We start from the raw sequence: 144,179 nt of genomic DNA, 5'->3' as shown, positions 1-144,179 counted from the left end.
TGTGTGGACAGTGCCTTGTCAAGAAGCATTTGAAAAAGTGAAAATAATGATATCTCAACAACCTGTGCTTCAGGCACCTAACTTTGAAAAATCTTTTTCATTGGCTGTAGATGCTAGTAATGAGGCTGCAGGAGCAGTATTAATGAAAAGGAATGAGGATGATGAAGTTGATCATCCAGTAGCTTACTTTTCTAAGAAATTTATTAAGCATCAAAGAAACTATTCGACAATAGAGAAAGAATTGTTATCTCTTGTTTTAGCTTTGGAATATTTTGAGGTATATGTTGGTACAACTCAAAAACCACTTATTGTTTACACTGATCATAATCCGTTAGTTTTTCTGAGTAAGATGAAAAACAAAAGCAGAAGATTATTAAATTGGAGTTTGTTATTACAAGAGTACAATATTGTGATAACTGATATTAAAAGTAAAGATAATGTGGTTGCTGATTGTCTATCTCGTTGTTGAATGTACAAAGCAATTTTTTATAGAGTGTTTTTTTTTCAATTGTAACACTCCTACTGTATTGTGACTTATAAGCTGTTATATTATGGTATTTTTATTATGTATGTTATAAAATCTCTACATTAGTTTTTTTTGTAAGTAATTTAAAAATTTTTGTTCTTGTCAGACCAAAAATGTTTTTTTGAAGGGAGGTGTTACATACTCGTGACACATGACAGTGGCACCTTTGTCACGTGACTGGGGTTGAAGCTATACTGGACGAGGTAATGGTCTTGTGATGGTGGAGTGACGTCATTTTCCCGCCAGTAGTGCTCATGTGACATTGTGTTTTTTTTTACAGGCTATCAAAGGAAGAACCCACCCTGTGAGGAGGGCAGTTCGTGGCTGGATTTGCCAAGTTGACTTCATGCCACTGCGTGATTTAATGTGATGACGCAGGTTAGTTGAAAGATGAAGTTTTTTTCTAATGCCTGAAGTTTAAAAGGTCATTGCCAGAAGGTTCTTTACAATACTGCTAGTTTGAGAATGAGTGGAGAGTGAAGATCGGAGTTCGGGAGTTAAAGATCGAGGAGAATCGATTTACGACGGGGAAACTGTTTCGAACTTATTTAATCCTTATTCGAAACGTTGACTATTCGTTGACTATTCTCGTGTTAATCTCTGCGGGATAGCAGAAGATTGAGGACAGTGTGCTAAAGGAAAGGTCAGTACCTTTAAGCCGTTTCGTTTCGTAAATTATTCGTGGGAAAAGTTCGACGCCGGGGATCGAAACAAAACGACGTTAAAGAGTATTTAAATCGTCTTATTAAGTCTCTCCTTTTAACTGGACTGTGAGCATTTTTGAACTTTTGGCAATACTACTTAAGAGAATTGTTTTTGCAACATCGCTTTAAGAACTGTTTAAGCTGCCTCACAGCAGCTGATTTCCGGTTACGTTAGTGTTTGTTTACTTTTGGGGGTTTGTTTTCAGTGTTTAATAAACGTGTTATTTGTTATATAAACCCTTGACGAACTCATATATTTATTGTTGCCCGAATACGTACCAGTGGAACCTAACATTTAAAATCCTCCTGGTGTGAAAATGATCCTTTCTCCATAACTCCTGCCTTTCTGTTTTTAACCTAATTCTGCACACATTCGCTCCCCATACCCTGAATCCCTACCTCCTGTAATTTGAATATTAACCTCTTCTGGGATACGTGCACAAAATCTTCTGAAGCCCATGTAAATGACATCACCTCTTTATTGTTATCATAAATTTTAGTCCACACTCATAGACCTGCAACATATCAGTAATACATGATTTATCCTTTCTGAACCCATGCTGCCTTTCTGCTAACAGAAAACGATAAAAATATAAGACAAAGGAGCAAAACTAGGCTATTTGGCCCATCGAGTCGGCGTCAACATTCAATTATGGCTGATCCTTTCTTTCTCCTGCTCAAACCCATTTCCAGGTCTTTTTCCCCATTTGCTTTGATGCCATTTCCAAACAGAAACCTACCTGGCCTCCACTTATGTACGTGGCAAAAAAATCGACAGATTCACCATCCTCTGGTTAAGGAAATTTCTCCTCTTCACTGTTTTGCATTGGCACCCCTCTCTTCTGAATCTGTGCCCTCTTGTCCTGGACTGTCCCACCATTGGAAACATCCTTTCCATATCTACTCTGTCTATGAGAACGTCCCACGTTTTTCTAAATTCCAGTGAGTACAGACCCAGAGTCATGAAATGTTCTTCGTATGATAAGCTTTTCATTCCTGGAATCATCCTTGTTAACCTCGTCTGGACTCCCTCCGATGCCAGCATATTGCTTCTGAGATGAGGAGCAAATGGTACACAATACACAAGGTGAGACCACAGCATCATATTCAGTATTCTCGACCTCTGAAATGATTGCTCACATTGAATTTGCCTTGCTCACCACCATCTCAACCTCCAAGTTAACCTTTAGTGTGTTGCGCACAATGACTCTGAAGTTCCTTTGGCCCTGAGGTTTTTTTGGATATTCTCTCCTTTTTGAAAATAGTCGGCACATTTATCACCACTAACAAGATGCATGGCAATGCATTTTCCAATATTTTATTTCACTTGTCACTTGCTTGCTCTTTCTAAGTGCTTCTGAAGCTACCTTTTTCCTCAACACTACATGCCCCTCAAACAATGTTCATATCATCTGCAAACTTGACAACAAATCATACTATTTCATCATCTAAATAATTTATATACAGCAAAATGTAGTGGTCCTAACACCAATCCCTGCGGAACTCCACTACTCACTGGAAGTCATCCAAACAAGGATACTTTTATTCCCACTTGCTGCAACTCATTTCTTATCAGATGTTTTTCCAACTCGGTGTATATTAATGTTTCACTTACTTTATCCACGGTACACGTTAAACTTACTGGTAAGATTAATGGCAAACTTACAGGTAAGTAATTAAATGGGTCAGTATTGTCACCCCTTTTATAAAAGTTTAGCCCATTGCATGTCCTTAAAGACTTCATCAATCTTCACAGAGTTTTGAAAAATTCTTATTATGTATTTGTATTTTTAATCATAGACTTCCTTAAGTACCCTTCGATATATGTTGCCCGACAATGAGATTTATTAACTTAAAAAACTTTTCATCCGAAGCAGGACTTACTTACCAAGAACTCTGAATCAGTTTCAGCAAATTTATTTTTAACAACTTTGCAGGTGAACACTTTAGCAAAATAAGAATTAAGAGTATCTGCTATGTCCTCCTCTGCATAATTTAACGCACCATTGTTATTCGTAATGCCCTTAAATTTCTATTTAAGTTTTTTTTTCACTTCTAAAGTATTGGCAAAATCTTTTCGGGTCAATCTTAATATTATCAGCAATATCCTTCTAAACCTACCTTTGGCTATTTGAATTTTCCACTTGATTATAACTCTTATATGATCATGTGCCCATGTTTAAAATATATTACTATTTTTATCTGTTTTCTTACTTAGCTGTCAATTCTTCAATATTTGGTATATAATTTTGTTCATCCACGTAGTTGATCTGCTGCTGTTTTGCATTTCCTGACCTTCGGTGTGAACATTTCCTGCATTAGATGTATTACATGATTAAATAGTTGCAACTGTCTGTCAACTTACAGAATGACAAGCAGTTTCTTCCAGTTTGCCATTTGCGGCGTTTGCCACAAACTATAATCTTTGTGAAATTCAATCTAAGGGCTTTCATTTTTCTGATATACTTCCCCAAAGTACTTCGAGACCAATAAGGTTCTGATCCCTTGTTCCTGAAGTGTCAACGGCTTCCGACCTCAAAATTGTGCCTTTAATGTTACAGAATATCGGATCTAGACAGGCCTCCAGTTTTGTTGGTATACTAGCATTCTGGGTTAAAGATAATGCAGTGTATTGAAGTAGCACACGTTGAAACATTAACAAAATGCAGAAGCAAGTATAACAGCTGCAGAGAAATGTAAATCATAAGGCGCAAGCTCATTATGTGGCAGTTTATGAATACGATCAATGTTGTCAATAAGACCCATGGTACGTGTTTTGAGTGTGATTTCTAAATGTTCCTGTGTCTCTGCAATCTAATTCAGAACATGGCCATGAACTCGGGCTTTCTCTCGGAAGGACAGAATTGTCATACACATAACCCAGACCCTGACCATGGTAACTCCCCTGTCTCACATCTTTTCTCCGGTTACTCGTGTGCACAAATGACTGTATGTTACAGCCAGCGAACGCACCAGCCAGCTCGCCTTTGGTCTTCCAAACGGGGAGCAAAATTCATAAATCAGTAAGCAAATGGACTCGGGAATTCTAATGCAGGGCTCTATCAATGTTAAGTTGCAGATTGAGTCGATGAGTAAAGAAGGAAAATGAAGTTTTAGCCTTCATTCCGCCAGAACTAGCATCTAAAAGCACAGATATAATGATGGTGTATCGTAAAACATTGATCAGATTCATTTGAAGGATTGTTGACAAGTTTGGGCCCAATTTCTAATAAAGGGTGCGCTGGCATTGTGTGGGCACATTGAGGTTTCATTCGAGTGATCCCGCAATGAAATGGCTTAACTAAAAGAAGTGTTTGGAGACTCTGAGCCTACACTCGTAAGAATTTAGAACAATGAGGGAGGATCTCATTGAAACCCATCGAATAAGTAAAGATCAGGTGGATGTGGAGAGGATGTCTGTCCGGTTTCTGTGACACCGACGCTGATGTCCAGCTCAATTGACCCGGGACACAGTGATGCGAACCCGTGAAAAACGTCCTTCTGCCTCCCTAGCTGAGTGGTCGCATTTGCAATGGCGACAGATTAGAAAGGTAGAGCAGAAGTTTATAGAGGTTTCACTAATCATGTCCCACTGCGGTTTAAGCGGATCCATTCAGAGTCACTTGTGTCCACGTAATTACAAAAATTCCTTTATTCCTTCTACCAAACTGTTAATGGTGTCGCCGTCTCCTGATAAAGCTATGGAATAAAGACAAGAAAACGGTTTATTTTATTGTGCTTCAAATCTCCTGTTGTGAACTCAGGCTGTTCATTGGAAATTCTGTCGGTTGAGTGACTCTCATCATTCTTGACATTCGACTGATCAGCTGCCGCCAACACGGACTGAACTGCTTTCCTATTGAGCCGTACATCTTCAGAATTGCCTCCTAATCTTGGGACTCCGTGAATGTGTGAAGAAATTAGATTTTTCCGGAGAGTATCGGCTTTCAATGCTTAAGGTCTCTTCAGCGGACAAAACTAAAGAACCTTTACCGCGCCCCCTCCGACTCTAACGGTATCCTTCTTTAGGCAGGGGCCCCTACCTGCAGGCAGGAGAACGGGGTTGCTTGGATCTCCTTTTCTCAGAGGGCAACTGAGGCGAAATCGATTAACGAAAGAGGATTCAACGAATTAAAGCACATTTATCATCAAATAAGGTATAAATTATACACCTTGAGATATTCATGCATACAGGCAGCCGCAAGGCAAGAAACTCGAATAAACCGATTTTCAAAAGACCAGAAGCCAATGCGCACAGAAAGAGAGAGAAAGAAACAAACATCGAGAAAACAAGAGAAGCAAGCTCACAGCATCCCGAATCAGACTGGATAACAGATCCGCTCCCGGAGCATCCGGAGTAGGCCAAAAGACTCGATCCCCGGTCTTTGCATCAACGAGACAGAAAAACTTCGTTGTTCAACCCATTGATGTTTTTCCCGAAGAACAGCCCAGAGACAGAGAGAGAAAATACGGAAGGGACACGGTGGAAATTAAACAGAATGTGTGACAGCAGGGCTACTGAAACCGTGTTGATTAGGTAATGCATAATACGTCCATTGCTGACATGTCGGGAGCGAGGTCTCCAAATGAGTGGAAGCACAGACATCAGAGAGATTATAACAGAGGGCAGGGGTGAGGAAACACGGAAAAGAATACAGAGAGGCGCGATAAACATCAACAAAGGGCAGTTATTAAGGGAAAACATGTGATGTCAGCAAAGAAAGGATAAATAAAAATGAAAGTAAAGAATGGGAAGCGTGCACAACGAAGCAGCGCAACACCACATTCAGCCAATAGCAGAGTGGCACAGCGCGAGCGTCTTGGGTCGAAAGGCCTGTTTCAAGGTGGCGCGATTCTGTGTTTGTATCTTAGATTTGTCCATCACAATAAAGGGTTTAATTGAATCGTGTAATGGACAGAGGGTGTGGATGGGGATCCCAAAGGGTATAAATAGACAGAGGGATTGGTGACTGGACCGACACACTCAGTGTGAACACATCATCCGACATGTTTTGATGTGTTCTAGTTTGTTGCGGGAGTCTGGGTTAGAATGAGAGCAGGAAGCTGCACTGGTCGGTTCATCGAGAAAATGTGAAAGTTATGAAATCCATCCTTGATTGACTGGCCAGCCAAGGATGAATAATAATTTTGCACTCAATCATGTATTTAAAAAATTCTGGACTTCGTACACGGGTTCACAGGGTTAGACCACTCGGCCGATAGAAGTCTGCACAGATCGAGTTCTATGAATTGTTTACTTCTGATATTTTCGATGATAGATGAAAATTCTGCTAACTGCGATCGTCGGATATCACACCCGCGTCAATTGTCTGGAAAACAGCTCTGTTCACCATTATATCACCACTGTTCCATCATTCTGCAGGAGGTTTGGTTCCTGAACCATCTTCAGTGGTGCATGACTGTAGCTCGACCTGCTGTCTGAATCCGGTTTATCACTCTGATTCCCTGCCCTGGTGTAATTCCTGTAATGCTTAGTTAAGTTCTCCATCTTCCAACAGATTGGTTGTCCAAAAGTACCAGTAATTCGCTCGGAATCGGACTGAAGTGAGAATGATCCCTTCAAATTTCGAAGAGTTCCACATCGCCTCTTGCCTGTCGCATTATAAAACCAAAATATATAAATGATCTGTTGAACAACACGGCGTTAGGTTCGAATGAAAGTTCCTTTCGTTAAACCCTGAAAACAATCGGTGACTGCAAAGCTGGAGGAAACTGAGACACTTCTGTGTGAAGGACACGAAGAAACTGACTGCAGTATTGCAGTGAACAAACATCAAGGTAATTCTGTTCACACTCTTGTGCTCTTTCATGTTTTTCTCATGATAAACCAACAGCAGTTCCTCGTTAGTATAGTGGTTAGTATCCCCGCCTGTCACGCGGGAGACCGGGGTTCAATTCCCCGACGGGGAGACGCTGATTTTACAGCTCTTCTTCAAGAAGAATATTGTCTAAATAAACAAATAAAACTGAACAATTATTTAACATTGAAGTGATCAGTCCATGGACAATGGGAAGGTGGACTACCTCTTGTTACTCTGAGTGCAGAATGGTAGAGTCTTCCAAGAAGAAAGAAACGTTGCGTTGAAACTGTTTCTTCAAATCTCCCTGGGAGTGTCTGTATCCCGCACCATTCGTTGTTACACTCAACGACTGAGTCCATCACCCCGACCACAGTAAACCGTGGCTTCAATTGTCAGCTATCAACGTTCTCATGGCCCCACCACTTTAGCAAAACAACTGCCCATCATAACTCTTCATTTGCATCCTCATCTTGTTTTGGTACTCATAGTGATTCCAGGGCCCTGCTGTGCAAAGGAAAATTAGACTTTACAAAGAACTTTCTTGCCGAGGTTGACTACACACTGTCTGTGAACATTCTTCACTTGCTGTAGCTCTTCCCACTTCCCTTCCGTTCTGTAAAGGACAACATGGATTGTGGGTGCAGTTGAATTGCCCAGAGAATTCAGGTCTCTTCACTGATCCTGTCATCGTCTATCCTGAACAGGAGGGTTGTAGATCAATAATGTAGACAGCCGTCCTTTGGGTCATCACTCCGCAGAGTGCTGTCAGGCAAGAAATTAAAACAATGTTCAATATCAGCAACTGGAGTTGAACAAACTTCCTAGCAGGGATTCTAACATAATTTGCATGGCTACTGTTGACGATGTTCTCAGATATATCAAAGATGTTTGTGGGTCATACCAGGTCAGTGATGGCACAATTACCTCCGCTCTCCGCTGTTCAGTTTTGAGAGGCGATTTTGCAGCGTGCTGGCGTTTTGTTAGAAAATCAAGCGCTGTGTTGTTATCCAGCTACTGCAACACTAGGGCCATACTGATGCTCTCACGAGCCCGTCTGGTATGTCTCCAGAACAGGAACACTACAATCCAGTAACATTGCTCAGTCTCATTCATCCTTCAACGCTGGCAGATGGTATGCATTTATTACTACATACGCCAAATTGTAATAAACCCTTGACAGCGTTTGGTCAGACTGGAGACACCATTTATATGGAAAGGAGATACCCTGGGACAATCAATACAGTAGGCCTATCAGCAGACTCCGTACGTGCCATCAACAGAAGTTGTGATATCACTAATGACTCATACGTACTGTTACCTACATCTGATCCCCTTACCCCGTAGTTGCAATAACAGATTTCACCCTCATCCTCACGAAGCAGCTTCAAAGATAAGGATTCATGCAGTCCATCACAAGAAATTTAATGCCATCGTTCAAAAGAGTTCCATTGGGAAGTGTAATTTTCTGGGCAGTTGAGTGCATTGCTCCCGTCACAGCTCTGACATTGTTACCAAAGTAAACAACAAACTTAATCTTGCCCGAACCTCGTCACCCCCATTTGGCATCCAGTAGATTTTTCTGGGTTCTGGTGAGGTCATAGCTGGACGAATCTGCCTTGATAACTTATCTGACGTCAGCTCTGAACAACCTATGTGCTCACTATCATCGGCGCACTAACTCGAGTCCTCGGTTTTTTTTGTTATTTGTATTTGCAGACATTGTCAGCCATCCAATTTGCTGTAGGTCCGATTTCAGCCAGTCATCCAATTCGCTGCAGGTCGCCTGAATGAATGTCGTGTCCCTTAAAGAGCTGTCAAAAACTTTACCAGAGCTCTTGACTGTTTTTTTCTGTGATAGCTGGGATGGCTGTGCCTGCGATGCTGAACCAGAACTTATTCTCCACACCTCTGCACCATAGATCTGGATTAGGTTGTTTTGAAACGCATCCGGGCCCACTCCACCAGCTTTTCGAGCACCTGCGGAATCTACCGGCATCCCGTGACTAATTCTGTGGTGATTTTGAGGTCATCCATGAATGCCCTGATTGGTGGATTCCGTTGAGTGGAATTCATTCTGTGCCCTTGGCACTCTGGTTCAGCAGACTTAGTAAGTATGCTCATGGCTAGGGAGAACTGTGTCACTGAGATGGTACATCCTGCAATGATACCGATCTCCACTTTGTGACAGTTTGATGTAAATGCTTCTGCAGAGACCCTCACCAGGAAGTCGCTGTAATAATCAGCGATAAGGTCTCTGATGCTGCTAAGGACGTTATTGGTCAGTGTGAGCTGCACCAGCTTGTGCGAATGGAACCATGTGCATTTGAGAGGTCGAGCCACAACACTGGCAGGTTGCCCTTGTTCTCATTGGCCTCCATGTTGAACTGTTTCACCACACCAACATGTTCCAGACAAACCGGCATCCCTGAACTGCAGCTTTCTGGACTGAGGTATCAATATATGTGTTCTTTGCTAGGTAGGTGCACAGCCAATTGGAAACGGCACTGAAGACGATCTTCGCCTCGACACACAGCAGGGAAATGCAGCGGAACTTGCATATCTAGGTGGCGTTTTCCTCCTTCGGGATCCACACCGCTTCCGCCGCCCTCCACCGTTCTGTGATCTTCCCCCTTCTCCAGAAGACTCGCAGCATATTCCACAGACGCAACAGGAGTTCGTGCAATTCTTGAACACTGTACGAGGTGCTGCTTGGTCCTGGAGCCGAGCTTGCCCTTGCTTTGCGGATGACCTCTCTGACTTCCTTTAGCTGCAGCTCTGACATGTCGAACTGCACATCCCGTTCAGGGGATCTATTAGGATGTTGCCCTCTCCCACCTCCTGCTCTCTTTCAGGATCACTGTAAATCTTCTTCAAATGTTGATCTATGTTTTCCTACGAACAGGCCAGTTTCCCACTGCGCCTCTGCCCCAGCAACTCCTTGGCGAATCTGAAGGGGTTGGTTTTAAAGACAGAACGTTTTCAGGCCCTTTCAGAACGCCAACGTCAATGCCACTCCGCCCGGGGGAGGGCCTTGATCTTTTTTCGTAGTATGCACTTCAGGTGGGTCAGGTTGATGAGCTCCTCCTCTCCTACGTCACCGTAAGACTGGGCTGCTCGTCCTCCCTCCCTCTCGCGCACCTCTGAGTGTATTTTTCCTTTAGATTCATCGTAACTTTTGTGGCGGTCCTCCTCTCAGAGGACACAGATTATGTTGCAAGTCCGTTCTGCCCCGGTCGCTGTCTCTTCGGGCTGTGACTGACTCTCCAGTCGTCAACACTCTTCTCGTGGTTGTCACGCAGTCTTTGCTGGCTGTCTCTCATGAACTCAGGGTCTAAGATGATGCCTCTGGACACAGCTTCAGTGATGTCCCTGAAATCATCAGTTGTTTCGGGCATACGATTCATAAATAAAGATACTGAATTAAATTGATCAATATCCACAGTTTTTATGAGAATCCATAATACTCATTTACGTGAACGAAGGATTATGGACTAAATACTTTATCGAGGTACAGTACCATAGCTTCTGTCTATCCATACTTCCCAGATCCTTTCTATGATAATGAAATCAATGACATGGCCTTTATTTCCAGACTAAACATATCCCAACTCGGAACAAATTTGAAACATCCCGTGTTCTCTGCTGACGAATTCCAAAGTGCTCGTCCACATCCACTTTACTCCACCTTCTGTCCAACATCCAGGGAGACAATTTATGTACTGTCACAGTACGCTCTGCTGGACGCATTCAATCATTCCCATCTCTAATCATTATACACAAAGGCAATCCGTTTATAATCTTTCAAAATTTAAAAATTTAAAACTTCTCAGCTCTGTTGTCAAACCAATGCCCTCTTGTTTTGAAACACCCCCTTCCTGGGGAAACAACTAAGCCTCACATTATCCATGCCACTTATGTTCAAATATATATATGTATATATAGATATATGTCTCAAATCATTCCTTGATCTACATTGCAGGGCATATGCAACTTTATTATTATAAAGGCCCTCAATTCCAGCAGCGACCTGCTGAATCTGTTCTGCATTATTTTTATAATTTAATACCAAAATTTCTATAGAATGAAATGTATACAGAATATTCTCAGAAACACCTCAGCCACGTGTTACATAAATGTAACAGAATTTCTTATTCGTTTATTCACTCAGTGCCCTGACTGATGAAGGCGTTTGTCTGATCCTGATGATCTTCATCACGCTATCTACCTGTAACATGCGTTCATTGAACTCTGCACTTGCACTCCTCGGACCCTCTGTACCATAACTCTCCCCGGGGCTCCAGCCTACACTGTTTAAATCCTGCACTGGTTTCATTTCCCACAATGCTGTGCTTCACATGTATCTGGATTGAAGACCGTTGGCGATTCCTCATCACACACTGCTAGATCACCCCCTTGCACTTTTATATCGCTACCTACACGATCTACACTGCTGCTTATTTTAATATCATTTGCAAACTAATACGCCTTCTACTTTCACACCCAAATCATTCATAAAGAGCGTAAACAACACACTGAATTGAATTTAATTGAGTTGAATTGAATTGGATTTAATTTAGTTTAATTGACTTTATTTCTTGTATCCTTCACATTAGCAGTACGAACCTTTACGCTACGTCTTCGTCTAAATGTGCAATGTGTAATTTATAGTAATTTGTAATTACAAGAAGGATACTTATGTGAGAATGCTGTCTTGGACTCTACAGTTCAGCATTTAACACCATAGTTCCATCTAGTCTGCACAAGAAGCCCTAAGACCTCGGCCCTAACCCGGCCCTGTGCAGCTGTATCCTGGATTTCCTGTCATATCATCAGCAGTTTGTAAGAGAGTGCTCCCTAATCTCAAACCCTCTGACTGCCAATACAGGAGCCCCTCAGGGCTGCTTAATGAGTCCCCTCCTTTACTCCCTGTACACCAATGTCAGCATCGCCACACACAGCTCCAATATATTAATTAATTTCGCCGACGACACTACATTGATTGACCTAATTTCAAACAGTAACAAAGTGGCCTACAGTGAAAAAGTAATTTCTCTGACACAGTGGTGTCAAGAGAACTATCTCTCCCTCAATGTCGGAAAAACAAAGGAGCTGCTTGCGGATTACAGGAGGAATGGAGACGGGCTACACCTTGTTGACATCAGTGGATCTGTGGTTGAGATGTTAAAACAACTTCCAATTCCTCGGCATCCACATCACTGAGGAGCTCACATGGTTGTGAACACCAGCTGTGAGGTGAAAAAGGTACAATAGCACCACTTTCAACTCAGACGGTTGAGGACGTTTGGTATGGCCCCCCAAATCCTTAGAACTTGTTTACAGTGGCTCAATTGGAAGCACCCTGACTGGCTGCATCACTGCCTGGTATGGGAACTCTACCTCCCTTAATCGCAGGAGTCTGCAGAGAGTGGTGCAGACAGCCCAGCGCATCTGTATATCCATATAATCATATAACAATTACAGCACGGAAACACGCCATCTCCGCCCTTCTGGTCCGTACCTAGCGCTTACTCTTACCTACTCACACTGAACCGAACTCAGCCCATAACCTTCCTTTCCTTTCCTGTCTAGATACCTATCCAATTTTGCAAAATGACAAAACCGAACCTACCTCTACCACTTCTACTGGAAGCTCGTTACACAAAGTTCCACTCTCTGAGTAAAGAAATTCCCCCTCATGTTACCCTTAAACTTTTACCCCCTAAGTCTCAACTCATCTCCACTTGTTTGAATCTCCTCTGCTCTCAAAGGAAAAAAAAACCTATTCACGTCAACTCTATCTATCCCTCTCATAATTTTAAACACCTCTGACATGTCCCCCCTCAACATTCTACGCTCCAAAGAATAAATACCTAACTTGTTCAATATTTCCCTGTAACGTAGGTGCGGAAACCCAGGTAACGTTCTAGTAAATCTTCTCTGTACTCTGTCTATTTTGTTGACATCGTTCCTATAATTCAGTGATCAGCACTGTACACAATACTCCAAATTCGGCCTTACAAATGCCTTGTACAATTTTAACATTACATCCTAACTCCTATACTCAATGCTATGATTTATAAAGGCCAACATACCAAAAGCTTTCTTCACCACCTTATCCACATGAGATTCCACCTTCAGGGAACTATGCAACATTTTTCGTAGATCACTCTGTTCTACTGCTTACTTCAATGCCCTACCATTTACCATGTATGTCCTATTTGGATTATTCCTAACAAAATTTAGCACCTCACACTTATCAGCATTAAAATCCATCTGCCATCGCTGAGCCCACTCTTCTAACTGGTCTAAATCTCCTTGCAAACTTTGAACTCCGCCCCCCATGATTCAGGACGTTTACGAGGACAGGTGTGTATAAAGGGCCCGAAGGATCATTGGGGATCCAGGCCTTTCCGACCACAATTTATTCCAGTGACTAACATCCGGGAAGCGATACCACAGCATAATAGCTACGTTCAAAAGGTTCCAGGGCAGCTTCTTCACCAGGGCATTAGACGAATGAACTCACGCTAATTTAGTGCACACTATAATACATTGCCTGTTCTATTTATTGTAAATTATTATAAATTACAATGATTGCTCATTACACATTTGTACGGAGACGTAACGTAAAGATTGTTACTCCTCATGTATGTGAAGGATGCAAAAAATAAAGACAATACAATTCAGTTCAGTTCCATTCAAATTCAGTTCCCAGCACCGATCCTCCTGGAACGCCTCTGTCCACAGATCTCCAGTTGGAGTAACACCCTTCTACCATTGCTTTCTGTTTGCATTCTCCACCGAGCCTAAATGCTCTGCCATGAAAGGCCTTGTTGAAAGCTTTTCAAGTTCTATTGATGCAATATCCACAGTACGGCCTTCATCACTCAACCATTTTACATGAAGCATGAGATCATCTTCGTAAACTATAATCTCACGCACACAAAGGCATGTTGGCTACCCTGAAAAAAAAATGCCTTTACCGATGTCAGTAGATTGTATGAGTAAGAATTAATGTGAAGATTAATGCACGAGTCAACCATTTCCTGAATTGTCTCTATTGCCTTGTTAACCAGGGAAACCCAATGATCTTGAAGTAAAGGAACCATTAGGAAGTATTGATCATAACATGATAAGTATTTATCTACAATTTGAGAGGGATAAGTGCAGATCAGAGGTGTCAGTGTTGCAATTAAATAAAGGAGACTACGGAGCCATGAGGGAAGAGCTGGCCAAAGTGAAATCGGCGGATGCCCTGGCAGGAAAGACAGTGGATCAGCAGTGGCAGATATTCTTGGGGATAATACAAAAGATGCAAAAGCAGTTCATTCCAATGAGAAGGAAGGATTCAAAGAGGGGGAAGGGGCCACAGTGGTTGACAAAGGAAGTCAGAGATTGTATAGCATTAAAGAAAAAGAAGTATGACAGGGCTAAGATGAGTTGGAATACAGATGATTGGGAAAGTTTTAAGGAACAGCAGATCTTAACTAAAAAATCAATACGAGAGAAAAAAAATCAGGTATGAGCTCAGTCAAGCCAGGAATATAAAAGGGGATAGCAAAAGCTTTTATAGCTATGTGAAGAGAAAGAAGATAGTTCAGAACAATGTTGGCCCCTTGAAGAATGAATTGGGAGAAATTGTTATGGGAAACAGGGAAATGGCAACAGAATTTACTGCGTACTTTAGATCGGTCTTCACCAGGGAGGACACAAGCAATCTCCCAGATGTATGGATGGGCCAGGGTCATAAAATATCAGAGGAATTGAGATAGATTGACATTAGGAATGAAACTGTGATGAGTAGATTGATAGGACTGAAGGCTAATAAATCCCCGGGTCCAGATGGTCTGCATCCGAGGGTTCTAAAAGAATTGGTTCAGGAAATTGCGGATGCATTGGTAATCATGTTCCAATGTTCCTTTGATTCAGGATCAGTTCCTGAAGATTGGAGAGTGGCTAATGTTATCCCTCTTTTCAAGAAGGGAGGGAAGGAGAAAACGGAGAACTATCGCCCTGTTAGCCTAACGTCAGTCGTGGGGAAGATGCTTGATTCCATTGTTAAGGACAAAATAATGGCACATCCTGATGGCAGTAATAGGATTAGGCCGAGCCAGCATGGATTTACCAAGGGCAAATCATGCTTCACTAATCTGTTGGAGTTTTTTGAGGGTGAAACAGGGATGTTAGACGAGGGTAAGCCAGTGGATGTTGTGTACCTAGATTTTCAGAAGGCTTTCGATAAGGTACCACATAGGAGATTGGTGAGTAAAATCAGAGCTCATGGCATTGGGGGCAGGGTTGCAACATGGATAGAAAACTGGTTGGCAGATAGAAAGCAAAGGGTAGCAGTGAATAGGTATTTCTCGGACTGGCTGGAGGTGACTAGTCGGGTACCACAGGGCTCTGTATTGGGACCACAGCTGTTTACGATTCATGTCAACGATTTAGATGAGGGCATTGAAAACTATATCAGCAAGTTCGCTGACGATAGTAAACTGGGTGGCAGTGTGACATGCGAAGAGGACGTTAGGAGAATACAGGGAGACTTGGATTGGCTGGGAGAGTGGGCAGATACTTGGCAGATGTCAATCAATGTGAATAAATGAGAAGTTATCTACTTTGGAAGCAGGAACAAGAGGGCAGAGTATTGTCTGAACGGTGTAGAGTTGGGTAAGGGAGAAATGCAAAGAGACCTAGGAGTCCTAGTTCATCAATCAATGAAGGTGAATGAGCAAGTGCAACAGGCAGTGAAGAGGGCAAATGGAATGTTGGCCTTTATTACAAGGGGATTTGAGAACAAGAGCAAGGATGTCCTTTTGCATTTGTACAGGGCCCTGGTGAGACCACACCTGGAATATTGTGTACAGTTTTGGTCTCCAGGTTTGAGGAAGGACATTCTGGCAATTGAGGAAGTGCAGCGTAGATTCACTAGGTTGATTCCTGGGATGGCAGTGCTGACTTACGCAGAGACTGGAGAGATTGGGCTTCTACACACTGGAATTGAGGAGATTGAGAGGGGATCTGATTGAAACGTTTAAGATAATTAAAGGATTTGATAGGATTGAAGAAGGAAATATGTTCCAGATGTTGGGAGAGTCCAGTACCAGAGGGCATGGATTGAGAATAAGAGGTCAGTTATTTAAAACAGAGTTGAGGAAGAACTTCTTCTCCCAGAGAGTGGTGGAGGTGTGGAATGCACTGCCTCGGAAGATGGTGGAGGCCAATTCTCTGGATGCTTTCAAGAAGGAGCTAGATAGATATCTAATGGATAGGGGAATCAAGGGATATGGGAACAAGGCAGGGACTGGGCATTGATAGTGAATGATCAGCCATGATCTCAGAATGGCGGTGCAGGCTCGCGGGGCCGAATGGTCTACTTCTGCAGCTATTGTCTTGTCTATTGGCTCATCAACAGTCCACTGTAAAATCAAGTGTATAACAAGCTGTAGGGTTTTACTGATAATGTAATGGTTTCTCTGTTGCTGCAACGTTTGGGTTATGACTCGAGATAATGAGGTTAGAAATGTTGTTGTTTCTTGTGAGCTGCAAGAGAGACTTTCGCTGTCTTTTGGCCGGGGAGAGATGAGGAGTCAAGACACGATTGGAGAGATTTGGTAGACCACCGGACGAGTTGGACTTGGAGCGAGCGCCCGAAGGGCAGCGACGATCGGAGGAGGTTGATGTTGGACAATCAGCTTATCGGTGATCTCCAACTTTGTGCAGCAGACTGTTTCATAACATTAGGCCCTTTTCTTTTTTTCGTTTTTTTTTACTAACCATATACTCAAAGTAAGAACCATAAAGCCTAATCGTTTAATCGCATATTGTGTATTGTTTGTTATTTCCGTACTGAATTGTAACAGGGGACACATCGCGCAGCATCCACCCAAACGAGATTTCAGTTTGGCCGGGCCGGGGAGATCACCCCCTATATTAAGCTGCTGTCTAAATAGAGAGTCATCTGTGCAATTAAAAAGAATCTACAAAGATCTCCATGAAGGCCGCTGAAATCTGCTATCCTGCCTCATTCACTCAGTAATCTCTGATGTATTCCATCCAGTCTGGTGAGAGTCCCAACGCTCCCAGCAGCTTGCTATAAACATGCCGCGGAATATCCGCGAATCATCCTGAACTTTCTTTACTGCGTCACGTTCAGTTTGAGGAATATTGACATGAACTAATCATCTCGTGCTTTGCCCAGAACCTCTGTCACCAGGCATACGTTCTGTTCTTTGCCCCTGAGATGTTCCACGTTCCTACCTTCCCTGCGATGTCCTTCTTGTTTTTTAATGCATGTGCAAAGTGCCTTGCTATTCTCCCCAGTCTTGCTCTGCTAAATCATTCCCCCTCCCCAGCATCATTCCGTACTACTGATTCTCTGAAGAATTTGCATATTGCTGAAAATTTATCAAAATGGCCTTGTCTAAATTCCACTTACTGAATATTCCTTGTGGTTCCTTTTCCTTTTTGACTGAATTTGCAACATTCCTGAACAGCACGACTGTAAATAAGTCCCAGAGGTTAGATGTCACTTTACTCAATAACAACAGCTCCCAGTGTCTACTCTCCCCCGTTCCTGCCAAACACAGTTCCCATTAGCTTGCCCTCAGATTAGTAAATTCCACCAAGACTGTGTGCTTATTTGGCGATGACTGTTTTCAAAATAGTCACTCACAGAAATTCCTCAGCGGCATGACTCATGCCCCAATGTAAGGTCACTTAAATGTCTCTAATGTATCTGCTTCTAACACTACCCCTGGCTGCGAATTCCATTCATTTTCTGAGAGTGAAAAGAGAACCTATGGCATCCCCCACTGCTATGCATTCCTCCAATCACCTGAACATTACACCTCCCTCCCATCTTTCCCGCCACTTCCACCCGGAGAAAAATGTTCGGACTGTCTAATCGATACATGCCTTCTATCATCAAGTCAAGTTAAGTCGCTTTTTATTGTCATTTCGACCATAAACTGCCGGCGCAGAACATAGTAAAAAACAAACAACGTTCCTCCAGGACCATGGTGCTTCATGAAACAGGACAAAAAATACACTAGACTATGTAAGACAACACAAGATCTACACTAAACTACAGACCTGCATAGGACTACATAAAGGGCACTAAACAGTGCAGGGTAGTATAATTAATAAATAAGACAGTAGTCACAATAGAGGACAAATTTCAATATAATAATAAATGATGCAGATGTCAGTCTAGACGCAGAGTATTAAAGATTCTGATGGCTTGGTGCAAGTAACTGTTGCACAGTCTGGTTGTGAGTGCCCGAATGCTTTGGTATTTTTTTTTCCAGATGTCAGTAGGGAGAATATTTTGTATGAGGGGTGCGTGGGGTCATTCACAGTGTCATTGGATTGATGGGTGCAGCGTGTAGTGTAAATGTCTGTAATAGCGGGAAGAGTGACCCTGATGATCTTCTCAGCTGACTTTACTATCCGCTGCAGTTTTCCAACCAGGCAGTGATACAGCTGCTCAGGATGCTCTCGGTACATCTTCTGTAAAATGTGGTGATGAAGGGGTTGGGAAATTGACTTTTCTCAGCTATGGCAGAAAGTAGAGACACTGATGTGCTTTCTTGGCTATGGAGCTGAGAGACCAGGTGAGATTCTCCGTAAGATGAACACTGTGTTGCTTTTAACTATCTCTACCGAGGAGCTGTCGATGTTCAGCGGAGGGTGGTCGTTCCGTGCCCTCCAGTAGTCAAGAACCATCTCTTCTGTTTTGTTCACATTCAGAGACAGGTTGTTGGCTCCGCACCATTCCGTTAGCCGCTGCACGTCCTCTCTGTGTGCTGACTCGTCGTTCTTGCTGATGAGTCCCACCACGGTCGTCTTATCGGCGAACCTGATGATATGGTTCGAGCTGTGTATTGTTGCACAGTCGTGGGTCAGCAGAGTGAAAAGCAGTGGACTGAGCAGACAGCCCTGGGGAACCTCCGTGCTCAGTGTGATGGTGTTGGAGATGCTGCTCCCGTCTGAACTGACTGAGCTCTCCCAGTCAGTCCGAATTTTGAATACCTCTTTCAAGTCACGTCTTATCCTGCTCCCTCCAAAGAGAAAACTGCTCCCTTCCTCAACATGTCCTCACAAGACATGCTCTATGAAGTATAAAGTTCAATGTAAATATACTGTCAAAGTTTACACGTGTCACCACATACTACCCTAAGATTCATCTTCTTTTTTGTTCGCATAAGCACATCTGGTTCCATGATGTAATGGTGAGCACTCTGGACTCTGAATCCAGCGATCCGAGTTCGAGTCTCGGTGGAACCTGTTTCTTGAATAATTGTGTACAGATTATCTATGACAATTTTATTGAGGGCCTCATCGGTCGTGAGACCAGGCCTTTGCGCCTGAAGTACGGAGTACGAGCTCCGTGATGCTGAACGAGGACACAGTATTTTCGAAATTCGAAGACATTAATGATGACTGCAGTTTATATTATTATCCTTCAGTTTTTTTTAAGCAAGTGTTTTCTTGCTTGTTAGCGTCATGTTATTTTTTATTGGGGGGAGGGGGCTGGTTGGGATTTGAAGTCTAATATTCCTGTTGGCGTTTTCAGGTGTGAATGAATGTGTGGATGCGGAGCTGGTGCAGGGGCAGGGTTTCAAGGTTCTGGATCATAGATTCATGGAGTCATAGAAAAGTACAGCACAGAAACAGGCCCTTTGTTACATTTGATCCGTGCTACATCATTTAAGGGGCCTAATCCCATCGACCTTCACTGGAGCCATATCGCTCCATACCCCTGCATGCACGCACCTATCCAAACTTCTCTTAAATATTGAAATCAAATTTGCATGCACCATTCATCCTGGCAGCTCGTTCCAACACTCTCACAACCATCTGAGTGAAGAATTTTCCTTTCCTGTTCTCCTTAAACTTTCACCTTTCACCCTTAACTCATGCCCTCTGGTTGTAGTACCTCCCATCCCCCGTGGAAAAAGCCCGCTTGTATTTACCCAATCACTGGGACTTCATCTGTGCAGGGGTGATCGATACCAAAGGGATGGTTTGCATCTTCACTGGAAGGGGCTGGTGGTCAGTATCCTGAGGTTCATTGCTGTTTTTTTCACCACACGTTTTCTGGCAAACGATCATCGCAATCCGCAAACAAGTGAAAATCCACAGATGCTGGAAATTCGAGCAACAAACACAAAATGCTGGAGGAGCTTCACAGGCCTGGCAGCATCTATGGAAACAAGTACTTCTTCCGTAAATGCTGCCTGGACTGCTGCTCTCCACCTGCATTTTGTGTGTGTTGCCAGTGTAAACTGTGTCCGCCACACTTTTCTCTGGGATGCTACAACAGCCGCTCTTTGTAAACCTGTCCGGCTCAGTGTCCTGCAAAAACAAACACGAGGAGACTGGGACTAAACATGGATATACCACCCGGTATGGCGAGAAGAGGCAGACATGCAGCTCACCGACAGCTCCTTCCCACCCCGCCTTCACCGCCCTACCTACCCCAGCCCGGGAATAGCTCTCTCTGCCCACTCACTCTGCATTCCGAGTTCAGTCGCTGTTACACACCGCCTCTTTCTCGCAACCGCCGTCTCCGGAGTCAGTGCCGATCACCGAGCCTATCGGTAAAGCTGCTCTCGGGGCGATGTGCTGCTGGTGGAAGGAGGACGCCGGTAGCGCTCTACTCCCGTGCCCAGGAGTACTCTATTCCCGGCTGCTGTCTAACCGCTCCCAGGCATGGATTCTGCTGTCCTGTCAATCAGGTCAAGGGGCGGAACGACGCTGCGCATGCTCTCATGTTTGAAAGACGTCACAGAGCGAAACATCGCCGTTCCTTCCCTCAGTTCACTTTCTGAGCGTCTGTTCGGAGGGTCCGAGGCTGCGGGAGGGTCAGGGTGCATTTAAACCGGGTATTAAACATATTGCCCACTTGGCATAGTTTTTTCCAAAGTGTTTCAGCTGTTCTCTTGCATTCTACAGTCACTGGGACACACTGAGGGAATCGGCATGTGTGCTGGGAAGTGTGTGAATTTATATCTCACAGCAAAAGACCCTATTTAATGATCCGAAGTGACGGAATCGGTCACCGAGTGTAACGCCGAATGGCTCTCGATTATAGACCCGTTCATGGATTACTAGAGAAGGGGTGCTGAACACAAAATTCTCGATGAACCCTCCCATCCCGAGCTATCTGCCGTCTGGAGATGCTGGAAAAATCTGTACATGCTGGAAATCAAAGTAATGCACACAAAATGCTGGAGGAACTCAGCAGTCCAGGCAGCATCAATGGAATTTAGTAAACAGTCGACGTTTCTGTCTGAGACCCTTCATCAGGGCGATCATACGGATGTCAGGGTATAAGAGCGCTCACAGAGTCACTTTGATGTCTGTTTGTTAAGTGTCGAGCAAGCGCCTTTCACACATCCCCTTTCACTGTGTGACTGGAGGGGTCTTAGGATTTTTTAGCGATTCAGTCAGTTAATGAGTTCAAAGACTGGCCAAAGAAAGGGCTCCCATTAACGTCCAACTGCGTGTTCTTTCAATTGTTTGAAACCTTTCTAATCAGGATTTGTTTTCCAATTCGCTGATGCCTGAAGAAGGGAACCATTTCTAGCGCCGATTCTGTCAAGAGGCGATTTGCTGCCCAAATTCCATCACTATGTGGACTTTGCAAGTGGGGGGGGGGGGATAACGCGTTGGACCTAGTTTATACAAATATCTCCCACTCGTACCGGGCGGAGCCCCGCCCACACCTCGGTTACTCATACCACATCTCTGTTATGCTAAACCCAGCATACAGACCGCTCGTCAGGCGCTCCAGACCAGCTCAGAAGCAGGTGAAAACCTGGCCAGCAGGAGCTGTCTCTGCTCTTCAAGACTCTTTTGAGCAAACTGACTTGCACATGTACAGGGAGGCTGCAACTGATGGCGACTCTACCAACTTAGAAGAGTACACGGCACCAGTGACTAGCTACTTCAGCAAGTGCATTGATGATGTTACTCTGTCCAAGACCATCACTATACGCGCTAACCAGAAGGCATGGATGACCGTGGAGGTGAGTGCGCTGCTGAGGAACCGTGATCCGCTTTCAGAGCAGGCGACAAGGCAGCCATAAGAATAGCAAGGGCCAAATATTCCCGGGCCATCAGAGGGGCAAAGCGTGCACACGCCCAGCGAATTCACAGCCACTTCCAGGACAGCAGCGATACGCGGCGCATGTGGAAGAGCATGCAGGATATCACCAATTACAGGACATCACCTGACTGTATAGGTGATGCCTCCCTCTGAGTTGCGATGAATAAATTCTACGCCCCCCAACAAATGACCAAGTGCTGTGTCTCACCGTGGCCGATGTGAGAAGAACCCTGAGCAGGGTCAACATTGGACCAGACAACATTCCCGGTAGAGTGCTCAGTGGATGTGTACACCAGCTAACAGATGTTCTCACTGGCATCTTCAACATCTCCATGAGCAGCGCCACCGGTCCAACGTGCTTCAAGCCCGCCACCATCGTTCCCGTGCCGAATTCTTCAGTGTCCTGCCTAAATGTCTGCCGTCCCGTTGCACTCACATCCATCATCATGACCTGTTTCGAGAGGATCGTCATGAGGCATATCAGGAGCCAGCTGCCCCCCTCACTGGACCCCCTGCAGTTTGCGTACCGTCCCAACCGCTCAGCAGACGATGACATTGCCATCACCCTCCACCTGGCACTAACCAACATGGAGAATAAAGACGCATACGTTTAGATGCTGTTCATAGACTTCAGTTCCACATTCAACACAATCAACCCTCAGAAACTGATTGGATAGCTGAGCCTATTGGGCCTGCACACCTCCCTCTGCAACTGGATATCAGACTTCCTGACTGGGAGACGTCAGTCAGTCGGGATCAGGTGCAACATCATGTGAACAAAACAAAATAAATGGTTGTTGACTTCAGGACGGCATGGAGCGACCACTGCCCGCTGAAGATCGACGCCTCCTTGGTAGAGATCGTTAAGAGCTGCAAAGTTCTTGGTGTTCACCTGGCGGAGAATCTCACACGGTCCCCCAACACCAGCTCCATAGCAAAGAAAGTCCAGCAGCATCTCTACTTTCCGCAAAGGCTGAGTAAAATCCAACTCCCACCCACCCCGCCCCCCAACTTCATTACATTGTACAGGGGCTGTATTGAGAGCATCCTGAGCAGCTACGTCACTGCCTGGTTGGGAAATTGCACCATCTCGGATCGCAAGAATCTGCAGTGGATAGAGAGGTCAGCTGAGAAGATCATCGGGCTCTTTATTCCCGCCATCACGGACATTTACACCACACGCTGCATCCGGAAAGCAAACATGATTATGAAGGACTGCACAAAGCCCTCATACAAACTCTTCTCCCTCCTGCCGTTTGGGAAAAGGCACCGAAGTATTCAGACTTTCACGACCAGACTATGTAACAGTTTCATCCCCCAAGCAATCAGACTGCTCAATACCCAGAGCCTGGACTGACACCTTACTGCCCTATTGCCCTATATATTATTTATTTTAATGCCTGCACTGTTTTGTGCACTTTATGCAGTCCTGGGTATGTCTGTAGTCTAGTGTAGCTGTTGTTTTTTTTTCTGTCTGTGCTGTATTTTCGTAGTTCAGTCTAGTTTTTGTACTGAGTCCTGAAAAACACTATGGTCCTGAAAAACGTTGACTTATTATTTACTATGTTCTGTAACAGCAGTTATGGTCGGAATGACAACAAAAGTGACTTGACTTGTCTTGATTTTCCCTGCAGTCCGAACACAGAGTGTTGTGTTTCTCCGGTCTGTGGGAATGACGCGACATCCACTGGTCGGAATAGGAACAACAACGGGGTAAGGAATGATCCTTCAGAATGCAGCGCGGAAACTGATAATCGAGTTACAGAACTGAATCTTGTAGCAAAGGAGACGGTCACTACCTGAATCTCCACTCGATCATGAGGCTATTGCGGTATAGTGGTGAGCATAGCTGCTTTCGAACCAGTAGACCTGAGTTCGATTCTCGGCCATTTAAAAATCTACAATTTCAGGCTATAAAAATAACCTCTTTCAGAGCACTATGTACATGGAACTCCCGGGACCAAGTCGACCACACACACTAATTCATGGGCGATTATCTGTGAGACTAAGCGTTTTATAAATTATCATTCAGTATAGCAAATCAGAGATTGAATACATATCCTTCTTCTGTGATGAAACCAACTGAACTCCGACTGAACGATCGAGGACCCAAAATTAAATAAAAAAACACAACACTAGTTCAGGCAAGTCCGTGAATTCCAAGGATTCCGCTCGAGGAAACACAGACTTTCCAGTCAAATCGAACAGACAGTTGTCTGACCAAAGACACCCGCATCTCGGATATTCTCTCCTTTCCCCTCTTCCATCGGGCGGAAAGCACAAACGCCTGAAAGAACGTATCACAGTCTCATGGTTAGTTTCAGTCCCGCTGTTTTGTCTACTGAATCGTTTCTCAGTACGATGAGGTGTACGTTTGACCTCACAATCCACCTCGGTGTGATGCTATAGCTTATTATTTACCTGTACAGTTCTTTCCCTGTCACTGTTGCACTTTATTCAGCATTCTGTCATTGCTTTGCCTTGTGCGATCTCAATGCACTGTGTAATGATTTCATCCCTATGAGCAGTATGAACGGAGAAGGTTTTTACTGTATCTCGGCACGCGTCTGAAATACAACAGTTCGAATTCCCAACGCGGCAGCAGAAGGGAACCCCGGCCTCCGTTCAGCGCAGCGTTTCCCAGCTGGCAATGAAACACAACAGAGAAGAAACATCTTCCGGGTCATTGGCCGCCAACTTTTCCGGTAACAGCCGAACGCGCACACCGATGCGACGCAGAGGCAGGTTTACTGGAAAGTATGAATAGATGGTTCAATTCTGTGTTGCAGAACGTGACCAACAATCGCTGCTGGGCTAGACCCGGTTTGCACAGTCCACATGACCGGTTAGCATCAGAGAGGCACGGACAATATGAAACAGAAAATGTTGGAAATACATAGATATCAGGACTCGAAGCTGCACGAGGAAATATTAATGGATCCCGAGCGCATCGCCAAATAATTCAGACACGACTACACACTCCCTTCTGAGTTCCCTTCCGGTGTTTATCCAAACGGAAGAAGTGCTGCGCCTGTCCATTCACCTCCTCCCTCACAACATTCAAGGTCCCAAACAGTCCTTCCAGGTGAGAAAATACTTCAGCTGTGTGTTTGCCTGGCCATCTAGTGTATCGGGTGTTCCCTATACGACCTCATCTCCATACGCGAGTTGGATTGGGGAACCATTTAGTCGAGCAAATTTGCTCCGTCCGCAACGAGGAGGATTTCCCAGTGGTCAACCATTTTAACTCCACGGCCCATTCCAATTCTGCCATGATGGTCCATGGATTCCTCTACTGTCACGATGAAGCCAATCTCGGGATGGAGAAGCGGCACTTCATATTTCGTTTGGTAGCCCTCAGACTGGTAGGATGAACATCGATTTCCTTAACCCGGTAATTTCTCCATTCTCCTCTCTTTGTTTTAGTTTTCCATTCGGGATTCCCTCTGGCGTCTTCAGTTTTCCTCGCACGTCTACAGCCTCCTTCTAGTCATCCAATTTAATTTCTGCTTTTCAACCATTTTTGTCTTTTCCACCAGTCACCACCGAGCCTCTCATTTATTTCCCTTTCCCCAACATATCTACCTTCCGTCCTCACATATCACCTTGTAGGTTGAACTTCTCTTTCCCCGCGTTGTTATTCTGGTTTCTTCCCACTTCCTTTCAAGTACTGATGAAGGAACACGGCCTGACCTTCCGATTTATTATTCATCTCCATAGATGTTGACTGACCTGCTGAGGTCCTCCAATGTTTTGTGTGCGAAACATTAAATTTGTTTCCCTTTATACAAATGTCACCGGCGTGCGTGAACTTTGCAGTGGAGCAGCAAGTCGTCGCTTTATTTAACTTACACGTTGATGTGAGCAAGAAGTGAAACATCCCGGCTACTGGGTTCACAAAACGACCCGGAGAGTCGCAGTGAGATCCGTGAGGCAGCCACCGTCCACTAGAGGGCACCTAGGGTCGGGGTCCTGTGTAGCAGCGCACAACACTTCCAAATTCAAAGGACATTCATTGCGAAAGCACAAATATGCTACCATTGGATGCGTTTCCTTGCGGGGATTTACAGTAAATGCAAAGAAACAGAATATAATCAGTGAAGGAGTGCACACAAGACAGACAAACAATGTAGAAAACATAACAGACTGTGAAAATACAAAACGTAAAATACAGATAAAAATAATATAAAGTTAATCTATGGGGGACCATCCCTCCATGGAAAACATCCCCATGACCTAAGCAGACAAGATGTGAAGAAGGAAGTGTGGAACGCTTGGCTCAGAGTTGGAGATCTTTTCCCAGAATCAGAGGGGTTCCTTGTGGCAATACAGGGCCGGGGGCTAACCGAAAAATATTAGAAAAACATAATAAACGTCATACAAATTAATGACGATAAATGCAGAAAATGACAAGAACCACCAGGAACAATCCAACACATTACAGGATTGAGCAGCAGTTTAACTCAATCTGATTATTTACATGGGACAATCAATTGACAAACAACAGTCACCAAAATATTGATTTAAAATACAAACTCATAAAAGACAGAACACCTTATGATAAATACAAACCTGTTCTAGATTATGGTCAGAGTCCTACACATTAATTTTTGTCTGATCCATTATTACAGATAGGACAATCCATAATAACCGTCTGAATATATAATATTACCGGATGAAAAAGCAGTAACAACGTACATAATCGATATAGCCATTGCAAACACACATAACATACTACAACTAATAAGTGAAAAACACCAGAAATATGCTGAATTAAATGAAGAAATTTAAAGACAATTGAGAATGAACAGGGTGTAGAATGTCCTAATGTATTATCAACAACAACTATCATCTCATAGTCACTACACAATAGTATTAAACGGTAAGGAGAGCAAACCAATATTTCCGGAAATCTCCTGAAATCCACTATACTATACACCACTAGGATGGTCGGCAGTCCGTAGCTATTGAGGAAAGAGTGTGCGTCAGTGCGCCCGGACTTCAGGTTTTACCAGCTTGAGCTGAGAAAGTCATAATAATAATAACAAAGCAAGAAAGTCGACAGCATGAAATGTCGAGTTTGAAAGTGAGTTGTGGAAACAGTCAATGTTGGTGTGAGTTAAGTTGAGTGAATTTATCCCTCTGGTTCAAGTGGCGATAACATAAATTTAAATATGAAATGCATTGGTGCCCTGTACGAGTTTCTGCTGGTTTTATCGTCCATGTACAACATATTCAGTTTATAGCAATATGAATGCAAGCAAGACAGGTCGTGGTAGTGTTCTGTTTTCCGTACGTGGATATATGTCTTTTTAAATGAATGTTTTAGGGACAGCACGGAGCGCACAAAACGGACAGCAAAGGCCACTGGATCAACAGCGCCCCTGGATAGGCTTGAACCACCAACATTTCGGATAACAGCCGAACAGCGGCTGACAGATTGCATAGTAGAAGCCACCAGAATAAATGTGGAAAACAGGGGATCTTGCTGGTTTTGCAGGCAGCGAACAGTGATCGGAGCTTCTTTTTACAATCTGTATCCGTGGGAGGGATCAGGGAATCAAAACCGATATAAACACGTAGTCGGAAGGATTCGAACCTGCGCGGGGAAACCCCAATGGATTTCTAGTCCATCGCCTTAACCACTCGGCCACGACTACAAGTGCTCTAGTGAGCTTCCACCTATAATTTATATTACAGTAGAGTCAGATAGAGTTATTTACCAAAGTAAATAGTGGGATGTGTCATCAAAGACACATTTAGTCAGTGATGTTTTGTAGAATCCATCGTTTTTGGAATAGAGCTTGGAACTGGGGTTTAAATGTTAATTTACATCCTTTGATGTGTATTACTTCACATGTTGTCATTGCTTTGCTCTTTGTTCTAGTGGTTACCCATGGTATTTTCCCCAGCCTGTGTTTTAGGGCAACTTTAAAAACTTCAGTGTTTGCGAGCACATTTATTTTTGCTGATTTTGTTTGATTTCATACAGTTATATTGCGTTTCAATATAGAAACATAGAAAACCTACAGCACAATGAAGTTCCTTCGGCCCGCATGTTGTGCTGAACATGGACTTACTTTAGAAGTTACCTTGGATTACGCAGAGGCCTCTATTTTTCTAAGATCCATGTACCATTTTTCCTAATCTCCATATACCAGTAATACTAATTCCCGTTAAATAACCGATGTACAGTATGGTATGAAATAGGGTACACTTATTGTGTTTCTTCATATTTGTATTCGGATAATATTTTTATATCCTTAACTGTATTTTTGATTAGTCATAAATGCTGCTGTTCCTTCTGGGCCATATTCACTGATACATATTAACAGTAATATTATCCCCAGGATTTTCCGTGGACAGAAAAAGAGGAGATGTTGGCTACGGAGGATTTAAAATATGTAAGATAACATCGAACTCGAATGGCTCAAAGACAGTGGAAGCAGACAGATCAAGTGTCTTTGCACCAGCCATGTGCCTGGAAATGAAGATGTCATTTTGTGGAACCGCTTTACATCTTCCATTTTGTGAGAAATAAATTTCTGTGTTTTAAAGCAAACACAAAGTTGTTTCAGGTGATTTGCGGGTTAAGAGATATTTTCCAAATTCGACGTTATTTGTGAGGTGTTTTTGTTATAATATAACAGGCAAATGTGTGAATGTTGGGGTTAATGCCTGTCTGGAGTTATTTAAACTGCTTTCTAAACGGAACAAAGAGCCATAAATTACCAATTGACGCTTAATGGGAAGAGGGAAATAAATGGATGCCGGCCTGGAGCAGAGCTAACAAAAAGGAGAATTCAAGCCAATCAGATGTCCTAATGCCAATGACGCTGGAATGGGACAATTGCATTGGAAAATATGAATATAGAAGTGGAAACTTCGAGTGTGCTAGCAGTGATAACTCTTGCCTGAAACCCACCATCACAAGGAAGATCCCCCAAATCAGTGACTGGGAGAAGGAAGGATCGATCACGTGGCCAACTGAGCTGCCTTAATATGGTGATATAGTTGGGGAAAGTAGTCTGAGTGAGTATTGGTGCAGAGTGAACAGCAGAATTCTTGTTCTAAGTTATTGGACCGGTGTTGACATATTTGCGTTGCCATTTATGCAGAGACAGAGAAGTGCGAGTTTTGATTATTTACAAGTTGCAGAGTAAATTTCTAACCTAGTTCCATTGCCAACACTAGTAGGACTATCCATGGCCTGGAACAAAAATACTCTCCCGGATGCATTTCAGATATTCCATTTCTTATCCTGCACAAAAAAAATGATCTGGTTAATTTTGCAGAAGTTGAAATGTCTGATTGTTGTAACCCTCTTCACCTGACATTTCCATGTTATTTGCCAGCAGATCTGCTACTCAATCTTCTACCAACTATGGAGAGAATCGCAGTATAATCCCAGCAAAGTGGTTGTTCGTTATTATTTTATTTATTCCTAAACTGAACTCACACCTACGAGGAGTGACTGATAGGTTCGTGCCCTATTGTAGAAGGAGTCAGTTTTAGAAAATTTAACTCAATTATGTTTCAACATAGTCCCCTCCTACATTTACACAATTAGTCCAGAGTCGTGGAACATACGGATCTTGGACCACAAGAAAGTGTCGAAAGCAGGGGTGATTGATAGGTTCGTGGCCTGAGGTAGATGGAGAGGGGATATAAATCTCTCGTTGCATGCACACGCTGTTCAGCTCTCTGAGTGATTGTGTAGAAAGTTTGAAGATAATTGCTCACGAGGGTGATTGATACATTCGTGGCCTACGGCGGAAGGAGATGAGTTACTAACTTCAAACATTCTGCATTATCTCTCAAAGTGTTGGCCCGCTGGTGCATGTAACGTGAATTAAAACGTCTTTTCCTTCTACCTTAAGCAACTAACTTATCAATCACACCAGGCGAATTATTAAGTTCAAACTTTCTGAATAATCAGTCAAAGAATTGACGTGCTTGTGCATGTAACGAAAGCTCTATAACTCATCTCCTTCTGCTGTAGGCCACGAACTTATCAATCACCCCCGTACGGATACATCGGCTTTTCTAAAGAACATGCACGATCAGGATTTGTTTTCTCATGTGCTGATGTGAGACAGGCACCATTTGCAGCCCTTCCGACTCTCTGAGAGTTCGACCCTCACTCAGTCCGATCGGTGATGAATGATCATTGGCTGTTGTATAACTCACTCTGTTTGAGAATGGCGATGTCAACTGGCCGCAATAAAACCTGCTGCAGAGTGAGGATTGATTCGACAGAGAGCAGCTCGGGGTCTGTGGAATCACATGGAGCATGGGAGACGTTTCGTTACTCGAAACTCCTGCAACATGGAGCGATAGTGGTATAGGGATGAGAATAGCTGCCTTTCAAGCAGCTCACCCGGGTTCGGTTCCCGGCGATCGCCGTGTGTTGTACCTGTTTTTCAGCACCTGTCTCACAAACATCTCTGCCTGGAATCACTCAGCCACGTTACTTCTTTCTCTGTGAAATTAACATTTCTGTCCGTCGTTCGTCTGCCATTTTAGCCCAGTGTTTCTCTTTCCGAATGTCTTACCGCCATCGTGTATTGGTGTCGCCCCATCACAGATGTCCCCCTTTTCACTTCCCACCCAACTTCTCACCTTCTTTGACACTGAAAGATATCTTCTTCTCTCAGCATTTCTAACCGAGTGTCACGATCAGAAAGGTTAATCCCGTTTCATGACTCACAAATGTTTCTTGAGATAATGAGTGTTTCCAGTAGTGTCTGTTCAATCAGTTCAATACCAGACACAGCTTCATGCAGCGGAGAACAAGCTGTGCTGGACAATCGCTGAGCACGACAGGAATTGTCTTTTTACCCGCGAAATTCTCAACAAATCTCAGAAAGTGATGGAGTGTGTGGACGGAAACTTAAATTGGAAGCACAAGTTTTTTATTTTTTAGTGAAATGTGTGTTGTGTACACAGGTGACCTGACGGGGATTTGCGGTAAAATATTCTGCTGAAGAATAGCAGATGATGGTTTGGATCTGCCGGCCTCTGGATAACGGGCCCAGTACATTACCGCCGCGCCATTCTGCTGATAGGTAAATAGCTCTGTTCTTCTCCTGTCTTTTTATTTGTTAATTTTGCCGCTTTCCCCCGATTATCTATTGTTTTCTTTGTTAGAATATATTGCCTGTCTAATTTCCCTCGTGTCTCTCTTACGCGTTTACCTTCCTCCCCGTCCTCCTCTCCCAGTTCATATCTTCCTACCCCATCCGGTTATTATCCGGTGTCTGTGCTCCGACCCAGCAGGATATCTGGCTCCCGACATTTCAGCAACGGATGTGATTTTCATTATCATTCTGACTATATTCCTACGGCCCTGCAGACAGGCACACTGGTTATCTCCCTCTGTGTCTCCTTGCCTTCCTTCTCTTTGTCTGCGGCTGTTATTTAGATTATAAACACAAGGGATTCTGCAGATGCTGCAATTCCAGAACACAGAATGCCGGAGCAAATCACCAGGTCAGACAGCATCTATGGGGAGGAGTAAACAGTCGATGTTTCGGGCGGGGATGCCCCCTGGCCCGCTGAAATTCTCCTCCACTTTGTGTCTGTTACTTTAGTCAGACGTTGATGTAACGAGCAGCGACGGCAGTCTGAGGTGCAGGGGAGAATAAACCCACCCTCCGGGATTTATTTTACCAATCCCGAGTCTCGTTCACCTGCCAATCCGTCCATCTGATCGAATGCAGGTCAGAATTCCGACAGTTCTGAATGGACCGCAAATCTCTATGTCTCAATGTTCGAATCTCTGTATGGTCTTGCCGTCGGATGCCTTGCCATTCTCGCACCAGACGGTTTAGAAAGTGGTTAAGAGACCTAAAATAAGAGTGTTTAGTGCTAATGTAAAATAAAAGCTATAGTAGAATAATGGTAGGGAAAGTCTCACTGGCTTCAATCTCCTCAGGAGGTGCTTTCTTGGTGATCTCTGTGGCTTTGGTGGTCCACTCTCTCGAGGAGTAATTTTTTTTGCGGTAATGAGCGGTTAGCCTCCACCTTCCTGATTTAGTCGTGTCCACGTTGAGACTCACGTTGAGTTGGAGCTTCAAAATTCAATGCTCACTAGCGTGGAGATGCCGGGGATTGAACCCGGGACCTCATACATGCAAAGCATGCGCTCTTCCACTGAGCTACATCCCCACTTTAAATGCAGAACTGTTCAGATCCAAATCCTTCTGCATATCACAATTCAGATACAGTGTAATCATTGATAACACAGATAATAACGAACATTTCTTCCTCTGCGACTGGAGAGGACTCGGGAATACTTTCCGATTCAGCTATTTCTTTGTCGAGCACTGGCCAGTGGACGCGCTTCCATATGTGCCTGATTGTGCAATGGGATGAAGAGCATTCTCCATTAGGATTTATTGTCTGAGAAATCGATACAGCGGACGATTTGGAACTTCGAGACAGAGAGAAGGAGAGAGAGACACTCCTGTGCAAGGTCTTCTCTTCTTTTTCTCCAGTCCTGATGAAAGATCTCGGCCGGAAAGGCGGAGTGCGCTCTTTTCCTGGCCTGCAGAGAATAGATGATATTAAGATACATTGCCATTGTCTTGTCAATTCTCCTAACCTGTCAAAGTACTTCTACAACCTACCTGTTTCCTGAAAAGTACCTGCCTTCTTGTCATCTGCAAACTTGCAACAAAGCCATCTATTCTATCATTTAAATCATTGATATACAGCAGAAAAAGAAATGGTCCCAACACCAACCCCTGCGGAACATCACTACTCACTGGCAGACAACCAGAGAGGACCCTTTTATTCCCTCTTTCTGCCTTCTACCAATCAGCCAATGCTGGAACCACGCCAGTAACTTTCCTGTCATACCATGGGCTATTAACTTTGTAAGCAGCCTCATGTGTGGCACCTTGTTAAAGGCCTTTTGAAAGTTCAAATATATGACAGAAGCTGCATTCCCTTTATCTACACTGCGTGCAATCTCAAAGAATTCCAACAGATTCATCAGTCAAGCTTTCCCCTTAAGGAAACCATGCTGATTTTGTCTTTTCTTGTCCAATACTCTATAACCTCATCCTTAACAATTAACTGCCAACATCTTGCCAACCACGGAGGTCAGGCTAACTTGTCTATAATTTCCTTTCTGCCGCCTTCCTCCTTTCTTAAAGAGTGGAGTGACATTTGCAATTTTCCAGTCCCCTAGCACCATGCCAGAGTCCAATACGTTTAGAAAGATCATTACTAATGGCACCATAATCTCTACCACTAACTCTGCAAGAACCCTAGGGTGCAGTTCGTCTGGTCCGGGTGACTTGTATACTTGTATACCCTCAGTTCTTCCAGCTTTTTGAGCACCTTTCCCCTACAATAATAATAACTGCAGTCCCTTCTGTCCAGGCACACCCTACAACATCTGGCACACGGCTTGTTTCTTCCACTGATGGAAAATACTCATTTAGTTCATCTACCATGTCCTTTCCCAACCACCCCATCTGAATTCCCACTCATCTTAGCCCTGTCATACTTATTTTTCTTTAATGCTATACAATCTCTGACTTCCTCTGTCAACCACTGTGGCCCCTTCCCCCTCTTTGAATCCTTCCTTCTCACTGGAATGAACTGCATTTGCATCTTTTGTATTATGCCCAAGAATATCTGCCACTGCTGATCCACTGTCTTTCCTGCCAGGGCATCCGCCCATTTAACTTTGGCCAGCTCTTCCCTCGTGGCTCCGTGGTCTCCTTTATTTAATTGCAACACTGACACCTCTGATCTGCACTTGTCCCTCTCAAATTGTAGATAAATATTTATCATGTTATGATCACTACTTTCTAATGGCTCCTTTACTTCAAGATCATTGGGTTTCCCTGGTTAACAAGGCAATAGAGACAATTCAGGAAATGGTTGACTCGTGCATTAATCTTCACATTAATTCTTACTCATAGAATCTACTGACATCGGTAAAGGCATTTTTTTCAGGGTAGCCAACATGCCTTTGTGCGGGTGAGATTATAGTTTACAAACATGATCTCATGTTTCATGTAAAATGGTTGAGTGATGAAGGCCGTACTGTGGATATTGCATTAATCGAACTTGAAAAGCTTTCAACAAGGCCTTTCATGGCAGAGCATTTAGGCTCGGTGGAGAATGCAAACAGAAAGCAATGGTAGAAGGGTGTTACTCCAACTGGAGATCTGTGGATAGAGGCGTTCCAGGAGGATCGGTGCTGGGAACTGAATTTGAATTGAACTGAACTGAATTGTATTGCCTTTATTTTTTGCATCCTTCACATACATGAGGAGTAACAATCTTCACGTTACGTCTCCGTACAAATGTGTAATGAGCAATCATTGTAATTTATAATAATTTACAATAAATAGAACAGGCAGTGTATTATAGTGTGCACTAAATTAGCGTGAGTTCATTCGTCTAATGCCCTGGTGAAGAAGCTGCCCTGGAACCTTTTGAACGTAGCTATTATGCTGTGGTATCGCTTCCCGGATGTTAGCCACTGGAATAAATTGTGGTCGGAAAGGCCTGGATCCCCAATGATCCTTCGGGCACTTTATACACACCTGTCCTCGTAAACGTTCTGAATCATGGGGGGGGAGTTCAAAGTTTGCAAGGAGATGTAGACCAGTTAGAAGAGTGGGCTCAGCGATGGCAGATGGAGTTTAATGCTGATAAGGGTGAGGTGCTAAATTTTGTTAGGAATAATCCAAATAGGACATACATGGTAAATGGTAGGGCATTGAAGAATGCAGTAGAACAGAGTGATCTGCGAAAAATGTTGCATAGTTCCCTGAAGGTGGAATCTCATGTGGATAAGGTGGTGAAGAAAGCTTTTGGTATGTTGGCCTTTATAAATCATAGCATTGAGTATAGGAGTTAGGATGTAATGTTAAAATTGTACAAGGCATTTGTAAGGCCGAATTTGGAGTATTGTGTACAGTGCTGATCACTGAATTATAGGAACGATGTCAACAAAATAGACAGAGTACAGAGAAGATTTACTAGAACGTTACCTGGGTTTCCGCACCTACGTTACAGGGAAAGATTGCACAAGTTAGGTATTTATTCTTTGGAGCGTAGAATGTTGAGGGGGGACATGTCAGAGGTGTTTAAAATTATGAGAGGGATAGATAGAGTTGACGTGAATAGTTTTTTTTTCCTTTGAGAGTAGGGGAGATTCAAACAAGTGGAGATGAGTTGAGACGTAGGGGGTAAAAGTTTAAGGGTAACACGAGGGGGAATTTCTTTACTCAGAGAGTGGAACTTTGTGTAACGAGCTTCCAGTAGAAGTGGTAGAGGTAGGTTCGGTTTTGTCATTTTGCAAAATTGGATAGGTATATAGACAGGAAAGGAAAGGAAGGTTATGGGCTGCGTTCGGTTCAGTGTGAGTAGGTAAGCGCTAGGTACGGACCAGAAGGGCGGAGATGGCCTGTTTCTGTGCTGTAATTGTTATATGATTATATGGATATACAGATGCGCTGGGCTGTCTGCACCACTCTCTGCAGACTCCTGCGATTAAGGGAGGTAGAGTTCCCATACTAGGCAGTGATGCAGCCAGTCAGGGTGCTTCCAATTGAGCCACTGTAAACAAGTTCTAAGGATTTGGGGGCCCATACCAAACGTCCTCAACCGTCTGAGTTGAAAGTGGTGCTATTGTACCTTTTTCACCTCACAGCTGGTGTTCACAACCATGTGAGGTCCTCAGTGATGTGGATGCCGAGGAATTGGAAGTTGTTTAACCTCCCAACCACAGATCCATTGATGTCAACAAGGTGTAGCCCGTCTCCGTTCCTCCTGTAATCCGCAAGCAGCTCCTTTGTTTTTCCGACATTGAGGGAGAGGTTGTTTTCTTGACACCACTGTGTCAGAGAAATTACTTTTTCACTGTAGGCCACTTTGTTATTGTTTGAAATTAGGCCACTCAATGTAGTGTCGTCGGCGATATGAATTAATATATAGGAGCTGTGTGTGGCGATGCTGACATTGGTGTACAGCGAGTAAAGGACTCAGTAAGCAGCCCTGAGGGGCTCCTGTATTGACAGTCAGAGGGTTTGAGATTAGGGAGCACTCTCTTACAAACTGCTGATGATCTGACAGGACATCCCGGATGCAGCTGCACAAGGCACGGTCAGGGCCGAGGTCTAAGGGCTTCTTGTGCAGACTAGATGGAACTATGGTGTTAAATGCTGACCTGTAGAGTCCAAGACAGCATTTTCACATAAGTATCCTTCTTGTAATTACAAATTACTATAAATTACACATTGCACATTTAGACGAAGACGTAGCGTAAAGGTTCGTTCTCCTAATGTGAAGGATACAAGAAATAAAGTCAATTAAATTAAATTCAATTCAATTCAATTCAACTCAATTAAATTCAATTCAGTGTGTTGTTTACGCTCTTTATGAATGATTTGGGTGCGAAAGTAGAAGGCGTATTTAGTTTGCAAATGATTTTAAAATAAGCAGCAGTGTAGATCGTGTCGGTAGCGATATAAAAGTGCATGGGGGTGATCTAGCAGTGTGTGCTGAGGAATCGCCAACGGTCTTCAATCCAGATACATGTGAAGCACAGCATTGTGGGAAATGAAACCAGTGCAGGCTTTATACAGTGTAGGCTGGAGCCCCGGGGAGAGTTATGGTACAGAGGGTCCGAGGAGTGCAAGTGCAGAGTTCAATGAACGCATGTTACAGGTAGATAGCGTGATGAAGATCATCAGGATCAGACAAACGCCTTCATCAGTCAGGGCACTGAGTGAATAACCGAATAAGAAACGCTGTTACAGTTATGTAACACGTGGCTGAGGTGTTTCTGAGAATATTCTGTATAGATTTCATTCTATAGAAATTTTGGTATTAAATTATAAAAATAATGCAGAACAGATTCAGCAGGTCGCTGCTGGAATTGAGGGCCTTTATTATAGTAAAGTTGCATATGCCCTGCAATGTAGATCAAGGAATGATTTGATACATATATCTATATATATATATATATATATATATATATATATATATATATATATATATATTTGAACATAAGTGGCATGGATAATGTGAGGCTTAGTTGTTTCCCCAGGAAGGGGGTGTTTCAAAACAAGAGGGCATTGGTTTGACAACAGAGCTGAGCAGTTTTAAAGTTTTAAATTTTGAAAGATTATAAACGGATTGCCTTTGTGTATAATGATTAGAGATGGAATTTTTGAATGCGTCCAGCAGAGCGTACTGTGACAGTACCTAAATTGTCTCCCTGGATGTTGGACAGAAGGTGGAGTAATGTGGAAGTGGACGAGCACTTTGGAACTTGTCAGCAGAGAACACGGGATGTTTCAAATTTGTTCCGAGTAGGGATATGTTTAGTCTGGAAATAAAGGCCATGTCATTGATTTCATTATCATAGACAGGATCTGGGAAGTATGGATAGACAGTAGCTATAGTACTGTACCTCGATAAAGTATTTAGCCCATAATCCTTCGTTCTCGTAAATGAGTATTATGGATACTCATAAAAACTGTGGATTTTGTTCAATTTAATTCAGTATCTTTATTTATGAATCGTATGCCCGAAACACCTGATGATTTCAGGGACATCACTGAAGCTGTGTCCAGAGGCATCATCTTAGACCCTGAGTTCATCAGAGACAGCCAGCAAAGACTGCGTGACAACCACGAGAAGAGTGTTGACGACTGGAGAGTCAGTCACAGCCCGAAGAGACAGCGACCAGGGCAGAACAGACTTGCAACATAATCTGTGTCCTCTGAGAGGAGGACCGCCACAAAAGCTACGATGAATCTAAAGGAAAAATACACTCAGAGGTGCGCGAGAGGGAGGGAGGACGAGCAGCCCAGTCTTACGGTGACGTAGGAGAGCCTGACCCACCTGAAGTGCATACTTCGAAAAAAGATCAAGGCCCTCCCCCGGGCAGAGTGGCATCGGAGGTGGCGTTGTGAAAGGGCCTGAAAACGTTCTGTCTTTAAAGCCAACCCCTTCAGATTCGCCAAGGACTTGCTGGGGCAGAGGCGCAGAGGGAAACTGGCCTGTTCGTAGGAAAACGTAGATCAACATTTGAAGAAGATTTACAGTGATCCTGAAAGAGAGCAGGAGGTGGGAGAGGGCAACATCCTAATAGATCCCCTGAATGGGATGTGCAGTTCGACATGTCAGAGCTGCAGCTAAAGGAAGTCAGAGAGGTCATCCGCAAAGCAAGGGCATGCTCGGCTCCAGGACCAAGCAGCACCTCGTACAAAGTGTTCAAAAATTGCACGAACTCCTGTTGCGTCTGTGGAATATGCTGCGAGTCTTCTGGAGAAGGGGGAAGATCCCAGAACGGTGGAGGATGGCGGAAGCGGTGTGGATCCCGAAGGAGGAAAACGCCACCTAGATATGCAAGTTCCGCAGCATTTCCCTGCTGTGTGTCGAGGCGAAGATCGTCTTCAGTGCCGTTTCCAATTGGCTGTGCACCTACCTAGCAAAGAACACATATATTGATACCTCAGTCCAGAAAGCTGCAGTTCAGGGATGCCGGTTTGTCTGGAACATGTTGGTGTGGTGAAACAGTTCAACATGGAGGCCAATGAGAACAAGGGCAACCTGCCAGTGTTGTGGCTCGACCTCTCAAATGCACATGGTTCCATTCGCACAAGCTGGTGCAGCTCACACTGACCAATCACGTCCCTAGCAGCATTAGAGACCCTATCGCTGATTATTACAGCGACTTCCTGGTGAGGGTCTCTACAGGAGCAAGTACATCAAACTGTCACAAAGTGGAGATCGGTATCATTGCAGGATGTACCATCTCAGTGACACAGTTCTCCCTAGCCATGAGCATACTTACTAAGTCTGCTGAACCAGAGTGCAAAGGGCACAGAATGAATTCCACTCAACGGAATCCACCAATCAGGGCATTCATGGATGACCTCACAATCACCACAGAATTAGTCACGGGATGCCGGTAGATTCCGCAGGGGCTCGAAAAGCTGGTGGAGTGGGCCCGGATGCATTTCGAAACAACCTAATCCAGATCTATGGTGCAGAGGAAAGGGAAAGTGGAGAATAAGTTCTGGTTCAGCATCGCAGGCACAGCCATCCCAGCTATCACAGAAAAAACCAGTCAAGAGCTTTGGTAAAGTTTTTGACAGCTCTTTAAGGGACACGACATTCATTCAGGCGACCTGCAGCGAATTGGATGACTGGCTGAAATCGGACCTACGGCGAATTGGATGGCTGACAATCTCTGCAAATAAAAAAATAAACAAAAAAAAAAACACAGAGGACACGAGTTAGTGCGCCGATGATAGTGAGCACATAGGTTGTTCAGAGCTGACGTCAGAGAAGTTATCAAGGCAGATTTGTCCAGATATGACCTCACCAGAACCCAGAATAACCTACTGGAGGCCAAATGGGGGTGACGAGGTTCGGGCAAGATTGAGTCTGTTGTTTACTTTGGAAACAATGTCAGAGTTGTGAAGGGAGCACTGCACTCAACTGCCCAGAAAATTACACTTCCCAATGGAACTCTTTTGAATGATGGCATTAAATTTCTTGTGATGGACTGCATGAATCCTCATCTTTGAAGCTGCATCAGGAGGATGAGGGTGAAGTCTGTTATTGCTTCTACGGGGTAACGGGATCAGATGTAGGTAAATGCACGTATCAGTCGTCAGTGTTATCACAACTTCTGTTGATGGCACTGACAGAGTCGGCTGATAGGCCTACTGTATTGATTGTCCCAGGATATCCTGTTTCCATTATAGATGGTGTCTCCAGTCTGAACAAACGCAGTCAAGGGTTTATTACAATTTGGCAAATGCAGTACCAAATAGATACCATCTTCCAGCGTTGAAGGATGAAGGAGACTGAGCAACGTTACTGGATTGTAGTGTTCCTGTTCTGGAGACATACCAGACGGGCTCGTGAGAGCATCAGTATGCCCCTAATGTTGCAGTAATTGGATAACAGCGCTTGATTTTCTAACAAAACGCCAGCAAGCTGAAAAATCGCCTCTCAAAACTGAACAGCATTAAACGTTCTGTTGGCTGAGAGCGGAGGTAATTGTGCCATCACTAACCTGGAATGACCCACAAACATCTTTGATATATCTGAGAACATCTTCAACTGTAGTCATGCAAATTCTGTTAGAATCCCTGCTGGGAACTTTGTTCAACTCCAGTTGCTGATATTGAACATTGTTTTAATGTCTTGCCTGACAGCACTCTATGGAGTGATGACCCAAAGCACGGCTGCCTACATTTTTGATCAACAACCCTCCTGTTCAGGATAGACGATGACAGGATCAGTGAAGAAACCTGAATTCTCTGGGCAATTCAACTGCACCCACAATCCATGTTGTCCTTTACAGAACGGAAGGGAAGTGGGAGGAGCTACAGCAAATCAAGTTAACCCAGCGCCTTGGGAAGGAATGTTCACAGACAGTGTGTAGTCAACCTCGGCAAGAAAGTTCTTTGTAAAGTCTAATTTTTCTTTGCACAGCAGGGCCCTGGAATCACTATGAGTACCGAAACAAGATGAGGATGCAAATGAAGAGTTATGATAGGCAGTTGTTTTGCTAAAGTGGTGGGGCCATGAGAACGTTGATAGCTGACAATTGAAGCCACGGTTTACTGTGGTCGGGGTGATGGACTCAGTCGTTGAGTGTAACAACGAATGGTGTGGGATACAGACTCTCCCAGGGAGATTTGAAGAAACAGTTTCAACGCAACGTTTGTTTCTTCTTGGAAGACTCTACCATTCTGCACTCAGAGTAACAAGAGGTAGTCCACCTTCCCATTGTCCATGGACTGATCACTTCAATGTTAATTAATTGTTCAATTTTATTTGTTTATTTAGACAATATTCTTGTTGAAGAGGAGCTGTAAAATCAGCGTCTCCCAGTCGGGGAATTGAACCTCGGTCTCCCGCGTGACAGGCGGGGTTACTAACCACTGTATTAACGAGGAACTGCTGTTGGTTTATCATGACAAAAACATGAAAGAGCACAAGAGTGTGAACAGAATTACCGTGATGTTTGTTCACTGCAATACTGCAGTCAGTTTCTTCGTGTCCTTCACACAGAAGTGTCTCAGTTTCCTCCAGCTTTACAGTCACCGATTGTTTTCAGGGTTTAACGAAAGGAACACTCATTCGAACCTAACGCCGTGTTGTTCAACAGATCATTTATATATTTTGGTTTTATAATGCGACAGGCAAGAGGCGATGTGGAACTCTTCGAAATTTGAAGGGATCATTCTCACTTCAGTCCGATTCCGAGCGAATTACTGTTAGTTTTGGATAACCAATCTGTTGGAAGATGGAGAGCTTAACTAAGCATAACAGGAATTACACCAGGGCAGGGAATCAGAGTGATAAACCGGATTCAGACAGCAGGTCGAGCTACAGTCATGCACCACTGGAGATGGTTCAGGAACCAAACCTCCTGCAGAATGATGGAACAATGGTGATATAATGGTGAACAGAGCTGTCCTCCAGACAATTGACGCGGGTGTGATATCCGACGATCGCAGTTAGCAGAGTTTTCATCTATCATCGAAAATATCAGAAGTAAACAATTCATAGAACCCGATCTGTGCAGACTTCTATCGGCCGAGTGGTCTAACCCTGTGAACCCGTGTACAAAGTCCAGAATTTTTTTAAATACATGATTGAGTGCAAAATTATTATTCATCCTGGGCTGGCCGGTCGATCAAGGATGGATTTCATAACTTTCACATTTTCTCGATGAACCGACCAGTGCAGCTTCCTGCTCTCATTCTAACCCAGACTCCCGCAACAAACTAGAACACATCAAATCATGTCGGATGATGTGTTCACCCTGAGTGTGTCGGTCCAGTCACCAATCCCTCTGTCTATTTATACCCTGTGGAATCACTATCCTCACCCTCTGTCCATTACACGATTAAATTAAACCCTTTATTGTGATGGACAAATCTAAGATAGAAACACAGAATCGCGCCACCCTGAAACAGGCCTTTCGACCCATCGCGTCCATGCTGACATTCAGGAATCAATCTCACCAGAGAAAAAAAAACAGTTCACTTTTGAGCAACTGCCTTCAATGCCTTGATTGTCGAGGTGCTTGCCCAGACAATTCTCTCATGTTGTGAGTGTACCTGCCTCCACCAGCCACTCAGGCATGGGTTCCAGTTTCCAAACGCCATCTTCATGAATTTCCTCATCTGATGCTGTCTAGGCTTACACACTTCAGGACAGTTTACTAGTATTCTGATAAGGCCCCGTTAATTTGAAATGACCTTCATAGATCCCTGTCACCTCCAGCACTCCATGGATACAAACACACTCTATCCATTCTCGGTTTATACCGGAACTCACCATCTCAGGCAAAATCTTTATGAATATCCCCTGCATTCAAGACTCTAATTCGTTTACAGATTGCGCAGATGTTTCGATTCGCGAAACCGCAGTAAATTGGACAAGTCATACCGAAATGATACCTTTGACCCAAGACGTTCGCGCTGTGCCACTCTGCTATTGGCTGAATGTGGTGTTGCGCTGCTCCGTTGTGCACGCTTCCCATTCTTTACTTTCATTTTTATTTATCCTTTCTTTGCTGACATCACATGTTTTCCCTTAATAACTGCCCTTTGTTGATGTTTATCGCGCCTCTCTGCCCGTGTCTCTCTGTATTCTTTTCCGTGTTTCCTCACCCCTGCCCTCTGTTATAATCTCTCTGATGTCTGTGCTTCCACTCATTTGGAAACCTCGTTCCCAACATGTCAGCAATGAACGTATTATGCATTACTTAATCAACACGGTTTCAGTAGCCCTGCTGTCACACATTCTGTTTAATTTCCACCGTGTCCCTTCCGTATTTTCTCTCTCTGTCTCTGGGCTGTTCTTCGGGAAAAACATCAATGGGTTGAACAACGAAGTTTTTCTGTCTCGTTGATGCAAAGACCGGGGATCGAGTCTTTTGGCCTACTCCGGATGCTCCGGGAGCGGATCTGTTATCTAGTCTGATTCGGGATGCTGTGAGCTTGCTTCTCTTGTTTGCTCGATGTGTGTTTCTTTCTCTCTCTTCCTCTGCGCATTGGCTTCTGGTCTTTTGAAAATCGGTTTATTCGAGTTTCTTGCCTTGCGGCTGCCTATATGCATAAATATTTCAAGGTGTTTAATTTATACCTTATTTGATGATAAATGTGCTTTAATTCGTTGAATCCTCTTTCGTTAATCGATTTCGCCTCAGTTGCCCTCTGAGAAAAGGAGATCCAAGCAACCCCGTTCTCCTGCCTGCAGGTAGGGGCCCCTGCCTAAAGAAGGATACCGTTAGAGTCGGAGGGGGCGCGGCAAAGGGTCTTTAGTTTTGTCCGCTGAGGAGACCTTAAGCATTGAAAGCCGATACTCTCCGGAAAAATCTAATTTCTTCACACATTCACGGAGTCCCAAGATTAGGAGGCAATTCTGAAGATGTACGGCTCAATAGGAAAGCAGTTCAGTCCGTGTTGGCGGCAGCTGATCAGTCGAATGTCAAGAATGATGAGAGTCACTCAACCGACAGAATTTCCAATGAACAGCCTGAGTTCACAACAGGAGATTTGCAGCACAATAAAATAAACCGTTTTCTTGTCTTTATTCCATAGCTTTATCAGGAGACGGCGACACCATTAACAGTTTGGTAGAAGGAATAAAGGAATTTTTGTAATTACGTGGACACAAGTGACTCTGAGTGGATCCGCTTAAACCGCGGTGGGACATGATTAGTGAAACCTCTATAAACTTCTGCTCTACCTTTCTAATCTGTCGCCATTGCAAATGCGACCACTCAGCCAGGGAGGCAGAAGGACGTTTTTCACGGGTTCGCATCACTGTGTCCCGGGTCAATTGAGCTGGACATCAGCGTCGGTGTCAGATAAACCGCACATCCACCTCCACATCCACCTGATCTTTACTTATTCCATGGTTTCAATGAGATCCTCCCTCATTGTTCTAAATTCACACGAGTGTCGGCTCAGAGTCTCCAAACACTTCTTTTAGTTAAGCCATTTCATTGCGGGATCACTCTAATTAAAGCTCAATGTGCCCACACAATGCCAGCGCACCCTTTATTAGAAATTAGGCCCAAACTTGTCTACAATCCTTCAAATGAATCTGATCAATGCTTTACGATACACCATCATTATATCAGTGTTTTTAGATGCTAGTCCTGGCGGAATGAAGGCTAAAACTTCATTTGCCTTCTTTACTCATCGACTCAATCTGCAACTTAACATTGATAGAGCCCTGCATTAGAATTCCCGAGTCCATTTGCTTACTGATTTAAGAATTTGCTTCCCGTTTGGAAGATAGTCTACAGCTTTGTTTCTTCTACCAAAGTGTATAACTCTGCACTACCGTACTTCGTATTCCATCTGCAATGTAGCTGTCTATTTTTCAAATCTGTCCAAGTATTTCCACGAACTTCCTGCTTTACCAAGCCTTCCATTTCATTTTCTATCACATGCAAAACCATCAATTTCGTCATCCAGAACATTGATGTATAACGTACAAGACAAAGCGTTCTCCAAAACACAGTTATCGGCAAGCGACTGAAAACGCCATAATTACTCCCAGCCTTTCCCTCCCAGCTAGCCACCAATATATTCTGGATGCTCGTATCTTTCCTGTTATACCCTGAGCTCTAATTTTGTTTAGCAGCCTTATCAGTGGAACTTGAATAATTTCTTCTGAAAATCCAAGTATACAACATCCCGTGGCTCTCCTTTCTTTATTATGCCTCAAATAATTCCTACAGATATGTCAGGAAAGATTTCCCATCATGAAAACCAATTTTGTTCTTCATATTTTAACAGCTGCCCCAAAGCACCCAGAAACCTCAACCTTAATATTTGACTCCAGCATCTTCCCAAACACAACAGCCATGCTAATCTGTCTGTAACATCCTGTCTTTTGTTTCCCTGCCGTCTAGAAAAATGTCATGACGTTTACAATTTTCTATTCCTCTGAACCATTCCAGAAAGCAGTGATTCTTGAAAGATCATTTCTAACGCCCCATAATCTCATCTGCTGCCTCTTTCACAATCCGGCGGTGTAGTCCTATCTGCTCCAGGTGACATCTCCTTTCTGGTCTTCCAGTTTCCCAATCAACTTCTCCTTAGAAATGGCAACTACACGCCCTTTCGTCTCTGAACCTCTCGGATTTCTGGAATGTTGTTGGTACCCTCAATATAAAAGACAAGTACTTATTAAACTTCTCAGCTATTTCTTTTTACCCTGTTGCTATCTCTTATTTCCAAAGTCGAAAGTCCACTCATGCTTTTGTTTTTAAATTTCTGTATATGTGGAAAAATACTGTTTACATCCTCTGTTATACTAGTACCCAATGACCTTTCACCGTGAAGTCCGGTCTGTCAGTTGTACTGACGGACTCACCGAACTATTGTTCTACTTACTCCCATCGGTCCGCATCTGGACCATAGCCCTCCATACTCCCACCATTCATGTACTTATCTACACCCGAGGTCACATTGGATCAGGTTTCTGAAGGTTTCTATTTGTAGAGGCTTCGGAGGCTTCGGCGATTAGGGGCTGAGGACGAGATTGCTTCCAGTGAGGTAAGGCAGGGTAAGTTTCTTTAAGATTATTTCGGTCAGTTGGAGGCGCAGTGAGATCAGCGCCGGGCTCAGAACGGAGGATCCCGAGTTCATCCAGTGACAGTTCGCTCCCGAGAGCGCTCTCCATTCCTGCCGGGTTGATATCGAGCTCGCAAGTCGACCTCGTAAAAAGAAATATAAACACTGCCACCTCCAGTTTAAATTCCCAATCGGAATATTGTGGAGGATCAAATTCCCAAAACGAATTACCTTAACTAACTTAAGAGTTGGTAATGGAGGCAGTAGATAGGGCAGTCTCGCGCTCCGATTGTAAGATGTGTGAGGGACAGCACAATTGCCTCTGGCGACTACACCAGCAAGAGGTGCATGCAGCTGCAGCTCCTGTTAAACCGAGTTAGGGAACTGGAGCTGGAGCTGTATCAACTTCGGATCATTCGGGAGGCATGGCAGTAACAGATCGGAGTTTCAGGGAGACAATCACCCCTAAAAGTCAGGAGATTGGTGACTGTCAGGAGAGGGAAGTGGAATAGGCAGAAAGAGCAGTGCACCCCTGTGACGTTCCCATCAACAACAAGTATACCCTTTTGGATACTGTCGGTGGGGACGACCTACCAGGGACAAGTTGTAGTGGTCGCATCTCTGGCACCGAAACTGGACCCTCAGATCAGAAAGGAAGCAGGGAAAAGAGGAGTGCAGTAGTGAAAGGGGATTCGATAATTAGGGGGACAGATAGCAGGTTCTGTGTGAGAGATCGAGAATCCTGGATGATCTGTTGTTTCCCTTGTGCTAGGCTGTGATATTTCGGATCGAATTCTCTTAATTCTCAGGAGAGCGGGTGAGCAGCCAGATGTCGTGGCCCACGAGGGAACCAATGACATAGACAGAAGTGAGGATTATCCAAGGTCCTGAAGACGGAATATAGAGTGTTAGGAAAGAAGTTAAAAAACAGGACCTCGAGAGTGGTAATGTCGGGATTGCTTTCTGTGCCAGGACTCGGAGAGGGTAGGAACAGGAAGTTGTGGCAGAGGAGTTGGCTGAGGAGTTGGTGCAGAGGGCAGGGGATTCAGATTTCTAGATCTTTGGCATCTGTTCTGGGGTAGGCCTGACCTGTACAAAAAGGCCGGGCTGCACCTGAACTGGAAAGGGTCCAATTTCCTGGCAGGTAGGCTTAATAGAACTGTTGGGGAGAGCTCAAACTAGTTTGGCAGAGTGTGGGAATCAGAACGTGAGTGCAGATATTAGGGTGGAAGGACAATTGCATGATGCTATAAGTTCGGAGTTAGTGAGGAAGGATAGGCAGGGGATAAAACATAAATGTACCCAGTTAGAGGGGTTGAAATGTGTCTATTTCAACGCTAGGACTGTTAGAAATAAAGGGGATGAACTTAGAGCATTGATCAGTACGTGGAACGAAGATGTTGTGCCATTACTGAAACTTGCCTGGAGGAAGGGCAGGATTGGTTCCTACACTTCGCACTGCTCGGCTTTACCTACTCCCCAAGATTCATCAACCTGACTGTCCTGGTAGGCCCGTAGTTTCGGCCAGCTCCTGACACACCGAACTTGTATCTGCCTACCTGGACTCCATTTTGTCACCCATAGGTCAGTTGCTCCCTACCAACGTCAGGGAGACATCCCATGCCCCCCACCTCTTCAATAACTGCCAGTTTCCCGGTCCCAACCGTTACATTATCAGCACGGATGTCCAATCCTTATACTCTTCAATTCCCCATCAAGAAGGCCTCATAGCTCTTCGCTACATTCTTGAAAATAGAACTCATCAGTTCCCCAACACCAGTACACTCTGCCGGTTGCTGGAACTGGTACTCACACTTAATAAATTCTCTTTTGGCTCTTCCCACTTTCTTCAGACTAAGGGTGTAGCTATCGGCACTCGCATCGGCCCCAGCCATGCCTGCCTCTTCGTGGGTTACGTGGACCAGTCTATGCTCCAAATCTATATCGGTACTGCTCTCCAACTTTTCCTTCGCTACATTGACGACTACATTGGTGCTGCTTCCGGCACCCATTCTGAGCTCGTCAAGTTCATCGACTTTGTATCTAACTTTCACCCAGCCCTCAAATTCACCGGTCCTTCTCGGACACTTCTCTCCCCTTTTTGAATCTCTCGGTCTCCATCTCTGGAGATAGACATTTCCGATATCTTCTATAAAGCCCCCGACTCCCATAACTACCTTGATTATACCACTTCACACTGCCAAATGCAAAAAAGTGCTGTTCCCTATTCCCAGTTCCTCCGTCTCCGCCCCATCTGTTCCCAGGATGAGGCTTGTCGTTCCAGGACATCCCAAGTGTCCTCCTTCTTTAAGAACCGTGTTTCCCTTCTACCGTCGTCAACAAGTCATTATCTGGGAAACTACTCCGAAACATTCGGGCTCTCACGACCAGTCTATGTAGCAGTTTCTTCCCCCAAGCTATTAGACTCCTCAATACCCAGAGCCTTTACTGACACCTTGCCTTATTGTCCTGTTTATTATTTGTTGTAATACCTGCACTGCTTTTCTGCATTTTATGCATTCCTGTGTAGGTTTGTAGTCCAGTGTAGCTTTCTCTGTGTTGTTACTTTTACATAGTTCAGTCTAGTTTTTGTACTGTGCAATGTAACACCATGGTCCTGAAAAACGTTGTCTCGTTTTTACTAAGTATTGTACCAGCAGTTATGGTCGAAATGACAATAAAAGTGACTTGACTTGACTTGACCTGATATTTAATCTTTATCCTCTTTAGGTTGCTCTCTGTAAGGAGTTAGAAGCTTCCCAATCCTCTGCACTCTGACTTTATTATTTGTTGTATGCCCTCCATTTTGGTTTTACATTAGCTTTGACCTCCTTGTCAGCCAAGTTGTACTATTTCGCCATTTGAGTATTTATTTTTTTCTGACATACACAGTATCCTGTACCTCCCTCATTTTTCTCAGAAACACTCACCATTGCTGCTCTGCTGCCATCTCTGCCAACATCTTCTTCCAATTTACTTTAGCCAACTCCTCTCTCATACCACTGTTACTACCTTTACTCCACTGAAGCACTGCTATGCCAGACTGTCCTCTCTCCCTGCCCAATTTCAATTCAATGATACTGATCACTGTCTCCTAAGGGTTCTTCTACCTTAAGTTCCCTAATTGCCTCCTGTTCTTAAATAACACACAATCCAGTATAGCTGATACCCTGGAAGGCTCAACGACAAACTGCTCCAAAAAGCCTTCCCTTCGGCAGTCAAAGCGCTCTCTCTCTTGAGATCTATTTCCAACCTGATTTTCCATGAAATGTTGAAATGTTCCATGAAATCTCCAATAACATTGCCCGTTTGACATGCATTTTCTATTTCCTGTTGTAATCTGTGGTCCACATCCAAACAACTGTTGACGGCCTGTTTATAACTGCATCAACGTCCTTTTACACTTGCAGTTATTTTTTAACTCTACTCACAATGATTCAACATCTTCCGACCCTGTGGCTCATCTTTCTACGGATTTGATAACATTCTTTACGAGCAGAGCCATGCCATCCCCATTGCCTACATTCCTGTCCCTCAGATTTGTCTAACTTGGGCATTTAGCTCCCAACTATAAATATTTTTCAGCCGTGATTCCGTGATGATCACATTATACATGACAGTCCGTAACAGGGCAATAAGATTATCCACCTTATTTCTTACACTCTGTGCATTGATACATAACACTTCAAGTATTGGATTTGCTACCCTTATTGATTCTGCATCACTCTGCTGACTGCAGTTATGTCCTGTCATCTGCTCACTCTTCCTGACAGCGTGACTGCATGCTATCTTTTCTTTCTTTACCATCTGTCCTATCCTGAGTCCTTTCAGGCCAGTTCTCATGCCCCTGCCAAATTAGTTTATACCCTCCCCAACAGCTCTAACAAACCAGCAGTATGCCCACAAGAAAATAAACCCCAGGGTTGCGTATGATCTCAGAAATGTATTTTGATAATACATTTACTTTCAGCTTTGAACTTTGTAGTAGAGAGCCGGGTGTTGTACAGGTCTGTGTCCTCACTGGCCGGTGCTGTGCTCTGGCAGCTCAGTGTGCTTGGAATATGGTGTCAGTGTTTTTACAGAAGTGTGTCCTTATTACACAAATGATTTTGTCCAACCAGGAGCTTAGAAGATTCACTGGAGACTAGAATAATTTTTTCAGACCATTACTGGTCACAGGATCATTCTGGGATGATCTAGTCTATTTGACCCATTAAGTTTATACCAGCTCCTTCTACATTTCCACAGTCCCATTCGCATCTCTGTCCCCACAGCGCTGCAGGTTATTTCCCCTGAAGGTCCTGACTAATTCCTCTTTGAACACTGGTTGTTCCTGCCACATACTGTTTCAGGAAACCTTGCTGAAAACACTTAACAAATAATGTCCCAACCAAGTCTCAGGTGGGAAGGGAGACCCAGTCAGTTTCCGGAGATTATTCACTACAGGTACTCTGTTGTTTTTACATCAGTCCATTACCTGCTGACATATCTATTCCTCTCTCTCTTACTGGTTATCGGGAGCCCTACAGTTTCATCCCATCACAGTGATTGCACCTTTCTCATTCCTGAGTTCCAGCCACATGGTCTCACTGGATGAGCCTCTGGGATGACCTTGAATTTGTGACATTCTGTCTGATCAGCAGTACAGCTCCCCAAACCTCATTCACCTCCCTCTGGACTGTCTGAATCTGAATCCTGGAATGTTTAGCTACCAGTCCTGCCCTTCTCTGTAATGGCTGAATCACTGTGCCATGTACTAATCCAGGCTCTAAGTACGTCTGCATTAACTGTTCCACACCCGGCACTGATACAAACACACTTCAGGCCCTCAATGCCACTGTGTTCATTAACTTGCCCTAACTATGCAGTGGTGTACTGGGCCATTGGCAGCAACATGTGTGATGTCATCTGAGAATAAATTGATTAGAAAGGCTGACGCTGTTATTGGAGTCAAACTGGACACACTGGAGCCCGTGGTGGAACAAAGGACCAGACGGACAATTCTGGACAATGTTTCTCACCCTCTGCATGCCTCCTTGGCTGAACAGAGGAACAACTTCAGTAGCAGACTAACACCACTGTGCTGCTCCAAGGAGCGCTGTATGAAGTCATTCTGACCCTCGGCTCTGTAATGAGTCAACCTATAGCCAGGGAAGTGATGACGCCCCTCATGTTAGACAGTTTGTGGTAACTTTTTATACTTTCTCTTTCTTCTAATATTTGTTTATCTGTGCACTTGTGGTGCTACTGAGACTCTGTAATTTGTCTATTTGGACTTACTTACTTTCTGTGTTAATCCACACTCCTCAGGACCCTGCCATTCACTGACCTGCTTTCACTTCCCAAAATCCATCATTGTTTGTTTGTTTGACACTAACAACACTTTTCTTTTTCTCTGCATTCATGCCCCAGCAATACATGTCCATGAGCCATTCACCTCTGAAACTTAGTCATATGTGGTATTCTGAACCCCTCTCTGCACCCATCTCTATTTTGTTGTGCAGGCAACATCTCAACCCCTCTCTATTTCTCTCATTTACAATTTATCTCCACATAAATAGTAGTGAATTTTGATTCCTACTACCACATGCCATCACACTTAACACATTAAACTCCATTTACCATGTCTTCTAATCACCAGCTTCCACATATCCTGTTGGAGAGAGAAAATTTCCAATCAGAAAGGTTTTGAAGGATATGGTTCAAATACAGGGAAATGGGACAAGGAGGAGGATAACCTTGTTCATAATGTGGTGGCGAGGGGGTTACTGACCTCAAGCTCAGATGGGAACTTTGGTCAGTGTGGACCATTTGAGCTGAAGTGCTGGTTTCTGTGCTGTTGTTTATCTGACTGCAAACACACTTGGCTTAGTTCAAAGACATTAAACTTTTCTAAATGACTTGTTATTTCTTCACAGATTATCGACTCCAATAGCTGAAGTGAAGTTAACTGGACTACAGTCACCGTTCTTCCACCCTTCTTCAACAATGGTTTTCAACTCCATTGCGACCTTTCCGTAACACAGTGAGTTTTGACAGGCTTCAATGTCTCTACTTTCTCTCCAGACTTCCTGTGAAACCCTCCAGTGCAGGTTGTTGTGACCTGGTAATGTTTGCTTTTATTCCCATTCGTTCCTCCCTCCTGATGGTGATTGTTACACATTATTGCGCAATGTTGAAATGTCACCGTTAGATATCCATGGGATGTTTGCTGTGTCCCCATTGTGAACACTAATGCAAATTATTGAGTTAACTTATCTGCTTTTTCCTTATTAGTTTTAGCTTTTGTCTCATCACTGGTTCCTGGAAAAATCCTGATCCTCTTTTCTACCGCCAACCCTTGCCTCTTTATGTGCTCTTTCATTTAATCTTTCCCTTGACCTCCATTGTCCACAGAAGGTACTTTGCTGTCTCTTTTCTAATTGGTATCAATGTCTGCTGAGTGTTATGAACAGTCTCCTTAAACATATCCACTGCTCATCACTGACCTGTCCCTGCACCTATTTACCCTATCTGCCCCAGACAACTCCACTTTCACATCACTGTAATTGCCTTTATTTAGGTTGAGGACATTGGTTCTGGACCCTGGTGTTCACCCGCAGTCTGGCTCTGGAGTTCTCCCACAGTATGATCACTTCATCACAGATCCTTCACCACAAGATCTCTCTGTATTCCCACCTCATTACATAAATCACATCTGAAATGTCCTGTTCCTGGGAAAGATCCTGCTGTAAGAAACTACCTCTCCACTCCACAAATTCCTCTTCCAATGTCCCAGTTTGATTAGTTTAATCAATACACAGACTGAAGCAAACTGACAACAAAATGCTGGAGGAACTCAGCGAACGTTTGGCATTTCAGGCTGAGAACCTTCACTGGGATTAGAAAGAAAGGGACAAAAGTCAGAATAAGGTGGTGGGGGGAGGGGGAGGAGGGCATGTGAGAGTGGGTGTGTGGTTTGTGGAGGGATAATGATGTGAGGAGCTGGGTAACAGTTAGACAAGAAAAAGAGAGGAAGAGAAAGTAATCCATTAGGACAGAACGTTAGACGATGGGATGACACAAAGGAGGTGGAGAACCAAAGAGAGTTGATGGGCAGGTCATGAGGATGTGTGAGGAGAAGTCAAGGAGTTAAATGGCAGCATAATGGGGAAAAGTCAGAAAAAAAGGAGCAGTTTGGAAATGGGGGGGGGGGATTAGAGGGAATTTCTAGAATTTGGTGAAATCAATGTTCATGCTGTCGAGATTGGAGGATACACAGTCAGAATATGAGATGTTGCTCAGCTAACCTGTATTTAGCCTCATCGTAGTAGTAGTGGAGGCCATGGACAGGCTTGTTTGCGATGGCCCTCTGCTGGGTCAGGGTCGACCATGAATATTGTACCCTCGCTGTGAAACTCAATTTGCAAGCCAGGGTAGTACGATATGTAAAGCAAGCTGTTGTCCATGAAGGGGCTCCTGCTCTCAACACATCTGATGAATCCAGAGCAACGGCAGAGACCAATGGGGTCAGGCACCAATGGTATCACAGGATTGCCAGTCTGCATTGAACATCGTACCGACAGGGAATCCAGCTCTGGATTGTTCCTTGGGGTTTACTCACAAAGCCTTCCCCATGAATGGGTCTAGGCACAAGCCAGTAGAGGTTTCAGATCAGAATTTTTCTTCCACTAGATGAGCTGCCAACCGTGGGTGAAAGCCCCATCTGCCCATAGCAGTTAGTTATATGATGCCAGTAAACCTATTTAGACCCTCCCCGTCACTAGAAAGAGTTTGTCAGGCTTCGTAGCTAAGCCATATGTAAAAGCCAGGAGCTGGACTTGGTTGGCAGAGGCAATGTGGAGCAGCAATTAATAGGAAGTGACAGCTTGTACTCATTACTACCCCACCATTGGTTAAGACATCTGTAAGGCACCGATATGTCAGTCTGTGAATGGGAAATGGAACTAGAATGGCTTGCCACTGGTAGATTGTGGTTGTTGCAGCTCACAGAGCAAAGGTACTCAATGTAGTGATACCCCAATCTGCTTCTGATTAAATCTCTCATGACAATCACATTTCCATTCTCATCTCTCTTTGATATTTCCCCTTTTGTGCTTTATCCCATCGGGAGGAACACCTGAGGATCTTGAGACCACTCCTAACAGATCTCCATAAAGTGTTTTAAATTAATTACAGATATAAAACACAAAATAATTGACTGTATAAATATTCACCCCCAAATCATCACTGGTACAGTCAAGTAGATTTAGGAATTACTTTATCAGTTAAGTGCAGGTCACTGTGTGAGTCAAGGTGTTTCAATGGATTGTAGTAAAAATACATGACTGTTGGCAGTCAGTATCCTGGGAGAAACTACACCATAAAAACAAATTAACACACTGAGCAGCTCTGTAAAAAGGTAATTGAAAATCACAATTCAGGAGATGGATACAAGAAAATTTTCAAGTCACTGAATATCCCTTGGAGTACAGTTAAGTCACTCATCCTGAAATGGAAAGAATATGGCAGAGCTGTAAATCTGCCAGGACTAGGCCATCCTCAAAAACTGAGTGACTATACAAGAAGGGGACGCGTGAGGGAGGCCACCAAGAGACCAATGATAACTATCGAGAAATCACAATCTTCAGTGGCTGAGATGGGAGTGACTGTGTATACAACAACTGTTGCCCAGATGCATCACCTGTCAGAGCTTTTTGGGAGAGTGGCAAAGAGAAAGCCATTGTTGAAAAAAGCTCTCATGAAATCTCACCTGGAGTTTGCCAGAAGACTCTGAAGTCAACTGGAAGAAGTTTCTATAGTCTGATGAAACAAAATTTGGTCATCAGATTAAACACTAAGCTTGGCGCAAGAAAAACACCGCACAGCTTCAAAAAACACACTATCCCAGCCTGGTGGAGGCTGCATCATGCTGTGGGGCGGTTTCACTGCAGCAGGCCCTGAAAGGCTCATAAAAGTAGAGGTTAAATTAATGCAGCCAAATACAGTGAAATCTTGGAGGAAAACCTAATTCAGCCTGCAAGTGAACTGTGACTTAGGAGAAGATACATTTTCTAGCAGGAGAACAACTGCAAGTATAAAACCAAAACTACAGAGGAATGACTTAAAACCAAAGTTAATGTCCTGGAGTGGCCAAGTCAGAGTCCAGACCTCAATCCAATTGAGAATTTGTGGCTGGACTTGGAAGATCTGGTCACTCGTGAACCGCATGCAATCTGACAGAGCTTTAGCAGTTTTGTTAAAAAGAATGGGGAAAATTTTCAGTGTCCAGATATGCAAAGCGGATAGAGACCTATCCACACAGAGCCAATGGTAATTACTGACAAAGGTGCATCAACTAATTACTGACTTGAAGGAGGTGAATACCAATGCAATTGAATTATTTTGTGTTTTATATTTACAATTAATTAGATCACTTTGTAAAGATCTGTTTTTCACTTTGACACCAGAGAGTCCATTCTGCTGATCAGTGTGGGAAAATAAAGCCAAATTAAATTCACTGTGAATCGAAGTTGCAAAACAATAAACATGAAAACCTCCAAAGGAGACTGAATACTTTTGATGGCACTGTATCCACCTCTTCACCAGCACTTTATGAACAAATCCACCCTGCTCCTTTCCATTTTGCTGATTCCATGTGGAACATTAAACATGTAGGAATGTCAGATTCCCAGTCCAAGTCTCTGTAACCATGTCCCTGCAATAGCTGGTAGATCAAACATACTCGTCAGTACACAATATGGAACAGATGTCAACCTGCCTTCAGTCCACAATATCTGCACCAATAATAACAGTGTTGAGACTTTATTATGTACTGGTGAGGTCTCACTGGAGTATTGTGAGCATTTGTGGGCCATTTATCTTAGGAAAGATGAGCTGAAACTGGATGTGTTTCAAAGGAGATTCTCAAAATTGACTCCAGGATGAAACAGCTTGGCATATGAAGAGCGTTTGATTGCTCTGGGCCTGTACTCACTGGAATTTAGGTCAATGAGGGCTGACCTAATTAAAACCTATCGAATGGTGAAAGGCCTTGATAAAGTGGATGTGCAGACGATGGGAGTGTCGAAGAACAGAGGACACAGCCTCAGAATGGAGCATCACCCTTGTAGAATGTAGAGCTGAGGAATTTCTTTAGCCAGAGAGTAGTGAATCTGTGGAATTTGTTACCTCGGACAGCTGTGGAGCCAAGACTTTATGAATATTTAAGGCAGAGGTTGGTAGATTCTTGATTGGTCAGATCATGAAAGGTTACAGGGAGAAGGCAGGAGATTGGGGCTTTGAGTGAAAATGGATTAGCCATGATGAAATGACAGAGCAGATTTGATGGGCCTAATTCTGATCCTATTCCTTAGAGTCTATATCACCACCTCTGAAACCACGATCAATTTTGTCAAGTGTGATCTGCCCACACAAAACCATGCTGATTGGACATGCCTTTCCAAATGTGCATAAATCCTGTACCTCAATATCCACCCCAGTAGGTTCTCTGCCACTGAAATGAAGCTGCCTTGCCGATAGATTCCTGGATTCCTGTTATTTCCCTTCTTGAACAAAGCTGCAACATGTGTGATGCTCAAGTCCTGTAGGACCTCGCATGTCGTGATCGAAGACATACTGGTCCTTGTCAAATCGGCAGCAATCTGCTCATTTGCTTCTTTCCCTATTGCAGGATAAATGCCTTTAGGTCCTGGCATCTTATCCATTTTATTGCTTTTCAGACGTCCCAGCCCAACCTCCTCCTTAATCTCAACACGTCTCTGCACATTAGCACGCTCCACTCTGTTTTCATTCACATTCAGTTCTTTCCCCTCAGTAAATATTGACACAACATACTCATTTAGAACCTCAGCCTCTTGGTCTGACTTCAACCACATCATTCCTCCTTTAATCTTGAGTTGACTTTTCCATTCTCTGGTTAGCCTTGTTTAATTAACAGAAATCGAAAGGCCTTAGGATCATCTTTGGTCCTACATTACAAGGACAGTTTGTGGCTCCATTTGGCCTCTCCTATCACCTGCTTTAGCATTCCTCCGCTGTCTTTATATTTCAACGACACCCAGTCTGATTTTAGTTTCATAAACCTTCCATATCCTTCTGACTAAATTTAGGATCTCTCCATTCATCCAAACTTCCCTTGCCTTACCATCCTTGTCCTTACTCCTTACAGGAACATGCTGATCCTGAACTCTGAGCTGCTGGTCTTTAAACAACTCCCGCACGTCAGATGTGGACTTGTCTGACAGTGGCTGCTCCCAATCAATTCCCCGTGGTTTCTGTCTTACTCCGTACTAACCTGCCCTCCTGTAATTCAGTACCTTCATACAAGAACTGATTTTATTCTTCCCCATCACTAAGAAAAAAAATACAATCCCAGAATATTCACTGACTCTTACTGTCAGCTGGCCTGGCTCATTTCCCAAAACTAATACCTCCTGTCTGTTCTCTCCTCTGGTTGGGCTGTGTACATAATGTTTCAAACACTTAAGATTCGCTGAAGAATTCTTGTGCATCTAAGTGTTAAGCAAGTTCCAATTAATTCTAGGGAAGATAAAGTCCCTGCACTGGTCATTGGGGGCCAGTATGATAATCCTATCAGTGTAACTGCAGATTGCCTCTGTAAATGAGCCTTCCAGTTTGTTGTGACATTCCCAGTGGGGTAACCTCTGCTCCTTTTAAACCCGACTTACATGTAAAACAATGAAAAGCAGGAGCGTTGAGCTGGCAGCCCTGTCTGTTCGACAACGTAATACTCCTAATGTTGAAATAAACTCCTTTCAGCCCATCAGTCCCAGAATGTTTATTAGCCTGACATTGGCTCTTGTTCTTTTCAGACTGTCTTGTCATATATACATTCCCCCACTTGCTATTCCAGTTCAAACTCTGCCAAGTGACACCATCAAACCTCCTGGTGAGGATGCTGGTTCTCCTCCGGTTCACATGGAAATGGTCTTGTTTGTCCCGGTCTCCCACCTGCCTGGAAGGGAGCCCATTGCTCCATGAATCTGAAGACCTCCCTCCTATATCAGTTCCTCAGCAACAATTTTAAACTGCACTGCATATCATTTTCTCACCACACCAGCACAAGGTTTGACCCACAATTCTGTAATTACAATGCTGGAAGTCCTGCTTTTTAACCTAGTTCCTGAAAATCACTTTGTAGGACCTCATACCTGCTCATTTAAACCCTTTGGTGTAGCACGAAAAACATCACCGTAAAACATATTGGCTCCCCTTCTCCTTGGACCTGTCTCACCTTTCCCTCGGGACCCCAATGATCCTTGTAAGTGAAGCCCCCACCCATCTCGCACCAGCTCCACAGCCACCACTTTATCTGGGCTTTAGAAGACACCAGAAGCGCGGTATATATATATATCCTTGTGTCTGCCTATGTATCCTGTTCCTTTGTGTGACCGGACTTTCATTTCCCTCGCGACCCAGAGGAATAGTCGTTCTAATGAATTAACCCTCTCATCACTGGAAGTGATTGCACCCTCGCCCACCAACTGCCGTGTGTGAGGGCGCTCGCCCTGGTCAAGGGGCCGGCGAGGGACAGACCAAGGTTATTGGGTATTAGCGAAATGGAAAAGCACTTCCTATAATTTAAAGCAGGCGAATCAGCAAATTTCCAGAATTTGTACAGAATCTGTACGTGGTGTGTGAGGGAGTTTTTTTTTCCCACTGAAGCGCTTTGTGTCGGATAATGGCGGGCGTAATAAAGTGAAGGCGGAGCTGGACGATGAGAGGCCGCTATCGGCTCTGTCCGTCACTCTGACTCTGTCTCCTCCCCTCCCCGCCTCTATCTCTCTGCGTGTTTCTTGGGCAGGTCGGGGCGCTGTGTATAAAAGGAGACATCAGCAGTCAGTTTGTCACTGAGCAGCGACCTGAGTGAAGCAGCATCATGTCTGGCAGAGGGAAAGGAGGCAAAGGACTGGGCAAAGGCGGAGCCAAGCGGCACCGTAAAGTGCTCCGTGATAACATCCAGGGCATCACCAAACCGGCCATCCGCCGTCTGGCTCGCCGTGGCGGCGTCAAGCGGATCTCGGGTCTGATCTACGAGGAGACCCGCGGGGTGCTGAAGGTTTTCCGGGAGAATGTGATCCGGGATGCGGTCACCTACACTGAACACGCCAAGCGCAAGACGGTCACTGCCATGGATGTGGTGTACGCTCTGAAACGCCAGGGCCGCACTCTCTATGGCTTCGGCGGCTGAAAAACTCCCACTTCCTCCCAAGAACAAAACAAAGGCTCTACTAAGAGCCACCCACCGCCTCACAGACGGAGCCGTGTCCACAACCTTTTAATTTTTTTTTTTATCGATCCTACTGTATTTATCTGGTGAAATTTGAAATCCATTAATCTGTTCCGCTTGAAATTTAGCGGCGATTATGCCTTTGCAGACAGTGATTACCGTAAATGCTGAATGCATTTATAATGATCTTAATCTTCCCGTCTGTCTGGGTCAGAAATAAGTTCACTTTTTTAGAGGAACAATTCCGTAATTATGCATTCAGATCTTAACTGATTTAGATATTAAATGAAACTGAAAATGTATGATCCGTGATAGAATTAATTGTAAATAATAAAAAAAAAAGCACCATTGTTGGGTGTGCTGAAATTGGCGGGCGATTTGAAATTTATCGGGCGTCAATTACAGTGCATTCTGATTGGATGAAATTCGACCGCCAGTTAACAGTTTCCCATTTTGTCCTAGATTGTTATTCTCCGCCAGCCTGCTTGAAATTAATAAACCTTTAATAGATCCTTTAATAGACAGCTGGTGTTCAGCTGATCATAAGCGGTATACAAGACTGTGCTGGAGCCCGTTTCGTCTGTCTTGTTCCTGTATTTCAGACTGTGTTCTCACTCCCGAAGCAGAATGGCCTGTACCAAGCCGACAGCGCGCAAATCGACTGGCGGAAGAGCGCTCCTGCCACCGGCGGAAGGAACAAGCCTCATCGCTACCGGCCCGGCACCGTGGCTCTGAGGGAGATCCGGCGCTACCAGAAATCCACCGAGCTGCTCATCCGCAAACTTCCCTTCCAGCGCCTGTTCCGGGAGATTGCTCAGGACTTCAAAACCGATCTGCGTTTCCAGAGCTCGGCCGTCATGTCCCTGCAGGAGGCAAGTGAGGCTTACCTGGTCGGGCTCTTTGAGGACACTAACCTGTGCGCCATCCACGCCAAGCGAGTCACCATTATGCCCAAGGAAATCCAGTTGGCCCGCCGCATACGCGGGGAGCGCGCCTAAGCCCAGCCTGCACACCAAACACCAGAAAAGGCTCTTTTAAGAGCCACTACCACGGCAAAGGAAAGGGCTGCCAAATATTGTACATGTTTGGTGTTGTTATTTTGTGTAAATAAACAGTAGTTTTGTAGCTGGGACCTGAATGAAGGTCAGTCCACAATGCTACCGGGTATATATATATCCTCATATATATCCTCCCGCTGCAGTCCGTCCCCAGAGACGGATCCCTCTCTCAACACGCCCCCTCCCCTCTCGCGTAGGTTTCAGCAGTTCCCAATCAACTCAGCTGAATCTCCGCTGGTGTCAATGTCTCAGTCACTCTCTCCCGGCATCGGAGAAGGAATTTGGCCTGAAACTGCCCACATGCCATATCTCTCAATCTCAACTCGGGCATCCGTGTCTTATTTCAGACACAGAGACGGAACGGCCGCACCATATGTCAGGTACCGTCAATCTCCGGTTCTATGTGAGAAGTTCCCGCGGAAAGCTCAGTCAGACCCGGGACGGGAATCACAACACTTTGAATCAGCTCTTTTCTGAGATGTGGGTGGCTCTGAGAAGAGTCGTTGGGTTCAGATAGTTACAAATGGTGTATTCTCAATTCACTTTTTGACTGCTGTCTTCTTGGGTTTCGCGGATTTCGACTTCGGCTTCTTGGCCGCCTTCGTCTTCGGGGCTGCGGCTTTCTTGGGGCTCTTGGGCTTCGGCGCCGCTTTCTTAGCCGCGGGTTTATTTGCTGCCACTTTCTTAGCCGCTGGTTTCTTAGCTCCCACTTTTTTAGCCGCTGGTTTCTTGGCGCCAAGCTTCTTGCTGGGAGATTTCTTGTTTGCAGATTTCTTTGCCGATGGCTTCTTCGCTTTCTTCACCACCTTCACGGCACTTTTCCCTTTACCGGATTTAAAGGATCCCGAAATACCCGAGCCCTTGGCCTGAACCAAGGAGCCGCTTTCCAGTTTCCTCTTGATGCTCATCTTGATCTGGTGGCGACGTTTCACCACATCGACACCGCTGTCAACCAGAGTCTTAATGATGGCAGCGTAGGACATACCCTTCCTATCGCGACAACCCGCCACGATCTTATCGATCTGTTCGCTCAGCGTGGGACCGGTTGGTTGCTCCGGGCAGCCGCCTTCTTCTTGGGAGTCTTCTTTGCGGCGGCGGGTGCGGCTGGAGGAGCCGTTTCGGCGGGTGCTGTCTCAGTCATGTCGGCGACTCTGGTAAATCCTTCTCACAATCAGAACTGAATGAGAAATGAAGCGAAAGGTGGCGGCACAGAGCAATTTAAAGACAGCGAGCGGACGGGGCGGAGACATCCTGCTGGCAGCTCCCGGCAGCTTCATTTTTCTGTGTTTCTCTCTCCTCAAAAACTCGCCGATTCCAGTTCAAATCGGACGCGGCGGAAACTCGGACTAGTCCCTGTCTGTCACTGAGGCCAAAATGTTCGCTGGAAAGAAAGTTTAATCGTGATTAAAGGCAGCGCTTTCTATTTTAACCCGTTTCGTTACTGCATTGCCCGCGTACTTTCTCCCGATCGGTGACCTGTTCTCTGCTTTGCGGCTGAATTATTTAAACTAATTAAAACTTTGCGGTTAATTCCCTCTTCGGGACTGAGCCGGGGAGTGGGCCGCTTCCATAACAAAAAAATCTTTTCATTTTCTACAGGAGGCGCTGAGAAATTCTACGATGTGTTCGGACCCACAAACACAGTGACACTGGTTTAAGCCGCCGCTCATTTAACTCACACTCTCTGACACAATACACACTCAATGCTGGCGGAAATCATCAAGTCAGGCAGCATCAATGGTGGGAATAAGCAGCCGACATTTCGGGCTGAGACCCTTCCTCAGGACTCTGGTGGGAGATGCTGCCTGACTTGTTGGGTTTCTCCAGCATTTTGTCCGCGTTGTTCGCGATTCCCAGAATCTCTTCACGTTATGCTGATACTGTTACGTATCCCGTAACTGGATAACTTACCAGCAAAGATAGAGAGGTCCGTTGAAGTCTGATGTCACTATTTTCAAACGTTTTTATTTATAAATGGGCAAAAAAGTAAGGTTAATACAAACATTCAGATAATGCACGTCGTCAATACTCAATGTAATGCACGGGTATAGTAATAATCATCATTAAGAAGTAATCTCGACTGTTGTCTAGGGGATAATATATTGTCCGTTGGAAATATAAAAGTCACTCAGAAGTCTGCCTTTCGGGGAATCGTTGGGTTTCAGGTGTTTTAGAGGGATCGGTGAAAAACGAAAAAAAAACTTGCCCGGGACTTTATAAAGCCCCTCCGTAAAATCAGGGGAACGTTGTTTCCCCGTTGTTACTTCGAAGTCCTTCTCGGTATTATCAGCCACCCGCTCCACAGGCAAAGGAGTTAGGAGCGCAAGTGGCGTTGAGTGGCTTCCAGCTATTACGGGAGCACTGAGCGAGGGTGTCCTTCTGGTGCGTCGCTGGGGTACTCCCTCCTGCAGTCCCCTTTTATCTTGACTTGCAGAGTTGTAGATGTCCATCAAAGTAGGGTGATGCAATCCCCAGCCCCACATTGCCCGAGGGTATCCATATCCATGGTAGCTGTCACGTAGCAGGGACATGCACGTCACGCAGGTGCCTCTAAGAACAATGGCCAAAACCGTTGGATTGTCTCTCACTTCCTGGGTCCGAGTCCCGAATTAATAGCGATCTTGCGATTCTCCGGAAGGAGGAGGCTGCTCCCGCTCCTTCGGCCCCTCAGAGCTGTGGTACATTCATAACAATACACTGTTCACATCTGCACCTTCATCGCATTGTACTGCAGTCAAAATAAAATGACAGATTCATTGTCATATAACACGTTGATAAAAGATTCTGATTCCAAAGAATAAAGGACAACGGACATTGTCTGACCAACCTGTCTGTATAACTGAGAACCTCCTTGGAAATCTTTTCTATACTCTCCAAAATTTAACCCAGTTTCCTAAAACGGTGACAAGAGCTGTACACAAAACGATAAGTGTGGCCTCCAGTCACTTACACAACTGTAACATAATGTCCCAACTGATATACTCAGTCCCCTGGCTAATGAAGACCAGCATGTTAAACCCCGTTCTTCACCACCCTGTCTACCAGTGACACCGCTTTCAATGAACTGTGTGTGAGAGATTTAACCCTAAATCTCTCAGGTCCATTACACTCCCTAATGACCGATCATTCATACTGTAAGTTCTACACTGGTTTGACATTGCAAGGTGCAGTGCCTCATATTTATCTGTATTTAAGTGCATTTGCCACGCTGTGGTCCTCTTCACTAAATGATCAAGATTGACGGGTTAAGTAAGACATACAGAATAAACTAAACAGTGTAAAAGAGGATCAGGGAGTGATGTGATTCTGAAGGTGAGAATGGGAAACCTGAATCTTGATCCAGTCTTGCCTCTCTTTTACTCTTTAAATGTCTGAAAAAAATCTTGTATCTTCCTTTATACTATTGGCCAGTTACTATAATAATTCATCTGTACTCTCCATATTACTATTTTAGTTACCTTCTGTTCTTTTTAAGTTCCCTAATCATTTAGCTTCCCACTAACTTTTGTGATATTCTTTGCTCTCTCATGTTATTTTATGCTGCCTTTGTCTTCCGTTGTTGGTGATGGTTGCCTCATTTTCCCTTTCAAACATTTTTTTCTGCTGAGGGATGAACTGATCCTGCATCAGCCAAATTACTCCTGGAAACTGAAGCTTTTCATACAAAGGTAATCTGCTTAATGCTGGGGATGTCAAAATGCCCGTCTGATGTAAGCATGTTCCCATTGCACCTCTGTGTGATTTACCAACATGTCTGCTCCACAATATCTCAGCCTATCGGGAGGCGAGCAGTGTAATCCCATCCTAGGTCTCTTTGCATTTCTCCCTTACGTAACTCGACACCGTTCAGACAATACTCTGCCCTCATGTTCCAGCTTCCAAAGTGGATAACTTCACATTTATTCACATTGAATGGCATCTGTCAAGTATCTGCCCACTCACTCAGCCTATCCAAGTCTCCCTGTATTCTCCTAACGTCCTCTTTGCATGTCACACTGCCACCCAGTTTAGTATCGTCAACAAACTTGCTGATATAGATTTCAATGCCCTCATCTAAATCATTGACATAAATCGTAAAGAGCTGTGGTCCCAATACAGAGCCCTGTGGTACCCCACTAGTCACCTCCAGCCAGTCAGAGAAACACCCATTCACTGCTACCCTTTGCTTTTTATCTGCCAACCAGTTTTCTATCCATGTTGAAACCCTGCCCTCAATGCCATGAGCTCTGATTTTCCTCACCAATCCCCTATGTGGCACCTTATCGAATGCCTTCTGAAAATCTAGGTACACAACATCCACTGGCTTACCCTCGTCTAACATCCTTGTTACACCCTCAAAAAACTCCAACAGATTAGTCAAGCATGATTTGCCCTTGGTAAATCCATGCTGGCTCGGCCTAATCCTATTTCTGCCATCTAGATGTGCCACTATTTCGTCCTTAATAATGGACTCAAGCATCTTCCCCACGACTGACGTTAGGCTAACAGGGCGATAGTTCTCCGTTTTCCCCTTCCCTCCCTTCTTGAAAAGTGGGACAACATTAGCCACTCTCCAATCTTCAGGAACTGATCCTGAATCTAAGGAACATTGGAAAATGATTACCAATGCATCCGCAATTTCCTGAGCCACCTCTTTTAGAACCCTCGGATGAAGACCATCCGGACCCGGGGAATTATTAGCCTTCAGTCCTACCAGTCTACTCATCACAGTTTCTTTCCTAATGTCAATCTGTCTCAATTCCTCTGATATCTTATGACCCTGGCCCATCCATACATCTGGGAGATTGCTTGTGTCCTCCCTGGTGAAGACAGATCTAAAGTATGCATTAAATTCTGTTGCCATTTCCCTGTTTCCCATAACAATTTCTCCCAATTCATTCTTCAAGGGGCCAACATTGTTCTTAACTTTCTTCTTTCTCTTCACATAGCTAAAAAAGCTTTTGCTATCCCCTTTTATATTCCTGGCTAGACTGAGCTCATACCTGATTTTTTTCTCTCCGTATTGCTTTTTTAGTTAAGATCTTGCTGTTCCTTAAAACTTTCCCAATCATCTGTATTCCCACTCATCTTAGCCCTGTCATACTTCTTTTTCTTTAATGCTATACAATCTCTGACTTCCTTTGTCAACCACTGTGGCCCGTTCCCCCTCTTTGAATCCTTCCTTCTCATTGGAATGAACTGCATTTGCATCTTTTGTATTAAGCCCAAGAATATCTGCCACTGCTGATCCACTGTCTTTCCTGCCAGGCCATCCGCCCATTTAACTTTGGCCAGCTCTTCCCTCATGGCTCCGTAGTCTCCTTTATTTAATTGCAACACTGACACCTCTGATCTGTCCCTATCCCTCTCAAATTGTAGATAAAAACTTATCATGTTATGATCACTACTTCCTAATGGCTCCTTTACTTCAAGATCACTTATCAATTCCTGTTCATTACACATCACCAAGTACAAAATAGCCTCGTTCCTGGTTGTCTCAAGCACAAGCTGTTCCAAAAATACATCCCTTATACACTCCACAAACTCCCTATCCTGGGGTCCAGCACCTACCTGATTCTCCCAGTCCACCTGCATGTTTATGGGGAAAAGGCCAGAGAATGGTGTTGGGATGGATAATAAATCAGGCATGATGGAATAATGGAACAGACTGGATGAGCCAAAAGACCCAATCCTGCTCCAATAACTTAAGGTCTTTTGTTTTAATGCAGTGCCAGGAAACTAGTCAGGAAACTACTGGCCCAACAGTCTGATATCAGTGTTGGGTAATTTGTTGGAGGAGGTTTTGAGAAACAGGATCTACCAACATTTGGTCTGATTCAAGACAGACAGCACAGTTTTGTGCAAGGGAAATCATATCTGACAATTATCTTGCCCAAGGGCGTAGATGAGGTTAGTTGTGGATGTTGCCTCAGTGGACAGTAGACAGGCCTTTGACTCTGGTCTGGGAGGTTAAATCTGAGAGATGGAATCCAGGGGAGATGGTTGATTGGTTTCATAATTGCCTCAGTGACAGGAAGCAGAGGCTGACGGTTGAGGGCTGTGCCTCAAACTAGAGGTCTCTGTCTAGTTGTGTGCCACTAGGTGCTGGGACCTTTTTGTTAGTAATTTATAGAAACAATGTCCAAGTGAATGCACAGTTCACTGAAAGCGATATTTCAGCGAGATATGGTCTTTGACCTGCTGGCCTTCTTCAGTCATTGCAGAGTATAAGAGTTGAGAAGATTTTTTTTTGGTTTGAGATGATATGTTGTAAATATAAAAGTCTTTGGTGAGGACTGACGGGGGATATTGTGTATAGTGTTGATGGGAAACTGTTCTTAAACTAGAGAGAGTGCAGAGAGAAAAAAATAGCAGATGTTTGCTTCGTCCTGGCGAGTCTGAGTTACAAGGACAGGTTGTATAGACTAGCATTTATTCCCTGGAGCAGAGCAGATTCAGAAATGATCCTGGTAGAGGTATGTAGATCATGAGGAGCATAGACAAGGTAAAAGCACGTAGTCTTTTTCACAGGAAATGGCTGATAAAAACAAGGCAGCTATTTCAGATCAGGCATAATGGGCAGATGGTGCTGTGTATTTTGAATAAACTACCAGTGATTGTGGCGGACACATCAGAAACATTTTAAAATCTTGCGATCAGAGCCGGTTGCCACATCACAGGAAGGACAGTTTCAGTTATGAGGCGAAGTTGAACAAGCACAGACCCCCGGGCCCAAGGCGCTCCCCCTCCCCCCTCCGCGGGGCCTTGCCACATTCCCGCGCCCGCTGCTGAGGAAACAGGTGCGTCAATGTGACATCACATGCAACGAGACGGGAGGCTGCGGGCCGAAGTGGGGGGGTGCGTGCTGTCAATCAGAGTAGCCGCCGGTCACCCGCAAATATTGCAAATAAATCACTGAGCCCTTCATGAAAAAGGCCCGTCCGGGTGAAAGCCTTTTCTCCACTTCCAACCCAGGATCCTTCTACGTGGAGACTTGGGCCTGTTTCTAAGGCAACGACGTTCCGAAGGCCCTCTGACTCTGTGACATCAGGGCAGCGAAAGGGATGCTCATCACATGATATCGTGGCCGCAGCCCGGGAGGAGGAGCAATGTACTTGTCAATCACAGGAGCAACGGCGGACAGTGACTGCACGGCGAGACATTTCAGTGTTAAATCTATAACTGGGAAAGGGAAAAAGAACTTACTGTACAGGAAAACAATAAAGATGTACGAAAAAAGAAAGAGAGCGAGATATAATGCTACAAACAAGAGAGAGTCTGCAGATGCTGGAAATCCAAACTACACACAGAAAATGCTGGAGGAACTCAGCAGGCCAGACAGACAGGCATACTTTATTGATCCAGAGGGAAATTGGGTTTACTTACAGTCGCACCAACGAAGAATAGTGTAGAAATATAGCAATATAAAACCATAAATAATTAAATAATAAGTAAATTATTCCAAGTGGAAATAAGTCCAGGACCAGCCAATTGGCTCAGGGCGTCTGACACTCCGAGGGAAGAGTTGGAAAGTTTGATGGGCACAGGCAGGAATCACTTCCTATGACGCTCAATGTTGCATCTTGGTGGAATGAATCTCTGGCTGAACGTACTCCTGTGACTAACCAGTACATTATGAAGTGGATGGGAGACTTTGTTCAAGATGGCATGAAACTTGGACAGCATCCTCTTTGCAGACACCTCCGTCAGAAAATCCAGTTGCACCCCCACAACATCACTGGCCATACGAATGAGTTTGTTGTTTCTGTTGTTGTCTGCTACCCTCAGCCTGCTGCCCCAGCACACAACAGCAAACATGATAGCACTGGCCACCACAGACTCGTAGAACATCCTCAGCATCATCTGGCAGATGTTAAAGGACCTCGGTCTCCTCAGGAAGTAGAGACAGCTCTGACCCATCTTGTAGACAACATCAGTGTTCTTTGGCCAGTCCAGTTTATTGTCAATTCATATCCCCAAGTATTTGTAATCCTCCACCCTGTCCACACTGACCCCTTGGATGGAAACAGGGGTCACGATGTATGGGTCAGCATGTATGGGAAAGAAATGCAGGACTGCTGAAGGGTCTCGGCTCGAAACGTCGACTGTACTCTTTTTCCCCATAGATGCTACCTGACCTGCTGATTCCTCCAGCAATTTGTGAAATAAAAAGCTAGAGAGATTTCTAAAAATCCAATTGCATAACACACACCCATCCATTGATTCTCTTTGTCTATCCTGCTTATTTTTTCAAGGAATTTCAACACACTCAAGAAGCAGGATATCCCCTAAAGGAAACCATGCTGACTTTGTCCTATTTTATCATGTGTTGCCAAGTAGCCCGAAAATACATCCTTAACAATCGAGTCCATCATCTTCTCAACCACTGAAGTCACACTAACTGGCCTCCTTTCTTCTGCCCTCCTCCCTTCTTCAAGAGTGGAATGATGTTAGCAATATTCCTGTTCTCCGAAACCACGCCAGAATCCAGGGATTATGGAAAGATTATTACTAATCTCTTCAGTCACCTCTTTCATAGCACTGGTGTAGAAAATCTGTTCCAGCTGATTTATCTACCTTCATATCTTCCAGTAAAGGCTAATTCACTCATTTCTGCCCCCTGATTCTCCTGAATTTCCAGCAGACTGCCAGTGTCTTCTCCAGTGAAGATTGAAGCACAATACTTATTCAGCTTCTCTGCCACTTCCCTGTACCCCATTACTACCTCTTCAGCATCATCTTCCAAAGAACTAATATTGACTTTTGCCTCTCATTTACACTTTGTATATCTGAAGTAACTTTTTGTATCCTCTTTAATATTAATGGCTAGCTTACCTTCTTATTTGATCTTTTTCCTCTCCTAAACACTTTTATAGATGGTTTCAAAAAGTTTTGTAAATTGTATAACTGAGTGTCAGGGACGTCTCAGAGCAGCTGCTGAACAATGGCTCATGTCGGCTCCAGTGGAAAGGTAGAAAACGGATGAGAGAATACGCGCACAACGCTGGAATAACTCAGCAGGTCAGGCAGCATCTGTGAGAAAATAGCCAACGTTTCGGGCCGTGATCCTTCATCAGGAATGGGGGGAAGAGAGGGCCGAAGCCGAGTAATAGAGATAGAGGTGGGGGTAGGGCCTAGAGGCACCAGGTGGAAAACCTTATCTCCTCTGAGATAAGGGGGGAGGGGATAAGCAGAAAGGAAAATAGAAAGCAGAAAGTGGAAAGGGGAAAGGGGAGAGAGGCAGGGAGCGACCTGGGATAGGGGAAGGGGGAGGGAATTACCGGAAATTGGAGAATTCAATGTTCATATCACCAGGCTGGAGGCTACCCTGATGGTGGATGAGGTGTTGGTCCTCCAACCTGAGTTTGGCCTCATCATGATAGTAACGGAGGCCATGTATGGACATATCTTGAGGGGAATGAGAGGCAGAGTTGAAGTGGGTGGCAACCGGGAGGTCCTGTCTATTCTGGCTGACGGAACGGAGCTGCTCGACGAAGCAGTCCCCCAATCTGCATTGGGTCTTGCTGATGTAGACGAGGCCGCACTGGGAGCGCCGAATGCAATAGACAACTCCAGCAGACACACAGGTGAAGTGTTGCCTCTGCTGAAAGGACCGTCTGGGGCACTGAAAGGGGATGAGGTCCCAGAGTGAATATAGAGAGTCAGGGAACAATTTGATGGGCAGGATCTGAAAGGTTGTAATCACCCGCTTACTGCCCATGCTGTGTGGTAGTGGTGTTAGGGACAGAAAGTTAGAGCAGATGAATGTGTGGCTGAGGTGCTGGTCCAGGGACAGGATTTCAGGATTCCAGAACATTGGAACCTCTTCTAGTCCAGAGGTGACATTTACAAGAGGGATGGTTTGCACCTTCACTGGAGGGGGGTCTGTATCATGAGGTTTATTGCTGCTCCCTGAGAGGGTTGAAATTAGATTGACGGGGATGTAAACCAGAACACCAATCACTGAATGGAGAGATTGAAGCTAAGTTTGATGCTTAACACTGTAAGGATTGATTTTGAGACAAATACACATCTGACATGAGTTTGTTTAAAGATCAGCTGCACAGTGTTTCAGGGCCAGTTTGTTCCAGTAAGAGGGAGGGTCCAGGATGGCAAGGTTCAGGAACCTTGGATGATGAGAGAGGAAGCACATTTTGTCAGTGAAGAGTGAGAAACGTATGTAAGGCTTAGGAAGTGGAATCAACCAGGGTGTTTGAGGACTATATTTAGAAAACAGGAGGGAACTCAAGAACATTTAGAGAGCTAGAAACAGGGATGAAAAATCTCTGGCGAGTAGGATTATAGATAATCCCATTGCATTCTGTACATTCATTGTGGTGAAAAAGGATACCCGGGGTGCACTTTGGGAGATCCAACATTAAGGGTGGGTACACAGTTAATGGTAGGAACATGAATAGTATTGGCAAAGAGAAGGATGTTGAGATTGACTGTGAGCACAGGTTGACAAGGAGGAAATGTCGGTGTATGGCATGTTTGCCTTCATCAGACAAGGCATTGAGTTCAAACACCAGGATATAATGTTACAGGTTTACAAAATGCTGGCTAGGCCACAGTGAGAGTACAGTGTTCAGTTCTGGTCTCCTCATTATGGGAAGCATGTGGAGGTGCAGGAGCAGGGGCAGAGGGGGTTTACCAGGATGTCTGGAGGAGGTGTGTGGTGAGGAGAGGGTGGACATGCTGGAACCTTCTCATCTGATGGCATTGGCTCAGGAGAAATTTTATAGAAGATTATAAAAGCCTGCTTGTCATAGTTAGTGTAGACAGCCAGTAATATTTTTTACAGGAGTGAAATGTCTTCTACTAGAAGGCATGTGTTTAAGATCGGAGGAAGAAAGTGAAGGAAAGAGAGTAATGGGGACTTGGAATGCACTGTCAGGGGTGGTGGCAGAGGCAGAGAGCACAGGGGTATTTAGGGAAGTAGTAGACAGACAGGAATTTGTAGAGAAGTGACTGGTACTACGGTGCTGAAGAACTCGATCCACCCACCCTGCACAAACCAAAGTCTGATCTCAGACGACCCACGGCCTCACAGAGGGAGCCTCTCGGGAGATCTGACCAAACTGACCGTTGCTTTCGCAAACTGTTCATTTATATTCAGAGGCCGTGGTGGACGATTTTTTTTTTCAATTGATACCGTCAGTTTCACAGGGTAAATGTACCTTTGTAGACTCTATAGCCGTACCGCGGAGAGCATTCTGACAGGCTGCATCTCTGTCTGGTATGGAGGGGCTACTGCACAGGACCGAAATAAGCTGCTGTTAGTACTCAGGACATCTGTAGGGAGTGGAGTCACATCAACGCAGCGTTCATTAATTTGTAGTATTTCTGTGTTTGCACATTTAAAAAAATCTATTCAATATACATGTGTATTTATGTTTTATTTACTATTATTTTTCTCTCTCTACTAGATTATGTATTGCATTGAACTGCTGCTGATAAGTTAACAAATTTCGCGTCACATGCCGGTGATAATAAACCTGATTTTGAAATGAAAGTCGCAAATATTGTTCTGTGAGGCGATGGGAATCGCTCATGAAGCAACGAACAGGTGATGTTCCTGCCGGCTGCAAATCGGCCGACCGGGAACTGCAGTCCAGCCCGAGACGAGCGAGATTTGGCCTTGGACCGAGCTTTGCCAGCGCTGCCTTTACCACGTCCAGACATTTCCACAGTCACAGCAACTGCTAACTTCAAAAGAGAATAAAGGAATGCTCACCCCGCTCCAACTCGCCCTTTTAATACCTTCTTTGAGAATAGAAACTGATGTTGGTGATTGGTGTGCTCCTGCTTATTCTCATTGGTGAAGAGAAACGTCCCAATCGAAGAACTGCCAATCGAAGAAACGTCCGAATCGAAGAACCACCAATCAGCAGCCCTTAAAAGCAGAAGCACGGATAGTAACCGTCTCCTCCCCAAAGTGCACTGAAATTTGGAAAAAGCCCGCCAAGAATCAACCTATTATTAAAATATAATTTGAAATTAAATAATTCCAGACCTGTTTTAAGATTAGGTCTTCGCATTTCCCTCTGTTACTGAAACAGGGCCCATTTAACACAAGTGTAGTTGATATTGGAGTGTCTGGGAACTCAATTCTCTAATTCCTTTCAACCCTTTCAAAACTGTGCGCAGTTCTGGCCCCCTAATCTGAGGGGGGGGGGGCATTCTTGCCATAGAGGGAGTACAAAGAAGGTTCACCAGATTGATTCCTGAGATGGCAGGACTTTCATTTGAAGAAAGACTGGATCGACGGGCCTTATACTCGCTGGAATTTAGAAGATTGAGGGGGGATCTTATTGAAACGTATAAAATTCTAAAGGGAATGGGCAGGAAGATGGTTCCCGATGTTGGGGAAGTACAGAACAAGGGGTCAGAGTTTAAGGATAAAGGGGAAGCCTTTTAGACCGAGATGAGGAGAAACTTCTTCAAACAGAGAATGGTGAATCTCTGGATTTCTCTGCCACAGGAAACAGTTGAGGCCGGTTCATTGGCTATCTTTCAGAGGGAGTTAGATATGGCCCTTATGGCTAAAAGGATCAGGAGATATGGAGAGAAAGCAGGTACGGGGTTCTGAGTTGGATGATCAGCTATGATCATACTGAATGGCAGTGCAGGCTCGAAGGGCCGAAGGGCCTACTCCTGCACCTATTTTCTAAGTTTCCACGAACCGAAAAAAACTGACCCTCAGCTTCTGCCCGCGGTCGGTCACTGTGTGAACGTTATCAGGTTATGGACAAACGGCTCTTCCCAAACTGTAAACGGCGTCTAGTCTGCAATTTTAAAAAGTTGTTCTATGAAAGAGTCATGAGGTCTTCCAGGCTTGTGTTAAAATGAGATTCAGGTGTTAGCCAACTGCAACCAATAAACTCCTGAAGCCAGAAATAAAACAACAACGGCAGCAATCCTCCGCTTGGCGTGGATACCGAGTGGGACGGACTGATGTGGAGGGGAGGTAACGATTCCTTTTCACTGCAGTGGGAGTTTATGCCAACCGTGACTTAGCTCTTGTAAAAGTCACCGGACATAAAATATGTATAATTTATTACCTAAATGGTAGTACAACTCTCTCATTGAAATTGTGAGTGGCTCTTAAAAGAGCTGTTGTGTTTTTGATCAGCTCACTGGGGAGCTTTACTTGGAGCTGGTGTACTTGGTCACCGCCTTTGTCCCTTCGGACACGGCATGTTTGGCCAGTTCCCCGGGCAGCAGCAGGTGCACGGCGGTCTGGATCTCCCGGGAAGTGATGGACAACCGCTTGTTGAAGTGGGCCAAACGGGAAGCCTCACCCTCGTTACACTCAAAGATATCGTTCACAAGCGAGTTCATGATGCCCATGGCCTTGGAGGAGATGCCAGTATCCGGGTGAACCTGCTTTGTCTCTCTCCACTGCCCATTGTCGCTTTGGGTAACACCGTGGAATGGGAACTGGCGCTGATCGCTGGGAGTTGCCGCTGTTGGTAAATTCGGCAGGAAGGAAATCGAAAATACAAAATGGACCATAAAGTACAGGTGCAGTATTCGGCCATTCAACCTATCGTATCTGGTAGAGAAGCAGATGAAATGAGAAAAACACACTCTTGATAATATGAAACATTTATATAAAGAAACATGGCAGAAGGAGATCGAAAGTCCATTTGTCATCATGAGATACCCATTTCTGAGTGAGGATGAAAGTCGTTTATTGCTATATACAACTGGCTTACAGCAGATTCAGAGACACACAGTATCGGAGACACAACATTCACAGAATTAAAATAAACTCTACAGAATTATAAAGAGGTAACAGAATTTCAAGAAGAGCCCATTGCAGTGTAAAGTGGTGCTACTGAGGTGGTGATGAGGGTTGTCCATGTTTGTTAAACAACAGAATGTCTGTACCCATCTGTCTCTGGTAGAGTGTGAAAGTGTGGGTTCATTCTGTATCTGTCAGTCTCCGGTACAGTGTGAGAGTGTGGGGTTCATTTGGTACCTGTCAGTCTCTGGTACAGTGTGAGTGTGTGGGGTTCATTCTGTACCTGTCAGTCTCTGGTACAGTGTGAGAGAGTGTGGAGTTCATGCTGTACCTGTCAGTCTCTGGTACAGTGTGAGTGTGTGGGGTTCATTCTGTATCTATCAGTCTCTGGTACATTGTGAGAGTGCGGGATCCATTCTGTACCCATCACTATCTGGTACAGCGTGGCAGTTGGACTTCACACTGTATCTTCTAATTTCTCATGCAGTGTAATTCTTTCAGATTCATGCTTACTATTGAACTCTGATGAAATCAAGTTTGCTTCTTAAATAAAATCATACAATGCGATGAGGACACACTTAGCTTGGAAGAACAACATTTTCTATCTGGGTAGCTTCCAAACTGATATCATGAACATCAAATTCTTGAATGTCTGGTGATGCCCCCCCTCACCAATTTCCCTCCCCTTTTTCGTCTCTGACCTTGCCCACCCATCACCTCCCCCGTGTGCTCTTCCCCTCTTTTCTTTCTTCCATGGCCTCCTCTCTCTTTCACCAATCTTCCCAACTCTTTATTTCATTCCTCCCTTTCAGGATTCACCCATCACCTTGATTTCTCTCTCCCTTATCCCGACCTTTTTAATCTAATCCTCGTCTTTTTGTCTCCAGTCTTGCCGAATATTTTTGGACCAAAACATTGGCTGTATTTTTTTGTCCTACAGATGCTGCCTAGCCTGCTGAGTTCCTTCAGCATTTTATGTGTGTTGCTTGGATTTCCAGCATCTACAGATTTTCTCTTGTTTGTGACACAATGTTGTATATTGGTATCTCGGGGATGATGTATCTGGTTACATTGAACTGCTCTGAATGGACTTTGCAGCAGAGCATCCAGAGCAACAAGACCAGACCATTGAATCCAACTGTGGGCTTGTGATAAATATGTAACTTCCCTCGAGTCTCTGTGTGGGAGGGTTTGAATGGGGTGTATTGTGTAGCAACATTCGAGCTGATGGAATTGAGAATGATTTTGACTCTGGATGTGTAACCAGTGTGTCCACAGTGATCAGTGATGGGGCCTCTGTCTGATCAGATTAAAATACACACGGGCTGATCAGATCATTGATGACATGAATGTTGGTGCAGTTGTGGGTGGTGAGGAAGGTAGTCAAACGGACAGAACTGATATTGAAAGGAAATAAACTGCTATAAGAATCACAGGGGGGAGCAGTGAGAGGACTGGGGGGAAGGGGTGTCTGTGTAGATTAATGTAATGGGTGGAAACATGCAGAATTAACAACCACCAACATTGAGTTCTGTTTCTCTTTAAAAGGCTGGACAGATGTTATGATGTAATTACGTCTTTTTTTTAAACCATGCTTTCCTTCTGTGTTTGGAGGATAATAAATGAGTTGTTACATTTGTCCCGAAACATAAAATGCCTCATGCCATTTTATTTGTAAAAACCCACAATAACATACTTGGGTACCAGTAGCATTCACACCACAAGAATACCGCAGTGTCAGTCTGCAACGAGGAAGCCCGATCACATTCTCTTCAGGTTCAATGGCATTGCTGACTCTGAGTTTACCACTGCCAAATGCCAACAAATGTGTGATACACAGGATGTGAAGCTGTACTAATGGAGAGAGACAAACTGAGCCACGTCACAGCTTGATGAAGGGCAGAGAGGAATACAGAGAATCTGATGTCGTGTCCTTATGCCTGAACTATTCCCAGTTAGAAGTGTTGATCCACCAAATTGTGTTCAGCCTCACTGTAACAGTGTGACATCAGACATCAACGAAAAAACTAAATAATCTCAGCTGAAATGTTGTCTTTCACCTATTGGTCTTCTTTGCAAACATTTTACAGGGCAGAAAAGGCAAAGAATTTGTGTCTGAGAATCTCAAACACAACAGTGTGTCTGTAATCATGTGTTTGCCAGTTCCCCAACATTTGAATACTACTAATCATTGAATGTGAAGGAGGAGATGGTTGAGAAGACTGCCCACCAGTCTGAGCAAGGAGAACCCCAATACGTGGACATGTCCCTGATCTGGCCTGATAAATAGCCACAGAGTTGATACCACTGAGCTGACATTCGCTGCCTCTCATTTTGCAAGGGATTCGCCAGGCCACTGAACCTGCAGATACACCAGCCAGTTCACATGGGGAGAGGGCATTCACCTGCTCCGTCTGTAGGATGGGATTCATTCAGTCACATGAGCTCTTACATCATCAGCCGGGTCACACCAGTGAGCAGCTAGACTTGGCTCAGTTGTCTCTGTCTCTCAGTATAGCTTCACACCTGTTCCAAGCATGGGAAGAGATTCATTCAGTTCACCCATTTTGTGAGGCTCCAGTGAGTTTATAATACATAGAGGACACACTTCGGTCTTGTGTCAGCAAAGAAATTTACTCAGTCATCCCACCTGCTGAAACACTGGCAACTTCACATCAGGGAGGAAGTTTAATAAAGACCTAGGTGAACATTTTAACCATCATGATGACTGAATCTAGTTGGAAGTTCATGTGAGATTGTCAATATCAGATTCTGCAGATATTGTGACTGAACCCTGGAGGGTTCGTTCTGCTGATGTTAGTCTGAAAATACCCTGGCATTAATATTGTGGATCTGTGACAAGTTAATCAGCTCAATTTTAAATCTTGTGTCGCAGGTGCCTCCTACGTGTCACACAGCTAATGTACAGTAGAGAGACCACTCAGTCCATCTGGTACCGGCTTTTGTTCCTTTTCTACACCAGAGCTTTCAAATCCATCACTGCTGTTCACCTGTCATTCACCCTATAATATACAGGTTGCAACTGCTCAGCCTGTGACTGTAGAGGTTTACTTTGAATTAAATCCATAACTTTCTGGAAACTGCAGAAGATGAATCCACTAGGGTTTTGTCCCAAATAGTCTTCATTCCTCACAGCTCTGGACCAAGGATGACGTCTTGTGTGGTTAAAATCTTCGTGTTCTGCTCTATTCATTGTTTTGGGTCATTTTTACTGATTTTGAAGAGCTGTGCCTCACACAGCCGGGCTGTTGCAATACAATGCTGTCCTCTGAAATATGAGCAGAATGGTGGTTAAATATTCGATGAAGCAGAAACAAGAGGGCTCTACACTTATGAGGGCTTTGGGACTCCAGACGTGATGGAGCCTCAAGTTTACAGGGTGTAGAAGGAAGGATTCAGACCAGGAGGATGAGGCTGCAAATGACAGTTCAGAAACATCTGGGAACTGATTGACTGAAAAAGGAGGTTTATGTTTGCAAAATGCTGGGGGGACTCAGTGGCCCAGGCAGCATCTATGGAGAGGAAGAAATAGTGAATATTATGGGCCAAGACACTTCATCCTTCCTAGACTGTTTATTCCTCTGCTTAGATGCTGCCTGACCTGCTGAGTTCCTGTGTGTGGTACTTTGCAGTTTATTCTCAGCATCTGCTGAACCTCGGGTTTCGTATCTACATTTCTAAGTGAGTGGGACTTTGACAGTTGTCATACAAAATGCCCGTTGTCATTGAGTAACAGGAGAAAATCTGCAGATGCTCGAAATCCAAGGAACACACACAAAATGCTGAAAAAACAATGAGGAGTAAATTTTAAAGATGGGGAGGGGAGCGAGAAACACAAAGTGATAGGTGGAACTGGGAGGGGGGGGGGACAGATGAAGTAAAGAGCTGGGAAGTTGAGTGGTGAAAGAGATACAGGGCTGGAGAAGGTGGAGTCTGATAAGAGAACAGAAGGCCATGGAAGAAAGAAGATTTGGGAGGTACACACAAGGGAGGTGATGGACAGGTAACAAAAGTGAAAAGGGGATGGGGAATGACGATGGAGGGGAGGCATGACCAGAAGATGAAGAAATCAATGTTCATTCAATCAGATTGGAGGCTACCCAGGCGGAATACAAGGTGTTGTTCCTCTTACCCGAGTGTCGCCTCATTGGGATTGTATAGGAGCTCATGGATTGACAGTTCCATTGATTATATTGTTTGTGGAAGCTTGCTGTGTTGAAGTAGATACTGAGTTTTCTGCATAAAAACATTGACTGCTTTTGGGGCATGTGGCATTGATCCAGCACTTGCCCCCTCAATTTAATCCAGTATATTAACAACAGCACGTCACCTCCCTTTTCCAAAATATAATTCAACCATTCTATTACCATCAATTCCATAACTTTACACAAATGGGACATCAGTGATATTGGTCCATAACTGGAAGTATCCAACGGGGGTTTCCCAGGTTTTAGAATAGACACTGCAATTGCCATTTTCCATGAGGAGGGAAGATGGCCTGGAAGTCCAAGTATGATTCAAGAAGTGTAATATTATCTCAAAAGAGTTGTTGGCCATATGTTTAAACATGCAATAACATGTATTATCCTTTCCTGGAGCCATCTGAAATGGACTATTAATAGCTTTTTTAAATTCACACAAAGGAAACTCTACATCACTATCATTTCTACAGCTGGTTTCCAATACATTAAGGTATTCTCTTAAAAGCTTATCCCTACGTTGTTTAGTCTTTTAACCAATTTTGATTATGAATTGCAGCAAATGACCGAGCCAATACTCAACCTTCTCTCTTTCAGGAACAAATGTATTAACTTTTTCAATCAATACTGGGAACACTGTGAATCCCACACTCCCATTTTCTTAATCATTCCCCAAACATCTCCAAGTTTAATAGTCCATCCAATACTATCACAATATGACCTCCATTAAATCTTATTCACAACCTTTGTTACTTTCCTCACCACGGCCTGTCACCTGTTAACCTTAATATGATCACTTGGAGAGTGATACAGTACTTCTTAACTTCCTCTCAATAATTGTCTCTGCACACTCCTACATCCACCATGGCACAGCCTTTCTCCTATTAATGCACGTGTTAATATGAATCTCTTCCACCCCAGTTTGATGAATAACATAACGTTTCTTTGTAGAAATCCACATCATTCAGCTGATACAGATGCTCACCACATAAATCATTAAAACTTCTCCCAATTTCCTTTACTAAAGTTCCACCTCCTAAAAGTGGCCTCCTGTCCATGATATAAATCCAACCCCAACCTTACAAATATAGGGGAATTGGCACTTCCCAATGCTTCATCACCCATGACATCTCACGACTGACTCCAATGTTCAAAACTAAAGTTACATTTACAATAGTTTCAGAACTATTGTGCACATTAAATCTTGTTCCTCTCCCACCATTAAGACACACAAGATGTGGAATATCTAAAACTCCTCTACAATCAAACCATCCATCATGCTGAGAACAAACCCACAGTTTTCTAACTATGTGTTAAAATCCCCACACCATACGACCCTTAGTGAGCTAAGGGACTCCAACTTATACTCTCCAACAAATCAATCAAAAACCTTCCACAATGGTTATAATAATATACCACTTTAAAGCCCCTACCTGTGGAAGAACATATGTCTTCAAATGCCTCATACATTTCATTTATATCCAAAACTTTAAGCCCTCTCGTTATGAAACTTGCAACACAACGCCCAATTACAATATAATCTCGGAAAGAAGAACTTAAATGTGGTAGTGTGGCGACCCATTTCCTGGCACATCCGAACCAACTCACAATTAGATAGCCTACGGGGGTTTGCGAGCACAGGGCTTTGGAGCCGCTGCGCCATGGGGGGCAGGTTGAGGGCGGCTTAAAAGTGAAGCTGAAGATTTCGAATAAAGTTTTTTTTTCCTTCGACTGCAGTTACTGACTCCGTGTCATAATTTTAGCGCTGCGTGTAGCACACCGCTACAGTAGCGACCAGGTTCCCTGAATACATACAACATCAGATAGATTTTTTTTCAGAAATTAACTTGAGGTCTTGACCATGCGAAATCAGGCTTCCGGAAAGCGCCATTCTTATGGAGTCTGGGGGAATGTACGGGGATGTTAATGATTGGTGAATCTCTGTCTGATCTGATTGGAAAGAGCAAATATTCCAATCAGGGAGCTGCTTTATTCACCAATCAAGAGACAGTTTTTTTTTCCTTTGACTGCAGTTACCGACTCCGTGTCGTAATTTTAGCGCTGCGTGTAGCACACTGCTACAATTGGTGACCCAGACAGTCCAAACGATTTTTGGACCAGAAATGACCGACGCCGCTTCTGTTCATGCGGTTTCGTTGAAACTGCCGGGTTTCTGGACACAGCGCCCGAACCTATGGTTCCAGCAAGCCGACGCCCAATTCCACGTTCGCCAGATCACCTCAGAAGACACCCGCTACTACTACGTGGTGAGCTCCCTCGACCAGGACACAGCGGCCCAGGTCGCGGAGTTCGCACAGTCGCCCCCGGCAGACGGCAAGTACACGGAATTCAAAGCCCTGCTCCTCAGGACTTTCGGACTCTCACGGCGCGAGCGGGCTGCCCGTTTACTGCACCTGGATGGCTTGGGCGACAGACCTCCATCGGCTTTAATGAATGAGATGTTGTCTCTCGCCGACGGACACAAGCCCTCCCTCATGTTTGAGCAGGCATTCCTGGAGCAGCTGCCCGAGGACATACGCCTGCTGCTGTCCGACGCGGATTTCGGTGACCCCCGGAAGGTGGCAGCCCGGGCGGACTTGCTGTGGAACGCCAAAAAGGTGAGCGGGGCGTCCATCGCACAGATCTCCCAGCCACGCTCCCGGCAGCAAACCAGTCCAGGCCCGGCCGCAGAGCCCGCCAACCCCCGGCCCAATGAACACTGGTGCTTCTACCACCAGCGGTGGGGCGCAGAAGCCCGCCGTTGTCGCCCGCCCTGCAAGTTCCCGGGAAACGCCGGGGCCAGCCGCCGCTGATGGCTACGGCGGCTGGCCATCGGGATAGCCTCCTGTATGTGTGGGATAGAAGGTCGGGACGCCGGTTTTTGGTCGATACTGGGGCTGAGATCAGCGTTTTACCTCCGACGAGTTACGACACCCGCAGCAGGACACCGGGTCCCCCCCTGAGGGCCGTGAATGGCAGCACAGTAAGGACCTATGGCACCCGTCAGGTGCAGCTACAGTTCGGCTCCAGCCAGTTCACGTGGGACTTCACACTGGCCGCCGAAGCCCAACCGCTTCTGGGTGCGGATTTTTTGCGGGCTCACAGCCTACTGGTCGACCTGCCCAGGAAGAGACTGGTCCACGCCGAGACCTTTCAGACGTTCTCCCTGGGTGCAGCCCAGTTGCCAGCCCCTCACCTCGGCTCCATCACGCTGTCCGACAACGACTTCACCAGGGTCCTGGCGGATTTCCCATCGGTTGTGGCACCGCAGTTCAGAGCGGCCATGTCCAGGCACGGCGTACAGCACCACATCCCGACCCAGGGACCACCCCTCCACGCCCGCGATCGGCGGCTTCCCCCGGACAAGCTCCGACTGGCGAAGGAGGAGTTCCAGAGGATGGAGGAATTGGGGATCATCCGGCGGTCCGACAGCCCATGGGCCTCCCCCCTGCACATGGTGCCCAAAGCGACGGGGGGCTGGAGACCGTGCGGCGACTACCGCAGGCTGAACGAAGCTACCACACCGGACCGATACCCTGTGCCGCACATTCAGGACTTTGCATCAAACTTGCACGGCGCTCGGATCTTCTCCAAGGTAGACCTCGTCCGGGGAAACCATCAAATCCCGATGCATCCTGACGACTTCCCCAAAACTGCTCTCATCACCCCGTTTGACCTTTTCGAGTTCCTCCGCATGCCGTTCGGCCTGAAGCATGCCGCACAGACGTTCCAGCGGTTAATGGACGCGGTGGGACGGGACCTGGACTTCGCGTTCATCTATTTGGATGACATCCTCGTAGCCAGCAGCAGTCATCAGGAGCATCTGTCCCACCTCCGTCAACTCTGCGCCCGACTGAGTGAGTACGGTCTTACAATCAACCCCGCCAAATGCCAGTTCGGACTCGATACCATTGACTTCCTGGGCCACAGGATTACTAAAGACGGGGCAACCCCTCTGCCCGCTAAGGTAGATGCGGTCCGCCTCTTTCCCCGACCCACCACGATCAAAGGCCTTCAGGAATTCGTAGGTATGGTCAATTTCTACCGCCGCTTCCTCCCTTCAGCTGCCCGGTTCATGCGCCCCCTTTTCGCCCTGATGTCGGTTCCGAGCAAGGACATTACCTGGGACGAGGAGTCCGCCGCCGCTTTCGTTCAAACGAAGGAAGCTTTGGCGGACGCCGCAATGCTAGTACATCCCAGAATGGACGCCCCTACCGCCCTCACAGTGGACGCATCAAACACGGCAGTCGGTGGGGTGCTGGAGCAACTCATCGCAGGTCGCTGGCAACCCCTGGCGTTTTTCAGCAAACACCTGCGACCACCCGAGCTTAAGTACAGTGCTTTCAACCGGGAACTGTTGGCGCTGTACCTGGCAATCCGGCATTTCAGGTACTTCCTAGAAGGTCGGCCCTTCACCGCGTTCACGGACCACAAACCGCTTACCTTTGCGTTTACGAAAGTGTCCGATCCCTGGTCGTCCCGCCAGCAACGCCACCTGTCCTACATCTCTGAATACACGACGGATGTCCAGCACGTCTCGGGTAAGGACAATGTCGTGGCGGATGCGCTCTCTCGCCCTACCGTTCATGCCCTTTCCCAAGGGGTAGACTTTGAGGCACTGGCAGAGGCGCAGCAGGCAGATGAGGAGATTCCGAGTTACAGAACCGCAGTCTCCGGTTTGCAGCTCCAGGACATCCCCGTGGGCCCGGGTGAGAGGACCCTACTCTGTGACGTCGCCACCGGCCAGCCCCGTCCCGTCGTCCCGACAGCCTGGCGGCGCCGCGTTTTCGACTCTATTCATAACTTGGCGCATCCCTCCATCCGGACAACTTTCCGGATGGTTTCCAGCAGGTTTGTTTGGCACGGACTCCGCAAACAGGTCAGTGAATGGGCCAGACGGCCAAGGTGCAGCGGCACACCAAAGCCCCACCGCAGCAGTTCCATCCCGCCCACCGGCGTTTCGACCACATTCATGTGGATGTTGTGGGCTCCCTGCCAGTGTCGCGCGGAGCGCGGCACCTCCTGACTATTGTGGACCGGTTCACAAGATGGCCAGAGGCGGTCCCGCTCACCGACACCACCTCCGAATCTTGCGCCCGAGCCCTGATCGCCACCTGGATATCTCGCTTTGGTGTACCAGCCCACATTACCTACGACAGAGGCGCTCAGTTCACCTCCAGCCTGTGGTCAGCTATGGCCAGCCTTTTGGGTACTCAGCTGCACCACACCACTGCCTACCACCCACAGTCGAACGGGCTAGTGGAGCGTTTCCACCGTCACCTGAAGTCGGCCCTCATGGCCCGCCTGCGAGGAGCCAACTGGGCGGACGAGCTTCCCTGGGTCCTACTCGGCATCCGCACAGCGCCCAAGGACGACCTGCACGCCGCGTCGGCCGAGTTGGTATACGGCGCGCCCCTGGTCGTCCCCGGGGAGTTCCTACCAGCCCCAAGGGGGCAAGAGGAAGATCCCGCAGCAGTCCTGGGCAGACTACGCGAGAAGCTCGGTAACCTGGCCCCCATACCCACTTCACAGCACGGGCGGCACCCGACCTGCGTACCCAAAGACCTACAGGTCTGTAAGTTTGTGTTTGTACGAAGGGGCGGGCATCGGCCACCGCTGCAGCGGCCATACGAGGGGCCGTTTATAGTGCTCCGGAACAACGGGTCCACGTTCGTGCTGGACGTTGGGGGGAAAGAGGAGGTTTTCACGGTGGACCGCCTCAAACCGGCCCATGTGGACCTGGCGCAACAGGCCGAGTTTCCGGCACCTCGGCGCAGAGGCCGACCTCCCAAGCAGTTTCTGGCCCAGACTGTGGACATTGGGGGGTGTATCGCCGGTTCTGGGGGGGTGGGGTTATGTGGCGACCCATTTCCTGGCACATCCGAACCGACTCACAATTAGATAGCCTACGGGGGTTTGCGAGCACAGGGCTTTGGAGCCTCTGCGCCATGGGGGGCAGGTTGAGGGAGGCTTAAAAGTGAGGCTGAAGATTTCGAATAAAGTTTTTTTCCTTCGACTGCAGTTACCGACTCCGTGTCATAATTTTAGCGCTGCGTGTAGCACACCGCTACAGTAGCGACCAGGTTCCCTGAATACATACAACATCAGATAGATTTTTTTTCAGAAATTAACTTGAGGTCTTGACCATGCGAAATCCGACTTCCGGAAAGCGCCATTCTTATGGAGTCTGGGGGAATGTACGGGGATGTTAATGATTGGTGAATCTCTGTCTGATCTGATTGGAAAGAGCAAATATTCCAATCAGGGAGCTGCTTTATTCACCAATCAAGAGACAGCAACGACAGAAGCGCGAAAAATAACCGTCTAACCGCCGAAATAAACTCAAAATTGCAAAACACCAAAAACGCCTTTGTTGCTAAAATTGAACCACAACAGGTTTGTTTGTACCCACGTTACTGAAGTCCAAAATATTTAAACCAAGTATAGTTAATATTGCGATGGTGTCTTGTAATTTAGTTCACCGACTTCCATCAATTGATAAATGATTAGAATAAAACCAATTGTCAGCGTCTGTTCGCGGTCGGTCATTGTGTAGACTCAAGTCAGTTTACCATCGGGTCGCCCTCCAGAAAGTGGGCTTCAGAAATACTCTGAACGAACCGTGACAGCGTTCGGCACTCGCGTTGGAATGTAGTTAAGAGAAGTAACCAAAATGGGACAAAACTTAATGAACCGCATTCCCCGCGGAAACTAAACCAGGAACAATTAGTGTCACGTTAGGGAAATTTGATGACCTAGAAGTAACAACGGGGAAGGGGTGCGCAACGATTCCGTGTCTGTGCAGAGGGCAGGAATTAACAGGGAAATCGGGATTACACTGAAGATTGGACAGCAAGTTCTGAGTAACGGAAATAAGATTCTGATTGAGCGCATCAAAAAGAAATTTACAAATTTACCTCAAATCCATGTCTCAACATTGAATAACTCTTTTCATGAAACCGTGAGTGGCTCTTAAAAGAGCCTTTGATTTTCGGGTCTTTACTTGGAGCTGGTGTACTTGGTCACCGCCTTTGTCCCTTCGGACACGGCGTGCTTGGCCAGCTCCCCGGGCAGCAGCAGGCGCACGGCAGTCTGGAACTCCCGGGAGCTGATGGTAGACCGCTTGTTGTAATGGGCCAGGCGGGAAGCCTCACCCGCGATGCGCTCGAAAATATCGTTCACGAATGAATTCATGACGGTCATGGCCTTGAAGGAGATGCCGGTATCGGGGTGAACCTGCTTCATCACTTTGTAGATGTAAATGGCGTAACTCTCCTTCCTCGACCTCTTGCGCTGCTTGCCAGACTTGCTCGCCGGTTTGGACAGAGCTTTCTTGGCGCCCTTCTTGGGAGCGGGTTTCGGTGGATCAGGCATTTCCTCGTCGGTTTCAAACACAATAATAAGCAGAAAATGTCCGGAGCGCGGATTAAATAGGCAGCGCCCAAAGTGGTATGTTAATGAGGATGGGAATGCTGAGCATTCCCATTGGCTGGTTGGAGAAATGAATCACCAATCGGAACGCTGGGGGATGGGAAGCGGCGCCAATGTGTGGCGGTTACCGCTGTCGTTTAATGCGGGAGGAAGTACAGAAGGGCAGAGACAGGCGGGGGTGCGGGCTAAAATTTAAAAGGGAAACGCAAACTTCAAAAGTAGAATGAAAATAAAATCAGATGAAATATAGTAAAATTAAAGACTAAAACGTTTAGTTCATGACACAGGGCAGCAGGAGAGCGAAGGAGAGATTTGGACATTTCAATGTAAAGTTCAAATCGAGTTTATTTATGCCCAGGCGAAAGGAACAACGTATTTGTAGCAGCATCACAGACACATTGCTTCAGACACAACATTGACAAGAAACACTGGAATTAAATATGAATTATACCAAAATATTCAAATAGAGGACTATCAGAACAAAATTAAAATAACAAAGAGACTGAGCGGGCAGTGGGAGAATCTTGTGCTTCTTTATCTCGTCACTCTCGATTCAGTGTCACGCAACGCTGCCACTTTAATCCGGCCCATACCTTCACTAACCAGGTCCAACTCTTGCCTTTATTGGATTTCCCTTCTCCATATATGAGTCATTGGGTTTGTGGGGGTTTGATTAATCGGGGTGTGTGCCCTCTTGGACCTGAGGATTAGGTTTGAAGGTGGGGCTGGTGGATGTATATGTGAGGCTGGGAGAGATAAGGCTGTGGAGTTTAGTATGGAGAGATATGTGGGGCTATGGTGGATAGGGTAGTGTAGTGGAGCCACTTTAATCTAGCCAATGCCTTTCATTAATGTGGTCCGACTCCACTTAGGTTAATGAATCGGGTGTGCAAAGGGACACATCATTAGTAATGCAACCTGGGTCATTGTGGGTTTCGGGTTTTAATCATGAGACATCCTCACCCAGGCAAACCAGGCAGGGTTGATCAAGCCCAGCTTGTGTTTATCCCATGGGCCAAGATAATGACAGCCATGTAATTCTGCATGTTGTGGGTATTTTAGACCTTGTTACTTGGCTTTGTTTTGACTCTTTTGACTCTGTTCCGAGGCCTTGTAATCAGGCTACCTCCTAGTAAGGTTCAACTTCCCTACTTTAAATTTACACCTGTCTTTATTTATTACAACCAGACCACACAGCTTCAAAATAGAGCGGCATCCTTTCAGAATGCAGATGAGAAGGTGTTTCTTCAGGCAGAGAGTGGTGAATCGGTGGAATTTTTTGCCACAGGCAGCTCTGGAAGCCAAATCACTGGGTATAGGCAGAGATTGATGGATTCTTGATTGGTCAGGGAATGAAGGGATACAAGGGAAGGAAGGCGATTGGGACTAAGAAGAAAAAATGATCAGTGATGATGAAATGCCAGAGAAGGTTCAACAGGCAAAATGGACGAATTCTGCTCCTATATCTGATGGTCTTATGGACTCATTTAGTGACTAAAATTCTCCCAGACACTGTTGATCTCAGCTTTAACTCAACCCAGCACCTGAGGCTCCAGATTACTTATATAAGGAATGCAGAAGCCCTTTGTGCTCAGATTAAAGAAATATCATCTGATTTCCACCCTGAATGCTTGTCACCTCATTGTGAGCAATAGACATAAAATGCTAGTGGAAGTCAGCAGGCCAGGCAGCATCTATGGAATAGAGTAACGAGCTGATGCTTTGGGCAAAGAACCCTCACCAGGACGAGAACTGATGGAAGGGTCTCGGCCCGAAGTGTCGACTGTTTACTCTTTTCCATAAAGGCTGTCTGTCCTGCTGAGTTCCTTCAGCATTTTGTGTGTGTTGCTTTGGATTTCCAGCATAAGCAGATTCCCTCGTGTTTGTGATTTATGTCTAATTCTGAGGGTGTTTTCCTCAGTTATGGAGCTCTCATTCAGGGGAAATATCCCCCTTGCCTACTGTCTGTCACATCCTGAAAGAATCTAACAGATTTCCTCATTTTCACATTGACTGCAGGGAATACAGACCCAGCCCACTCACTCTCCTCTCACATAACCAACTCTCCATCCCTGGAACCAGTCCAGTCAGTGTGGGGGACAGTCACTGCACTCCCTCTATTGCAGGGATATCCTTCCTGAGGTAGTGTGACCAAACCCGGACACTACATTCAAGCTGTGCTCTCACCAGGGCCCTATAGAATCCAGTGAGACATCTGTACCCCTCTTCTCCACTCCTCCTGGATCACAGGCAAAATAATGTTTGCTCTCTCATTACATGTAGTATCTGCATGTTAAATCAAGTGATTTGTTTACCACAACACCCAGGTCCCTCTGAACATCCCCATGTGGAAAAGACTCTTACAGTTTGATCCTGGGAATAGGTGATCTTACATTTCCCCACATTCTGTTCCATCCGCCCCATCCTCAACCATTCACTTTCCTGTCTACATCCCTCAAACCTTCTCACTACTGACACAGTCGCTCCCGCTCTGTCACAGCAGCAGACGTAGTAACTGAGTTATGTAGCACAGAAACAGGCTTTTCAGCCTAACACATCCATGCTGACCAAGTGGCCAAACAAAAACATTGTCAGTTACCTGTAGAGGCAATCTGCAGTTACACTGATGGGATTATCGTATTGGCCCCCAATTACCACCAGGAGGTGCAGGAACGGAGATGTTTATGTTTATGGAGAGGTGCCGAGCAGGGTTGTCTTAGTGGGGGGCTTTATTTTCCATAGAATTAATTAGATCTTTCTCAATACTTAGATGCACAAGATTTCTTCAGTGAATCTGAGGAGTGTTTGAAATATGATGTACAGAGCCCAACCAGAGAAGAGAACATACGGGAATTAGTTTAGGGAAATGAGCCAGGCCTGGTGACAGCTAAGTGTCAGTGAACATTTTGAGAACAGTAATCGCAACTTTTTCTTTGGTTATGAGTAAGAATGAAATCAGATCTTGTATTAAGGTACTGAATTGCAGTAGGGCAAGTTAGGACGGAGTAAGACAGAAGTCAAGGTGCATTGATTGCGAGCAGCCACTGTCAGACAAGTCCACATCTGACATGCGGGAGTTTTTTAATGATCAGCAGCACAGAGTTCAGGATCAGCATGTTTCTGTAAGGAGTAAGGACAAGGATGGTAAGGTATGGGAACTTTGGATGAATGGAGAGATCCTGAATTTAGTCAGAAGGATATGGAAGGTTTATGAAGCTACAATCAGACTGGTTATCTTTGGAATATAAAGATAGCAGAGAAATGCTAAAGCAGGTGATAGGAAAGGCCAAATGGCACCACAAACTCTCCTTGCAATGTAGGACCAAAGATAATCCCAAGGCCTTTTGATTTGTATTAATAAAACAAGGCTAATCATAGAATGGAAAGGTCTACTCAAGATTAAAGGAAAAATTATGTGATTGAAGTCAGACCAAGTGGCTGAGGTACTAAATGAGTATGTTGTGTCAATATTCACCGAGGAGAAGGAATTGAATGTCACTGAAAACAGAGTGGAGCAGGCTAATGAGCAGAGACGTGTTGAGATTAAGGAGGAGGTTGTGCTGGGACGTCTGAAAAGCAATAAGATGGATAAAACTCCAGGACCTGAAGGCATATATCCTACAATAGTGAAAGAAGCCAATAAGCAGACTGCTGGCGATTTGACAAGGACCAGTGTGTCCTCGATCACAACATGTGAGGTCCCACAGTGTTGGTGTGTTGCATATGTTACAGCTTTGATCAAGAAGGTAAATAACAAGAATCCAGGAGCTGCAGCTCCTTACGGACCATGTTAGAGAACCGGAGATGCAGCTCGATGACTTTCGTCTGGTCAGGGAAAGTGTGGAGGGGATAGAGAGGAGCTAAAGGCAGGTAGTCATTCTGGGGCCTGGGGAGACAGATAAGTGGGTAACAGTCAGGAGAGGGTAGGGAAAGATGGAGATGCTCATCCTCTGCACATCCAATTTATCAAGGACTTTCACCATTTAATTTCAATTAGGTCAACACTCATTTTCCTAAATTCCAGTGAAGACAGGCCAAAGCCATTAAACACTCTTCATATGACAAGCTGTTTAATCCTGGAATCACTTTCGAGAACATTCTTTGTAACCCATCCAGCTCATACTTCCTGAGATAAAGGACCCAAAACAGCTCACATCAGTGAGATCACACCAGTACTTTATACAGCACATTATTATGATTGGTGCAGATATTGTGGGCCAAAAGTCAGGTTGCCATCTGTTCCATATTGTGTACTGTGCATTATCTAACAGCTATTGCAGGGACATGGTTACAGAGACTTGGACTGCGAATTTGACATTCCTACATGTCTAATGTTCCACATGGAATCAGCAAAATGGAAAGGAGCAGGGTGGATTTGTTTATAACGTGCTGGTGAAGGGGTGGACACAGTGCCATCAAAAGTATTCAGTCTGCTTTGGAGGTTTTCATGTTTATTGTTTTGGAACATTGAATTTGGCTTTTTTGACACTGATCAACATAAAAGACTCTGTGGTGTCAAAGTGAAAACAGATCTCTACAGAGTGATCTATATTAATTGCAAATATAAAACACAAAATAATTCAGTGCATTGACTCCTTCAAGTCAGTAATTAGTTGATGCACCTTTGTCAGTAATTACCGTTGGCTCTGTGTGGACAGGTCTCTATCCGCTTTGCACATCTGGACACTGAAAATTTTCCCCAATCTTCTTAGAAAACTGCTGAAGCTCTGTCAGATTGCATGTGGTTCATGAGCGAACAGATCTTTTCAAGACCAGCCACAAATTCTCAATTGGATTGAGGTCTGGACTCTGACTTGGCCACTCCTGGACATTAACTTAGTTTTGAGGCATTCCTGTGTAGCTTTGTTTTTATGCTTGTGATTGTCTTGCTGGAAAATAAACCTTCTCCTAACTCGTAGTTCACTTGCAGACTGCATTAGGTTTTCCTACAGGATTACCCTGCATTTTGCTGCATTCATTTTATCATCTACTTTTATGAGCCTTCCAGGACCTGCTGTAGTGAAGCATTCCTACAGCATGATGCAGCCTCCAATGTACTTCACGGTAGGGATGGTGTGTTTTTGATGATGTGCAGTGTTTGGCTTACACCAGACTTGGTGTTTAGTCAGAAGGCCAAAAAGTTGAATTTTGGTTTCATCAGACCATGGGACCTTTTTCCATCTGGTTTCAGAGTCCCCCCTCGAGGTTTCTGACTAACTCCAGGTGAGATATCATGAGAGTTTTTTTTCCATCAGTGGCTTTCTCTTTGTCACTCTCACATAAAGTTGTGACAGTCTAACACCTAGGCAACAGTTGCTGTATGTTCAGTCACTCCCATCTCAGCCACTGCGGCCTGTAACTTCTCCAGAGTTGTCACAGGTCTCTTGGTGGACTCCCTTACTGGCCCCTTGATGCACAGTCACTCAGTTTTTGAGGCTGTCTGGCTCTCGGCAGATTTACAGCTCTGCCAAGTTCTTTCTATTTCTGGATGAGTGTCTTAACTGTACTCCAAGGGTATTCAGTGACTTGAATTTTTTATACATATCCTGAATTGTGTTTTTCAATAACCGTTTTGCAGAGTTACTTGGAGTGTTAATCTGACTTCATGGTGTAATTTCTCCCAGGATACTGACGCATCAGCAGCTGGACTTCCAGCTACCGGTGTATTTTTACTACAATCAATTGAAACATCTTGACTGCACACGATGATCTCCATTTAACTGTTTATGCAATTCCTAAAACCAATTGACTGCACCAGAATTGATCTGCTGAGTCATATTAAAGGGGGTGAATATGTAGACAGGCAAATATTTTGTGTTTTTTATCTGGAATTAATTTAGAGAACTTTGTAAAGATCTGTTGTCACTTTGACAAAAAAAAGTCTTTTTCCATTGATTAGTATAACGACCCAAATTCAATGCACTGTGTTTCAATAATGCAAAATAATAAAACATGAAAACTTCCAAGAGGCATGAATACTTTTCGTAGGCACCTTCCATGTGGGGATAGTGATTGGGAAAGGGGGAAGGGAAAGAAGACATGGGGAGGTTATCAACGATATATGAGAATAGAACTGTGATTGTTATGAGAGACTTAATCAGAAGCAGATTGGGATACCACTGCATCAAGTACCTTTGCTCTGTGAGCTGCAACAACCACGACCTGCCAGTGCTAGTTCTGTTTCCTATTCCCATAATGACATACCGACAGCCTTACAGCTGTCTTAATCATTGGCAGGGCGGTAATGGGGACAAGCTGTCACTTCCTATCAAATTCAAGGGGAAGGTTTTGGGAGTAAACTCCGAGGAAAAATCCAAAACTGGATTCCCTGTCAGTCTGATGTGCAACGCAGAAAGGCAATCCTGTGACACAGCTGGTTCCTGACTGCATTGGTCTTTGTTGTTGGACTGGATTCATCAGCTGCATGGACAGCTGGAGCCCCGGCATGGGCAACAGCTTGCTTTACGTATTCTACTACCCTGGCTTGCATATTGACTTTCACAGTGAGGGCAGAATATCCATGGTCGACCCTGACCAGTGGAGGGCCATCACCAACATGTCTGTCCATGGCTTCCTCTCCTACTACAATGAGGCCAAGTACAGGTTGAATGAGCAACGCCTCACATTCCGACTGTGTCTCGAAGGCGTGACCATTGGTTTCTTCAAATTCAGGAAATCACTATCCTCTGTTTCTTGCCACACTCCACCTCAGTGCACATTGCACTTAATGTCAGTAAGACAAAAGACCTGACTGAAGGATGGGTAAGGCTAAGGAACATGAACCAGTCCGCAGAGGGATCAGAAGTGGAGTGAGGGAACAATTTTGAGTTCCTGGGTGTCAATATCTCTGAGGATCTAACCTGGTCGTAACATATCGATGCAGCAACAGTATAAAGAGAGCAAGACAGTGGAGGTATTTCATCAGGAGTTTGAAGATATTTGCCTTGTCACTTTAAAACACTCAAAACCTGATACAGATGTATTTGATATGTTATTTGTTATTTCTGCTTCTGCACTATATTTAATCTACATAATATACATATCCATATACATACATTCTATAATTTACTTATTCTTTCTATATTATCATGTCCTGCATTGAACTGCTGCTGCTAAATTAACAAATTTCCTGACACCTGCTGGTGGTAATAAACCTGATTCTGGTCCTGACTCTGAATTCATCCCCACAGACGGATGCGGCCAAATCATTGGGTATATTGAATGATGAGGTTCTTGATTGTCGGGGCGGGGTATGAGTGTTCGAGAGGGTTAAGAGATCTGTCATGATCTCTTATTCCTGGCAGAATGGGGTAGCAGACAGGATGGGCCAAATGGCCTAATTCTGCTCCTGTGTCTCATGGTCTAGGAGCAGCTGCAGAACATTTCAAAGGGAAGGTTGAGCAGCCGGACATCGCGGTGGACTGTGCATGTTGGTTATAGCAACGTAGGGAGGAGGAGGGATGTGGTCCTGTGCAGTGAATTGAGAGAAATAAGACAGAAACTGAAAAGTAGTAAGCTCTATATTACTCCCAGTGACACTAGTTAGTGCAGGGAGATACAGACAGATACCACTGATTAATGTGTGCCTGATGAGCTGGTGCAGGGGACAAAGATTCAGTTTCATGGATCAATGGGGATAACTTCTAGGAATGATTGACAGAAACTGTTCACTCCCTAGGGTCTTCATGGGAAGGAACAGTCTTCTCCCTCCTAAAGCTGCAGGGAATAGTTTTAACATTATAGGTTGGAGGTTTAAAGAGGATCTGAAGGGTGAGGTGATGGAGTTGGATAAAATTCTGTGAGACATACAGAGGTGAGAAAGACAAAGACAGTTTCACTTGATGTGGGTGTAAAACTAAAGGTATTAGTTTTAATGTGAGAGGTGGGAAATTTAAAGGGAGTTTGAAGGGTAAGTATTTCACAGTGAGGTATTCCAAGTGAGTCATCAGAGGAGGTGTTGGAGGCAGAAACACACAAAGTCTCTGGTCATGAACCCTTCTCAGAAACCTGTCATTACTGTGTTCAATCTGCCCTGGTTGATATTCCAGGTGTTGAGTCCATTGTTTTCCATCTGTATTAACAATCTCGATGAGAACGTGGTAAACTGGATCAGCAAGTTTGCAGATGACACCAAGTTTAGGGGTGCGATGGACAGCAAAAGTGGCTAGCAAATCTTGATGTGGGATGTGGAGAAGGTGGCAAAATGAAAGAAGTTACAACCTAGAACACACTGCCTGAGGGGTGGTGTAGGCTGGTATTTAATGACCATCTGGATGAGCATTTGAATCACCAGGGCAGGGTAGGAGACACCCAGATTAGGGGCGCAGTGGACAGTGAGGAATGGAAACAAATGTTGACATGGGATGTGGAAAAGCTGGAAAAGTAGCAAATGGAACTTAATGCACACAAGTATGAAGTGTTTTTGAACATGGGCTTAACGTGAGAAATGTGTGGTTTAAAGAGGATCTGAGGGTTACAATCTGGAACACACAGCCTGTGGGGGTGGTGCATGCAGGTATTTAAGGACCATCTGGATGAACATTTGAATCACCAGGGCAGGGTAGAAGACATTTCCAGGGCTGAGTTAGTGGAGACAGATTCTCGATGGTCAGTATAGACATGCAGAATCCACTGACTGTGAAAGTGCAGTGGGAACCTGGAACACAAAGTTCAGGATGGACTTACCTAAAACACTCAGAATCCAAGACGAGGGACAATACTATTGTTACTGAAGAAAATTATAAATGATCACACAGTAAACCAAACCCCTCAAAAGGTGACCAAAATGCTCCCATTCCCTGTGCGCCAGTAACAGTGCTTATAATGGGAAATTGGTGAAGTCCTCTGGTCAATATTAGGAGAGATGGCTGACAGCTTCATCACAGTGGGAGGGTACAGATATCTTCTCAGAGGATAAGGGGTTCATTGGAACAGGCTCATAGCTGGGAATGAAGGTAACAAACCCACTGCACTGGAGGACTGTTGTGGTCAGTGTTGTACAGGACAGAAAAAAAAACCCTCTGGCCCATCACATTTATGCTCCTCATCACGCACAGCTATACTAATCCCACTTTCCTGTATTAATTTAATATCCCTCCAAGCCTTGCTCACTGAGGTAGCTGTGCATCTGTCTCTAATACTGTTACACAGTTCCCTGTATGTGGCATCACAGGTAGACAGGGTTGTGTGTTCTACCTGCCTTATCAGCCGAAGAACTGCCTCTCATTGGAATTGTACAAAACTGTTTAAAGACAGTGTAACGTTCTCCTTCGCGTGTAACTGATAACGTCGAATTCAACGTCGAGATAAACCACAGTCAATGAGAACCAGATCGCAGTAAGATTAACCATTTACTGTTCACTCTTCACATTAACATATGGTGAAAACTGTTGATAAAACAATACAAGATTGATACAGTATTTGTTCCTTTCTTAATATCACATTTCAATTGTAAATACTTGTAAAGGTGACTATAACTACATTACACTAAGGTGCAGTATACAGGGAGAGTTTACCTGCTCCATTGACTACTTTAAATACACTTCCATGTAAACTATCCGCAACTCTTTAACTAACGAAAGCATAAACATTATCGACCGTCGTTACTTCTAACAGGATCGGCATTAACATCAGTTCAATATATCGATTATCTATTAACTTACAGCGTTGCTCTCACTGTGATTTCTCATGCCTGCAAAACAACTTCTGCTCAGGTGTGCCTCGTGGTGAGCCCCCACCCTCGCGTTAATTTCAAACCGGTACTTTCCCACAAGACGCGGCGAAACCGGATCGCATGCCGATATTTTTTACATGCAATGAATATACTTTGAACACTTCTAATTCTAACTAGAAAACACTATCGAATGAATTACTAAGCGAAAATATTATAAACTAAATAACTGTCGTAAAGACAGCACACTCCCCGCTTGACATTCGTAAGGTCACAATGAGCAGAGTACAAACTTAGTCTCTTAATCAGTCATTGGGTAGAAGTAGAATAACTTCTGTAACTGGCCTTTGGTAAATTTTCACATCGCTTTGTTCGGTAGTCTTCAATTCGATCTTCCTGACATGTCCATCCTCGCTAGGGAATGTAGCAGTGATTCTGGCCGTTGGCCAGCTGTTGCGGGCGATTTGCTTGTCCCTGAGCAGGACTAAGTCTCCAACTTGAAGATTCCTGCGGGGTTCTGTCCACTTTTGTCTCTGTTGCAACAAAGGTAGATATTTTTGTCTCCAGCGAGACCAGAACTGATTTGCCAGAGCCTGGACTTGTCTCCATTGCTTTGTGTACAAATCCTTGTCTGAGAAGTCTCCTGGTGGAGGGGGAGCTCCTGCCTTCTGCGTAAGGAGCGTTGATGGCGAAAGCATGAAGGGGTTTTCTGGGTCAGAAGACACAGGTAGGAGTGATTGTGCGTTTATAATGGCTGTGACCTCTGCCATTAGGGTGCACAGTACCTCGTGGGCCAATCGGGTGCGTTGCTGCATCTCAGGTTTCCTTTTCCGGGTTTTCCGTAAGGACGTGAACCGTTTGACTGCCTGCTCTTTGTTATCTGGTGAGCGCTGGCGTGGTTCTCTGAAAGGCAATGGGGCAACCCCATTATTTGCTTCATCTCTGAAGACCTTGGTGTCTTTGGGTTTTAAAGAAATGGTATCTTGAGCTGATTGTGCAAGTTTGTTTCCGTGCTCGGTTTGAACGAAAACTGACTGACCTAGCGTCTAGTCGGTTACTTTACGCTTGGTAATGTCTTGTTGTGCTTCTTTAGGGTACACCTTAGTGAGGCAGATCTTGGAACAAGAACGGCTTGACTGAGTTTGACCGCAAACTTCTGTACAGTTCGAGCTGACAATTGTTGTCCTGGAGTGAGCCTCTCCCTCCCCGCCGTCCTGTTGTGGGGGTGAAGGAGCGTTGTCGGTTCTTTCATTCTTGACTTCATCACGAAGCCGCGAGGGTAAATTTTCTTCCTCGTATGGATGTGATGCAATCGTGACTCTCTGAGGTTCCTCGTAGCTGGGGAAGTTATCGAATACGTATGGAGAGGGGAGACGAGCCTGCCTATCTATTTGATATTGTACATAGTCGCTTGTGCGTTCCAGTCTGGTCCTGTCTAAAGTAGATGTTACTTCGGTCAGATCATGCGACCCTTCAGGTTCTTCTATGTACTCTGCTTCCGCCATGGCAGCTTCTTCTTCCCTTTCTAGCTGCAGCACTTGCAACTCTGTCGATATTTTTGCCATTTCCAACTGGGTTTCGGCTTCTCTGGCGGCCCTTTCGGCTTCTCTGGCAGCCTTTTCTTTCTGGATTTTGGCTTCTCTGGCGGCCCTTTCGGCTTCTCTGGCAGCCTTTTTTTTCTGGATTTCGGCTTCTCGGGTGGCCCTTTCGGCTTCTCTGGCAGCCTTTTCTTTCTGGATTTCGGCTTCTCTGGTGGCCTGTTTCATTTTCAAAACTGCTTCTTGTCTGGCGTAACGCAGTCGCACCTTGGCGGCTTCTGCCTTGGCTCTTGCCTGGGTGGACTTACTTGATGTCGGTTTACCGCCCTTGTCGCTGGGCGCCATCGACTTGATGCTGGATCGAGCTGACATTGCAGCACTTGAAACACCTGATAATGCCGCTTTTTCACTGTAACGTTCTCCTTCGCGTGTAACTGATAACGTCGAATTCAACGTCGAGATAAACCACAGTCAATGAGAACCAGATCGCAGTAAGATTAACCATTTACTGTTCACTCTTCACATTAACATATGGTGAAAACTGTTGATAAAACAATACAAGATTGATACAGTATTTGTTCCTTTTTAATATCACATTTCAATTGTAAATACTTGTAAAGGTGACTATAACTACATTACACTAAGGTGCAGTATACAGGGAGAGTTTACCTGCTCCATTGACTACTTTAAATACACTTCCATGCAAACTATCCGCAACTCTTTAACTAACGAAAGCATAAACATTATCGACCGTCGTTACTTCTAACAGGATCGGCATTAACATCAGTTGAATATATCGATAATCTATTAACTTACAGCGTTGCTCTCACTGTGATTTCTCATGCCTGCAAAACAACTTCTGCTCAGGTGTGCCTCGTGATGAGCCCCCACCCTCGCGTTAATTTCAAACCGGTACTTTCCCACAAGTCGCGGCGAAACCGGATGTGACGTCATCGCATGCCGATATTTTTTACATGCAATGAATATGCTTTGAACACTTCTAATTCTAACTAGAAAACACTATCGAATGAATTACTAAGCGAAAATATTATAAACTAAATAACTGTCGTAAAGACAGCACAGACAGATTTAAAGAGGATCTGAAGGGTATTTATTTCACACAGAGAATAGCTGGAATCCGGAATTAACTCCCAAAATAGAGTCAGTGATTTATACAGAACTGAAACCGTCCCTTCGGTAAAACTCATCCACGCCGACCAAGTTGTCGACCTGAACTCGCCCCATCCGCCTGCATTAGGCCCGTGTCCCTCTCAACTTTTCCTATCCATGTAACTGTGCAAATATGGTTTAAATATTGTACCTGAGGCAGAGAGCCGGTGCGGTGAGGCGCTGACTGCCACTCACTGTTCCGTGGGCAGGATGAGGAGAGGCCGATTCCCACAGTGGAGCCGAAACCACAACAAATAGAGACCGACTCCAACATCTTGGACTTTTCGCCCCGTCCCCGCCCTGGACTGTTTCCAGGGAAACGACGTCGTTGACGATGTGACGCCAGTTTGTTGTGTTCCGTGACGATTGAATCACGTGACTGGGAGGGGAAAATGAGCTGTCAATCAGTGGAGCTACGAGAAAACATGCGAGAATTGTAAATAGAATCGGTATGGGGTGGGGTGGGGTGGATGGGGGAGTTTCCAGGAACGGCGGCTTAAACAGGAATGGCAATAGACGACGACAAGCAACCAAACAATGCGGCGCGGCCAATACTTGATTAGCCTCATTCCTTGCAAGGATGTTTGTGTCACTCCAGTGTACAGTGGGCAAGGGGGTTTATACTCCAGCTGATGTTGAAACTTGTTTAAATTTCTTACTGGGAGCACTGTGTGGAGTGATGACCCAAAGAACAGCTGCCTCCTATCTTCCAGCAGTCTTTCAGATGCGAGGGTTCCCACTATTACCAAGGTTAACCCTTTCTTCACTGAACCAAGTCTATCTAACCCACAAGGACTGCATTCCTTTTCCACTGAATCAAATACCACAGACTTTTTCTGAGCTCCATTACTTGATTCAGCAGCACGTGCATCCACATCTTGGGCACACTCAAACGGGACATTGGCCTCTTCCAGGCTTTCAATACCCGTACCCGGTCCAAATTCGAAATTCCCCTGATTCTCCCAGCTACTCTCTGGGCAACCTTTCGGAATAATCTCAACCCTGCGGTCTGAAACAACCTCATCTGTCAACCCAGTAGACTTCTTCAAGGTAATTCCATCCTTTTCATCTACGTCTGCCCTCATTTCATTATCGGGAACACCTTTAGAATGTTCAACTTCTTCAAACAGTTCTGCCAAACCAGACAGATCATCCATGTCCAACTCTGGATATTTTAAAACCTCTATCTGTTTCTCATCTTTATTTCGTGCCTCTAGAATTTTTCTCCTCGCTAAGGGCAGGTCTACCCCCTTTCCCTTACACTCTTTCATTTTCCTATTCTCTGTTTTCCCACCCTCCTGGTACAGGGTCGGTAAAAACGTCTCGGCCAAATCGATACTGGCCAGATTTAAACTGCTCTGTGTCTCAGCTGCCTTTCTCGACAAGTTGCGACTGACCACGCATGCGGGATACATCTTGGAATCTAGGGGCGGAGCCTCAACACTCACAGGCTGTTTTGCCAGCGTCATTGCTGCCCAAACCTTACCACCGGCTAAATCATTACCCAGAAGGACGTCCGCGTCAGTTCTCGGGAATTCTGATCGCACCCCCATTTCAGCTTGTCCAGAGACTAGCTCAAAATTCATAATGACCCTATGCAAGATCATCATTTCCGTCCCTTTGCCTATTCCTTTCACAGCTACCATTCCCGTCTTGCGACCAAAATCTAGTAACTTACTGCTGATCAATGATAGCTCAGCCCCGTGTCTCTCCAGATCCGCACTGGAACTGGTTTATCTCCCTCACAGACACGGTTCCGTTTGACATACAAGTCTCAGACCGTTCTCGTACTCTGTCTACCCGGGGCTCTCTTGTTGATTTACTGATTACCATGGCACATCCGATAGGAACCGCGGCCTTCCCTTTTCCTGTCTCCTTCCTCGAAACAAAGCACCTAGATGCAATATCTCCCCCCTTTCCACAATTAAAACAGGTCAAGCCCGGAAATCTCTGGCCGTCTTGCCTTTCACCCTCAATCTTACCACTAGCTCCCAGTGCGACCTCTGCCTCAGCCGGCGGGCTCTCTCTATCTTTCCCACGGTCTCTCTGGTAACTTTTATTCGAGGAAAGCTTTGTCTTGTGGGTTAGGGCATATCCATCTGCGAACCTAGCAAAGTCTGAGATGGACTTATTCGGCTTCTCATTCAAATACATCCGGATATCCTCGGAAACACAACCTTTAAATTCCTCAATCAGAATTATCTCCCTGAGATGACAATAATCCTCGTCCACTATTTCTGCTGTACACCAACGGTCCAAGCCCCGCCCCCCCCCCCCCCCCCCTTCTCATAGGCAAACACGATATACGTCTGATTCCAGCCTTTCTTTAAATTTCTGAACTTTTGTCTATACGCTTCCGGTACTAACTCATAACTCTGGAGATTGGCGGCTTATACTTTGTCATCACTCTCCTCCTCTTCCTCCTCCATGGACAACGCCGTATATGCTCGTTGTGACTTCCCTTTTCACACACTTTGTAACAACGCCACCCACTGCTCTGGGCCACTTCTGATTCACTGCCATCTTTTCAAAAAAAAAAGAAATAACTATCAACATCCGTCTCCTCGAACGGAGGTACTAACCTCAACTCCCGACTAACATTAAACCGCTCCTCTCGGTCTGACCATTGATCTCTTCGCTCTTGCCTTAACTTCTCCATCTCCAAGTCATGTTTCCTCTGTTTCTCTGCCTCCCCATACTCTCTCTCCTTCTCGGCTCTCTGCTTCTCTTTCTCAGCTGCTTCCAGATGTTTCAATTGAATTTCATGCTCTCTTTGTTTCTCAGCTCTTTCCTGGTCCTGTTTCACCTCTAACTCCTTTAGCTGGAGTGCATGCTCCCTTTCTCTCTCTGCCCTTTCTTTTTTTCTCTCTCTCTATCTCGGCTCTTTCTTTCTCTTTCTCAGCTGCTTCCAGCTGCTTTAACTTAATTGCATGTTCCAACCTTAATTTCTCCAAATCTAACTGAGCCATCCCACTGGCTGGTGCCTTTTCAAGGATATTTTCCAATACCTCAGCTGCAAACACATTCTTCCAAATATAATACTGAGTTATTGCCCTTCGCACCTCCCGCTTTTTCATGGACGACCTCACCTCTGCGAGGTTTAGGCCTTTTGCCAGACTTATCAAGTCCGATTTGGTGGCCGCCTCTAGCGCCTCCAGGGTCGGGTTTTCTATAATTTCATCCACGTCCATCTTTGCTGGATTCCCGTCTGCCAGAACCCTAATGCCAGATCCAAGCCCGATCCACTGGCCTCCCAATCTGATGTCAGATCTCGAGACGAGAACCCCAATTTTTACGTACCCCGTAACAGGGTCCCTTACCAGCAAACATAGAGAGGTCCGTTGAAGTCTAATGATACTCTTTTAACAGTACTTATTGATAAAATGCACAAACATAATATCAATGCAAAAATACAGATAACATACGTTGTCAATATTAAATCTAAAAGCGCAGGTATAATAATAATAATCAATAAGAAATAGCTCTATCGTTGTCTAGGGGATAATGTATAGTCCGATGGAAATATAAAAGTCACTCAAGTTCATTCAAGCTGCAGCTTTTGGGTTGGAGAGAAAAACTGATGTTTAACTTGCCGATACCTTTTATGATGTCAATCCTTCGAGAGTCGTTGGGGGCTGATTTCCACTTTGTTGTTAACTAAAGAGGTGCTTCCATGGTAAAGACCCACCAATTCCGAGGCAAATGGAAAAGGACGCACCTGGGCTTTTCCACCGGCTTTCGCTATTACGCTGTTACAAGAGATCTAGCATTTCTTCTGATGCGTCTGAAGGGGCTGTTCCCCAGACTCTGTTTTATCCTGACTCACAGGGTCTCAGATGTCAATCAGGTTGGGATGATGCAATCCCTCCACCAACTACCCTCGGTTCATTGCCTGGGGGCTTCGTTGAATCGTATAGTATTCAATACACAATTCCGTCACCAAGAGATAATGGCCGTTAACCGTGGCTTTGTCTTTCGGAGGCCCAGGACACATTCCAAACATTGAGGAATCTGCGTGTCCCTCTTTCATTTCCTGGGTCTCCTGACCCGAATCAATAGCGATCCTGCGATTCTCAAAAAGGAGGGGTCAACGGGCGTAACACAATCAACTACCGATCACACCAGAAAAGAGCTCGCTTACCAGCTATTGCCTCCAGTGTCTTGAGGATCCCAGTGCTCGTCCGGACAATTCTCTAATATTGTGAGTGTACCTGCCTCCACCAGCCACTCAGCATGGGTTCCAGTTTCCAAACACCATCCGCATGAAGTTCTTCATCTGATGCTCCCTAAGTTTACACACGTCAGGACAGTTTTCTACTGTCCTGATAGGGTCCGTTAATTTAATTTGACCTCTTACACCTCCAGAGCGCTCCTTGGAAACAATCGTCAATCCCGCGACCGAACGGGTGACCCTGGGCCCAGCCCTCTCCCGCTGCGCCACTCGGCTCGCGGCTGAACTTGGTGTTGCGCTGCTCCGCTGTGAACGTTGCTCATTCTTTCCTTTCATCTTTTTATCTGTCGATACCTTTACTGACATCTCATCGTTTCCCTTACTGACCGCTCTTTGTTGATTTATCTCACACCTCCTCTGCCCGTGTCCCTCTGCTTTTCTTTCCGTATTGCCGTCTCCCGCAGCATCTTGTTATTATTTCTGTGTTTCGACTCATTCGGAGGCCTCTATTGCGTCACGTCAGCAATGAATGTGTTTGAAATTATTTTATAAACCCATTTTCGGAGACCCTGCTGTCACATATTGTTTATCTTCCGCTGTCTCTCTTTTACCACCGGGCTGTTCTTCCAGATAAACATTAACAAGTCTAACAAAGGACAGCGGCTGAGCTGCAGGCCAGATGACCCGAATGACACTAATTTCCTCTGATGGCGTATTTTGCACCTTTCCAAAACTTCACTCTCACCTAGTTGTGATAATTTATTCAATCCCTACACCTCGTGAACTTCTCGGCTCCGTTAATGTAATTGAATAAATAACATAACGGCTGCTGTGCTTTTCTGCACTGCTAGTGTGAAAACTGTTGACCTAGGCTTTGGGCCTGCTCCGGGTGCTGCGGGAACATATGTGTTACTCAGTCAGATAAAGGATGCTTTTGGCTCGATTCTATTCTTTGCGGGATGTGTTTTTCCTTTCTCTCTCTTTCTCTGTACAGTGACTTTTGTTGTTTTTAATATAAATGGGTTCTTGCAGGTTCTTGCATTGCAAGTGCCCATAAGCAGACAAATCACAAGGAGCGTAATTTATAAATTCGTTGATAAGAAATGTACATTAAATCTTCGAAACCTCCCTCCTGAATAGATTGTGTCTCTATCATCGCCTGAGAAAGGTAAATCCAAGAAACCCCACTCTCCTGCCAGTCTGAGGAAGGATATCTTTTTCAAACAGAGGGATGTGGCAACGTACATAACGTGTGTCCAGTCAGGAGAGCTTAATCAGTGTCGGCTGATACTCTCTGGTATAATCTCATTCCTTTACATGCTCACTGAGCCACAAGATCAGGAGTCGGAGCTAATTCTGAAAATGTATGACTCAATAGGAAAGCAAAATCAAGGTGAATTATGAAAGGAAGCTGGTTACTAATTTCAAAGAAGACACTGAAAGCTTTTTTTAAGAATAAAAACGGTAAAAGAGAGTTGAGGGTAGATATAGGACCAATACAAAATGACGCTGGAGATATATTAATGTGAGACGCAGAGATGGCAGAGGAACCGAATGCGTATTTTGCATCAGTCTTCACAGTGGAAGTCAGCTGCAGTTTACCGGCCATTCCAGAGTTTCAGGGAAGTGAAGTATGTGTAGTGGAAATTACGACCGAGAAGGTGCTCAGTATGCTTAATGGTCTGATGGTGGATGAATCTCCTCGACTTGATGGAATGCAACCTCGGGTTCTGAAGGAAGTAGCTGGAGAGATTGTGGAGGTATTAACAATGACCAATCAAGAATTGATCAATTCTGGCATTATACCGGATGACTGAAAAATTGCAAATGTTACTGTGCTATTTAAGAAGGGCACGAGGCAGCAGAAAGGAAGATTGAGACCAGTTTGCCTGACATCAGTGTTTGGAAAGTTGTTGGAGTCGATAGTTAGGGTTGATGTTACAGAGTAGCTGGAGAAACATGACAAGATAGGCCAAAGCCAGCATGGCTTCATGAAAGGAATATACTGCCTGGCTAACTTACTGCAATTCTTCGAGGAAATTACAAGCAGGGTAACAAAGGGGATGCAGTGGATGTGGTGCCCTTGGATTTTCAGAAGGCATTTGACCAGGTGCTACACAGGAGACTGTTTAGAGAGATAAGAGCTCTGGAATAACAGGCAGGTTAGTAGCGTGGGTGGAGCATTGCTTGATCGGCAGAAAGCAGAGAGTGGAATAAATGTCTACTATTCTGGCTGGCTGCCGGAATGTATTCTTATGATGTGTGTCAATGACTTGGACTATGGGATTAATCAATTAATGGCTAAATCTGCCGATAATACAAAGATAGGTGGAGGAGCGGGTGGTGTTGAGGAAACAGAGACCCTTCAGAGAGATAATTTAAAGGAATGGGCAAAGAACTGGCAAATAAATACCATGTTGGAAAGTGTATGTTCATGCACTTTGGGGGAAAAAATTAAACGGACAGAATACTATTTAGCTGGTAAGATAATTCAAAGACGCCGAGATGCACAGAGAATCGGGAGCCCTTGTCCAGGATACCCTGCGGTCACCATCGTCCCCGTGCGGAAGAAGTCTTCAGAGTAATCCCTAAGTGACTACCGTCCCGTTGTAATCACATCCACCATCATGACGTGCTTCGAAAGGCTCGCCATGAAGCATATCAGGACCCTACAGTTTGCGTACCGTCCCAACCACTCAACAGACGATGACATTGCCAATCACTCTCCACCTGGCCCCAACCCACCTGGACAAAAAGGACACATATGTTCGGATGCTGTTCATAGACTTCAGCATTGAACACAATCATCCCTCAGAAACTGGAAAGCTGAGCCTACAGGGCCTGAACACCTCCCTCTGCAACTGGATCCTAGACTTCCTGACTGGAAAACCTCAGTCAGTCCGGATCAGGAGCAGCATCTCCAACACCATCACATTGAGCACGGGGCCCCCCAGATCTGTGTGCTCCGTCCACTGCTGTTTACTCTGCTGACCCACGACTGTGCTGCAACACACAGCTCGAAGCACATCATTAAGTTCGCCGATGACACGACTGTGGTGGGTCTCTTCAGCAAGAACAACGAGTCAGCTTACAGAGAGGAGGTGCAGCGGCTAACGGACTGGTGCAGAGCAAACAACCTGTCTCTGAATGTGCACAAAACAAAAGAGATGGTTGTTGACTTCAGGAGAGCACTGAGCGACCACTGCCCGCTGAACATCGACAGCTCCTCGGTAGAGATCGTTAAGAGCACCAAAATCTTGGTGTTCACCCCGTGGAGAATCTCACCTGGACCCTCAACACTAGCTCCATAGCAAAGAAAGCCCAACGGCTTTTCAACTTTCTGCGAAGGCTGAGGAAAGTCCATCTCCCACACCCCATTCTCATCACTTTCTACAGGAGTTGTATTGAGAGCATCCTGAGTAGCTGCATCACTGCACCATCTCGGATCGCAAGACCCTGCAGCGGATAGTGAGGTCAGCTGAGAAGATCATCGGGGTCTCTCTTCCAGCCAACACGGACATTTACGCCACACGCTGCATCCGCAAAGGAAACAGCATTATGAAGGACCACACATACCCCTCATACAAACCCTTCTCCCTCCTGTCGTCTAGGAAACGGCACCGAAGCATTCGGGATCTCGTGACCAGACTATGTAACAGTTTCTACTTCCAAGCTTTCAGACTCCTCAATACCCAGAGCCTGGACTGACACCTTACTGCCCTATTGTCCTGTTTATTATGTATTGTTATGCCTGCATTCTTTTGTGCACTTTATGCTGTCCTGGGTAGGTCTTTAGTCTAGTGTAGTTGTTGTTTATTTTTCTCTGTTTTATTTTTTACGTATTTCAGTCTAGTTTTTCATTGTGTACTGTAACACCATGGTCCTGAAAAACGCTGTCTCATTTTTACTATGTATTGTACATAGCAGTTATGGTCGAAATGACAATAAAAGTGACTTGACTTGATTTGACTTGACCAAAGGTTAACTTCCAGCTTGAAGAAGGCGAATGTGATGTTGGATGTAGAGGTATAGAATATAACAACAGTGATTTATCGTTGAGTCTCTGTAAGCCACTCGCGAGACCACACAGAATATTCTATTTAGTTTTGGGCTCCTTATTTTAGACAGGGTATACTGACATTGGAGAGGGTTCAGAGAAGATTCACGAGATCTATTCCAGGAATGAAAGTGTTGCCATCTGAGGAATGTCTGCAGCTCTTGGATTGTATTCCCTGGTGTTCAGGAGAATGAATGGGGGAGGGGTGGTATCTCATAGAAACATTCTGAATGATAAAAAGTTTGAACAGATGAGATATGGCTGAGTTATTCCCCATGGTAGTGGAATCTCGGACAAGAGGGCACGACTTCAGAATTGAAAAACATCCATTTAGAAGAGTGATGGGGTGTAATTACTTTATTCAAGTGTGGTAAATCTTTGAAATTTGTTGCCACGAACGGCTCTGTAGGCCAAGTCATTGGGTGTATTTAAGGCAGAGACAGATATGTTCTTGCTTAGCCAGGGCATCAAAGGGTAGGGGAGAAGGCAGGAAACCTGGGATGACTGGAAGAATTGGATCTGCCATGATTAAATGGGGGAGCAGACAGGATGGGCCGAATGATCTACTCCTGCTTTCATATATTGTGGTTTCGTGGTTTTAAGTCAGCTAGTGATTCGCTCCGGGCCCAGAATCCGTCATCCAGCACGAAGCCGCTTTCAATGACTCCAGAAACAAGAGCGAATCAGCAGATGCTGGAATTCCAAGCGACACGCACACCAATGCTTGATGAATTCAGCAGGCCAGGCAGCATCCATGGAAAAAAAAAGCAGTTGATGTTTCGGGCCGAGACCATCCGGCAAGTCAGGACAAAAAGAAAAGATGAGTAGATTTCAAAGAGGGAAAAGTGCATGGAGTGAGATATGGGCTGGAGAAGGGGGAATCTGATGTTAGGACTAGAAGGTCATGGAAGAAAGAAAATGGTGAGGTCATATTTTCTTGGATGAGGAGCCCAAGACTGTTTGCAATACTCAATGTGAACATCTCCAGCGCCTGAAAAAGCCTCAGAATCACATCGCTGATCTTGTATTCTGGACCTCTTGAAATCAATACCAAAATAGTATTTGTCTTACACGCCACGAGCTCTGCCTGCAAGTTAACTTCAGAATGTTCCGTACAAGGGCTCCCAAATCTCTTGGCATCTCATTTTGTTTTATCTCTCCATTTAGAAAATATTCCACCTTTGTTTCTACTATAACGTGTATTTAATGTATCACTCTTTTGTCCGTAGTCCTCATCTGTCTAAGTCCTTTGGCAACCTATGTATTGCATCAACGCTACTTATCCCTTCACTAATCTTCATAACATCTGCGAACTTTGCAGCAAAGCCATCTATTCCATCATCAAAATTAATTATATATACAGCATAAAATGAAGAGGTCCCAACACAGATACCTGTGGAACATCACTAGTCAGTAGCAGCCAACCATGAAAAGATACTTTGATCCCTACTTGCTGGCGCCTACCAATCAGCCAGTGCTCTAACTGTCCCAGTTGCTTACCATTAATACCATGGGCTCTTCACTTGGTAAGCAGCCTCATGTGTGGCACCTTCTCAAAGTCTTTCTGAAAGTACAAATATACAGCATCCACTAGATCCCCTTTACCTATCATAAGTGCAATCTCCTTAAAGAATTCCAGCAGGTTCCTATCACAAGATTTCGCATGCTGACTTTGTCCGATCGTGAACTATGTTACTACATAACTTCATCCTTAGTAGCAAATCAGTAGCAAATCACAAAGGCTGGAAGTTGAAACACAGGACACAAAAGTTGGAGTGGGTGATTCGGCCTTTCGAGTGCGCTCCACCATGCATTACAGTGCACAGGATTTTTAACCTACACGGAGACAACCCAATAGATTTCCAGTCAATCACCTTAACCATTCGTAATTACTATGTTCTCCACGTGTGACAGAGGCAGCAGAGATCCGGAATCAAAGAAACAGAGCTGATCCTGAACTCAAAGCAGAATCTGTATCAGAATCAGAAATTGTATCCACTCAGCAGACACAACAGCATCATTGGAGGGGAAAATATTCATATTTTGCTCAGTGACTTTTCACCTTGACCGACATGCGGGCATTTGGAGGGAGGGAAACTCAATTATCGGCGCAGGATTACTTCACATCGTGACTACAATCCCCAGAATCCCGTTGTAAGCCTCAGCATCAGGTAATTTGCTGTTTTCCAATTGTCCTGGACAAGGCGAAGCCGGGCCTAATTCCTGAACCACTGCTCTACGTGTGCTGAGCGAGAACCCACCGGACTCTCAGTGGCAGGACTCCAGGACCCAAGCACCGATGGAGGTGTCAAAATTAAACATTAACTGCACAGGCGCCTGGACTTGTTCCACTCTTCTCCTCCTTTCTGAGCCATCCAACAAGCTGACTGGGCCGCTTCATATGGCGGCCACCAGGTAACACCATTGGCATGGACTCGACTCACAGGCAGTGGAAATTGGTAAGGACAGTGGGTTGTGTGCTCCCAATGTCAATAATCTGAGAAACAGTCAGAGAGTAAACAATAAATAGTGAGGAATAGGAACACTGAGAGCACATTCAAAGTCCAACGTAACATCATTATCAAGGTACGTATATGCCAGAGTATACCACTCCAGGGTTTATTTACTTGCTGGCCTACACAGTGGATCTGAGAAATACAACAACGTCAATGAACGAAAAACTACACACAAGCTGAATGGCAAACAACCAATGTGAAAATAGGTAAATTAATAATAAATAGATAGATAGGTAGCAGGAGAAAAGAAGGAACACTTAGATATGTGCCTGCATGTTTGAGGACTGGGCCTGTAGGTCGCGGCATTGCCTGTGGGGGGGGGGGGCATGCTCCAGGGTGGTCGTTGGGAGCCTGTTGAGAGATGATCTCGGTGGACTGGGATGTCTGGACTACAAACATACAGATTCCGAGTCGTTGTATTTTACTGAAATTCTGCATGTGCTTGTTGACTTGTATGTGCTGGGACTGGGCATCAAGCCTCGGTGTGGCGGGGGTGGGTGGGGGTGGCTGTGGTGGTTGTCGAGAATATTTTATTCCTTGAATCTGTTATTGGTCTGTTGATAATGTGTTTTAGCAACTGGATGCACTCGGATAGCACCGGCTCCTCACGGCCACACTATGGAGAGGACAGGATTATACCAGCATGTGTGTGGAGAAGGTTTACAAGGATATGGCCTGGGCGCTCAGGATCAGCCGGTTCATTACAGAATATCCCCTTCTTTCAGCTTCTGCCGCTCTGCTGCATCTGCTCTCACAATCCGGTTTTCATTCTAGAACAAAGGAGATGCCCTCAAAGGGGCGTCTCTCCCTGCACCATCAACGCAACTCTCAACTGCATCTCTTCCGTTTCAACCATTTCTGCTCAACACCATCCTCCCGCTACGTCACCAGTGACATGGTTTCGCTTGCCCACACCTACCACCACACCAGCCTCCGTGGGCGGCACATAATTATCTGAAGCTTCCGCCATCCCCAATTGGATCCCATCACGAAGCACATCTTTCCCTCCTCTGCAATTTGTCAGCCCCACACACTTTATGATTCCACACGGACCGCTCCCTATGCGACTCCCTTGTCCATTCGCCCTACCCCACAGATCTCTATCCTGGTACTTAACCCAGCAAATGGAGCAAGTGCTAAACCTGCCCCTACACCTCTTCGCTCACTGGTTTTCAATGTCCATGTGAGGCGGCATTTCACCTGCGAGTCTGTTTTGGGGTCATATACTGTGTCTGGTGCTCCCAGTGTGGTCTCTTGTATATTGGTGAATACGACGAAGATTGGGAGACCATTTCACCGAGCACCTACTGCCTGAAGAAGTGAGATCTATCCGTGGCCACCAATTGTATTTCCACTTCCCATTCCAATTCTGAAATGTCAATCCATGGCCTCCTACTGTCACGATGAGGCCACACTCAGGATGGAGGAACAACTCCTTACATTCCGTCTGGGCATCCTGCAACTTGATGGCATGCACATTGATTGCTCGAACTTTCATTAATGCCCCCACCCCACCCGCTCTCTCCTTCACCAGTACCCTTCCCTTTTTCCGTCACTCACTTTATCTTTTTGCCTGTCCATCGCCTCCCTCTGGTGCTCCTCACCTTTTTCTTTCATCCAAGGCCTTCTATCCCTACAAATCAAAATCCCCCTTCTCCAACCCCGTATCTCACCCTGTCCCCTCCCCCACCATTTAAATCCACTCCTCACCTTTGTTTCTATCCAGCTGCCGAGCGGTCTCGGCCCGAAATGTAGAATTAACTTTTTCCCCATCGATGCTGCCTGGCCTGTTGAATTCCTCAAAGTGTGTGTGTGTGTGTTTATTGCTTGGAACTCCAGCATCTGCAGATTCTCTCTTGTTTCTGTGGTGCATGAAAACGGCTTCGCGCTCGGTGAGGGAATCTGGGCCCAGAACAAAGCGTTAGCCAACTTGGTCTCGGCCCGGTGCCCGGGTCCTAATGTGAGGTATCATACACTGTTTAGACTATATAAACTACGGCCAGATCGGAGGCGTGAGCTGACTTCAATCGCTCTCCGCGATCTTTACTCCTCTCTCCATGGTGCAGTTCCGTCATTGAATCAATTTAAACTCCGGCCCAGACAGATTGAAAAGACTTGTTGTTGGTCGCGACGAGAGCCGGTTTCTCTTTATCTCCGCGATGGTCATCTCTATGGCGCTGAGCCTGAGAAAACTGCCCCCGGCTGCTGTGCACCGTGCCCGCTAATATGATGAACTGATAAGGGAGACTTTCGGCTGACTCCAGATTGTTGTTCGCTTCAATTGTTTACATGATTTGATTATTTTTTTCTCTTTTGCGTCGACTGTTGGTCTTTTATTCAGTTAATTACTTTTCCCCGCTAATTCAATCTTCAATCTTGAAATAACTTGTTACAGAACCTCATCTGCTCAGAATTCGAGGGGCCATGTTGTCGACTCACAGTAATTCACGGGTTTTTGCTGTGAGTGTTAGAGTGTTGACAGTTTAAGCTGTTTGGAAGTAGGTACAGAGGAGATGTCAGGAGTAGGTATTTTTGTGCGCAGAGTAGTGAGTGCCTGGAAAGGGCTGCCGGCGACTGTGGTTGAGGTGGATACAATAGGGTCTTGTAAGAGGGTAGGTACATGAGGCTTAGAAATATAGAAGGCTAGGGTTATCCCCAGGTAATTTCTAAAGTAAGTACATGTTCGGCACAGCATTGTGGGCCGAAGGGCCTGTATTGTGGTGTAGGTTTTTTATGTTTCTATATTTCTATGTTCATTAACGGAACTCATAATTAATCGAATGTCACGCTTTATTGTCTCTGCACAAACAGCAGCCAAACTATGCTGACTCCGGGCCAACAAATTGGAAAGTGAATTCTACTGTTCCCTCTGTGCCAATACCCGCTCAGACAACTTGTCCAGTTTATGGCACCGGAGTAGGGGGATCTTCGTGGGCCAAACATTTGATCATTTCCTCTCCAGTCCCTGGCGTGTGGGTTCTTCCTCGCGATGGGGATTCTCCGGAGTTGTCACTGTGAGCACAATCGAAGTGTCCACATGTATCCCTGTTCCTTACCAACTAAACATTGCATTCCAGTGTCATTGGCTTGCTGTGGGTCATTTGGTTGACCGTTTATACCATTTTATTAGCTCTGCTCCAGGCCAGCATCCATTTATTACCCTCTTCCCAGCAACTGATAGTCTACAATTTATGGCTGTTCGTTCTCTTCAGTAAGCAGCTCGAATCACTCCAGGCAGCCAACAACACCCACAAACCCGCATATTCTGTTATATCAAAGGACACCTCACAGATATCCCGTCCACCACATTTCCTGAAACATCATTGTGTCTGCTTTAAAATAGAGAAAACAGAAAACACAGGAACTCCATCTCACAAAACGGAGAATGTAAAACAGTTTCACAAAATGTCAGCCTCCATCTCCAAGCACATGGCTGGAACAAAGACAATTGATATGTCTGCTTCCAGTGTCCCTGATCCGTCGAGTTCTGCGTTTTCTTCCATATTTTAAATCCACCCTGATCAACAGACTAATGCTCCCTTTTCCAGGACGAGGCTGAGATGTACTCAAGTGCAGGACACAGGCGCGGAGGTAGAGTCATGAAGCGTCAGCACAGTCGCGAACGGGGAACGGGTTTCCAGGAGAGTCTTTACACGGAGACAACGTTCACCAGGATGTATCCAGGAAATGATGCGGAGCTTAGAAATGAGAGTCCTCAGGAAACAAGAAACGATGTTTACTCACACTAGAGTCGACCAACGAACCGGCAAAGCAGAGCTGTGACGCCCGAGTTTTATCCTATGTTCGCTAAAGGGAACCCGGTGTGCTGTAATTAGCGGAACTGGGAATGATTGGAAATCAGACGAGGGGATTAAGGCCCAATTAAGGAGGTAATAGCAAGATGGGGAAATGCTAGACGGGACCATGACAATAACCTTCCTTCAACGGGAGCCTCCAGGCGATCATCCAGGCTTGACTGGATGGTCCCGATGGAAGTCCAGGATGAGGGAGGGTCCAGGATGAAAAAGCGGGGAACCCAGGAACGCTCTTCTGGACCGTACCCTTCCCCGTTAACCAGGTATTGGAGGCCCCTGTCCCGATGGCGCACATCCAGTAGCTGCCGGACGGTGTATGCCGGATGGTTGTCGACGATCCGGGCGGGTGCTGGGATTTCGGTTGGAGGACACAAGGGGCTGACGGCAAGTGGCTTTGTTTGGGAAATTTGAAAAGTCGGGTGGATGTGCATATATCTTGGTAGTTTAAGTCGGACTGTTGTGGGGTTGATAACATTTTTGCCCTCGAAAAGTCCCAGAAATCGAGCGGCGAGTTTCTAGGCTTGTTTTGCAGAGAGGTGTCTTTGGATGATCGCAACACCATCTGCCCAGGTCGATACTCGGGCGCAGGAGACCGTTGTTGATGAAATCCTTCCATTGCAATCGGCTGATTTGAGCAGGGCCGTGCGTGTGCCCTCCCAAACCTTGCGGCGCCGATCGATATAGTCCTGAACAGATCACACCGAAATCTCCTCTTGCGCGGGGAACAGCGGCGAGCTGGTACCCAAGGGAGATCTACCGATAGCAGTACTAAGAAGAGAGTTGTGCGGGTACACAACCCAATCGACGTGGTCGCTCCAGGTAGATGGGTTGTTGGTTGTTATACAACGTAATGTCACCTCCAAGTCCTGGTTGCCCGTTCAGTTTGCCCGTTTGTCTGTGGGTGGAAGTCGGATGACAGGCTGACCGAGGCACCCAAGGCTTGACAGACGTTCTTCCATATCTGCGAGATGAATTGGGAACCTCGATCGGAGACTATGGCCGCAGGGATTCCCTGGAGGCGGAAGACGTGGCGGACGAGAAGGTCTGCCGTTTCCAGAGCAGAAGTGAGTTCAGGATGGGCTACACAATGCATCGTCTTGGAGAACCGGTCTCCCACGGTGAGTACGGTGGTGTTTTCGTGTGACGGGGTGGACCGGTGAAGAAATCTAGGGCGATATGCGACCAAGAACGACCAGGGACTGGTAGGGGATGATGTAATCCCGCAGGCGGCCGATGAGAGGCTTTTCCCCGGGAACAGACGGAACATACAGAGACATAGGAACGGATACCTGCCTCCATTGGAGGCCACCAAAAGTGTATTTTCAGGAGAGCCAGTGTCCGATCACTCCCGGGGTGGCAGGCTAACCGACAAATGTGCCCGCACCGGAGAACATGAGATCTGATGGTATCAGGCACAAAAAGACGACACGAACGGTCCATTTCTGGTGTCAGTGTCATCCCACTGGGCTTCCTTTACTATGGACTCAATCTCCCAACTCAGGGTTGCCACCAGACATGATGCTAGGGGAATAGTCTCCGGGCTGGAAGTGTCCCCCTTGGAGTTGTATTGGCGGGAGAGCGCCTCCGGCTTCCCGTTCTTAGACCCTGCACAGTATGTGAGGAAAATCTTGAACCGTCCAAAAAATAACGGCCAACGGTCCTGGCGGGTGTTCAAATGTTTGGCTGTCTGAATATATCCCAGGTTCTTAAGATCAGTCCAAACAATACATGGGTGCTCCTCCCCCGCAGCCAGTGCCTCCAATGTTCGCTTGATCGCCAGTAGTTCCCGATTGCCCACGTCGGAATTCTGCTCGGCGGGGGACAGTCGGCGAGAAAGGAGGGCACAGGGGTGAAGCTTTTCGTCCGGACTTGACCGTTGGGTCAGCTCTGACAACACCCCGAAGCCGGAGGCGTCGACCTCAACAAGGAACTGATGGGAGGGGTCCGGTTGGACCAGAATGGGAGCGGTTGTGAACCGTCTCTTCAGGTTAGTGAAAGTCGAATCAGCCTCGGAATCCCAACAGAACGGTGTTGTAGGCGAGGTAAGTCGGGTAAGGGGCGCCGTTACCCGACTGTAATCCCTGACAAATCGGCGATAAAAATTTGCAAACCCCCCAGAAAACGCTGAAAGTGCTTGTGGGTTGTGGGTCTGGGCCATTCTTCCACCGCTCGGATCTTCTCGAGGTCTGCCCTCAGCTGCCCACTCTCAATGATGTAGCCCAGGAAGCTGACCGAAGGGACGTGGAACTCGCGTTTCTCAGCCTTCACTCAAAACTTGTTCTCCCACAGTCTCTGGAGGACTGGACGGTCATGGCGAGTGTGGTTCTAGGGGCTGCTAGACAATATTATGATATCATCTAGGTAGCCGAACCCGAAAGGATTAGTAAAGTCCCTCTGGATATGATTCATTAGGACTTGAAAAACGGTGGGGGCATTGGTGAGGCGAAACGGCATGAACAAGTATTCAGACTGGCCCAAATGTGTATTAAAAGCCGTCTTCCACTCGTCACCGTCCCTCATCCTGACTAGATGGTAGGCGCTTCGAATGTCCACCACCGAGAAGATGGTGGCTCTGTGAAGTGGTTCAAATGCAGTGTTAATGAGGGGTAGCCGGTACTTATTTTTAACTGTTATATTGTTTAGTCCTCGGTCATCAATACGAGGACAAAGCGAACCATCCTTCTTCATTACAAAGAAGAAACCGTCGCCTACCGTGGAGGATGAATGTCGAATGATGCCCGCCGCGAAAGACTCACTAATATATTTCTCCATGGCGTCACTCTCCGGGCGAGATAAGTAATAAAGACGACTGGTAGGCAACGAGGCTCCGGGGAGAAGGTCGATAGCGCAGTCATACGCGAGGTGCGGAGGCAGGGAAAGATCCCGTTGTTTGCTTAATACGTCCCAGGTCATGGAATTCTGCAGGGACTCTGGACAAGGCGAGGGCTTCCAAGACAGGCGAGGTCCTGGCAACCTCCATAATGGGTAGAGCCGACAGCAGACAGGTAGCGTGGCAAAACGGGCTCCAGCTGGCGATACTCCCGCTAGACCAGTCGATGTAGGGCTTGTGGTGGTTCAGCCAGGGAAATCCTAGAACTCTAGTGGCTTGAGGTGAATGGGTGAGATTAAATCTACCCAAATCAAAAACAGAGTGGAATATTCTGCTTCCAGAGCTGCACAGTATTTCTGACATTAATATTTTTAAAGATAGACTCAATCAAATCAATTTAGGGGATCGAGTCAACAAAGCACCGGAATCCACCAAGGTAGATTGGGACAGGGACTTGTCGATAGTTCATAGCAGCCGAGATCTGCATCCGGGTCTCGAAGACTGAACGGTCGTCCGGCACACCAGGATCCTCTTTCTACTAGTGGTCCCTCCCTTTTGGCCGCAGGACAGGGATCCTGGAAATGTCCCGGCTGGCCGCAATAGACAAACTCCCCAGCTCTCTGCCTCTTGGTGGCTAGAGAGATCAGAGAGTCCTGGCTGTCCGCGTCCTCCCTCGCTGCCAATTCATCTTTTGTAGCCAGACAGGAAACCAGCAAAGATGGACGTGGATGAATTTATAGAAAACCCGACTCTAGAGGCGCAAGAGGCGGCCACAAATTCGGAATTTCTAAATATTGCGAAAGGACTAAACCTCGCAGAGGTGAGGTTATCAATGAAAAGGCGGGAGGTGCGGAGGGCCATAACTCAGTATTATATTGTGAAGAATGTGTTTTCTGCCGAGGTATTGGAAAATATCCCTAAAAAGGCACCAGCCAGTGGGATGGCTCAGTTAGAGTTGGAGAAATTAAGGTTGGAACATGAAATTAAGTTAAAGCAGCTGTAAGCAGCTGAGAACGACAAAGAAAGGGCCGACAAGCAAGGGGAGCATGCGCTCCACCTAAAGGAGTTAGAGGTGAAAATGGAGCATGAAATTCAGTTCGAACAGCTGGAAGCAGCTGGAAAAGAAAAGGAAAGTGCCGAGAAGGATAGGAAGGCGGAGAAACAGAGGCAACATGACTTGGACATGGAGAAGATAAGGCAAGAGCGAAGAGTTCAAGGGTCAGACCGAGAGGAGCGGTTTAATGTTATTCGGGAGTTGAGGTTAGTACCTCCGTTCGAGGAAACGGATGTTGATAGTTACTTCTTGCTTTTTCAAAGGGTGGCAGTGAATCACAAATGGCCCAAAGTGCAGTGGGTGGCGTTGTTACAAAGTGTGTTAAAAGGGAAGGCACAACGGGCATATGCGGCGTTGTTCATGGAGGAGGAAGAGTCGAGAGGTATGAGAAAGTAAAGGAGGCCATTCTTCGGACCTATGAATTGGTACCTGAAGCCTATAGACAAAAGTTCAGAAATTTAAAGAAAGGGTGGAATCAGACGTATACCGAGTTTGCCTATGAGAAGAGTGTGCTCTTGGATCGTTGGTGTGCAGCAGTAATAGTGGAAGAAGATTTTTGGCGTCTCGGGGAGATAATTCTGATTGAGGAATTTAAAGGTTGTGTTTCGAATGATATCCGGATGTATTTGAATGAGAAGCCGAATAAGTCCATCTTCGAATTTGCTAGGTTCGCAGATGAATATGCCCTAACCCACAAGACAAAGTTTTTCTCGAATAAAAGTTACCAGAGAGACCGTGGCAGCGGTAGACAAAGACCGCCGGCTGAAGCAGAGGTCCCGCCGGGAGCTAGTAGTAAGATTGAGGAGGAGAGGCAAGACGGCACGAGAGTTCCTCGCTTGACCTGTTTCAATTGTGGAAAGGGGGACAAATTGCATTTAGGTGCCTTGCTCCGAAGAAGGAGACAGGAAGATGGAAAGTAGCAGTCCCTATAGGATGTGCTGTGGTAATCAGTAGATCGACGAGAAAGCCCCAGGTAGACAGAGTACGAAAAGGGTCTGAGAAATGTATTTCAAAAGGAACCGTGTCTGTGAGAGAGCGAGATACACCAGTTCCAGTGCGGATCTGGAGAGACACGGGAGCTGAACTGTCATTGATTAGCAGTAAGTTACTGGATTTTGGTCGCAAGACGGGAAAGGTAACTTTGAGAGGAATAGGAAAAGGGACAGAAGCGGTTCACTTGCATAGGATCATTATAAATTGTGATCTGGTATCTGGACCAAATGAAGTAGGGTGCGATCAGAATTCCAGAGAACTGACGTGGACGTCCTTCTTGGTCACGATTTAGCCGGTGGTAAGGTTTGGTCAGCAATGAAGCTGACGAGCCAGACTGTGAGTGTTGAGGTCCCGCCCCTAGATTCCAAGATCTATCCTGCATGCGCGATCACTTGCAGCATGTCTAGAAAGGCAGCTGAGAACGAGAACAGTTTAAATCTGGCCAGTATCGATTTGGCCGAGACGTTTTTACCGACCCCCTGTACCAAGAGGGTGATAAAACGGAGAATAGTAAAGTGAAAGAGAGTAAGGGAGAGGAGGTAGTCCTGCCCTTAGCCAGGAGAAAGTTTATAGAGGCACGAACTCAAGATGAGAAACAGATAATGCTGCTAAAAGGTCCAGAGTTGGACGTGGATGATCTGTCTGGTTTGGCAGAAATGTTTGAAGAAGTAGAAAATTATAAAGATGTTCCCGATAACGAAATGAGGGCAGTCCTAGATGAAAAGGATGCTATTCACTTGAAAAAGTCTGCTGTTGTGGCAGATGAGGTTGTTTCAGCCCGCGGGGTTGAGTTTACTCCAGAAGGGAGTTGCTCAGAGAGTAGCTGGGAGGATCAGGGGAATTTAAAATTTCAAAAGGGTACGGGTATTGAAAGCCTGGAAGAGGCAAATGTCCCGTTTGAGTATGTTCAAGATGTGGATGCACGTGGTACTGAACCTAGTAATGGAGCTCAATAAAAGTTTGAGGTATTTGATTCAGTTGAAAAGGAATGCAGTCCTTGTGAGTCAGATGGACTTGTTTCAGTGAAGAAATGGTTAACCTTGGTAATAGTGGGAAATGTGAATTCCCAGCTGTTGGTGTTCGAAGGTGTGTTAAAATTTAGTGAGGAGATAGAAGGTGGTGATGTGAATATTATTATTGAAGGAAAAGTGTAGTTCCAAAATTGAATGAAGAAATTTTAAAGTCTGGATTGATGTCAGAAGCAGCAACCAGGCTAGAGAGACAATGGCTTCGTAACGCGGTGCCTGTGAATCAATTACAGGTTGAGTTGGAATGTAATGTTGCCCCACACACTATTGCTATTCAAGAGTGTGGTGTGAAAAAGCAGAATTCGAAATGCTGTTTGAACAAAGAAGGATCGCTTTCAGATCTTAAATTGGGAACTATTAGTATGAAGGGTCCTGAAGAGAAACCTAGCAACGTGCTTTAACTTAAAGAATTGTGTGGAGATTCGGAAAATGGTCTAAGTTTGGAACACATTGTTGATAAAATAACTCATATGAAAGAAGCGGGCGAAAGCGAATTTCGCAATGGTGCACAAGCTCACCACGTGGGAGTTAACTGGAAAAGGGGTGAGGGTTGACGGGATGCCATTTTTAATAGCATGATCCGGTTTTCAGGGATTTCGACAATGCATGTGAATAATCAAGACAACCCCCATGGAAGATTGCCTGTAAAATTTGAAAGTAACATAAAGATTAGTATTTGCATGAACTTTTGTAGTATACACGTAAGCTAAGATCACAACTCTAGTAATTGTTTGCTCAAGAAAAGGAATAAAAATAGGTAGTTATTAAATTGGAGTCTGATGCTACAAGACTTTATTAAGGTACAAGATGTTAAGATATTAAAGGAAGTGACAATGTAATCGTTAGCTGTTTAGATGCTGAATTGTATGTATGACTGTATTACTCTGTAGTGAAAGAAAAACAAACTTTTGTATTGTGTTAGATTCTAAAATCCTGTAAGACGCTGTATTAATTTGTTTTTACCGATGGTAAAAACGCTTTGAAAGAAGGGGGTGTTACGAATGTTGCACAAAACAGAGGGGCAGAAGGGTACAAAGTAGCCCCCTCCTTTGTGAGAATCGCAAGATCACTATTAACTCGGGTCTGGGACCAAATAAATCAGAGAGAGATGTCCAGAATACACAGGGTTTGGAATGTGTCCTGGTCTCCGCGAGACAAAGCCACGGATAACGGCCATTGTCTCTTGGAGACGGAATTGTGTATTGAGTACTGTACTATTCATTGAACACCTCAGGAGATGACCTGAGTGGGCTGGTTGAGGGATTGCATCATCCCAACCTGATTGACATCTGAGACCCCATGAGTAAGGATAAAAGAGTAACAACCCCTTCAGACGCACCAGGAGAAACGCTAGAAATCCCGTGACAGCGTTTAATAGCGACAGCCGGTGGAGGGCTCACGTGCGTCCTTTCCCGTTGCCTGGGATTGGGGCCTTGCCTCGGAAGAACAGCTTAGATAAAGAAGAGGCCACCAACGAAATTTCGAATGATCGACATCATAAAAAGGACAAGCTGGCAAGTTTCTAGAATCCATCTCAGTCTCCAACCAAAACAAAAGGCTACAGCTTGAATGAACTGATTGACTTTTATATTTCCATCGGACAATACATTATCCCCTAGTCTATGATAGAGCTTAGTTCTTATTAATTATTATTATTCCCGCACTTTTAGATTTAGTATTGACGACGTATATTCTCTGTATGTTTGCATTGATATGATTTTTGTGTATTTTTACTAAATAATACTGTTAAAAATGGTACCATCAGACTTCAACGAACCTCTCTATCTTTGCTGGTAGGTGACCCAGTTACCGTGTTCGGAACACAAGACTAACAGATCAGATCAAGACATTTGAATCCAAACATTCGGCAATAACTCGAGAATTTCTGAAATATTGTTTAAACCAGTCCAATTTTGGGTTGAACTTCCAAGCCCCTCATCATAACCATAGTTAGTCGCCTCGTAAGACCATAAGTCATAGGCACAGAATTAGGTCACTCAACCGATCGAATTTGCTTCGTCATTTCATCATGGCTGATCTGGGATCCCATTCAACCCCATACACCTGCCCTCTCATCAAATCCCTTGGTGCCTTGTCCAATCAGGAATCTCATATTTTCATTTTCCACAGACTTGGCCTGTCACAGATTCACCACGCTGTGGCAAAACATAATTCTCCTCAACCTTGTTCTAAACGCTCGCCTCTCACTTCTGAGTCTGTACCAACAGTCAAGATAACCCCACTAGAGGAAACATTTTCTCCAAATCCACCTTAACTAGGCCATTCAAGATTTGGTAGGGTTCAATGAGAGTCAACACATTCTTCTAAATTCCAGCGAGTACAGGCCCCAAGTTGCCAAACACACCTGTTATGTTAACCCCCGAATTCATACCTAGGAACCTCCTCTGGGCACTCTTCAATGATGTTTGAATTTTATTCCCATTTAGATATTCGGCTGCACTATTACTCCTTTCACCAAAATACAATATCATACATTTCCGAATACTGTTTTTCATCTGCCACGTTTTTTCCAATTCTTCCAATCGCAGTGCTTCCTCTGCAGGACCCACTCCTCCATTTATCTTCGTATCATCCGCAAACTTTGCCACAACCCCATCAACTCCACTTTTAAATCATTCACAATCAACGTGAAATGTAGCGGTCTCAATCCTGACCCCTGAGGAAAGCCACTATTCTTTGGCCGCCAACTAAAAACCGTCCCCTTTATTCCCATACGCTGCCTCCTGCCTGAAAGTCAGTAACTGTCCTGTAGCACCAAAGGGTTTTACCTTGTTAAGGAGCCTTATGTGTGTCACCTTATCGAATGCCATCTGAATATTGAAGTAAATGACAGTCAGTGCTTCAACTTTGTCCACCCTGCTTCGTACTTCCTCTAAGAATTCTAATAGATTTTTCAGGTAAGAATTTCCTACACAGAAGCCTTTCTGATTTTGATTTTCTTTATCGTTAGTCTCCTGGTTAGTCCCCGAAACCTAGTCCTGAATGATGGACTCGAACACTTCCCCAATCATTGATCTATAACTGGCCAACTGGCCCATAATCTCCCTTGTACCTGTGCTGGCGTTGTAGTCTGCCACAAATAATTTCAGAATGAAATATTATAATCAGCAAGGTGGTGGATGCGTTTGGAGAAAAAGGAATGGGATCCTCCAGAAGGAACCGCCAAAGTTCAGATCCTGCCTGACTTGACTATTTCAAGTATTTCAGTATTCCAATATTTCAGTATTGATTATTTCGCCGGGAAACAAGGACTGGCCGTGCAGTGTTTCATAGTGATAGAACAAGGCGTGGGAATTCCCACAAAATGTGTTTATCAGGCACAAATTCTGCAATAAAATAACGTGGGTTTGCTGCTTAGAAAGAAAGAGAAAAGACTGGCCTGGCTGTGATTTATGGAGATTTAATGAAGGCATGAGATTTCCCAAACACAAACACAGTGCGAGTATATGTTACTGCCATTTTATGTCGCTTTCCATTCAAAGTAATTTGGCTTAAATATAAGTGTGTTAAATCCAGTAGGGTGAATATCGCCACTAACGTCATCTATGGATAGATCAACTCTTTTCGAAGTTGTTTCCTTCAGACTTCATGAAAATTGTTGTGGATTCTGAACCTTGTAAAATCTTGAAAAGGTAAGGAAAAAAAAAAGCACGGTGAGTAATACATGAAAATAAATCACTTGCAAGAAATTTCACACAACGTAAATGGTGAGATCAGAGATGGGTTGCACTGTTAGTGGGAAAATCGCGTTTCCTTGAGCTAAACAGTTCTATTTTCTGCTAGTAGATATAGATAATTAATCTGCCCATATGTTACAGCTAGTTTCATGAATCAGTTAGTCTACAGTAATCACAGATGACCCACATATCAGCGTGGGTGTGGTGATATCCTTCGAGATATACGTTTAACTAATCTAGTCATTTAGGAAGTAATCCTTCATACAAATTGACTAGTACTGTGGAACCAAATCAAAATAAAAACAAGCAGGGAACGACGCAGGGAAAAGATAATCGATTTTAACAGCCAACCTAAATATACCTTTTTTTTATTTGAGTGTCTTAATGCGTTCTGTCTACTGTTACAAATGATAATTATTTGAGTTGGATAGTGCCCACTGTAAAAATATTAAGTCACCTGAAACCTGTAAATTTTGCGTCAGACAAGGAATATACAATATTGTTTTTAAAAGGGTGAGCAAACAATTGTTTTTTTATTGTTCCTGGGAACGACTTTCATTGCACGACTCATATGAATTATTTACCTGAGTATTTTGTGCAATGGACTGCCACTGATGTGACTAACGAGGTGGAATGATTAATTATCAGATGCACTTTCACCTCCTGTATGAGAACTTACAAAACAATCAACAGTGGATGTCGGTAGTTGGACCATTTTGAACAGATCACTGCATAACACGGGAATTGGGATATGCAGCAATTTACTACATAGCCAGTATTTACGGTACTGGCAGTGATTGGTATTCCTGGTAAAAAAAAAGGAGCTGGCTGTTCTTCAAACTGTATCTGTTGCACGGCATAATGACGATATAAAATCTGTTACAGATGGTGCCTCGCGTGATCAGTGTTTTTAGCCTGTTCAGGACTAAACATACGCGGTTTATTTTTCTATCGTTTCTAATAACCAACTTTAGCAATTAATGAGTGTTAACATTGATACTGTTCCAGTGTTTACTTCACTCGATTTTCCAAAGCAGTAACAGCATGATGTGCTCCAAATCTGATTCGGTATCAACATAAAAATCAAAACTTAACATAAACAAAAGAGAAATCTTTTCCATCGGTGCACCTTTATCATCCAGCTCACTGGTTTTAGGCGACTCACGGTCGTTCTCTTCTATTTTAAAGCAGAAAAAAAAGAAACGTATTTTTCCATTTGACTAAATGTCCTTTAAAACTCCATAATAACGCACAGATCTGTTCCGATTTACAGTTTCTCCTTCTTTGGCTGGTTTTAATGTTAATATTGAAGATTTCAGTTTGTTGCAGCTGTGCATCGAAATATACCTTTAGCTCTAGGTTTCGTGAACTGAGATATGTTGTGTCGGAGAAGCAATCTCCCTGTGTCCATTTTCTTCCCGCTATAAGTACAATCTTCAGCGTTCTCAGCTACAACGGTGGGTCCGTTTTAAATAAGTCGGTCGATAAACCGCCCACTGGTATCTCTGCTGACAAATTCGGGAAATTTGCAGGATAACTATCGGTTTGTTCCGCCATTATCCTTCAATCGAAGGGCAGTGACGGAGCCCGTGCGAACCATATTTCCTCTATCCACATTGAGACCAGCCCGTCCCGGCATAGGATCAGAAAATGAGGTTCACACAATCCGCTTCAGTGCTTTTCTCCGCATGGCTCCCAAGTGAAACGGATCAGTGTTTATGCTCCTGAAAACAACTCTGCTTTCCTGCAGTTAATTTAATGGCGATTTCGATCCTGTCTCGAGGAAAATGTGGTCTTTCCAAATGCATCTCCTGTTATCTGGTGGGAATGGCAGCAGCTGATTTAATCTGCACTATCATTGGTGTTGTACTCGATCAGATCAATAATACTTATTTTTATGCCGGTCCTTTGTTCATTCCATCGATTTGCTCCGTGACATTTGTCCTGAGCGTCGCACCCATGGACTGTTCTGTTTGGCTCACGGTGGCTTTCACGTTCGATCGCTGTATTGCAGTTTGTAGTCAGAAGCAGCGGGAGCGATACTGCACCGAGAGGACAGTGACTGTGATGATAATAATTGTGGGTTTGGGGAGTTGTGCGAGGCATGTTCCATTGTACTTTGCGGTAGAACCTTACTTCATCATTGAGGACGTACCCTGGCGATGCCTTTTGAAAGCGGATTCTCTTAATTTACCGGTGTGGAAATCATACCAGTTGTTTAACACCATCACTACACCTTTATTGCCAGCCGGCTTGATTCTGTTGTTTAATGCTTTAACAGTCTGGCATATTATAGCGTCAAACTGAGTCCGCCGGGGTCTCAGGATCAGCAGAGGGAATAAGAATACAGAGCGAGGGAACCGGCGAAGGTCGATGATTTTGTTGTTCGCTCTGTCAGCCAATGTTATTTTGTTGCGGATTCCCTTTACTGTATATACTTCTAACTGGCAAATTCTGAATTACTTCTACACAGACAAATATTTGAATACCCCGAGGTACATCCTGCAACAGGCCGAGGCCTGAGGTACATGAGCTTACCCTTTCCCCCTATCCTCAATTCTTTTCTGTGTACAATGCTGTCTAACTCTGTGTTAAGTGTACCTAACTACTTATATCCTACTTCCTCCCTGGGCACGTCGTTCTGCTGATGCGCCGTTCTGTTCGTCTCCATCCTAATTGTATTCCTCCGGTTCTTGAGCTATGTCCCCTCGCTCTGGTCTCATTTAACAGCCGAAACAACTTTCCTGTTTCTATCTCATCTATCCTTCTCGGAGTTTTCTGTGTTTCTAGAAGATTTCCTCTGAATTGCCTGAATTCCGCCGAGTATAGTCCAAGGCAACTCAGTCTCTCCGTCATACGGTAACAACTTCATTTCCGGAGCAAACTGGTGAACGTCCTCTGAAAACCCGGACACGTTGAGTCAGATCCGCAGACGCGAACTACCTGTGCAGGTGACAGGGTATTCAGATCATAATAGACTGCAACTTTAACTCGCACGTCCGCGGCAGTGACGCCTCTCTGCGGAGTAGGCTGATTGTCATTTATGCACGGTTCGATGTACAGAACGACGTGGCAGCGAGAAAGCCCCGTCTCCCTGAGGAGCGACACTGTCTCTGGCCGCAGCTGCTGTGAGGGCGAAACTCGCAAAGATCACCCCGCGGAAATCTGCGGGACCTGATAACATACATCCTCGGATGCTGAGTGACTAAGCAGCCCTATTAACAGAGATTCAAACAGACACCTTCAATGTCTCTTCAGAAGAGTGCTCTGTCCCCTCCGGCTTCAAGACAGTCGCGATCATCCCGGTGAACACGACAGTAACCTGAATTAATAACTATCGTCCAGTGGCGCTCATTTCAATGAAAATGAGATGCTTTGAGCAGCTAGTTATGGATCGCATTAAGTTCCATCTTCTTGAATTATTGAACAGTTTCCATTTCGCTCAGTTTGGTCTATTGACTATGCTATATCCTTTGCTCTTCAATGCACCTTTCTGCAGCTGGAAAATGGCTCCGCAGCCGCCAGGATATTGTTGATCTCCAGTTCAGCTCAGCGTTTAACACGATCATCCCAAAACTCTTGCGAATAAAATGTCTTTGGTCTCAACAACTTTCTCTGCTACAAGACAGTGCGTTTCTTGACAGAAAGACCAGTTCGGCCGTATGTCTTGCTCCATCTGTCACAACCTCGGATCGTTGGTAGAGTATTCTTAGGGCTCTGAGCTTTTTACTGTTGTTTTCCTGTATTTCTGCGTTTTTAAAATTATAATTATAAGGTATCTTCCGCTTCGGGGTGGTAGCTGTCATAGTTTGAGCTTCTCTAAATTACATACAAGTTGCAATATTTTTTGGATACTTCCAGTTAATTCCCCTCGAGACATTGCAGCTGTCAAATTAATTGTCTCTGGACCCGTCTTTTTATCAGAATGGCTTTTGGTAAGCTTGTCAAGAGTCTGGTGTTTTTTATAGCTGGGCACGGATTCTTTGCTGCCCTGGAGTGTATGTAAAATGGCAGTGCTGATCTCTCGTGTATCGGTGGCCCTGATCCCTGTCCAGTGAATTTGAAGCCGAGTTTATTCTGGGTTATCCAGGATCTTATAAGTTCTTCTGTATTGTCTCTTTTGTTAATAACATGCCCAGTTTTGTTTATTCCTTCTGAGTCTGCTTGATACTACAATTGGGTCCAAAGATCCAGTGTGACAGTCTTCCTCATCAACCAACCTTGTAAGCTGCTCGAAAAAGTCTATTAGACCGGTTAGACATAATCCTACTACGAACAAAGCAACGTTGACTGTCTCTAATCAGGCCCTATCTATCAAAATATACGTATTGTGTATATCTGGTTCTCGAAAATATTCCAATAATTACCCATTACTGAATTCAGATTCAGCGACGTCTAATTTCACAGAATTTTTCTTAAACAACAGAACACCAAACCTTCTGGACATCATCCGTGGTTAAGGATATTTGAAATATATCTGCGATGGCCCCTGCAATTTCTGCACTAACCTTCAACAAGGCCAAAGAGGACACCTTACGAGGCCGTGGAGTATTTAGACGATGATTGGCCTCCTCGTTTGTAATCAGAATAGTGTCTATGACCTGAGTATTGTTTTACCTTAGTTATATAGACTGTCCGTCCGTTTACTGAGAAAATAAAAGTGCTAAATTTTCATTTAAGTTCTCCCCAGTCTCCTTTGGCTCCATTTACAGATGATCACGCTGATCTTCAAGAGGGCCAATTTTGTCCTTGCTATTCTTTTGCTCTTAAAATATCCGTCGACGCCCTTGGGATTCTCCTTCCCCCTTGTCTGCCAGAGCAACCTTGGACATTACTTTCGTCCTCCTAATTTTTTTCTGAAGTGTTGTCTTGAATTCTTTTCATGAACAAAGCGTCATGCGTCCCTCGTCTCTGATGTATCAAGGTGCACATTTGTCTCCCAGTCCATCGCACAGGGAGAGATCCTCAAATCTGTCAAAAGTTACAGGCTCATCATTCTCATTCCACCGCAGGCTATTAATGTCACTTCCTGCAGAAAGAAGGAACAAGCCTTTGTTCTCCATGGCCAGAGACACCGTGTGTGCATCTGTATCCCACAACCGAGTTAATCATGGGCCGATACATTCACCAGTCTTTTGAACATTTTTGTCCCGCGTATCCACCTTTGCCACGCCTACCACGCCTCAGTCACTTGGTGCGGTCCTTTTGCCTTGCATAACTGAACAGGCTGAGGCGCTTAGGAAGTGGAAGCATCTGAAAGTCGACAGCTCATCTGGGACAGAAGGACTTCATGGCAGAGATATGAAAGAGTAGCTGAACGGGTGGTGGAAGAATAAGTTGCTACTTTTCAGGAATCACGATACAGAAGTGTTTCTGGAAAGTGCAATATTGCAAATATCTCCACACTTTTTTGAGGAACAGAAGTGGATAACAGTCAAATGGCCTGATCTCAGTGTCTAACATGATGTCAGAGTCCATTATTGAGCATTATATTACAAATAATGTATTTTCTAAGTAATTGATTTTCTAAATAGGAAGAAAATTCAAACATTAGAGGTACAAATGTAGCTGGGTGTCCTTGTGTAGGATTCCCCAAATGCTGGCTTGCAGCTGAGTTGGGAGTAAGGTGGCAAATACACTTTTAGCTTTCATTTTGAGACGATACAGACACAGTGTGATCTCATTTTAGAAATGCAGAGACTGGTCACGGTCACGGTCACGTGATGGGTGGATTTATTCAAGAGCTAACAAGGAGGCATGGTGCACAGTTTAGCAGTAAATTTGAGTACGTTTCACAAAATAGGCAAATCAAAAACATTTGCACACATTAGTCTCTGTACAGTATGCGAGTGCAGGTTTCATTCTGCACCTACCAGTCTCTGGCACAGTGTGAGGGTGGGGTTCCTCCTGTACCTGTCAGTTTCTGATACAGTGTGAGAGTGTAGGTTTCATTCTGTACCTGTCAGCCTCTGGTACATTGTGGGAGTCGGGTTCCTCCTGTACCTGTCAGTTTCTGGTACAGTGTGAGATCGTGGGGTTCATTGTATACCAGTCAGTCTCTGGTATAATATCAATTTAATGTTTGGGAACACATCCCAAGACCAGACAAACTGCTCACATCAAGAGACTGCCTCTGGGAGGAAAAACAAACAATTTCTTTACTCAAAAAGGGTCTTTAACTTACATTTTCTGTGGCTTGTTTTGGTATGTGCTAATAGCTTTTAATCAATTAATCAATTCAAATTTTATTTTTGCAATATAAGAACATTTCTCAGAATATATACTTCATCAAAGATTTGGGAAGATGCTACGAGGAAGCAGATTCACTGTTTTGGTCAGTGAGATAGAAGACACGGATCAACACACACAGAATGCTGGAGGAACTCAGCAGGCCAGGCAGCATCTATGGAAAAGAGAACAGTCGATTTTTCTGGCCTAGACTCTTCAGCAGGACTGGAGGGGGTGGGGGAAAAAGATGAGTAGTAGAATTAAAAGGTGGAGGGAGAAAAGTTAGAAGCAAGGTGCTAGGTGAAACTGGGAGGGGCTGGGGTGAAGTAAACAGTTGGGAAGTTGTTTGGCGAAAGAGATACAGGATTGGAAAAGAGGGACTCTGATAGGAGAGGACAGAAGGCCATGGAATAAAGCAAAGGTCGGAGGAGCCACAGAGGGAAACGATGGGCAGGCAAGGAGATAAGGTGAGAGACGGAAAAGAAAATGAGGAATGGTGAAGGGGAGGGGGCATTACCAGAAGTTCGAGAAATCAAGGCAGGATCGGATTGAATAGCGGAGCAGGCTGGAGAAGCTGGATATCCCCTCCGACTTGTGTTTTCTACCTTTCAATGTTCGCTCTTTGTGATCGGTGACTCAGAAAGAGGATTTCCAGTACGTTTGACAACCCGGATATATTTCAATGAGAAATCGTATGCTTGCATTTAAGGAAGTCCAGGTTGGTGCCTGTGAATTGAAAAATCGGCGGGACATCCCAGATGGCGAAATTCCGAGCAACATTACCAAAATGCTGGAGTAACTCAGCTGGCCACGGGATAAGCGACTGCCAGTCTGTCTTTGCACCGTCCTACGTAGGAGAGTTAAAACCCGACCTTTACTGTATCAGTCACACAGCTTTGGTGCAGGAATGGGAAACCCTCATCAGTGATCCTCCACATCTCCCCATCTGTTACTAACCGGTCCGGCTGTGTTGGTCTGAACATGACAGCAACAGTTAATCCCGGAGGAGGAATTGTTGCATTTGATGTCAGCGTTTGCAGTACATTAATGGCGCGAGTTCCGCTTCACTAGTTGATCTGTTAGTTCAACAATGAAGGAACCGAGTGTCATTCAATCATCAAGACAGGATAAGGAAGTTAATGGCACCTCGGCTGAAAACGTCATTTTTTTTTTAAAAAAGCGGACCAGTGGGATGAATTGTCCGTCTGGATATTTAAATAATGTAAAACACATTTCTTGGCGAAATATCGGGAACGACGTGCAAGGCGGATAGAGCATAAACAGCAGAGAGATAATAACTCGGTGAGTCAGAGAGTAGGGAAGGTGGAGAAAACTAGAAAGAGGAGAAACAGGGAATCAACAAAAGAAACTGATGAACGTGAGTATGAAATGGGAAAAAGACGGAATGGACCCAGACATATACAGACACAGAACCAGACACAGACATGAACAGACACAGACATGAACAGACACAGGCACAGACATAAACAGACTCAGAACCAGACCCAGTCATGTACAGACTTCGACATGTACAGATACAGACACAGACGTAAACGCATGTATGCATACACAAAAAAAGCGCAGCATTCACAGATCAAAAATTGATAAACATTTCATGTAGCAGAGTGGCGCAGCGGAAGCGTGCTGGGCCCATAACCCAGAGGTCGATGGATCGAAACCATCCTCTGCTATATTCTCTGTTGGCAGCAACAGTTATTCAACTTTGTTTTTTAAAACACTATGCACCTATAAAAAGAAATCGCATTTCAATTGGAATTTATCATTTATTCGTACTCTTTTAACTAGTCGTCTCTGTGGCGCAATCGGTGAGCGCGTTCGGCTGTTAACCGAAAGGTTGGTGGTTCGAGCCCACCCAGGGACGCTAGTGATCCAGTAGTTTATTTTCTCTCGTGCAAGAGAAAATGTGCAGCAGCATCTGTGGAATAAAGTACACAGTCGATTTTTCAGGCCGAAAACCTTCTTGAGGATCACGAAGCAGCCTGGGTGCTGAGCTCCTCCAGCATTTTGTGTATGTTGCTTGGAATTCCAGCATCTGCACATATTCCCGTCTGTGATTCGACTGTTACACTGCGAAGTCTCTTCCGTGGAATTGAATTCAATGGACTTTATTAGTTATGTCCTTCACGTATATGAGGAGGAAAAAAATATTACGTTATGTCTCCGTCTTAATGTGCAATGTACAACTTATAGCAATATGTAATAAATAGTATGTACAACAGGACAGACAATATAACATTGAAACACGATTGTATCAGCGTGAATTAATCGGTCTGATGGCCTGGTGGAAGAAGCTGCCGCGGAGCCTGTTGGTCCCGGCTTTTATGCTGCCGTACACTTTCCCGGATGGCAGCAGCAGGAACAGTTTGAGATTGGGGTGACTCGGGTCCCCAACGATCCTTCGGGTCCTATTTACAAACCTTTCTCTGTAAATGTCCTGAACACTGTGAAGAATGTTGTGAACACTGTGTAGTGAAGAAGGCTTTTGGAACGCTGGCCTTTATAAATCAAAGCATTGAGTACAGAAGTTGGAATGTAATGTTAAAATTGTACAAGGCATTGGTAAGGCAAAATTTAGAATATTGTGTGCAGCTCTGGTCACCGAATTCTAGGAAAGATGTCAATAAATTAGAGAGAGTGCAGTGACGATTTACTAGGATGTTACCTGGGTTTCAGCACTTAAGTTACAGAGAAAGGTTGAGCAAGTTAGGTCTCTATTCATTGGAGCGTAGAAGGTTGAGGGGGGATTTGATCGAGGCATTTAAAATTTTGAGAGGGATAGATAGAGTTGACGTGAATAGGCTGTTTCCATTGAGAGTAGGGGAGATTCAAACGAGAGGACATGATTTGAGATTTAGGGGGCAAAAGGTTAAGGGAAACACGAGGGGGTATTTCTTTACTCAGAGAGTGATAGCTGTGTGGAATGAGCTTCCTGCAGAAGTAGTAGAGGCCAGTTCAGTTGTGTCATTTAAGGTAAAATTGGATAGGTATATGGACAGGAAAGGAGTGGAGGGTTATGGGCTGAGTGCGTGTAGGTGGGACTAGGTGAGATTAAGAGTTCGGCACGGACTAGGAGGACCGAGATGGCCTGTTTCCGTGCTGTGATTGTTATATGGTTATGTATGGTTATATGGTTAAGATTACATCAACAGACACGTTAGGCTGCCTGCACCCTCCTTGCAGATTCCTACGATTGAGGGAATTACAGTTCCCATCCCGGGCAGTGATGCATCCAGTCAGGATGGTCCCCTGAAGAAAGTCTTTACGATTTGGGGATCCATATTAAATTTCGTCAACCGTCTGGGGTAAAAGCGGCGCTGTTGTGCCCTTTTCACCACGCAGCCGGTGTGTACAGACCTCGTGAGATTCTCGCTGATGTGTATGCCGAGGAAATGAAAGCCGTTCACCCTCTCAACACAGATCCATTGAAGTCAATAGAGGATGCCTACTCTGAAGAAGTTTGATTCTTCCCATCGATGAGAGTTCAGTGAAACCCTCTCTCACTGCTCCCCCTCTGTGATCTCAGCTCTTTTTTTTCTGCTGCGTTTCATTACCAGCTGGAAAACTCTTAGCTGTCTGGAGGCCGGCGCTCCCTACTGCTGCCGCAACGGGCTCAGTGGGATTTGAATCTGTTCTACGTGTTTCAGTCACATTTCTCGAAATACAGTGAAACGCTTCTCATTCTCACTGCTCATAGAGATCAGACAATTACACAGTGTATTGGGGGAGAACAAGGTGAAGCAATAACAAAATGCAGAATGAAGTGTAACAGCGACAGGGAAAGCACGGTGTAGGTAAATAATAAGGTGCAGCTTCATACCGAGGTGGATTGTGAGGTCAAGCGTCCGTCCTATCTAACGGGAAACCATTCAATAGACACAGCAGTGGGACTGAAACTATCCCTGAGACTGTGAATTGTGCTTTCAGGCTTTTGTGCCTTCTGCCAGATGAACGAGGGGAACGAGAGAATATCCGGGTCGCGCTGTGTCTTTGATCAGGATTCTGCATGTTCGATTTGACCAGAAAGTGTGCGTTTCTTCGAGCCGAGCCCGAGGAACTAACAGAATTCCCCGGTCTAATGTTGTGTTTTCTATTCAGTTTCGGGTCCTGGATCATCCTACATGAGGGATCACCACCATCGTACATGAGGAATCCATCATTCACAGCAAATTCAAATTGCCCGTGAATTCTGCATTCATAGTGCTAAAGGTGTACAAGCAGCGATGTGCGGTAATGTACCACCATTGCACTCTGATACAAAGGAGATCCGGCTACTGAATGTTCTCTTGTGCTATAAGATTCTGTAACTCAATTATCATTTTCTGGGCTGTTTTCTGAAGGGCTGCAAATGGTTTTCTGCTTCACATTTTAGAAAGTGGGAAAGAACTGCTGATTATAAATATCCGTTCAAACAACACGCAGTTGGATGCTAATGGGAACCCTTCCTTTGGCCAGTCCTTGAACTCAGTAAATGACTGAATCACTGAAGAATGCTGAGACTCCTCCAGTCACACAGTGAGGAGGGGATGAGTAAAAAGCGCCAGCTCTACTCTCAACGAACAAACATCAGAATGACCTTATGAACTCTACTAAACCATGATATCCGTATGAAAGATTCCACAAACTTGTTTATTTCTCGTTAGTTCAATCCCCGCCTGTCACGCAGGACTAACTTACCGACGGGAAGACCATTTTCCTGCTTCAAATGAAACCGGTATGAGAAGATGGGACAATCTAGTGTGCATATAGCCCGGAACTGGAGAGTTTCCCGAGAACAAGAACGTTCTGTTCAGTGTTTTTTTTTTCAGTCATCCCTCATCGTGACTGTATCTCAACGCTGTTCGGCGTTACACTCGGTGACCGAATCCTTCACTCCGAAACATTAAACAGCGGCTGTTGCTGTGAGATATGAACTTCCGCACTTTCCCAGCACTCCTGCCGACGCTCTCAGTTTGTCTGGGTGACTGTGTGGAGAAGACAGAGAAAGGAACAGCTGAAACACTTTAGAGAGAAAGAACCCATGCGGACGTGTTTACCGCCGCGTTTAAAGCCATGCAGCCCCTCCTGCAAAACAGGACCCTCCGAACAGACGCTTAGAAGGTGCACTGGAGGAATGTACGCTTATTTTGTGACGATAATATAACACAGATTGCGTGGCTCCGCCCCTAGACCTGATTCATAGGAGAACACATGAAGAGGGTTCGAGTTGATGACAGTGGCGGTTGATGATGCTGGTTGTGAATGTGTGGGAATGTTGGGAAATAATGTAGGTTCAGGTGGGGGGGGGCGAGTGTCTAGAAAATGAACCGGAAATGTAGAGTCTGGTGAGTGCGGGTGAAGGTTGGAATGAAGTTGAATCTAGATCTGGAATACTGAAGAAAGTATCATAATCTGGGAATGATTTCAACTGATCGAGAGGAAGGGCTGGATATTTTGAAAAAAAAAGATGGTACAGTATTGTCTAAATTTGACCCGGAACAACCTTCTTTTATCAATCCCATTAAATTAACTGTAGCAACACGCAAAATGTTGTAGGCTCTCAACAGACCAAGCAGCATCTATGGAAAAGAGTTCAGTCGACAGTTCAGGCCGAGACCATTAATCAGCCCCGAATTCCTCCAGCAATTTAACCAGAGAGTTGAAATCTGTTTTACGCAATATAGATTGCGTTCAACCCTTAAGAAGAGTTTAATAGCAATTACTTCTGATTTGATTACGAAAATACATCTACGAATGAGTGGGAAGGCGAGTCTGTTGGGACCCAGGGGACTTGTGGAAACTGTGGTGATTTATTTTGAACTTACTGTCCTTTAACCTCTTGGACTATTTTTACTATGCCCATAGTCTGTTTTTGATCAATTATGCTGTTGTTTGCAGTGTTGTAACTATATGTTGTAATCATGTGGTTTTGTGCAGGTCTTGTAGCTTTAGTTTTTGGTCTGGTTTTTGACTGGTGGATTTTGGAGCTCCTTTCCGAGGAACGCGCTAGATGGTAGCGCGATATTATTACGCAGCAGCCTCTCCGGACTCTGGATTGGGGATTGCCAAACGTTACGATGATTTTCTAGTGTAGTCTGTTTTGTCATATGTTTTTGTGATCTCATTCTGGGGGAACGTTGTCTCTTTTTTTAACTGCATTGCATTTGTGGTTTCTAAATGACAATAAACTGAATCTGAATCTGAATCTGAGAAATAATTTCAGATAACTTTATCTACAGAGAATAGACAATCGTTAAACTAGTCAATAATTCTTCAATGTGTGCCAGAGACACTTTGATACAATTGATGGTGCTTCATAGAGCTCATATGTCCAAAGATAAGTTAGCTCGTTTTTCCCCTCATATAATCCTGTTCGTGATAGCTATAATTCTGAACTAGCTTCCTTGAAACATATGTTCTGATCTTGTCCTCTTCTAGGAAAATATTGGAAAGTTGTTTTTGAGATTACCTCAGTAGTTCTGCGCTTTGATTTACAAACTCATCCTATTATGGCAATGTTTGGACTACCAGTGATAGATTCCAGTCACTTATCTTCATCAGCTTGTTGTTTATTTGCATTTGTGACATTAATAACCAGAAGATCGATTTTACTTAAATGGAAAGCTTCCAATCCTCCTCAATGTTTTTCCCAAACGATAAGATGTCTAAAAAAATAGCAGTGGTACTATGGACAATTCGGTTGAATTTGAAAAAACTTGGAGGCCATTTATTCAATATTTTCATATGATGTAATTCGACTCTTCCTGAATCCTCTTTTTATACTTTTTTTGTTCATGTATATAGGAGCAGAGTTAACAAAAAAATTAAATATTAACCAATAAAACATGGCAGCCCATTCTTTGTTTTTTTTAAAGTTTAGTTTTTCTTAGTCTAGGTTTTTTTCTCTCTTTTTATAAATATCTTTTGTTCATGGTTAGTTACTAAGAGATTGGGAGGCAAAACACTATTTGCTATTTTAAAGATGTGGTTTTGCATGTCAACCATTATTAATGTAACCCTGATCTCCATGTACCATTATCAATATTGATAAACATTAATTTGAAATGTAATAAAAGGATTGTAAAATAATTGAAGAGGAGGTGATGTGCTAATCGTGAGTCAAGATAAGAAAGTGTGAGGAGGCACTGTATTTAAATGTTTTATGTGGATAAAAGTAAGATAGAATCTATGTTGCCTAATGAAAATAGAGGTATTAGGTAATAGAGGTTAAAACCGGTGTTCTGGTGGAGAATTCGATAGAGGAGATGAAATCATTAAATCTCATTTATGGGGAGGCAAGGTCGATAAGGTAAAGAGATTACAAGTGTCAGAAATGGAGAAAAGGATGGAGTGTTTAACTGTACTGATATGTTGGTTATAATGTACAAGCTTATATTCCACCTCTGTTTCGATGTTACCAATGTCAAAGGTTTAGGCATGTTGTGGCAGTATATCATGGGAAACTAAGTTGTTGGGAGTGTGGTGGGAACATAAATATGCAGAAAGTGAAGCTGGAAAGTTTAATTATTGTAATTGCGAGGAGAACATAGTGCAGTTTATAAGGATGTGAGGTATTTAAGAAGGCAGCTGGTTGATCAGGTTAAAGTAAAGTAAAGTGTGTCTTATGCAGATGCCTTGTGAAAAGTTAAACCAAACGTTGATCAAGTATGACCAGTTGGAAAACAGAATGTGAATTCAGTGACTATATGTCACATTACTAAACTTCCATTACTAAACAAATTTTATTTGTTGATAAACTGAAGCTTGTGATGTTCTTAAAGGGTGATGTGATTTGTACTGCCCAGTTATCATACTGAGAAAATTAAAGTTATTGTGAAAGCAGCTGAAAAGTATCTATTCATAAATGGCGTTATGTGCGAAACTGTATAAGATGCTTTAATAGGTGGTGTATCTCTATTTCAGTCTCCTTCTGCGGATAAATAATGGGATTAAGAATATTGCAATGGAATGCGAGAAGTCTGATTGTCAAGACATTACGACATTTATTTCGGATTTATCAAATTCACCCAATATCATATCTATTCAGGAAACCTGACTGTTACCACGTTTATGTTTCCCTTTGCAGGATTATATTGTAATTAGATGTGTTAGGTTAATTGGAAGAGGGGGTGGTATTGCAAGTTTAATAAGAAAATGGATCGGACATAGAGTTTTGGATGTAAATAAAGTGTGAGGCAGTTGTAGTCAATGTATTTGATTCAACAGGTAGGGGTTTTAAAGTGGTAAATCTCTTGTGGAAAGCTTTGGATTGATTTGTTGGAAGGTATATGCAAAGACAGAGGGTGGAAGGTCTCAAGCTATCCATTCGAAGTAGGTTGTCGTGGCTTTATTGTGTTCACTTTCCAGTAGTGGCTGCGTGACCCTGGCTTCACTAGAAGACAGGTCAAGGTATATGATAGGTATATGGACAGGAAAGGAGTGGAGGGTTATGGGCTGAGTTCGGGTAGGTGGGACTAGGTGAGATTAAGAGTTCGGCACGCACTAGGAGGGCCGAGATGCCCTGTTTCCATGCTGTGATTGTTATATGGTTATATAGTTAAGTCAACCAGCAGGGCTATCACCGAGGCAGCAGAGACAGGATCATCATGGGAGTGGACCAAGTACGTCTGGAGTGGCAGATAAGCAGACAGTGTATCCATCTTTTGCAAACCCTTCAGTAGTTGCATAGACACCTGAAGAGTAGACGATCTGTTGGATGGAATCGACCAACAATTCTGATAGAGGCAGCTGCCAAGTTTTTAAGCTTCCTTGCTGGAGGTGGTGTTTTAGCACTGCCGGCCCACCACCTCGAGGAAATCTTGATCATAAGCGGGCCGAAACTCCTGAGGACAGGCGGCAGATCAACTGATGATCCCACTGGTGATAGCACAGGTCCCTTAACATCTAGTCCAAGTGTATTTTCAATTCAATTCTAGCTCCAGCTCACTATGGGTTGTCTGTTGTGGGGATTTTTGTGCACATAGTTCACTGTGGGGCCATTCATGGAATGGTTTGTTCGTAGAAGAATTTTTAGTTATTTTAATCTTTGTGCCTTAATGATGGGAGGGCTAAGAGATTTAATGTTTATAATAGTCTGAAAACTGCTGTAGATTTAACTCCATTTTCAAGCATACTGTCTGGAGATATCATGGGTGAGGAAACATTGGGGAGTGATCATTATCCTATATATTTAAGCTTGTGTTTGGCGTTATATAGGGGACCAGAATCTGCTTTTGGGAGTTGGAATTTTGGTAAAGCAAACGGGGAGGGTTTTTATGTGATGAATGTCTGTCAGGGCTGAACTCTGAAGATTATATGGATTTCTGTAATGAATGTTTATGTCATGTTATTCATCAAACTGCTGTGTAAGTGTCTTCTGTTAAAAATGGCATCAGTAGGATGAATACAGTACCATGGAGGTCGAAGGAGTGTGCAGAGGCAATTAGGGAGAGAAATAAGGTGGTTGCTAGAGTTGAGAATTATCACTCTCCAAGTGATCTTATTAAGTATGAAAGGCCACAGGCTGTGGTGAGGAAATTGTTGAAGGTTCTGAAAGAGGTTTATTGGAGGTCATCTTGTGATAGTGTTGACATGATATTAAACTCAGAGATGTTAGGGAATGATTAAGAAAATTGGGGGGGGGGAGGTTATTGAATCATAGAGTTATCATTCAGTATTGATTATACAAAAGGCTGAGTCACTGGCTTAGTAATTTTCTGCAATTCATAATCAGTATAATTTAATTTTAAGAGCCTAATTGATGTAAGGATAAGGTTTTAAATGAATATGCCGATGTGTTGGAAGCCATCTGTAGCAGTGATTGTGATGTAATTCTTTGTGCGAATTTAAGAAAGTTTTTTAATTGTACAGGAAAGGGTGATATATGTAATTGTATGTTTCAGCAGATGACTTACAACTTTTGAGATAATATTACCATTCTTGGATCATATTTGGAGCTTAGGCGATCTTGGCTCCTCATGGAAAATGGTTCAAATTCTGGAAAGACCCAAAGTATCCTTCTAGTTATAGACCAATATCATTAGGGTAAACTTATGGAACGTATGGTAATAGAACTATTGAATTTTATTTTGGGAGAGAGAAGTGATATAGCATTTTATCAGTGCGGATTTCAAAACGGTTGAATGACATTATGCTTGGAAGATGATATTAGGAAAGCACAGGTAAATAAGGAAGTTGCAGAATGCAGTATTTTGATATTGAAAAATCATATGATATGTTATGAGAGGATTAAATTATGGAAATTGGAGTTAGAGGAAGAATGTACATTTTTTCCAAAGTTTTTTTTTATGTATGTTCCAGGCAGGTAAGGGTGGTTAAGGTATATTTGGGCTTTTATGTGCCGGAGAATGAGACCCCACATTCTAGCCCTTATTGTTTAATATTATGACTACTGATATTTCCTCTGAGATAGGTACTGGGGTGGGGAAATCATTTTTTTGCAGATGAATGGAGGTAGAAAATTCAGTTTAATTGTAAATGGAATGTAATTCGTGATTAATAATGTTGAACGGCGGGCGAATAGATGTAGCTTTAAGGTTTCAATAGCTAAAATACATTATGTGTTTTAGAAAGAGAATCAATAGACCTCTTTATTGATCCATATCATCCTCAATATCAATTGATTTGATATTTTATGGTCAAACTATTGAATACGTGTCAGTGGTACAATTTTGTGGCATGTGGCTGGTTAATGAGCCGACATGGTAGCACCATATCGGTAAAATAATTGCTAAATGTAAAGGAGCACAGAATATCCTTGAGTGTCTGTGTACGTATTTTTGGGGCACTACCAGCCCATCTCCGTGACTCTGAGGGGGAACTGATGCTACCAGAAATCCACCGAGCTGCTCATCCACAAACTTCCCTTCCAGCAGCTGGTGCAGAAGATAATGCAGGACATCAAAACCGATCCACGCTTCCAGAGCTCGGCCATCCTGCAGGAGGCCAGCGAGGCTTACCTGGTCAGGGTCTCTGCACCATCCACACCAAGCGAGTTACCCCTGTGCCCAAAGACATTCAGATGACCCACTGTATCTGCCGAAAGCGAGCCTAAGCCTGGCCTCAGCACCATACACAACGAAAGGCTCATGAGAGGCACTAATGTGACAGATGAAAGGGCTGTCACTTCCTGCTCATTACAATATTGCGTGTTGGCACATGTTATCCCCCTGACCTCCCCCTGTGGGGCTTTGGGATTGTTTAATGGGGAATCCCAGCTCTCACACAAACTGACCTACTTGTTTTCCTCTCAGCCTATTTCGTTACGACATCCATATCACACTTCAGCCTAAGACCACCCTCCACACAGCGATAACTCCACCCATCTCACACTCAGTGTGAACTTACTTCTCACGCTCCCTACATCCACTCCCAAATCACTCAGACATATCACAAACAGCAAAGTTCCCAGAACAGATCCAAGTGAAACAGCGCGTCACCAGCTCTGATCACAAAACCGCTCTCTGCCATCACTCTGTCTCCTATTGGAAAGACAGTTCTGGTTCCAATTTACTAAATGGCCTGACTGAGGACCATATGAACCGTATCAATAAACTTCGTCTGTGACAGCAGACCTGGGTGAGGATAGTCAGGAATAATAAACTAGTCCATGTCCATAGGAAGACCACATAGAGTAACTCCTTCACTCCAAATAGGAGAAAAATAAGTAAATAGAAAAGAAATAAAAATTACAATAAAAGCTGCAGATTCAGTAGTCTGAAGCAAAAGCAGAAAACAGGAAACTCCAGACTTGTCAGATCAGCACCTGTAGCAGGAAAACTTTTGGAGCTGCAACAAAGCAAATTATTGCAAACCTACAAAACTTCAAACCATCAGGCAACATCAACATGATTTGGTGAAAGTTATGGCACGTTTAACAAGTACAACCCAGCAGTTGGAGCAGTAACACCAACTGTGGATAAAGGGACCCAGGGACACACTGAACTGTGAAGTCCAGGACACGTTTGATAAGTCACACCATCAGAGGGGGTTGGGGAAAATGAGAGCAGACTGTGTTAAACTTGCTGATGACAAACAGAGATGGGAACTGATTTGTGAAGGGCAGTGAGGAGTCCACAAAGGGTGATGTGATTGGACACAGGTCTGGCAGCTGGGATATTGTGGGGAAGCAAGGGTGTGAACTTCTACAGTTTGACAGGAAAAATAACTAATACAGGGAAATCTCTAATTGTTCAAAGGCAACAGGGTCTGGCGGTGCAGAGGGAACTTGGAGACCTGGTGCATCATTCACAAAAGTCCATTCACAGTTCCAGACGGAATTCGGAATGTGGACAGAATGTATCTGATGAAGGGGCTTCGGCCTGAAACGCTCTTTCTCTGCCACGGGTGCTGCCTGACCTGCTATGTGTTTCCAGCTGTCTCTGTGTTTTACTGGAATGTCAGAATTCCCATCTTTGAGTCGATCATTGTTCTAGGTTATCATTGTTAAGTTTTAGGAGATTTCAGCAGAAATTTAGAGAGTTTATGTGTCAGGTATCCAGACTGTTAACTGTAAACTTTACAGACTGACCAATACCAACACTGTGTGTCTGAAGGTTTATCCGAGCACTGTCTTTCTGTTCTGTTGCGGATATACCATTGGAAGTTGATGGTTGAGGGAGAATGAACGTGGAGCTGGACGACGAGAGACAGCTTTCAGCTCTGTCTGTCACTCTGACTGTGTCCTCCCCTCCTCGCCTCTCTCTGCGCATTTTTCGAGAAGGTCAGGACACTGTGTATAAAAGGAGACAGCAGCAGTTGGTCTCTGGAGACAGACTGTCTGGTGATATTTTTCTATAAACCTACTGACTCTCACAGCTATCTTGACTATTGCTCTTCCCACTCTGTCTGCTGTACAAATGTCATCCTTTTATTCGTTGCCACCACATCTGTTCCCAGGATGAGGCTTTCCTTGCCAGAATAATTGCGATGACTTCCTTCTTCAAAGAACATGGTTTCCCTTCCTCTCTCATTGCTGCTGCTTTCACCCTCAGATATCCCCCTATTTCCCAGACATTTGCCCTTGCCCCATCTTCTCATTGCCATAACAGGTTTACAGTTCCACTTGTCCTTACGTACCACCTCACGAGTGTTCGTATTCAGCACAACATTCTACATGAAGTCTACCGTCTTCAAAGGGATTCTAGTACTAAACACATCCTTACCTACCCCACTCTCCACTTACAGCCGGGATCACTCACTCCATAATTCCTGGGGTCATTCCTGTGAACCCGCTCTGTACCCTCTCCGATGCAAACGCATCATTCCTTGGATAAAGAGTCCAGCATTGCTCACAATACTCCTTGCGGATGGACAAATGTCAGCATGGACAAATGGGCCCCCATTTTTCAGATTTTTGTGGAAAAAATAACTAATTTTCATTCTTATATTATGCTGATTTTCATGTAATCTTCTCTCTCAGATGTCAACAACATCTCCACCACAATCTCCATCAGCACTGGTGTGCACAAAGCTGTGAGCTTTGTCCACTACTCCACTCACTTTATACCAGTGCTTGTGTGACTAAGTACAACTCCAATGCATTAGTTAAGTTTGCAGATGACACCACTGTTGTTGGATGAATTAAAGGTGGTGACACATTTACCCTCAGGAGGGAGATTGACAATCTGGTTGAATGATGCCACAATGACAACCTCTCACTCAATATCAGCAAAACCTAAGAACTGATCACTTACGACAGGGTGAGGAAACCGAAGATCCATGTGCCAGTCATCATCAGGGACTGGAGTTGGAGAGAGTCAGTAACATTAAATTTCTCAGCATTATCATTTAGAGGGTCTGTCCTGGGTCAAGCAGTAAGTGCCATTATAAAAAAGGCAGCGACTCTACCTGCGTATAGTCTGCATGGCATCTAAAACTTTGACATATATAGATGGACAGTGGAGAGAAAACTAACTGGTTTCATCATGGCCTGATATGGAAACACAATGATCAGGAATGGAAAGGAAAGATCTACAAGGACTTTGTGGAGATGTCAGTGGCAAGTTTTTTACACAGAGCGTGGTGAGTGTGTGGTATGGGCTGCTGGCAAATGTGGTGTAGGTGGATACACTAGAGTCTTTTAAGAGATTCCTGGATAGGTATGGGAGACTTTGAAAAATAGAGGGCTATGGATAACGACAGGTAATTTTAAAAATAAGTATAGGTTTGGCACAGCATCGTGGGCCGAAGTGCCTGTATTGTGCTGTAGTATTTCTATGTTTCTGACTAGTGGATGCATCCCAGTCCATCACAGGCAAAGCCCTCCCCATCATTCAGTACACTTACAAGATGCACTTCTACAAGTAAACTGCATCCATCATCAACAACATCCTTTATCCACCTCATGCTCTCTTCACACAGCTGCAATCGGGAAGGATGTTCAGGAGCCTTAGGTCCTACACCACCAGCACCAGGAAGAGTTTTTACCCTACAGCAGTCATGGTCTTGAAATGACACAGGTATCTTCACTGAACTGATTTTATAATCTGCAGACTCACTTTCAATTATTCTACAATTGAATTTCACTGTAAAATTCATTTTTTTATTATTTCCATGATCTGTCTTTTGCTCATTGGTTGTCTGTCAGTCTTTGCTGTTTATAGTTTACATAAATTCCGTTGTATTTATTTTCATGTAAATACCTGGAAAAAAAACAAATCTGAAGGTAGTACCCTTTTGTGCCAGAGGTCCCAACACACTAGACCACTACTGCACTACGATAAGGAATGCCTATTGTTTGCTCCCAACACCACATTTTGCTAAGTCAGATAATTTGACTGTACTTGTCCTACCTGCATACAGACAGATCTTACAGAGCAAGACTCCAGAGATCAAGCTTGTCTGAGTGGCATAATAACAACAACCTCTCACTCAGTGTCAGTAAGACCAAGGGACAGATTGTCGACTTCAGGAGAGGGAAACCAGGCATCCATGAGCCAGTAATCATTGGACAATCAGAAGTGAAGAGAGTCAATAACTTTAAATTGCAGTGTGTCTCTGTCAGAGGATCTGTCCTGGACCCATCATATGAATATTATTGTGGAGAAAGCATGACTGCACCTTTACTTCCTCAGGGCTCTCAGAGATCCAGCTTGTCATCGAAAACTTTGTCAAACTTCTATAAGTGTGTGGTGGAAAGTGCGCTGACTGGCTGCATTACGGCCTGGTATAGGATCATCAATGCCTTCGAGTGGAAAATCATATGAAAGGTATTGGATTCAGCCCAGGTACATCACGGGTAAAACATTCATAACAACTGAGCACATCAACATGAAACATAGCCATAGAAAAGCAATGTCCATCATCAAAGATCCTCGCCACCCAGGCAATGCTCTTTTCTCATTGCTGTCATCGTATAGAAGAGGCAGGTACCTCAGGGCTCGCACCACCAGGTTCAAGAACAGTTACCACCCCTCAAACATCAGAGGCCTGAAGAAAAGAGGACAGTGGCACTCATGCAAAGTCTCATTTAGGGGCTCTGTTATATTGTTATTTCATGCTCAGAATTTATTGCTATTAATTTTTCTGCATTTACACTGTTTGTTTACAGTTTATTGTTCCTCATATTTACAGTTCAAAGTTACTGTTCTATAGATTCACAAAGAATGCCTGCAGAAAATGAATCTCAGGGTTGAATGCGGTGACGTGTATGCACTGTGAGAATAAAATTTACTTTGAACTTTGAACTATATGGTGAAATATGCGCACTGTGATAACAACTGGGAAATGAGCCCCGTCAGGTGTCAGATCTCTCAGTGGGAAAGCATTTTGTAGATAGTGATCATAATTCTATCTCCTTTACAATAGCATTGGAGAGAGATAGGAACAGAGAAGTTTGAAAAGCATTTAATTGGTGTAAATGGGAATTATGAGGCTATCAGGCCGGAAATTGGAAGCTTAAATTGGAAAAATATGTTCTCAGGGAACAGTACG

General features: G+C 44.8%; 5 protein-coding genes and 6 non-coding genes across 11 annotated transcripts; 6 read left to right on the top strand and 5 right to left on the bottom strand.

Moving 5' to 3' along the window:
• Positions 1 to 7,089: 7,089 nt before the first annotated feature.
• trnad-guc (transfer RNA aspartic acid (anticodon GUC)) lies at positions 7,090 to 7,161 on the top strand. The gene has a single exon. It is a non-coding gene; the product is annotated as a tRNA-Asp (tRNA).
• Positions 7,162 to 19,268: 12,107 nt separating this feature from the next.
• On the top strand, positions 19,269 to 19,340 carry trnaq-cug (transfer RNA glutamine (anticodon CUG)). Its single transcript has one exon. It is a non-coding gene; the product is annotated as a tRNA-Gln (tRNA).
• An 8,405-nt stretch (positions 19,341 to 27,745) lies between these two features.
• trnas-aga (transfer RNA serine (anticodon AGA)) lies at positions 27,746 to 27,827 on the bottom strand. Its single transcript has one exon. It is a non-coding gene; the product is annotated as a tRNA-Ser (tRNA).
• Positions 27,828 to 32,265: 4,438 nt separating this feature from the next.
• On the bottom strand, positions 32,266 to 32,337 carry trnaa-ugc (transfer RNA alanine (anticodon UGC)). Its single transcript has one exon. It is a non-coding gene; the product is annotated as a tRNA-Ala (tRNA).
• Positions 32,338 to 58,671: 26,334 nt separating this feature from the next.
• On the top strand, positions 58,672 to 58,983 carry LOC132383896 (histone H4-like). The gene has a single exon (XM_059955094.1). The coding sequence runs from the start codon at positions 58,672 to 58,674 to the stop codon at positions 58,981 to 58,983; it is 312 nt and encodes a 103-aa protein (XP_059811077.1).
• Positions 58,984 to 59,158: 175 nt separating this feature from the next.
• Positions 59,159 to 60,020, top strand: LOC132383641 (uncharacterized). The gene is made up of 2 exons (XM_059954836.1): positions 59,159 to 59,182; positions 59,625 to 60,020. The coding sequence occupies exons 1-2, from the start codon at positions 59,159 to 59,161 to the stop codon at positions 60,018 to 60,020; spliced, it is 420 nt and encodes a 139-aa protein (XP_059810819.1).
• A 599-nt stretch (positions 60,021 to 60,619) lies between these two features.
• Positions 60,620 to 73,412, bottom strand: LOC132383640 (histone H1-like). The gene is made up of 2 exons (XM_059954835.1): positions 73,213 to 73,412; positions 60,620 to 61,184 (listed from the first exon to the last, which is right to left on the bottom strand). Exons 1-2 carry the CDS (start codon positions 73,410 to 73,412, stop codon positions 60,620 to 60,622), a joined length of 765 nt encoding a protein of 254 aa, XP_059810818.1.
• An 11,616-nt stretch (positions 73,413 to 85,028) lies between these two features.
• Positions 85,029 to 85,403, bottom strand: LOC132383656 (histone H2B-like). Its single transcript, XM_059954853.1, has one exon. The coding sequence runs from the start codon at positions 85,401 to 85,403 to the stop codon at positions 85,029 to 85,031; it is 375 nt and encodes a 124-aa protein (XP_059810836.1).
• A 9,528-nt stretch (positions 85,404 to 94,931) lies between these two features.
• On the bottom strand, positions 94,932 to 98,126 carry LOC132383655 (uncharacterized). Its single transcript, XM_059954852.1, has 2 exons — positions 97,990 to 98,126; positions 94,932 to 97,209 (listed from the first exon to the last, which is right to left on the bottom strand). The coding sequence occupies exon 2, from the start codon at positions 97,038 to 97,040 to the stop codon at positions 96,177 to 96,179; it is 864 nt and encodes a 287-aa protein (XP_059810835.1). The 5' UTR covers positions 97,041 to 97,209; positions 97,990 to 98,126; the 3' UTR covers positions 94,932 to 96,176.
• Positions 98,127 to 129,847: 31,721 nt separating this feature from the next.
• trnam-cau (transfer RNA methionine (anticodon CAU)) lies at positions 129,848 to 129,919 on the top strand. The gene has a single exon. It is a non-coding gene; the product is annotated as a tRNA-Met (tRNA).
• A 117-nt stretch (positions 129,920 to 130,036) lies between these two features.
• Positions 130,037 to 130,110, top strand: trnan-guu (transfer RNA asparagine (anticodon GUU)). Its single transcript has one exon. It is a non-coding gene; the product is annotated as a tRNA-Asn (tRNA).
• The last annotated feature ends 14,069 nt before the right edge of the window (positions 130,111 to 144,179 follow it).

The sequence above is a fragment of the Hypanus sabinus genome, chromosome 31 (genome assembly GCF_030144855.1).
Source record: "Hypanus sabinus isolate sHypSab1 chromosome 31, sHypSab1.hap1, whole genome shotgun sequence".
Taxonomy (NCBI): Eukaryota; Metazoa; Chordata; class Chondrichthyes; order Myliobatiformes; family Dasyatidae; genus Hypanus; species Hypanus sabinus.
The sequence above is the reverse complement of the archived record's forward strand: the minus strand, read 5'-3'. Positions and strand labels throughout refer to the sequence as shown.

Excerpts from the sequence above, each read along its gene's own strand:
- LOC132383641 (XM_059954836.1), top strand. The coding sequence starts at position 59,159 with ATGCCTTTGCAGACAGTGATTACC. Across the intron at positions 59,183-59,624 it reads CTTTGCAGACAGTGATTACC|ACTGTGTTCTCACTCCCGAA; the intron begins GTAAATGCTGAA and ends CCTGTATTTCAG.
- LOC132383655 (XM_059954852.1), bottom strand. The coding sequence starts at position 97,040 with ATGTCAGCTCGATCCAGCATCAAGTCGATGGCGCCCAGCGACAAGGGC.
- LOC132383640 (XM_059954835.1), bottom strand. The coding sequence starts at position 73,412 with ATGGGCATCATGAACTCGCTTGTGAACGATATCTTTGAGTGTAACGAG. Across the intron at positions 61,185-73,212 it reads ACCAAGTACACCAGCTCCAA|CCGCACCCGCCGCCGCAAAG; the intron begins GTAAAGCTCCCC and ends CGGCTCCTCCAG.
- LOC132383656 (XM_059954853.1), bottom strand. The coding sequence starts at position 85,403 with ATGCCTGATCCACCGAAACCCGCTCCCAAGAAGGGCGCCAAGAAAGCT.
- LOC132383896 (XM_059955094.1), top strand. The coding sequence starts at position 58,672 with ATGTCTGGCAGAGGGAAAGGAGGCAAAGGACTGGGCAAAGGCGGAGCC.